At 40.7% G+C, this 144,179-nt stretch overlaps 4 protein-coding genes across 9 annotated transcripts; 3 read left to right on the top strand and 1 right to left on the bottom strand.

The window, feature by feature from the left end:
• Positions 1-50,205: 50,205 nt before the first annotated feature.
• ecel1 (endothelin converting enzyme-like 1) lies at positions 50,206-106,126 on the top strand. Of its 4 annotated transcripts, none has more exons than XM_085244955.1 (19): positions 50,206-50,377; positions 59,898-60,108; positions 60,231-61,103; positions 62,048-62,116; positions 62,604-62,714; positions 62,862-62,954; positions 64,019-64,143; positions 80,324-80,546; positions 86,332-86,430; positions 86,990-87,064; positions 90,151-90,254; positions 91,237-91,295; positions 96,037-96,088; positions 98,635-98,702; positions 99,219-99,343; positions 100,484-100,549; positions 101,137-101,232; positions 104,285-104,361; positions 104,588-106,126. In XM_085244955.1, the coding sequence occupies exons 3-19, from the start codon at positions 60,246-60,248 to the stop codon at positions 104,685-104,687; spliced, it is 2,400 nt and encodes a 799-aa protein (XP_085101081.1). In that variant the 5' UTR covers positions 50,206-50,377; positions 59,898-60,108; positions 60,231-60,245; the 3' UTR covers positions 104,688-106,126. The 4 variants fall into 4 exon arrangements, with proteins under 4 accessions (XP_085101081.1, XP_085101080.1, XP_085101082.1 ...); XM_085244954.1 differs by having other exon boundaries at positions 59,898-60,132; XM_085244956.1 differs by lacking the exon at positions 59,898-60,108.
• Positions 106,127-121,041: 14,915 nt separating this feature from the next.
• Positions 121,042-126,459, top strand: xaf1 (XIAP associated factor 1). Of its 2 annotated transcripts, none has more exons than XM_085244982.1 (7): positions 121,042-121,149; positions 121,959-122,094; positions 122,921-122,977; positions 123,499-123,724; positions 123,820-123,884; positions 124,927-125,208; positions 125,299-126,459. In XM_085244982.1, exons 1-7 carry the CDS (start codon positions 121,112-121,114, stop codon positions 125,329-125,331), a joined length of 837 nt encoding a protein of 278 aa, XP_085101108.1. In that variant the 5' UTR covers positions 121,042-121,111; the 3' UTR covers positions 125,332-126,459. The 2 variants fall into 2 exon arrangements, with proteins under 2 accessions (XP_085101108.1, XP_085101107.1); XM_085244981.1 differs by having other exon boundaries at positions 123,817-123,884.
• Positions 126,460-126,564: 105 nt separating this feature from the next.
• Positions 126,565-130,707, bottom strand: tekt1 (tektin 1). 2 transcript variants are annotated; one of them, XM_085244635.1, is made up of 8 exons: positions 130,589-130,707; positions 129,687-129,861; positions 129,428-129,593; positions 129,132-129,260; positions 128,878-129,024; positions 128,482-128,707; positions 127,019-127,215; positions 126,565-126,882 (listed from the first exon to the last, which is right to left on the bottom strand). In XM_085244635.1, exons 2-8 carry the CDS (start codon positions 129,850-129,852, stop codon positions 126,723-126,725), a joined length of 1,191 nt encoding a protein of 396 aa, XP_085100761.1. In that variant the 5' UTR covers positions 129,853-129,861; positions 130,589-130,707; the 3' UTR covers positions 126,565-126,722. The 2 variants fall into 2 exon arrangements, with proteins under 2 accessions (XP_085100761.1, XP_085100760.1); XM_085244634.1 differs by having other exon boundaries at positions 130,536-130,693.
• A 6,145-nt stretch (positions 130,708-136,852) lies between these two features.
• Positions 136,853-138,984, top strand: LOC146559168 (uncharacterized). Its single transcript, XM_085245215.1, has 4 exons — positions 136,853-137,426; positions 138,041-138,205; positions 138,705-138,832; positions 138,979-138,984. Exons 1-4 carry the CDS (start codon positions 136,853-136,855, stop codon positions 138,982-138,984), a joined length of 873 nt encoding a protein of 290 aa, XP_085101341.1.
• The last annotated feature ends 5,195 nt before the right edge of the window (positions 138,985-144,179 follow it).

Below are 144,179 nucleotides of genomic sequence, written 5' to 3'. Positions count from 1 at the left end.
AATTCTGTGCGATAATGGTCATTTAGGCATGTTAGAGCTGTTTTCTTGGTTAAAGGGAAAATCACAGTGATTGAAAGTTTCTGAACTGAGCAGGTGGAAGTCCACAAATAACTTCAACTCTCTGAACTTTGTTGTATTTAAAAGATGCATTGTAGTGTGAAAGATGCAATTTGTGTTTTACATTAGTGATGAGGAGAGCAGCAGATCAGAACGCAATTCAAGGTTTCTGTCAGTATGCTGGGTTCAATAATACATAATTTGTTTAGGTATCATTTTGAACTCAAAGCATTTAATTTACTTGGCTCTATAGAACACTTTGCTTTTCTTATTGGATGAGGCCTTGTCTGTTTGTGTTGAAAGCTTCATTTATTTCATAAGGTTATTTTAGCAAGAGTTTATCGTGAAAGGGAGACACTGTCTTTGAACACATAGTCAACAAGTGTATAGCCTAGAAGTTATGTTTCTTTCTAAGAGAATCTGACATCATTTATGTGAGTATACACACTGAGGCCTTGAAGGACTATTAAGAACATTACTTTTTCTGTGATTTAAAACCATTTAGTTTCAATCAGGGTTAGGTTCTGCTTCTTTAATTCTGGAAGATTCTGTTAGTTAATTTTAAATCACTCAACGAGAGGTGAATTAGTAGAGAGTTCCTGACTAATGAAAAGAATGCAGTATGTGATGCTTGTCTAGTGCCAACCAATTTTTCTGTATAAAGTGCTGTGAAAAAGCATTTTGCCCTTTCCTAATTATAGTTTTGTGCGTATTTGTCACACTTATATGGTTCATATCAAACTTATTTCAATATTATACAAAGATATCAAAAATAAATGTGATTTTTAAAAAACTGCTTTTATTTATTAAGGGGAAACAAATGATCCATAGCCATCACCTCTATGTGAAAAGTAAATGGCCCCTAATCTAATAAGAGGTGTTAGCACCCTCGGCAGCAAGAACTACAATCAAGTGTTTGTGATAAGCAGTGTTGAAAATAGTAGTTAGTTACTTTATTACTTAGTTACTTTTTGAAAACATGATACACAACCTGAATACGTCATAAAGCAATAGACCTTTCAGCCCGATTCTATTTTTTCTGTATAATCCATCATATAAAATTGAATCAAATGAAAAAGTCTCTTTTTAAAACTTTTTTTATTAGTTTTAATCTTTTAACTTTATGCACATTACATATAGCAAAAATTACATTATATGCAACTGTCTTTGACTGGAAGAAATTTGTTTAACATTTAAACCTATTTTCTGCATATTCCAGCATATAAAATAAAATAGTGTTTTCTGTTTACACACACCCTTTCAAATAGATGAAAGTAAAACAGCAAAAAATAAGTACAATCAAAGATTCAGCAGCACTAAGTCCTGTCGCTCTTAAATCTATTTTCAACTGTTTAGCAGGAGTGGATGTTTGCCCGATGGCGCAGCGGTCATGTCAATGGATGGATCCGTGGGTTTCTCTGTGAATTTCACATTCCCGTGGCAGCATGCTAGGTGCTTGTTCAGATTTGAAGTTTAATTTTTTAAACTTCAAATCTGAAGTTTTCTTCCCATGCAGTGTCATTTTCACATATGTGGTGATAAGTGACAATGAGTCTTTCACATCACTGTGCGGATTGTTTGTTTGTTTGTTTGTTTTTTTCAGACATTTAAAAGTGGATTTGTTGGTGTGTTTGGCATCATTGTCCTTCTGAATAACCCAAGTGTGCTTGAACTTCAGGGTATGAACTGTAAACCTCCTGATGGAACCGCAAACTGAGAATTCAAGATTCCCTCATTTACAACAAGTCGTTCAGGTCATGAAGCAGCAATGCCGCACCAGACCATCACACTAACACCACCATGTCTGTGGTATAATAATAAACCATAAATTCATAAATCTTTTTATGAATTGCTATGTTAGTTTTACACCAAATGTAAGCCACAAACCTTCCCAAAAGTTCAGCTTTGATCTCATCAGTCCACAGAATCTTTTCCCAAAAGTATTGCACATCACCAGGATTTATTTTAGTAAACATGAGACAAGACAATGACAGACTTTACCTAATCTGTGGCAAGTTTGTTTGAAAAAGTTTAAAGAAAGGTCTGAATTAACAGATGGATTTTACTTATTTATTGATTTTAACCAAAAGAGTCGTAACACATAACATACTACATAGAAGTAGAATTCATTGGCAAAGGTGACACTAAGCTGAAATATCTAAACAAGTTCAATAGGTTTTTTTCTTATTGTTAGTTATTGTAGCTGCTCAATTTAACTGCTATAGAGCAGCTTTATCTCACTGGGGCTGATGCTGCAGGCAGGGTTTTACAATGCTAGAGGGTCTCTGTCTTTGATTCCCAATTGTTGTTCTTCACTTTTCATTGTGTGAGCACTTTTATGAGCCAGAATCAAACAGTAAAACATTTTGTAAACGATGTTTGTTTGTTTTGGGGGTTTTTTTCAGATGAAAAAAAAAACACTACTTTTCAACAGAGGGACTGTATTTCAATGAAAGAATTTAGGGGATAAAAACAGATGGCACAAAATTCTAAAACGTCTGAATGCTACTATATCAGAGATTATCCTGAAAAATTTAGCCTACCTCTCCAGTGCCTCTAATGTGTCATTCTTCTCCAAAATGTCCATATTAATGTTAATGTCCAGTTAATTTTTTTAGGACTATACTTGGATGCTTAAAGTTAGGGATGCTGTTGTTGTGACTGACTGAAATGTTGGAATAAGATTTGTAGCAGATAGCTGTGCCTGGGCCTCACCTCCTCTAATCTGAGTCACTGAATTGGACGTCTCAACCATATTTGTGCTGTTGATACCTTTTGGAGCAGTTTTAATCTGACAAACAATGTGTTGTGCTGGGTGGTGAAGCCCATTCAAGTGGTTTCTGCTTCAGTTTTGGTGAAAGAACTTGTACTATTTAATAACAGACTAATTAGTCTATTAATCAGTTTTAACTGGTAGACATATGTGTTTGTGCATTGGAGTCTGTGGGATCTATGATTAGCTCATATGTAAATGATCAGAGGTGTGGACTCGAGTCACATGACTTGGACTCGAGTCAGACTCGAGTCATTAATTTTATGACTTTAGACTTGACTTGAAAAAATGTTGTAAGACTTGTGACTTGACTTAGACTTTTACACCAATGACCTGGGACTTGAATTGGACTTGAACCGGTTTACTTGAAAAGACTTGATATTTCACCCCAAATATAAAATTTAACATGCATATTATATAGAGATTGAAAATGTGATGTCATTCTGGGGTAGAACCACAAAGGATTCTGGGAACTCGTGGCAAGAGGTACTAGCGCACGCAGGCTTTTAATTGAAATCAGTTATACAGCGATAAAAAGAAACACAAAAATGTCAAGAAGCTGTTGTATTATTAACTGCAATAGCCGGTCACATGACAGCCACGGGAAGTCGTCGGGTAAAGAAATCGGTTGTTATCGGATTACGTCGTTGAAGAGAAATTGTTCGAGCCATGTTTCCGAAGTAACAAAGAGGCGACGGATGGCCTGGATCGCAGCCATTCAAAGACCAAATATAACGTCCCAGAACACTCCAGCTCACAGGTTAGTCTGCTCCAAGCATTTCCACAAAGGTCAGTCTGCTGTTGTAGTTAATGCGTCATTTTTCTTAACATAATTGGTGATATAGGTTACAAGCAAGTCTGACGCTGAACAGAAATTGTCGCGCTATGCTCCTTTGTTTATTGTGCATAAATATAGAATTGTCCTGACACAATATTGTGTTTCGCTTCTGTTATTATGGTACATTGACAAAAACATACTTTTATTCACAGGATAAAACAGTTGTTTTGTATCACTAATTGCCCAGTACGATTACAGCATACAATATTATTGTCACTGCTACATTTCTGTAACGCGTACCAGAAATTATTTCCACTACTAATTAATTACCGTTGAGCTCAAAGGTTATATTAATAAACGGTTAATGAATGTGTATTTATGACGATGATTTGTGAGACTGGTAAACTTATGATACGTACGATGGTCTTTCGTTCTACACGGTGCATTTCAAGGTCCTGCACCCATCCGTCGGTAAACTGTACCTGGGCTTGTTGCAGTGACCTGAAGTTACTAAACTTCATGAGTGTATGCACTCACTCCAAGAACCGTATGATTATAAATATGCATATAAATATGCTACGATGAGATAGCTGACTTCATCTAACTAGCAAATGTTGTCCAGGCTACGTTGGTGATACAGTTTTTTTTAATGTGTATGATATTTTTGTCATGCGATTTTAAAGCCGGTCCTACAAGCGCATCCAAGAATAACATGCAGCTTATCTCAGAACTGTCGGTGAAAATTATTCTTGGAGCTAGGTTTAATTGAGCTGCATTTTAAAGAGGTGCAATTTCACAATTTGTGTATATTTTCTAAGTTCACTATTTTGTCATGTGTTGAGAAAAACACAGATTTAAAAATTACATGGTCTAATATTTACATTTAGCATAACTGCAACATTCTTTTTTCGTTTTTTTTTAAAGACTCGAAAGGACTTGAAATTCAAAATTTCAGACTTGTGACTTTACTTGGACTTTTACACCAGTGACTTGAGACTCGACTCTGACTTGCCTGACATTACTTGAGACTTGACTTGAGACTTGAGGATAAAGACTTGAGACTTACTTGAGACTTGCAAAACAATGACTTGGTCCCACCTCTGTAAATGATACACATTATGCTGGTCACATCCATCTTTTACATACAGTCTGTGGTGTTAGCACCTCTGTCCGGCTCTGTACTAGATTTGAGAAAGTTTACACAAATTTCAAGCTAAGTTGATTAAGTAGGCTAGTGTTACAGATATGGGTAATCCATATCTTCAAACATTGTCTGATGGATAAAAAACAGTGAAGCATGAATCAAACCTACATATTGGGAGTAATTTAAGATTACGTTTATAATTGCTTAAACCTGTGCTTTTTTGGAAATCGAATTTCCCAGAGGAACCCACTCGAGGGATTAATAAAGTTCTATCTTATCTTATCTTATCTTATGAAGCACTTCTGAGATATAAAATGCAAGATCTGAAATTCATAACATTTTTCTGTGGTCTCTGTGCTAATTTAGGCAATCATTGGGTCATAAATCATTACGTCATTTACTTTTCCGCAGATTGTGTAATGTTGGAAGGAGGGGCCTGAAGGCCTGAGCAGTAAATATGCAGCACCTTTGTAAGACACTGAAGATGAGGCAAACTCACACTTACTCATAATCCACCTCACCTGCAGTGAAGAGTAGCCTGATGACCTTGTGACCATATATGCTCAGGTTTTGATGATGATGTCACACTCTGGCTGTGGCCACAGTAAGGTAACGCTGCCAAAGCTTTTAAGATGTCTGGAAGGGACACATCTGCCAGAGAGACTTTGGGAAGTTTTTTTTTTTTTTTTTACCTCCCTGCTTATAGAATTGTGCTGCCAGCATTAATTTCAAGTTCACAGGAAAGGACAAGTGACTCTAGACGTTTCTCGTGGATTGTATCTAAATCAGCTCAAACATTCTACATAAATGCTGTTATATATGTAAAGTCAGGAATACCTACAGAAAAGATCTATTTTGATTTAACTGACATGATATCAAATCTTCTTCTGTTTTATTACCTGCATGTATAACCCATAATTGTGGAATGTATCGAGTCCACTGCACCATGGGTTTTACACTTCTTTCTCTCCTTAAACGCAATTTCTTGTCAGAGACAGTAAAGTCTTGAACGTAGGGCACCTAGGCAGAAACTCAAAATTGGAACAATACAGTGCTGTCATGTCCCCTTGACAAATATCTGTCATTTGTTTCCTATTTGAAATTGTGATTTCATATGTCTAAACCATTTACAGACAATTGTATTTAAAAATAATAATTTAAAAAGCTAATTAAAAAAGCATCCTAGATAACACATAATGTGCTGCAGGCATCCACTAAATGATTATAAAATCATTTGTATGGATGTTTTGGTGAGGGTGAAAAAACTAAAAGGTATATTGATGAATTAAAACATGTGTTTAGTTTTTTTCAAATATGTGTTACTTTTTTTTTTAATCCAGACAGTGAAAACAATAGACACAAATGTGTTTCCTACATGTCTCAGAACACCTAGAGGTGGGAAAAGAACTGTCACCTTGATGCTGCTGCTAAATTCTCTCACTATCAAAACCCTACACTGAGCAGCACAGGCCACCTCTAAGCTACTGATGGGGGATCTGGAGATAGACTCATGAATATAGCTGGAAAATACTAAAAAGATATCAAAGTGCTGGCTTGCACTTTCCACTGTCTAAAATTTGATCATGGAATGGGAGTCACGAAGAACGAAGACAAGTAGTCTGGAAGACTTGAAGATAAAACCTCATGTCTGCCGGGCAGAGAGACAGAGGAAAACTTCCATGTGACTGTGGAGGAGACGGTTTAGCTGACAGGAGTGGTAGTGCACCATTTAACTGTGCAGTGCTGATGCACAAATAGGGACTACATGCAATAGTCATAAAGAGGAAACCGCAACTAGGTCACAAAAGTCAACAATGAAGTTTACAAAGAAACATCTGGATAAGCTAGAATGCCTCCGGGCTGATTTGAGCTTTTGGGATCACAATTATACAAAATCTGAGCAGCATATCACAAAAAGAACAGCTTGGTAAGTGTTAACCAAGGGTATATACATATTCTGCTTTGCCGTTATGTAGCAGAGTCTGGCAGAAGTAAGCTTGAATAAATATAAATAAGTGCATTCTAGAAAGTATCAGCAAATTGAAAGTTATGGATACAAAGTATATGCAGCTATTTAAGGCGGTGAATGAGAAATAACAATGGGAGACCTCGAAATCCACCTTTAACCTTTATTAATTTTTTTAAATTGTTTATTTTAAATCCTCCCCCCCAAATAAAAGCAAAATGTACTGCGTAGACCAGACTAAAAGATATATCAGGCATGTCAGATATATCTGTTTTATATGTAATGTGTTTTTGATATGAGCTTATAGCTCTGATTCCAAATGTGGAAATTTGGTGCTATATAAATAAAACTGAATTTAACTTGTGTTTCTCTTTTATCTTTATATTCCATCTAAAGGGTGAATTTGAAATTGCAATTTCTGTAAAGTTAAGAGATTAGTTAAAGCAAAGTGGCAACCAGTTGAAAATAGCAAAACACCAGGGTTGCTTAAAGCTAAAGGCACATTAGATCGTTTTAAGACTTTTTGCTAATGGCTCGTGGAATAAACTTCCTGCTTTTGCATGCCAACTCTCCACCAATTGCCTTACGTTGTTATTTCACTTGAGCTCACACACAAATTTAAAGACACTAAGCCCAACCACCAACCCCCCAAATACCACACCTCACATACAAATGCATCAGTCATTTTATCTTCACATTATATTTTCCTCAAATGGAGCAAACACACAGACTCCACAGCAGCTGAATCACCTAAACACTCATTTGCGTCATTCCACTCTCAAATGTAAGCACTCACACTGCTCTGGCAAAAGTTAAAAAAAAAACTCAAACAAACAAATTCAAACACACACACACTCATACATACATCTATATAGCCTGGACAGCTGTTGAGTCAGTCAGTGGGTCTGGTGGTCCGTGATAATAACAGAGGGGCTGATGGAAGGCAGCTGAATGTTTAGCGGCTGCTGCAGAGTGCAGTCCCAGCATGGTACGTACTGCCAGCAGCCAGACACACACGCACACACACGTGCTATGTGCCATCTTTACGCCAACTCGTCCATAGCTCCCACCCTTCCCAGTCCACAGTGACTGGAACGTGACTGTCCATTCTCATCAGGGGAGGTGGGAGGAGAAGAGACAGCAGCTTGATATACCCCAGAGGGAGAATTCAATAGCGAGATGGAGAAACATGCGGAAATTGAAGATGTGGATAGTAGAAAACAGGAAATGTGATACAGTATGAGACTTCATTCATTCAGGATTAATAGTCTGTTATGGTGATTTTTTCTCCATGAGGTCAGTGTAGGCAACAAGAGCTGCTCTGCAGCTCCACAATGCAAGCAGTAAATCAGTTGGATTACGTCTAATACAAAAGTACCAGCAAACAATAATGTTTATTCCAAACTAAATACGCTACAGTTACTACTCTACAGTAACTCAAAGACCTTGACAGATGTCATCTGTGTGCCTATGTTGGAAGTGCAAAAGGGCAACAAACTGGTTGAATTAATAAGAAAAGGAAGCAGGAAAAAACAGACTTATTTACTGATTGATTCACCTTTCACCGTTTTCGTTTTCTTTTTTGTTTACTGTAAGCCACATTGAGCCATTTAGGGGTAAAATAGGATTCTGCTTCTTACCTAGGGTAATGCTCAATTCTGATTTCTTGATCAGATCCGATTTTTTAGTCTGCTTGTTCACACTACAAATAAAATGTGACAGCAAATGCGCTCTAGTGTGAACCCTCAAAGCAGCCCACATGCGCAAAAGAAGACATCACACACAACGCGCTCTGTTTAGACCCATACCAATTCAATTCAATTCAATTTTATTTATATAGCGCCAAATCACAGCATAAGTTGCCTCAAGGCGCTTCATAGATACAGAGAAAAACCCAACAATCATATGACCCCCTATGAGCAAGCACTTTGGCAACAGTGGGAAGGAAAAACTCCCTTTTAACAGGAAGAAACCTCCGGCAGAACCAGGCTCAGGGAGGGGCGGGGCCATCTGCTGCGACCGGTTGGGGTGAGAGAAGGAAGACAGGATAAAAGACATGCTGTGGAAGAGAGACAGAGGTTAATAACAGATATGATTCAATGCAGAGAGGTCTGTTAATACATAGTGAGTGAGAAAGGTGACTGGAAAGGAAAAACTCAATGCATCATGGGAATCCCCCGGCAGCCTATGTCTATTGCAGCATAACTAAGGGAGGATTCAGGGTCACCTGGTCCAGCCCTAACTATATGCTTTAGCAAAAAGGAAAGTTTGAAGCCTAATCTTAAAAGTAGAGATAGTGTCTGTCTCCCGAATCCAAACTGGAAGCTGGTTCCACAGAAGAGGGGCCTGAAAACTGAAGGCTCTCCCTCCCATTCTACTTTTAAATACTCTAGAAACAACAAGTAGGCCTGCAGAGCGAGAGCGAAGTGCTCTAATAGGGTGATATGGTACTACAAGGTCATTAAGATAAGATGGGGCCTGATTATTTAAGACCTTGTATGTGAGGAGCAGGATTTTGAATTCAATTCTGGATTTAACAGGAAGCCAATGAAGGGAAGCCAAAACAGGAGAAATATGCTCTCTCTTTCTAGTCCCTGTCAGTACTCTTGCTGCAGCATTTTGGATTAGCTGAAGGCTTTTCAGTGAGTTTTTTGGACATCCTGATAATAATGAATTACAGTAGTCCAGCCTGGAAGTAATAAATGCATGAACTAGTTTTTCAGCTTCACTCTGAGACAGGATATTTCTAAAACAGTATTGTTTGACTGATGGCCGTTAATATAAAGACTTGTTTCAGACTTTACATTTCCCAATTTTGCTTTAAGTTATAAAGTTATTTTGCTATTTACAAATGGCCTAACAATTATCCTTATTGCTGTTTCAGAGAGGAGCGGTGCTTCAAAGGATAGTTGCAGATTTCTGTCAGAATCTGCAGATTATACCGTACAAATAAAATGTTCACGTTTCTCCAACGTCCAACAGTTTCACTAACATCTACACTGGATGGCCAGGAAGCGTTCACGATGTCTTTTCTGGTGCTGATAATCGGCGTCTGTCTTGTGTCAGTGACGTCAAAGACGGATTTAATGCAACATGACCATTCAAACAGCAGTCGCTTTCTAAAACATCAGATATGTATCGGATTCAGTACCACATACAAAAGTGACCCAGGTCGGATTTGAAAATATCGGATTTGTGCCGTTCACACTGTCATACCATGATCGGATATGGGTTGCATAAAGTCAAAAAAGTCAGATTTGATGTGTTTTCACCTCCAGTGTGAACGTAGGCCCTAAGGACAGCTTGACATGCATAGCCAGGATCAAACTTCTAACCTAGACCTGTCATGATCTGTGTGCAGGCAGAAAAAGGACCCAAATGCAGACTCATATGGGGAGGTGACGCTTAAACTCAAAAAGCAAAAATATTGCTAAGAAAAACTTAACTAAACTTGAAGATAAAAAAAATTAACTAGGCAGGCTTGGATAGCAGAACACACAGACAGATATGAGGGAGACGCTGACATAAGTACACATAAGGCTAACAAGGAAATGAGAACACAAGGAACACAGCTGACATGAATAACATTAACGAGACTGGGGAAGTAAAACTAAACATAACACATGAGATGGGATACCTTCAAAGTAAGAGGAGCAAAACAACACATGGAACACACAGACAGGGGACTGCCAAAATAAAACAAGAAGTACAGGGAACACACGCACAGAGATGCAGACAGACACCCAGAGAACATGACTGGGGAAACATGGATAACATGACAAGCGAGAGGGGAACTGAAGCAAGACAGAAGAACTCACAACAAAGATAATCACAGCCACACAGAGGGAGACACAGAGAGCAAAGACACAAGGGGGAAATACTAAATAATCAAAATCTAAAACAGGAGCAACCTAGGCACTAGAGAATCAACTTAAGAGTACCAAAGAGAACTTAAACATGAAACACAATACAAAGTGACATCAAAACTCAAAACGCTGGGTCAAATGACCCTGGATTGTGACATGACCACCCACTTTGCCTCTGGAGCCACAGTTGCTATTCTTGGCCTGCACAGTACACAGATCAGTGTCCTCAAAGAAGCCAGCCAGGTAAGCCTCACTGGTCCCCTGCTGAGCCACAGTGGAGTCTGTGATGCTATGAGTCTGTTAATAATATGCTTTTGTTACCTGTTGACAATCCAGCTTTACAGGGAGTGCAGAATTATTAGGCAAGTTGTATTTTTGAGGAATAACTTTATTATTGAACAACAACCATGTTCTCAATGAACCCAAAACACTCATTAATATCAAAGCTGAATGTTTTTGGAAGTAGTTTTTAGTTTGTTTTTAGTTTTAGCTATTTTAGGGGGATATCTGTGTGTGCAGGTGACTATTACTGTGCATAATTATTAGGCAACTTAACAAAAAACAAATATATACCCATTTCAATTATTTATTTTTACCAGTGAAACCAATATAACATCTCCACATTCACAAATATACATTTCTGACATTCAAAAACAAAACAAAAACAAATCAGCGACCAATATAGCCACCTTTCTTTGCAAGGACACTCAAAAGCCTGCCATCCATGGATTCTGTCAGTGTTTTGATCTGTTCACCATCAACATTGCGTGCAGCAGCAACCACAGCCTCCCAGACACTGTTCAGAGAGGTGTACTGTTTTCCCTCCTTGTAAATCTCACATTTGATGATGGACCACAGGTTCTCAATGGGGTTCAGATCAGGTGAACAAGGAGGCCATGTCATTAGTTTTTCTTCTTTTATACCCTTTCTTGCCAGCCACGCTGTGGAGTACTTGAACGCGTGTGATGGAGCATTGTCCTGCATGAAAATCATGTTTTTCTTGAAGGATGCAGACTTCTTCCTGTACCACTGCTTGAAGAAGGTGTCTTCCAGAAACTGGCAGTAGGACTGGGAGTTGAGCTTGACTCCATCCTCAACCCGAAAAGGCCCCACAAGCTCATCTTTGATGATACCAGCCCAAACCAGTACTCCACCTCCACCTTACTGGCATCTGAGTCGGACTGGAGCTCTCTGCCCTTTACCAATCCAGCCACGGGCCCATCCATCTGGCCCATCAAGACTCACTCTCATTTCATCAGTCCATAAAACCTTAGACAAACCAGTCTTGAGATATTTCTTGGCCCAGTCTTGACGTTTCAGCTTGTGTGTCTTGTTCAGTGGTGGTCGTCTTTCAGCCTTTCTTACCTTGGCCATGTCTCTGAGTATTGCACACCTTGTGCTTTTGGGCACTCCAGTGATGTTGCAGCTCTGAAATATGGCCAAACTGGTGGCAAGTGGCATGTTGGCAGCTGCACGCTTGACTTTTCTCAGTTCATGGGCAGTTATTTTGCGCCTTGGTTTTTCCACACGCTTCTTGCGACCCTGTTGACTATTTTGAATGAAACGCTTGATTGTTTGATGATCACGCTTCAGAAGCTTTGCAATTTTGAGACTGCTGCATCCCTCTGCAAGATATCTCACTATTTTTGACTTTTCTGAGCCTGTCAAGTCCTTCTTTTGACCCATTTTGCCAAAGGAAAGGACGTTGCCTAATAATTATGCACACCTGATATAGGGTGTTGATGTCATTAGACCACACCCCTTCTCATTACAGAGATGCACATGACCTAATATGCTTAATTGGTAGTAGGCTTTCGAGCCTATACAGCTTGGAGTAAGACAACATGCATGAAGAGGATGATGTGGACAAAATACTCATTTGCCTAATAATTCTGCACTCCCTGTAGATGATGATTGAGGTTAGTGTGCACTTACTCTTGCTTTGTCACCACTCTCGGTGTTGGGTCATATCCAGCTTTGGATCAGGACGTTGTAAAAAATGATCATGCTTTAGTCATTCAGTACTGGAGGGTCCTAACCCCAAACCTATTCTGTCATAAGGACCTGTTGGATAACAAGAACGAGCACAAGTGGTAAAGACCAAACTTAAAATGTGTTAAATACACAATGTGGAAGTATACAGTATGTGCAATACACATAAGGTGCATACACAGTTTGATTGTAGACAGTCTCTCTGCAGCCATTTATTTTGGGGAGAATGGCTTTGTTCTGGGACCTCCTTGACCCTTCTACACACGGAGGTAAAAAGCCTAAAGCAAGTGGACCACCCCTTCCTTTCCTTCCCGCTGCATACATGGAAAGCCTGAGGCAGAGAGAGCAACAGTGAATCCTGACAGGCACAGAACAGAGCAGGCATAAATTACAACAGGCATGACATTTATCATAAATTACAACAGACATTTATCAAGTCAGACACAGCGTGGAAAGGAGGAGCGGGGTTGGAGATAAGGTTGCAAAGTGGTTTGAAGAGAAAGGGGCAAGGGTAGGCAGGCTAATGCTACTTAACTGTGGGCTGAATTTGACTTCATGGCACCAACACCATGCTAGTCTGGTTGTCAGATACTTTATCATCTTAAATTGCCTCAGCTTCTTATTCTTTAATACTTATTGAATAACTTATATAAGCAACCTTTTCAGGGCACAGACTAAAGATAGGACTGATAAAAATGTTTTTCAGTCACATGTCACTGCACCAAAGGTTCAGCCTGTTCACAACAGACCAGGGAAATGTCTTCAGTCTCATAAACTGCTGAATGTGTCACGGTGTACAAGGTGGACTCATGCGCTGGACTCCGGGGATTGATGCACACAAGAGAATTTATTAATGAACAATGTCCAATGAGTGTATATACAAAAGGTGCGGGGCAGTGCTATCTACAAAAGGTGAGAGGGGCAGGGCTCCGGGGGAAATCCAACACTCTCGTCTCTCTCCAAACAATCCAAACACAAATCCACTCAAACACTCGTCACTCAGGGAACACCAGGGAAAACAGTCCAGAGGGTCTGTACACAAAGAAACGCTCGTTAGATTCCAAACACACAACTACATGGAAAAACACTTGCTAGACGCTCGACTTTCACTGACGCGATTCTCACAACGATCCAGCGAAGAACAGCCGTTGCTTCCTGGCTTAAATGCCATCCACACTGATGAGGCACAGGTGTGTCCTCCTCTGAGGGCGTGGTCCAAGGGCGTGAACCCATAATGAGTTCCGCCCTGGCGAGAGAGAGAGAGAGAGAGAGAGAGAGAGAGAGAGAGAGAGAGAGAGAGAGAGCGAACTAGAGAGATAGAGAGAAACAGCTGAATGACAGAATGTCTGAAAATAAGGTGGCTGTTTCACCTGAAAGTCTCAGGGATTAATTGAGGCTTACAGAAAGCAGACTTTGGAAATAAGATGCATCAAGAACAAGACAGGTACGTGAGCATTTGGTTGTTTTTTGTGTTTAAGAGAGGAAAGAACTTCAAATAAAGCTGAGGCAAACAGAGATCTAGAAAAAGGGAACACAGTGTGGAGAACAGCCAGTATGGAATATATTCAGCTGTCAAAATTAAAAGGAGCAAAGAAAAAAAAAGAAATCATGGAGGTGTTTGTGTAAATGTGTACGAGTGTTTGGACATGAGTGTGGGTCTGCTTGTGTGTGAAGATGTGTGTAATGAATCATCACGCAACATCAACTGCATCCTCTAGGCGAAGCTGTATTGACAGGTGTCATCAACAGGGGGCCTAATCTTGTTTGGAGTTGTTGCCTGCGGCGTTTCTACGTGTGTGTGTGTGTGTGTGTGTGTGTGTGTGTGTGTGTGTGTGAGAGAGAGAGAAAGAGAGAGAGAGAGAGAGAGAGAGAGAAAGGGCAGATGTTTTGTGGTTGAATTGCTTTATCTGAACTTTTCATGGCCATGCAGTTGTTTAACCATGAAGATTTTTTGTCAGTGTGTGTGTGTGTGTGTGTGTGTGGGTGGGTGCGTGTTTGTGTGTAATGGAGATCAGCTTTGACTCCAAAAATGAAAAAGCATAAAAAATCTGAAAGCTCACAAATTTTTTTAATACTGCTTTCAACTTTCTCTTTTTATGCTGATTTTACACCCAATTAGTCTCTCAAAACAATCAAACAGCACCTTAAAAGAGTTATTGACAGGGAAATCATCAAATAATTCAAAATCAACAGGGAGCTGAGTTTATTAATTATTGGTATATTGGGATTAATTAAAGTCTGTGAGGGAGATTTTGATCATCTGCTTTGACAGTTTGGGTGCCCAACAATCCCACCTACTGATGCTCTGTTTGAAGCCACCGGGACTGATGAAGCACGTCAGGAGGAGAGACTGCAGCCCCCCGCAGCTTTGATCGCCTCCTTTCATTTGATGAATGATATACAGTTGCTAGAACAGAACAGTGAAAATAGTGCTTGAACGAAGCGATCCTATTTGGTGAATAGTACTAATACGCAGATTCCATGCTGTGACTAAACTGTGTATTGATTATGCTTCTTCACCTTCAGCCTTGAAAGATTTCAACTCCATCCTTTAGGTGTTTAACACATACTTGGTGTGCTTGTTGTGAACTAACATTTTCTGTAACTTTGCAAAACCAACTATTGGTGGTTGCTGGAGGTTGTTAGCAGTTCCTGTGAAGACACTTACTGAGCCCCATTTATGCAGGTCCAGAAACCAGTCAGTGACCCCCTGGTAAACACCGGTCACAGGGATAACTGTGAATTCCATGACTGGGTAGTGCATGGTTGGTGGAAGTTACTTGTAGTCATAGCATGAAATTGGTCACAAAGAGTGTCATTGTTACTATCAGGTTGCTTCAGTCTCCAGTACTTTGTGTTAAAGATGCCAACTTGTCTCGAAGCACTCACCAGTTATTAACCACTTTGTAATGAAACTGTGAATATTCAAAGTAATCTTTGAATATTGCTGTTAAAATGTGTTTATTGTGTAAGGCACAACTTTATTTTAAAGGCGAAGATGCCATGTTTACTTTTCTACATTTCACCACAGATCAGAGGCTAAATGTCAAGTTTTTGCAGATGAGTCATCCTCCATGCAAACTAGGGCCAACTGGAGCAATCTATTAGTGACAAAGCAATCACAAGGAGATTTTTGGTTCAGTGTTCTCTTTAGAATTGATTTTACAGCGACTACCAACTACCTCAAAAAGCCGCTTACCAACCTTTTTTTCACTAGCGGCCAGCAGTTGCCAAGGGGGTCATTGAGCAGTCTCTAGGCCCATGTGACTGAAGCCTTATTTCCTTAATTTGTCGTGAAAACAACAAGGGAGCAGGCATCACCTAGTAATCAAATTACTTATCAGTCAATTGTGCAACCAATTTTGAGCCTCTTGAAATGGGGGACTGTTCAAAAATAACTATTTTTTTAAAGAGTTGATGCAATGCTTTTGTTAAACCCCTGAAGGTTTGTGCTCACCGTGTTTGTGTTCAGAGGCAAAGTTATAAAAATTCTCCATTCTCCAAATACTAATGGACCTAACTGTACATCCACAGCAAACGTTCAAGACAGGTATTCCTGTATGCATTTATCATAAATGTGTGTTGGGGTCTGTTCCCACACTATTTTCATGCTTTCAGGAAAAGGTGTAATGTCAGGTGATAGGGAATAAGAGGAGCAAGAAAATTGAATACAAATCTTGAAGGTGGTTCTTCATTATCGAAAAGCCAATTCCAGTCCAACACAATTAAGGCTCAACAATGCAATAACTGTCAGCTCATTACGGAGAATAATAAAATTCACATCACAGTGTCAGTCTTACAAATGCCAACTTGAGGCACCAACTGTGATCACGCAAGCCAATCCCTCCCTCTTTAACAAAGAAATTACAATGGAGCTTTGGGTGGAGGCCCATCTGCTTAGATTTCTTATCTCCCAATCTTTGCTGTCACTCTTTCAGACTTGGGACTCAGCGAGGGGGACGAGAAGGTGTTAAGTTGGTAGGCTGATTGTAATTAAAGGTTTGACAAAAAACTAATGAAACCCAAGAAAGCAGTTCATGTGCGTTATATGTCTGGATATCACTATCTTACTACTATCATTAGTGAAGAAAATGCTGCCTAGCTCATTTTTTTCTTTTTCAATATGTCTATATTCACTTTTGCTGAGGGGGAACAGATGGAACAGTAAGTATTTAAACCTTTTGGTCACATAATAGGTCTGTTTTATCTTTTTTTTTTTTCCTAAGTAATAGAGTTGATCAGATCAAAATATCAATCAGTATTAATACCAATGCTGTTATTGCAATCATCAATACTAGCACAATAGATCATTGCCATACCCTAAGTTCAGTATGTAGCCCCCTGAGTTATTTTTTTTAAATAAATGAAAAAAATATATACCTCAAAGCATCTGAAGCATTTAATGTCAACTGTCACATCTTTTTCATTTATAGCCTATAAAACATTTAAACAACAGAAGCTGACCAAAAGTGCTTTAGAGACAGGCACGTTTACATTTCACTTCTCAAAGAAATTCATACAATACATGCATAAAAAATACATAAAAAAGCTAAAAAAAAAGAGTGTTTTGTTGTGGAAAGTAAAAATCACAGTGATTTAGTGGTAAATGTGTTCAGAATTTGCAAACTGATTATGGGTCATCTTGTGGTGGACCACTAGAGGGCTCCACTCACACCCAGTTCTCAGGAAGTGCTGTTGCTGTATTTTGGAGGGAAAAGTATTCAGTTGTGTGGTGATGAGTAACAAACGAGGAGTGGTAATCAAGAGCTCTCGTGTCGTCTATGTTTACCTCAAGATTGGTGACCCCTGACTCGAACATGCTGCAGTCCGATGGTGGCACCGACTCCGCTCTGGATGCATCAGCAGCCGCCAGCCCTCTGCCTCCTCCTGCAGCTGCATTTGCTGTGGCGCTCGAGCTGCTGGACTTTTGGCTTCACGATCCCCCGTCGTGGTTCGTGCACGTGGAGGCTCAGTTTGCCCTTCGTGGCATCTCGGCTGACGACACGAAATATCACCATGTGGTGGGTTCTCTCGAACCCATTAGCCACCCGTCGTGCGTTGACTGTCCTCCGGGACCCACCCACCCGAGGGAAATACGCCGCCCTTAAGGAACTGCTTCTTCGGCGCTATGCCCTCTCCAACGCAGAGCGAGCCGAGAAGCTCCTCTCCCTCTCAGGCCTGGGTGGAAGTACGGCTCTCGAACTGATGGAGCACATGCTATCCTTTCTCGGACCAGATGACGGGGGATTCCTCTTCACCCACATCTTCCTCCGACAGCTGCCGGCGGCCATGAGAGCCGGCGTCTCCAACTCTCCACTTCTGGGCGCAAAGGATTATCGCTCCCTGGCTGAGGAAGTGGATCGTATTCTCGTGGCTACCCGCACTTTCCACGATCACGGCCTAGTTCCAGCCTCGCCGGCGGCACCTTCCACTTCCCCGCCGACCTGCCCCAACGTCTCAGATCCTTTGCTGACGGCAAAGATCGCGGTACAGCGACACCACGGACGGGACCTCTGTTTCTACCATCAGCATTTTGGTGCTCCAGCTTTGACCTTGCGCTAAGTAAAGCACAAAGTGAAAGCCTTGTGCTTTTCCGACCCTGGGACATGGGCCCCGCCAGCGTGCAGTAGCGGCCGCGACCGCTGGCGACAAAGGAAAACTGCTCTTCATAGAAGACTCGCGCTCCGGGAGACGTTTCCTGGTCGACTCTGGCTCCCAGAAGAGCCTCCTTCCCCCGACCGGCGCCGACAGTTTAGCAGCGGGCTGCGGACCGCAGCTTATTGCAGCTAATGGTTCTCCCATCGCAACGTTCGGGGAAAGGTTCGTGACTGTTTGTTTTTATGGTCGGGATTTCCAATGGACCTTTGTTGTTGCCGCTAGCTCTGTACCTATTTTGGGCGCCGATTTTCTTTGTGCCCATGGACTGCTGGTCAATGTCGCTAACAGACGCTTAATCGATGCCCTGGATTTTTCCGCCCACCTCACCGGCACCTCGATTTTTCTCTAAAATTTACTTGGTGCGGTGATATCACCAGGTTCCCATGCGCGCCGAAGATGTTCCCAGAACTGCCGTTATTACCCCTTTCGGCCTGTTGAGTTTTTGTGCATGCCGTTCGGCCTGAAAGGCGCTGCCCAGACTTTCCAGCGGTTGATGGACTCTGTCTTGCGCGGGCTGCCTTCCGTCTTTGTGTACCTTGACAATATATTGGTGACCAGCTGTTCTGAGAGTCAGCACGCGTCCCATCTGCGTCAGGTTTTCCAGCACTTGGCGGCGCACGGCCTGATCATCAACCCTTCCAAATGCCAGTTCAGGTTGCCGGTTCTGGATTTCTTGGGCCACCACATTTCGGCTGAAAGTGTGGTTCCGTTGCCGGACAAGGTCCGGGCGGTTTCGGATTTTCCACGTCCCACGTCCGTTAAAGCGCTGCAGGAGTTCTTGGGGATGGTCAATTTCTACAACCGCTTTCTCCCCAGAGCTGTGCACCTGCTGCAGCCTCTCTATGCTGCCTTGAAGGGTAAAACAGCTAAGGAAGGACCCGATTGATTGGCTCCCTGAACACATCCAGGCATTTTCTGGGGCCAAGGCCGTGCTGGCCAACGCCACCCTGCTGGCCAACGCCACCCTGCTGGCCCACCCGTTTCCGTCGGTAGAGATTGCGTTGACCACCGATGCATCAGACATGGCGTGGGCGCAAGCAGCGCCAGTTGGCAGCCATTTCCTTTTTTTTTTTTTTTTTTTTTTTTTTTTCTGCCGCCTGTCCCATTTGGTTCTTTAGCCATCAGAATTGTTGTCTGAAGACCAACAAGGATACCCAATGGATTTACTTTGCCAAATGGATCATCGTGGCATTGCCGTATTGGTCCATTTGGTCGATCTTTGTTTTTATTATTTATTATATTTTATTTTCAGATGTTACAGACGGGACAGACATGAGTGAGAGATAGGAAAGGGAGAAAGAAAGAGGAAGGAAAGGAAAAACAGAAGGGGAGAGGGACAGTGAGAAAGGGGGGGAGAAAAAAAATAAAAATCTCCTGGATCACCTGTTGAGAGAAGAATAGAAAACAAGCAAAAAAAAGACAAAAAAAACAAAACAAAACAAAGCAACATACTAAACACAACACCATCGCATTAATCTAGCTAAGTGTAAACAGCAGTAAATACTAAATATTCAATGTTGTTGTGCAGCACGCAGGACAGATGTGCTTCGAAGTAGCAGCCAAGAAAGGTGTAATTTGGGTCTACGAGCAGTGAACACCCGTGTGCATACCTGTGTGGATCAGCGCGCTTGTATTCCAAAGGTTTCTCCATGTAACGATCTGCTAGGGAGTGTGGGGGGGCCACAGCCCTGTCCTCCAGGGTGTGAAGCAGGTATGGAGGAGATCAAAACTCCAGACATCCAGAGGCCCCCAGAACACAAGAAACCATGGAAGACCAACAGAGGGGCAGCCGCGCCACTGTTCCAGTAAGAGCTGAGGAGAGTCCCAGATGAGGGTTCACTCAGCAGCCGCGGAGCAGAAGCCAGGGGGAGTTGCAGTGACGCGCCCGTGAGCTCCGCCGGCCCCCAGCTGTGCCTGAGTGACCGAGCCCCAGGCCGAGAGGCCGGGGGCACCCCACCCCCGAAGGGGCCCGAGCGAGCCCCAGGCTCCAGGCCCCGATAAGCGGCCGCCAAGGAGTGAGCCGGTGTGTACCTGGACGCCCACCCCCAGACACAAGGAACCACCAACGCACCAACACCTGAGGGAGTCCGCCACCGGCAGGGGAAGTGGTGGTAGATGGAGATAGGCCTCCAAACCTTGGAGGGCCTGAGGTGTCCCCAGAGAGGTGGCGTCTGATACCCAACCTGACATATAGACACAGACATACAGGCACACACAGACACAAACATCCATTCCCCCCCTCATGCTCTCATATGCACTCACTCCACACTCAACCAACGTGGAGACAGACATAAAGAGACGCTGTACACACGATCACACTCCCCAAGCGTACTCTACAAACCGGGTCTAGGTACCCTTGCCCCTGGAGGGGGGAACTGCACCCAGACCCAGGTGGTGTTACCCTTTTCCCTGCGGTGGGGGGAGGCAGACCACCCCGACTCCGTAGCAGCAGGGAGGCCCCACACTCCAGACCGCAGTCGGACGGCCAACTCCACCTAGCCCTCCCGCTCCAGCAGGCCGCAGAGAATGGGGGTGGGAGAAGACTCCAAACCTCCCTCCACCCGCTCATTGTAGTGTTGATGCATGTGTGTTCTAAGGTGCAATTAAAACCCAGGAGGGCATGGAGCTACCTGCCAAGGAGCAGCAGGTAAGCGCATAGTGCCTCCTGATTTGGCAGCCATTTCCGAGTTCACAACTGACATTCAGCACGTGGCTGGTAAGTCCAACTGCGTGGCTGACTGTCTGTCGCGTGCGCTGGTTTCTCCCATTTATGTTGGCATAGACTTTGACACTATGGCCGCTGACCAACAGGTCGACCCGGACGTCCTTGCCCTTCGGGCTGCACAAACGGGCCTTGTACTAGAGGACAGACCGGTGTGGAACGGCGGGCCCAGCCTGCTGTGTGTGAATGTGTGCGTGAATGGGTGGATGACTGGATGCGTAAAGCGCTTTGGGGTCCTTAGGGACTAGTAAAGCACTATACAAATACAGGCCATTTACCATTTACCAGGGAGCCGTTTTGATCATGTACATGTGGATCTGGTTGGTCCTCTGCCGCAGTCACAAGGTTTCACGCACCTTTTGACTGTAGTGGACCGCACAACCCACTGGCCCGAGGCAGTGCCTCTGGCATTCACTACAGCAGCAGCGGTGGCCAGGGCATTTTTGTCAACGTGGGTTTCGTGTTTCGGTCCCCCCGCCGATATCACCTAAGAAAGGGGGCCCCCCGGTTCGTTTCCGAGCTTTGGTCTGCCATGGCTGACGGCCTGGGGGTCAAGGTTAAAGAAGACCTCGGGGTTTCCCCGGCTGAACTTGTCCTTGGCCAGCCCCTCCGGGTCCCCGGGGAATTCTTGCCCGAGAGCCCACCCCCATGCTTCGCTCCCTCTGTGCTGTCTCTCTGTCCCCCAAGAGACTCGTTTTCTGTTCCTGGCCCAGTGCACCATTGTCTGCCCGACACCTTTGTTCCGAGGTCGTTGGATTCTTCGCAGTTTGTTTTCGTCAGGCATGACACTCATAGGCCTCTGCTGCGTCCACTTTATGACGGCCCCTTTAGGGTTATTCAACTGGGCCGGAAGCATTTCCTTTTGGACTTTGGGGGTCAGCAGGAGGCTGTTTCTATTGACAGACTTAAACCGGCACATGTGCTTCTGGATGATCAGGTGGTGCCGGCTCAGGCCCCCCGCCGTGGCCGTCCGCCTTCCACTGGACTGGACAACTCTGCTTCTTCCTCTGGGAGCGCCCCCCACCTGGCGGGGCCCGAGCTATCTTCAGCTTTTCCTGACCGCCCATGCCAGCCTGGTCCTCAGGCTCGTTTCCCCTCAGCCAGCTCTCCACCTCCCCAGTTCAGCCGTTCTGGACTGTAAACATACACGGCAGACCCAGTGGCATTTTGATAATTTTTTATTAATCCCTACACGGTTGTTGTACATTCACACTCAGAGCTGCAGCTCTCCCGCTGCCAGCTCAACATAACACCAACAACCCAACCACAGGACCCAGTACAATATTTAATTCGGTGGGGCGTGATTGCGGATGCCGTGCAGGTGCGTCCGCCTCCTCTGCACAGCACCGCAGGCCACATGGATGTTTGATTAAAGCAAGGGTTCTGGACTAGGGGATGACCTTACTGGGTATTGGGGGGGGGGGGGGGATGTGTGGTGGACCACTAGAGGGCTCCACTCACACCCAATTCTCAGGAAGTCTTGTTGCTGTGTTTTGGAGGGAAAAGTATTTAGTTGTGTGGTGATGAGTAAGTGTTAATCGAGAGCTCTCGTGTCGTCTGTGTTTACCTCCACAATCTCATAAATCATGACACACTGCTCTCCCCTACATAAGATACTTTTATATGTTAAAAGTATCAGTATCTGCAATACTTTCCCTGTATTGGTATTGATATGACAATCTGCAGTATCACACAGCACTACTGAGCGTGTGCTCAGGCATACTGTTCACTTTAATGGAGACGCTTTTAGTTTACTCTGAAAACTTTTATAAAATGAAAGGGTGGATAAAAGGACACATTGTTTGTTTGGGGGTTTTTTGCAGTATAGTCAACAACAGTTTCACAAGTGAAAGGCCAACATGAACAACCTTGGGCTCTACACAGAGGACCCTCAGGGAAATTTTGAAATACAATAAATTTCCTTGTCCCCTTTGCAAGGGCAGCATGAGATTTAAAAACATACATTCGAGAATGAATAACAGCCTCATAACAAAGCATGACTAAACAGTGATGTCTTCAAAAGTATTCTAAAACTTTTCAACAGCATCTTTAACAGTGAAGTCCAAGAATGCTACATTCATCTTTAAACGTCACAAAAATGACTATTTTGAGCTGGATTTAAAGAGTAAATGCCACTTCTGTCCCGGATACAGTCCCACCAGTGGAAATGCTATGAACAAGTATTGTCTACACCTAAAACAGTTGCAGTATTGAACACAACAACATTTTGCACATACTGTAGGTTATTTTCTTAGTATTGCTTCACCACCAACTGTCCATTCAAGTCCAATATCAGGGGCAATATTGGTCCAGGAGATAGAGCTGGTCATCAAGCAGCCCAGCGATGTTAAAGAGTACTTGGGAAAATTTTGAAACCCAAGTTGTTCCCGATACATCGATGTCAGTGCATGTGCCGATATTAGACAATGTGCTTTAGGTATAGAAAGAAATTGTGTGTGTGAATGTGAGTTGGTGAATGAGGCTTGCTGCGAAAAACTGCTTTGAGTGCTCAGTTAGAGTAGAAAAGCACTACATAGAGTAAGCACCAGTCTATTTGTGAATATTTGTATCTCCAACAACATCAATATCTGGGTCTGAATGGTAAACACATTCCTTTTGCCTCCACTGAAGTTGGTATACACTGGGGTTTTAAAGCTGCTCAGTGTGGCAGAAAAGAGCTTTTTGAGAGCAAGGACATAGAACAGTGAACCTGGACAGCTAAACAATGAGCTCAATTGGTGTATAAAGCTCTGTAAATGCCAACGGGAGCGTCAGATTAAGCTGATAATTCTCTCTGGGTTTGTGAACATGAGCAGCACCTCTCACATTATACATTATCATTTGATACATAATTAAGGTATCAGGTATAGATGCTTAAAAATGTAAACTTTGTGGAGATGTAGGTGTTGTTTTGCAGACAACAAATAAAATGGAAAATATCACATGCCTTCATTCTTCACACTTATTTCCAGAGTTTCATTTCCAAAGCAGGAAATCTCACAACTTGACTAGAAAATCCAGAAATGGGCCCTGAATGGTAAGTATGTGGATATTTTTGGATGGCAAACAGCATTATAATCCAATAATAAAGCATATTTTTTGTTTCATTTTTTTTATTGACTTCCTCTTTTTCAAGCACATAGGCAGAACGGCCATCTCCTGCTCATGTGATAAAGAGGAAGACAGAGAGACTGGATAAGAGACAGAGAGAGAGGAAGACATGATCTCTGGGAGTACATACAATTTAATTATAGCTGCCATCAATATGATTTGCAGGCACATACACTACAGTGCCCCCCCCCCCCCCCCCCCAACCACACACACACAAATACATGATTGAATCCAAGTCTCTTTTGCATAATATTGGACTTTCTCACTTTGCCTTTTGTCTCGTTGGAGCTGACACACAAGAAAACAGTGATGTCCTTTTCCTCTGGCTGCATGTCATGAATGCACAAAGTGGAAGCAAAAGCATACATCTACAAACACACATGCACACACACACACATTCCCAAAGGAGAAAGAGAAAATCCAATTTTATGGATTGATTTATTGACACAAACACATATGTGGAGACCAGCACACACACACACACACACACACACACACACACACACACACACACACACACACACACACACACACACACACACAAACTCTCCCACACACATACACAAGTATATTGTTCTCAGCAGTAATGTAATCTTGTCTCAGCTGCTGGCTTCATCAGACTGATGTAATAGGAAACTCGTATTTATGTTTTTTTAGAAAAGATGGATTGAGTGGAAGGAGAGAAAGCAGGGCACACAGAGGTTACATCCCTGAACTGACTCCGCTCTCCCGACCGAGCCTGATGGGGGAGGAGAGGTGGCGACACGCAGAAACACAGAGCCAGAGGTGGAAGATTAGATCAGAGGTGAGATCAGGTAAAGAGTTGTTAAATGAATAGAAGGAGAGCTGGACAGATTATTTATAAAGGGGGCAGCATGAAGAAATTGCATGAGGAGAAATGGAAAGAGGAGAGGCAAAGAGATAGGAGGAGGTGTCGATTAAGCAGATTAGAAAGCGAGGGGCTGTTTTTCCATTTCATTTCATGTTGGTTTAACTTGCAATCAGGCACGACAGTCTTTGTGTGTGTGTTTATGTGTGTTTGTGTGTGTGTCTGCATGCAGTGTGATATGGAGTAAAACTATTACATGCAGAAAATCCCTCCCAGGAGGCAACTGTGATGTGTAAAGGAACTCTGTGGAAACAGGAACACTGTACTGTTTAGTGTTATGCAGACAATGACAATGAACACAAGGAGTGCAAGCTGACACAAGAGCTGTGTGTTTCTGTGTAAAAGAACGTACAAGGGTTCTTTGAGGGTTCTTTGGTTTGGGGATTTTAACAGCAAGCAAGCTTGATGAAATGCTTAATTAGTTGTAATAAAATAAACTAGCAAAGCATGACGCTAAAATGAATGTGCTATAAAGAGTTCCAATATTACAGCTGATTCTTATGCACTGCACTTAAAAAAACAAAGCAGGTTAGTTATTGCATTCGATAAATAACCTGTCTGAATATTTTGATGTCTATCTCAATGCAAAATACTATAGTAATTGGAACAATGAAAGAGAGTTCACTAAGAAATTACAGTATTGTGCAAAAGTCTTGAGCCTCCACTCATATCTTTATGTTTTTTCTTTCTTTCTCCTTTTCTTGTACATAACACCTGACTAGCATAACCTACCTAACTTAAGGGATGAACCAATGTTGTTTTTACACATAAACGAAAACTTAACAAATAGCTCATTTTAAATTGTATCTTTTGGCACTTTGCAGCCCGTTATATATATTGTTTCCATTTCTTTAGTTCAATCTCTGAAAAAGGCCAAAGATAAAGCTGTCTGACAACTAGAAATGAGTATTTTTGCTACAACATTATTCTCAAATAGCCATTAGGCAAAACCTCAGCCTATCTCTGCATAGTGTGTAGTGTGCCTTTTAAGGTTTGAGAAAACTGGACAGTTTGAGAACTAAAGAAGGGCTGAAAAGCAACTTACTACAGAAACAGGAACAAGAACAAATCCAGCAGAGACCTGTCATGACTGTGGTTTTTTTTGTTTGTTTGTTTTGTTTTTATGTTGTTTTTATTTTTCCAGAAGATTAAACAAAAACAACCGGTTCATAAAGCACTCAATGGTTTGGTCCTATCTGACTCACTGTCTATAACCGGATTAGGCCTCTCAGGTCATCAGCAGCAGACTGTTAAACTGTTCCCAGAACTAGATGTAAGTGGCTTTCAGTTACTGCGTTCCTGTTCTTTGAAAGGACCATCCACTCACCCGAGGTCAATTAGAACTGTGTCTACTTTCAAAAACAAACTTAAAATATTTCATTTTCATTTTCACAGCGTGTGTGTGTGTGTGTGTGTGTGTGTGTGTGTGTGTGTGTGTGTTCTTTCTTTGTAAGGTTTGTTCTGTTGTCTGTATTGGCTTAAAGAATTGTCAACCTCCACAGGTTTTATGTTTTAATATTTTATGAGGGTTTGCTTTCTTACTTAACGTTAACACTGCTGTCTAGCTATTTTGCTCTTTACTAATAATGGAACAGAGAGATTTGCAACACCGATCTTGTGTGGATTTTTAAGAAATCAACAGAAGTTGAGGGACCTCTAAGAAGTTTTTGCTTTCAGGGCTTAATTTACTCACACTGCTGCTGGAAAGTTACTCTGCAGGGTGATTTCATTCTTGTTAATAATCAAAGTTAAAAATGGTCAACTTATTAGCCCAAAAATCTTTTGCGCAAAACTGCTGCAGCAACAATGCTGAGGACAAAATAAAGTTACTATGACTCTTTTAGACAAGAGAAAAAAAGCTACCAGTGGAAAATAAGGAACACGATATATAATATACACTCAACTGCTCATTAGCTCAAATAGCAAATCACATGGAAGTGTCTCATAGAAATTGTCAGCAGCTGAAGTGTAATTGGAGCATCAAACAAGAACAAAGTGATTTTAATGTCCATAAAACATCCAGTGAGAGGCCTTCTTTGTGTGAGAGATAAAGATATGCAGAAGGTCATCTCTGATTGGACAACACATTGAATCTTGAAGCACATGGGCTACAGCAGCAGAAGACCACACTTGATTCCAGTCCTGTCTTAAGAATAGAAAACAGTGCCTACAATTGAACAGCAGAAGATTGGAAAAATATTGCCTGGACTTATGTGTCTTGATTTATATGTACAACTGACAAATCTACAGCAACTGTGTGTTGCTGTCATGTTAATGTAGATCAAAATCTGTAGATTTTTCCAGCACCTTGTTGCTTCCATGCCATTAAGAATGCCAAGATCCAACCTGGTACTAGCAAGGTGTAACTAATGGACTGCATATATAAACACCACCTGTCATTGCTAGTGACAGATTGCGGATTTAACCAGCATTCTATGGGCTCTGGTCATTACTGTTGGTTGTTGCCGGTGCAGACATACCTAAACACTGATAAAATAGGGTTCATTCAATGAGCCACTGAGTAAGAAAGTTAACAGATTTAAGCCACTTTGGTACACTTCAGTAGATCCAGTGTGGACTACAGAGGCATATCTGCAAAGCAACATAGCGTGGCTTTAATTTGAAAAATAAAAAATAGTAGCTGTGCTGCAAATGGTCCTAAAGTCCACTGGAAGCTGATCTTGAATGGAAGATCAGCCAAATTTAAATTGGGTTAGACTTTCGATTTCTTTGGACATGTTCTCTGTACTTTGTGTTCACACCTCATAATACATGTGAATAATGTTGGTTTAAAATAGATTCTGCTGTGCTGTCATTCAGGTAATAAGAAAGCCTCATGCCAAAGGCATTCACATTCTCCTTTGTCCTTTCATAAGTTTCCCCTTAAATAAATCAAAGTAAAGCTGAATGGAGTCAGTTGAAATAATTTGCTTCTCTTTCTCATCTCTTCCTTTTCAACAGCTGGGCTCTGGGGCTATTTCTACTTTAGTTGTATCTTTGTTTAACACAGTCAGCATTTTTTCTGTTCGTGTTCCTACCTTTGGAGTGGTGTAGCCCCTGGCCTTGTTTCATATAGTCCGTCCATTACACCATGTACTGTTATCGACTGGCTATCTCGACATTGGCCCATTCAGCAAAACACGGCAGCAGAAGCCAGGTAGGTTGCCATGGACACTGCAACATCCACAGTTAGTCGTGCTTGTGCAAAACCAATGAAAGTAATTTTTCCAGACATGTTTTTGGATTGGGTGGCAGCAAATCTGTTTTTTTGAGATAAAGAGTCTTTAGGGTTTTTACAAACACATTATCTCATTTTTACTGTTTGTTGTTCGACCAGCTTCACTCTCTGTTTCCTCACTTCTCCCTCTTCTGCAATCATAGGAAACAAACATTACATGTTGAAGCCATGATTTATAACACTGAGGGCACAAAATGCCTTTGTGTGTCTACAAGATAGATTCTGTGCTGACATTTTAATTGAAAAACCTGACACATGACTGCAATGTGTTGTTTTGTCACACTGAAACAGGCTCCCTGTAAATGATTGAGCCTTGTTGATTAAATTTTACCTGCAAAAAAAACTCAGTGAATGAGTTATCAGCAATACAGGCCATTACTTTGAGTGAAAATAAGTATGCTTCCATACTAAAAGAGTGGCTATAGGAAACTTTCATTAAAATACATAAAAGTAAGCTAGTTTAAGGTAGAGATGGCACGATACCACTTTTTTATGTCCGATACCGATACCGATATCATAAATTTGGATATCTGCCGATACCGATATGAATCCGATATAGTGTTTTTTAATCAACAAAACTGTTTTTTTAAAAATATCTTGCTGCATTTTGTATAAGTTCATACTCAAGTTTAAAACAACAACTACACTAAAGCTATTCTGTTATACCTATATGCAAAAAAAAAAAATTTCATAGTTCAGCAATACTGATCAATCTAATAAACTTAAACCTACACCATCCTCCCTATTCTGGTATTTTAAAGAGTACTTAGCGTAAATATTAAGCAACCTAACTAATAGGGTTCCAACTCCCAGCAACAACAAAAATAAATAAAAAATAGGGAACCACCCCTCACACTCCACCTCATGATGCTTAATCAACGTAATCAACCTTAATTTGATGCAGTGTGAAAAAAAATGCACAGAAATCAATTATTTTTCAAGAAATATTAAATAGATTCAACATCTTTCTTCAACAAAATTGCAGACTGCACAGATGGTACCTTCTCAAAGGAAAAAGTACTATAGCTTACTAGGGTATATATATTAGACTTAATAGTCACTATATACAGTAATTGACTTCTATTCATTTTACATCAAATTAAAACTTTGGGTGTAAGATTCGGATAATTATTTATTAAAAGCTCGACATTTTAAATGAGAATAAGAAAGAAAAGTATGTCTTTGTGCCCCCTTTTCCCTGTTAATGCCCTATCGGCCCCCCTGGCTAAACTTTGCTAGATCCGCCCCTGCACAGTTACCAGCCGTCAGCTGTAGAAAAAGATCCTGGAGTAGAAAGTAATAATAAATAAATTCTAACAACAGCTGATCAAGCTTAAACGTGCTGCTGTTGTTCAGCCGCTGGTTTCCTCTTTCTGGTGCAAAGTGGGCCAAAAACAAACCAGAGACACAGACTCGCGACAGAAAAGCCGATCAGCTGATCATTAAGCAGTTTCATGATTGAAGTAGCAGCCGGAGAGCGAGAGGCAGTCGCTTGTTAAGCTTAACGCAGGAATGCTTTACAAACATTCAGAGATGGACTTACACACTTGCTTTACTTCTCTCGGGGATAACTTTGTCGGAGATGAAATGCCGGGTTGCTAGCGAAGCTCCAAATGCTATCCAGACCACCGACAGGTCCCGCATGCCACAGCCGCTCTATCACGTGATGCATACTGCTCCGACGTGCTAACGTTCTGAGGTGAGTTACGGCGTGTTGCAAGTTTTGTGAGGTGCTTTCGTGATATTTAATGGATCGGATTACATTTTTTATTTTTCTCCGATATCCGATCCAGTAATTTAGGTCAGTATCGGACCGATACCGATACGTAATATCGGATCGGTCCATCTCTAGTTTAAGGTAACTAATGGGTCAGTTCCATAACTTGTTGTTGTGTGTTGCTTGCCCACTCTGTCTTGTGTGTATTGCTGAGCATTAAAATTCATTCAAGTCATTGGGTAATGCTCATGCTCTTTACGTTGATCTTCAACTATATCTAATTGAATTCAATGTGTTTTCACTTATATAGTTAGGTTGAGTTTAGAACTCTCACAGTTTTGATATTTGACACTAGATTTCAGGAGTTGTCTCATACTCTCAGGGTACCCAATAAGGAAGTCTCACAGCACCTTTTTATATAAGATAAATTATTTTTGATAAAACATAATTTCAGCAGACTTTAATTCAGGTAACAGACAAACATACAGAGTACTCTAAATTCATCTTTCATATCAACTTTTACCTTAGTCACTAAAATTTGGCCCATAATTTATCTATCTGCTTATTACAAATTTTTTAAAAATTGTTTGTTCTTGCAGCCCAGACGTGCCAGCTGTACCGCAAAATCTCACTTTATAAGCTATTGTTGAATTACAGTGTTTGACAACGGCTATTCTGAGGAAGAGCTCTGCTCTCCATTACAACTGTAGGGATACTTCATACTTTTTCAGCAATATTATGCACAGTTATATACATGTTGTGAAAAAATTATTTCACAGGACTCTGTGTAGTCTTTGTGATTCAATAGCTTGTAGAGCCACCTTCAGCAGCAACAACTTGAAGTAATTATTTTTGTTATGACAGATGTTTCCTGCTCAGTTCCATCCATTTACTCATATCAATGAGCCAGCATGCAGAATACCAGGACCCTGACACTATAGCACCCAAATAGAAAGCACTTATTTTTTTTTATGAATTTTACAATATTGGAAAAACAATCTGCAGTAAAACTCGTCAATAAATGCAGGTGTACAAAGACGATGAGAATATAACCAGAAAAGGGAAAGACCATCTCTGAATTGAGGACGGGTACATCTAAGGGTACATCTTTCACCATCTTACAATGCTGTGATTGCAGCCATCCCCCCAACTCTCTGTGAACGGTAGTCATGGCCATTGATCAGTGGGCTTTGATCAGTGGTTTTTGATCAATGGTCATGAGAATTTGCATAATTATGATGAAGGAACTGACTTCCCAGCCCATTGTTCCTTCAGTGGGCTAGTTTCAGTCATTATGCAAATGTACTGTTTATAAGATTGAGGAAACCTGCAGTCAGCTGAGACGAAACGTTTCTCCCAATGAAAACGCTAAGTCCAGATGAACAGAATCAACTTTTGGAGATTTACGTACCTGGATGATTGAGCATGCATCAAGACCCCTTAAAGTTAAAATTTAGCAGATACAGCAGATACAATTGTCCTATTTGGAACAAAGTAAATATTGCCTCTAACTGGACCAAAAATAAAGTGAGAGTTAATGTAGTTTATAATATTACAGAGGGGTGCTGAATGTTCCTAGATAGGCAAAAATGTGAGCCTGTGCAGAGTGAAGCCACTGTTTTGGGGAGTGGAGCAGGTTAAGCACTTGCTCTGGTTCCTACTTGTCCCACTGGGCTCTTTAAGAAGCTCAAGGCTTACACAGCCACGAGCCAGAGAGTAAAATACACACAGATTCACACACATCCACACAAGGCTACACACATTGTCAAGGTGGTGATAAGGAGCTACTTAAGGGTACTTGAGCTTTCCCGCTTGAACACTTGTTTATAGGCTCTAAGCATACCTAGTCCTGCAGCAGAGCATAATGTGTATTCCACACAGTAAACCAAACCAACACATGAGGAAACAGAGCAGTGTAAATAAATACACACATGACTGGCTCTTATCAACACATATGCTGAGACAAGTTTTTTTTAATGGGAAGAAAAATTTATTTCCTGGAAGCACTTTTACCTCCTCCTTGTCTCTGTCCCTTAATGAGGCAGTGAGCAGAGATCTGGTTGGGCTTTTGTCACTGGGTGTCTGGAGCACCACAGACAAATTAAAACCCAATTATGTTTTCATTTCACGCTCTTTTATTGGGCCTGATAATAAAAAATTTGGACAGAAACTCAGGAAGGAAGATAGAGAGAGAAGCAGAGAAGATAGACGAGGCAGAAGGAAGAAAAATACCGAAAGGTTTGTAACTGTTAACTCAACCCTTATGATTTCTTCCATATTATACCATCTGTTATCGCACACTGTGTGTGTGTGTGTGTGTGTGTGTGTGTGTGTGTGTGTGTGTGTGTGTGTGTGTGTCTTTCTGTCTGGAGAATGTGCCATAAAGCCTGGCTGGATATTAAAATGAGATATTAGGCCATACCGTCCAAAACAGCGAGAAAGGAATAATGTATATTTGTACATAGTGTTTGCTGTGCTTGTGTGGTTCCAGCCTATTTTTATATACAGCAAGACATCTAAACTCAGGCATAAAGTCAGCTACATCATGTGTTGCATTTGTGTAAAGCTGTATGTCATTTCACACCGTTAATTACATAAACTTGATTATGTTCTGATATGAATCAACAGTAACAACCTCACAAGGAAAGGACCTGGACATTTTAACCATTTACCCACTACGTTATGCTAATATATTGTACTGGTTTGAAAATATGTCTCTTACTTACTATTTAAGCCAGGTCAACGGTTACTTATTGTTTTAAAAATGTTAGCATTTTGTCAAATATTTTGGCTAAGTAAAATTTTCCTTACTTACAATTTTAGCTACTCACACTTTTCATGTCATGCAGCTATTATTTATTGAAGGCCTGAGCTGTTTCTGATGGCCAAAAATTCACCCTATGGCACGAAATTATGGTTGTGCTTTACAAAAGAAGCAAATCATTATTATTGAAACATTATAGAAATTGACTTCTATTTTAGTAGTCACTGATACATTTAAAGTTTTTTTTTTTATCTTAACCTAGCTTTATGCTTTTTTGTCACTGGAGAGTCTATCTATCTATCTATCTATCTATCTATCTATCTATCTATCTATCTATCTATCTATCTATCTATCTATCTATCTATCTATCTATCTAACCTTTAGTTGCAAAATTCTCCCAAAGGTTCAGTGTTTTTGAGCCTCTGTCTTTTAACGTTTCTGGCATTAGACTGACGACATTGACAAATGACGAAAACAAGTGTTTTGTTTCCATTGTGATGAACATGCATCTCATGAGAAAAAGCCATCACCGACACACATGCTCCTCTTGGCCTCCACTGCACTATCTGATTGATTGTACAAGAGAGCACAGCAGATACAATTAGTTCACCGTGGTCATCTCGTTAGTAATTCCCTCAGGATCCTGTCAGCATAGTAGACACCCACTCCTTCACAGATACATGCCCATGCAATTTCTTTCCCTTACCAACCCGTAGCTCTGTTTTTCCTCTGCATTCCTTTTCTCCAGTCAAACTCTAAGCTTTGATTTTTGCCCTTACCTTGCCTTTTCAAAACATGCCCTTTCCAACCTAACCAAATCTCAACCTTGCTCCATCCATCAATCAATCATGGCTCAACTCATCCTCCCCCAACACCTACCCATCCTTACCTCCCTCTCACTGCTGTCGCTGTAACACTTTTAATTACGGCGAGTTAAAAATTACGAGCCCGGAACAGCAAGTCGCTTGGCAGGTTGGCTTTAATTGCCTTGTGTTGTAATTCTGGACAGACGAAAGGGGAGAACAGGGAGGGTTGTGGGGTAGGTCACACGTGGGGGCGGTGGAGAGCAAGAGAATGACTTTCAGGTGACCTCCTTAATCAATCGACAGCCAATCGGGAAGTAGATCGTTCCAGTAGTTTCCTCCTTGTGGCTTGGTCTTGCTGGGCAAATTCCCATACTTTACACACTTCATCTGACACACACCTTCTTCCCAAATCAACTCATCTGAATATTAGAAATTTAACATGAGGCCTGCAGAGGACCTGGTAGATTTCTTTCTCCAGCTGATTTAAGAAAGTGTCATTTGGACCTGTCTTGTTGTTAGTTGACAATGCCTTGCAGCTTGAAGCTAAGGTGATCATTATATACTAGTATTTGCCTCCTGCTACCTCTCATGGTGGTTTGCTGGGTAATTAAACTGAAATCTCAATGGCAGGCGCCTTTGGCCACATTCTTTTCTGACTCCAAACACAGAAAAGCAACACAAGCGCACACACAACAGCTTTCTACTCCCAAGCATGAATTCCTAATGATTTGAAATGATTTATGGCCCCACCTCTCCCCCACATGAATGGCCACCACTGGAACCACTTTCTTATATTAAAAAACAACACGCCACTCCACAGTGGCTGCGACCGGTATGGTTATCCAGCCTAAACAACCAATAAAGCTTTTCTCCCTTCAGTAGATCTCAGACCATGGACTATATGCAGCTTCATGACCACTCCATCCAGTTTTCTGCTGACTCCACCCATCTAATAATGCAGACATATTTGTGTCCTTTGCAGCAAATGTGCATTAAGATGTAGGTCGCTTTGAGGCTAAGTGGATGTGTGTGCGCACAGATGGTGACAGTGACAGAGATGTAAGCGATGGTGGCATCTGACCAGAGGATCCATATAGAGATGACATCACCGAAGGAAGGGAAAAAGAGCAAAGAGGAGGAGGGGTTTTTCAGCAAACTATGAGCTCAGAATATCAATGCAGGAGTACAGCTCTAAGCACTCCTGGCACTGAAGCCCTAGCCTTTTCCATCCCTGTACGCTCATCCCCCTCAGTGTCTAGAACTCCACTGCTGCTAGCCTTTTATCATGGGGCCCTGACACCTGTCCTTTTCCCACCCCTCCCACATGCTCATAGGTTCTCTCTGAGAATTCAGGTTGCTGTCTGCTAGCCTGTCCCGCTTCCAATCACAGTGATGCCACTTTCTCCTCAGCACCTTGATTCCTTTTTTAATTTTGGCTTGTTGCAGTCACTGTGTACAACAGGCTGAAACATTTCCTGTTTCATTGTTGCCATTGTTGTCAATGGCATAGGTGCACCTTCGATTCATTAATTATTATACACATCATTGGCTTTATTGACCTCTCCATTGGAAAAGTATTTTTTCACCTTATATTCACAACCCAGAAACTTCATGTCAGTATGAGTTATTATAAAAGCTAAACTGAATCAATGCCCAATGTTCTTATAAACCTTGTGCCCAATAAAAAGTGAGATAGCCTTTTTCCCACTTAACTATAAAGCGACAATGACTAAGATCAAATGACAGGACTTAGCAATGCAAGCAGCATTGCACATTTAAGGTCTCAACTGGCATAACCAAACAAGTAGACATATAGTTGAGTTGCTTCTCTAGTTGTTTGGATAACTATAAATAAAGAACTTAATCTTAACATAAACTGCTTGCATTGTCTTTGTTAGGATGTTGGGGTGCTCACATTAGCTTTCTCTTCAAAGCTTTTTCTGATTTTTAGTCAGTTTTTCATAAAAAAAATATGGCAAGGCTAGATGGTAAATACCTCACCTCACCTTCACTACTGGAACTTTAACATTATGCACTCCATACTGTACAGTAATGCCACTGTTTTGCACATGTCTCAACTCTGTATATTTTTATATATTTTATTTATTGTTTACTCTATTTAATTTGTAAAATATGTGTACACACACACACACACACACACACGTGTAGAAAAATATTTAGTATACACATCCAGAAATGCATATACTATTATATATTGTACATATATTTATTAGTTTCAGATGTAGCCATTCTTGTATTTTGCTTGTTTACATTATTGTATTTTGCACAACTCTGTTGCTTGTGAAGCTCGCACACAAGAATTTCACTCACATGTGCTGTACCAATGTACCTGCACATGTGATGTGACAATAAAAGTGATTTGATTTGATTTGATTTGATTAAATAATAAATAAAAAGTACAATGTAGTTATAGTGCTGAGCAACTGTCACAAAACATTCAGTAAAGCAGCAGTACAGCTTTTTTTCTCAGAGCTTTCAACTTCAGCTCATATTTCTTATCAGTAGATGGATTGTGATGACTTGTTTCCATTTATTTATCTTATAAAGCTGTTTGTTTTTGCTCTTCGTTAACTTTATTAAGGTATGACAGTATTTAACACAATATAATACCATTTGCAAATTAACTGTGGGTACCCTTACCAATTCATCTCAAAAAGTTGGAGCGAAACCAAGGCACAGTGAAGACGGGTACATTCTTGTTTTGTGCTATAAAGCCATTGAGCGGTGTTTGGTGTAAAAATGCAGAAGCTGGAGGAGCCTGCCAGTCATCTGGAAAATAATATTGTTTGTTTGTGCTAATTACAGCAGCATCTCCAAGGTAATGTGTTGCTGATTTCTTTAAGTTAGAAAAAACGGCTCCATGTACACCTAAGAGTTACTTGCTGTGATTTTCTTCCCAGTTTACTTTCCTCCTCCACGCTCCTCAATCCACCACTTATTCTCTCCCTCTCCTCATCTCTCCTTAGAGCTGTTGAGCTCTCTCAATCCATCTCTTTCCTTCCCACCATATCTCTCCCCCTCCATGCGTCTCTCGCTCCCTGGCTGTTTGAACGAGAGCTCTTTGAGGGTCCACTGACTTAATTACTGTAATGGGGTTTCTGACACTTGAGACTAAAGAAGTAAAAAAAAGATGGAGAAGAGGGACTGGGGAGGGGGCAAATGAAAGGACATTGTTATTAGTTTTATATAGAAGCCTTGGTCCATGAGCATAACATAAAGCACTCCAGACCTCCACAGAGACACGTTCTTTTTGCAGCAGTTTGCTGCACTCTTCATCAGTCCTTCATTATTGCTGGTCTGTAATTGCATGTTTGCATATGTGTATGTGTGTTTTGTGAACATTTTCATAGAACTTCATCATTGTTCAGAAGAGTTTCTCAGAAAAACTATTAATTAAGCAACTATTCAACATTGCAGCCCTGTCTCACGGGAAATGTGGCAGCAGGTTATTTGAGGTTCTTGGTTTTCAGGTTGATTCTGGCAGCTGTTTTCATAGTTCCTAAAGGTCCTCGTGAAGATCAACTGGGATTTGTGCAAAAAATTTTAAAAAGTTTCTATTTTTTGCTATTATACCAGAAGTTAGCTCAACATTATGGGCATTAATGGGAATACTCCCCACAGAAGTCAACCTTTTAAATATCATATTTGGCTTATATCCTTAGCATAATGACGTTTTACACATCTCTGGTTGATTAACTGAATCAAACACATAGATTTCCTCTGAAATCTGGTTTTATATGTTTGACAGGAAAATGAAAGTGACCCATGTTGTCACCAGCCTCACAATCTGGCTTTCAAACTGAGATGAAGGCAGAAGAAATCGGGGGGGGGGGGGGGGAAGACAGAAGGATCCAGCCAAAAAAAAAAAAACATCAGGAAGAAGAAATGAGGAGGGGGAGGAGGAGGAAATGAGAGCCAACTTCTTGTCCATCTTCATTACGGTTCATTTCATTTTTTATCAGTCACAGAGACATCTCAGACGTCTGGCTCGATATACTGGCACGAACACACAAACAAGGATGAGCACACAGATATTTAGAGGAGGCTCAATTCAGTTTCAGTTTAATTAAATCAGAAAAGGAAATTTCCTCAGGATTTTAAAAAGCACAAAACTTTCACCATGGAAAGCTTATTTGAATTTATAATTCCACAACAAGAAGAATGAATTCTCTGCCAGAAGTCTAAAATGCACATTCAAACTCCATTTTAAATTCAATGAACTCAAGAAACCCACACAAACAGATATTTACGGTCACGTTTTACAAATGCTGCATGTAAATATGCTAACACGTGGGCCCTTTCAAACCCATTTACTGCTCTTTCAAATCCCCCTGGTAGCATGAATGTGCTCTCCAGGTCTCATGGTAAATATCAGATAATGCTGTTATGTGTGATACTGTATGTTATACAACTTTACAATACAACTTTATTTATATAGCACATTTAAAAACCAACGGTATACCAAAGTGCTTCACAATAAAACAGCAGGTTAAAACATGAATAATATAAGATGATTAACAAAGTACTGAATATGCTAACAGGTCAATGGCAATAATTACACAAGAATAAAAGTTATATAGAAGATATATAGAAAGATAAAATTGGAATTGAGTATAAAATACAGGCATTAACTAACCAGGAAAGAAAGATTAAATAAGTGAAATCACATACTGTATGTTATGTGATAAGTGTTACTTTTAGGCCCATCTTATAATACAATTGAATCTGGCGCTCCATGGAACAGCACAAGAACAACCATTTAAATGCAAGGATGCAGTTTTAAAGACATGCTGTCATCTAAAGAACTGCTTAAGTTTCGATAGTGGGCCTCAGAAAGAAAAAGTTACTGGTTCTCCAAAGTCTATCCTCCTCTAGACGATATAGATGTCGATAGGGCTGGGCCATATCAGTTCACTGTAATACAGGTATAATGTTGGGCAACGATAAGAAAATGAAATATCGCGATAGAATATGGGTAAAACACACATGCGCAGTGCCTTTGTTTTCATACGCACATGGCAGCGACAGAGAATGAGAAGGGCGAAAGCGGATCGTTGAATGAAACGGATGAACCAGAATTGGTTTGTAAAAATGCTGCAACTTCAGTGGTGTGGAACTGGTTTAACTTTTGGTCAAAGGAGCTTGCAAAGAAAAGCGTCTGGACTTCTTTAAGTTGCTTGAAGACGTTTCACCTCTCATCCGAGAAGCTTCTTCAGTTCTAAGGTCAAATGGTGGAGAGTCCCAGATATAAACCTAGTGGGAGTGACCCCCCACAGAGGGACAAAAGGACCCCCTGATGATCCTCTAATCGCCTGAGCCAAGGTGGGAAACTGGGCGTGGGTCCCAATCAGCCAGAGTTTCGGGTGTGTTCATTGTGAAACCTGGCCCCACCTTATCATGCGAATTCCTGAGGTCAGATGGCCCAGGATGTGAGTGGGCGTTAAGGCGTCTGGGAAGGGATCTCAAAACTGGATTATAGATGGCAGAGACTTGGTGTCGTAAACCCCCGCCTCTGTTCAAAGATGGTCGCTCACAGTGGACATAGATGGCTTCTTTCACTCCTCTTTCAAACCATCTGTCCTCTCTGTCCAAAATGTGAACATTGGCATCCTCGAAAGAGTGTCCTTTATCCTTAAGATGCAGATGGACTGCTGATTCTTGTCCTGTGGAGGTGGCTCTTCTGTGTTGTGCCATGCGCTTGTGAAGTGGCTGTTTGGTCTCTCCAATGTAGAGGTCTGAGCCACCCGAAAGACAAAACGCCAAAACACAGACTTAACAATGTGGTGTATGCTGTACAGTGCAGCGAGGAATGCTCTACATTGGAGAGACCAAACAGCCACTTCACAAGCGCATGGCACAACACAGAAGAGCCACCTCCACAGGACAAGACTCAGCAGTCCATCTGCATCTTAAGGATAAAGGACACTCTTTCGAGGATGCCAATGTTCACATTTTGGACAGAGAGGACAGATGGTTTGAAAGAGGAGTGAAAGAAGCCATCTATGTCCACTGTGAGCGACCATCTTTGAACAGAGGCGGGGGTTTACGACACCAAGTCTCTGCCATCTATAATCCAGTTTTGAGATCCCTTCCCAGAGGCCTTAACGCCCACTCACATCCTGGGCCATCTGACCTCAGGAATTCGCATGATAAGGTGGGGCCAGGTTTCACAATGAACACACCCGAAACTCTGGCTGATTGGGACCCACGCCCAGTTTCCCACCTTGGCTCAGGCGATTAGAGGATCATCAGGGGGTCCTTTTGTCCCTCTGTGGGGGGATACTCCCACTAGGTTTATATCTGGGACTCTCCACCATTTGACCTTAGAACTGAAGAAGCTTCTCGGATGAGAGGTGAAACGTCTTCAAGCAACTTAAAGAAGTCCAGACGCTTTTCTTTGCAAGCTCCTTTGACTACGATGACCTGGATGACTGAGAACCTTCACAGACATATGGTTTAACTTTTGTCCGTCAGATACACAACAAAGCACTATTTTTGGTAGAGCATGTGTGATACCCACTAATGAGTGATCACATTTATGTGAATTAATTTAAGTAATTTCACTTTCAATGTAAGTGATATTTCCATTTGGAAATGCCCTAAATAACTACAGTAATTGTAACAGGAAACTTGGTAACTACCCTGGGATATTTGTAGCGGACGCTTCATTTTTATACCAATAGGTGGCAGTGTGAGACCATGGTTTGGCCTGTTGTTAGCAGCCTGAAGCGCATGCTCCGCGCTGTTTTCTCATAATGGCGGAGTATTCAGGAAACGGCAAGCCACGTCTCCCTGTCTGATCATTTCTCTCCTGTTTACAGGTTCGTATCGTGCCCGAAATAGACTATAATAGCAATCACATCCATTATATAGCATAGACTAACCATTACGGTTGGAAAGTGAAAGCGTACAACATTGTGTAGTACAGTAAATTACACTTTTGTAGGTATTTGTTTACGGCTTTAGCAGCATGCTAAGGTTAGCATATTAGTTTGGGTCGCACACCTCCTATGCTCTGTGATGTTAGTGATCGGCTCCACCGTTATTCTGTATTGTTTTAGTATCTTGTTTCTGCCATAAAGTGTTTCCGTGAATTCAGTGCACATGTCAAGATGGTGCTGATTATACCATTCTTTCAAGCTAGTTGAGATTTATAGATTTGTCTTGTTGGAATTCATTTTGAACCAAGTCTTACAAGAAAATTGGTCATGTTTATAACATTGGAATGTGTTATGGAGAATGTGTGTGTGAGCTATGTTAAGAATAAGTAAATACACAGTTGTAATACTGTAAAAGTAATGAAAGGAGTGCATAATTGTGAATTTGAATAAATAATGGCGGAGTATTCAGGAAACGGCAAGCCACGTCTCCCTGTCTGATCATTTCTCTCCTGTTTACAGGACACATATATAGCTGCCTACAGGTGCTGCCACCCGGTACCTGTAACACATGCTAGTGGGCCGTCGTTATTACCGTGTTTTTGGAAAATACGGCACACTTAAAATCAATCCTTTGATTCTTCTGAAAATCGACAGTGCCCCTTATAATCCCGTGTGCCTTATGTATGAATTCTGGTTGTGTTTACGGACCTCAAAACAATTTTATGTGGGTACACGGCGCTCGAACATCGGTCAAATGTTTTAGTACGACTTTGCTAAGCTACGAAGCTGCACCGCTTGATGGATTGTCTGAGCATTACGACTGTCATAGGCAGGAGCCTCGCGGAGTGATACGTACTGTGCTTCAACATAATTTTACCGTATTGTGTGTGTGTGTATAACCTCATTTTGAGTTTTGTGGATATTATACATGGTTATGCTGAGGATATGTCGGCCAATTTCCACTGGAAACGCCTTTTGGTTAAACTGTCAGCAAGGAATTCGCATTTGCACAGTTAAATTTTTATATAACTTTAATGCACATAAAAAATAGCTGCTTGTTTAAGTGAAAATACATTGATGGTTTTTTTGCACTAATAAAGTTGTGGAGTTGTGAAGTATTTTGTCTAGTGTCAATTATATCGTCAGTTATATCGTTATCGCAAATTTTCAAATGTATATCGTGATAAATATTTTTGGTCATATCGCCCTGCTCTAGATGTCGATATGACATTTAATGTACTGGATTGTATGTATTGTGCTTTGAGACCTGGTTTCTAATTTTTGAAGGTTTTTTACAAGCACATGTAAAGCATGAGGACTCAGCCCAACACACATTGTTTATTTGTAGCTAATGATCCATTGCTGAAGGCCCTCACAAGGTCCCAATTTCACAATTTAGTTTGGGTTACTTTTTTTAATGAATGGTGAGCTTTATTCTTGTCAAGTTGTATGGCAGTAGGAAATTTTAGATGGGAAGTCATCATGACATTTGCAAAAATTACTGTCAGTCAACAGAAAGCTAAATCTACAGTTCTTGTGTGACCATTACGCTTACATATTTGCTAAAGTGAAATTCCAAAAAAAAAAAGATTATTTTCTAGAATTGATTAGCTTATAGCTCCCAGAGTATCTGCAGATAGCTAAGTTCTGCAAGAGTAGCAGGAGTACAGTATACCTGGCTAACTTGATCATTTCAGATGATCATTGCTGTATTGGAATTAATCAAAAATAGAATAAAAAGTGCTCCCTTTTAAATTGAAAATACATACATAATATTTTTCAAGAGGCACATTTTATTAATTGTCAGCTTGTCAAAGTTTTTTTTCTTATTTTCTTGTTCAAGGAGCTACATTTATGATTTCCAGACATTTCCCAGTCCTCAAATTAGCTACCTAGCATGTTGAGCTATTTCATATGTGGCAGAAGCTCGCTGGCCACCATTGACATGTAACATATTCGTTACATAAAAGCTAACCTACAAAAAATACAATAAAGAATCTTAAAATCAGGCTAAAAATGTTACTTTGATGGTGAAGCCTACCTGCTTAACATTTCATTGTGTGGCATTTTGATTTGTCATTGCCAGCATATAAATGTGTTCTAGTAGTTTTGAAAAAGGGTTAGGCTGAATAACCAAATACCACTTATAATGTGCCTTTGTGCTGAGGAGTTTTTGTTTTCTCTTCTCATACTGATCCCCTTTCAGGAGTTCAGTCTGAGTAGAGTTCTCTCTTTCTCTCCTCCACTGCCCTATTGTGTTGTACATTTCATTGTTTTTCTTTACGCTACCTGTTCTGACCTGTCTCCCCAATGTGATGTTTGTGTGATGTATGTATGGTTGGAAGAGGTCCACTTTTGCTGCAGGCAACTAGGGCTGCCACGATTAGTTGACTAGTCACGATTACGTCGACTATCAAAATCGTCGACGACTAATTTAATAGTCGATGCGTCGTTTGAAGCTTTGTAAGATCCCAAAAGACGCAGGAATAAGTAGTAGGATTTAAGAGTGTAATAACGGATTGAAACAGAAGATGGCAGCACTGCATGTACAAGGATGTCAGCTGCCGTTAAACCCCGAAGAAGAAGAAGCTGTGTCCCAGAATTCATAGCGCGGCCGTGCTCAGTTTCCAACAATGGCGGCAGCTAGTTAGTTTTAATATGACTCTTATTATTCTTTCTGGGTCACAATAAACATTTAACAAAATTTCAGGCGAAATTGTAGCTGTGTAAACCTCAAATATCTGCTCAGTTTATCAAGACACCACATATTTTCAAAAGCGCTCCGACGTTTTCGGAGATGTCTGTTACCCACCAGCTCAATAGCTAGCCGGGGTTCAAGGCTCACTAGAGCCCGTGAGAACACCAGACTCCCGGCAAATCGTTTTCAAACCCACCGCCGTCTTTCACTGCTCAGGTTAAACATGACATATAAGTCACTTAGATAACTTAAAAATGTTATTGTTTGGCTTTTTTCATATTTTATTTGTTCCTGAGTAAATCGGTTTGGCTGAGATTAAAGTTATAGTTTTTGCACAGCTGAACAAACATCAAGGAGACAACTGATTATCAGAAGTGTGAGATGCTCGAGAATATACTCCAGTGTCCTGTTATATTTTAGATAGCAAGGAGCAGACGGCTGAGTTTATGCCCCCAACTTCAACAAACAATCTGCAAATTTCATTTAAATTCAATAAACTATCATCTTGTCTTTATTTTTAGTTAGCACATACCTTAAACACTTAAAGCTGTAAGCTAATGATAGTTATATATGAGCAGATGCATGCTGGTGCAATAAGCTGTACGTTGTACATCCAATGGATGCATGATGTGATTAGTCGACTAATCACAAAAATAATCGGTGACTAGTCGACTATCAAAATAATCGTTAGTGGCAGCCCTACAGGCAATTGCAAATGACAAATAAAGGCTTCATCAATCAATTAATCAAGCTTATCTCTACACCGTGACAATGGTATTAATATACTGCATGTGGGAAATAAGTGCAGCAGTTGTTTGAAATATACAAACATACATGGAATTACAAAAAAAAAAGTTGGTGTAATTCTAATGAGCTTCCGAGTCAATATTTGGTATAACCACCTTTTAGACAAGCTCTCTTTTAATTTCAAGTACTCTTCTGGAATATTTCTCCAAGCTTCTTGATCTGCCAGTGCATGAAATTAATTTTGTAGTTTTTCTTTACCAAATTCTATAAAATAATGACCATGAAGATCACAGAAATACCTTATTTATCTGTGTACAGTATCATTGGGTGAATTATTATTTCCTGTCTTTTCACTAGCAAGAAAATATGCCACTACTACTATTCACCACTTCATGTTAATCTGATAATTACTTAGTCTTTTTGCAGTCCCTAAGCATCATCATTTTAAAAAATTAATTAATTAAATAAAAATAACAAGCACATGCAGGACTTTAACCGAATACTTTACAATCAGCCAAGCAAAAAGGTGTAATTATGAAAATGATCATTATTACTTATGAATAAAGTGATTGTTATTCTGTTTCATGGATACTGAAGAACTAATTATAACTTCATGAGTCATTAAAAGAGCTTCTCCAAGTCAACTCCAGTAACTCATCGTTGTTTATTATATAGTCCTTGATTCAGACGAATAAGATTAATAGATTTATTCCTGACCATCATAGTTACTCACTGTGTAACATATTGTAAAGTGGTATATGAAACTTGTTTCTTATTAGAACAAAAGTACAAAACCACAGATACACACAGACACACTTCTATTTAACTCCAGGGGGTAAAATCGGCCTATAAGACAGCTGAGGTAAGGTGCCACTAGGGGGGTGAGGAATATAAATGGGACTCCCAGCTCCCCATTAGTCTGTCTGAGAGGATGATGTAGGGGGTGGACACATAGGGTGGGGTCAGGCTCAGGTGCTGAGCAGACAGGAGAAAAAACATCCCCTCATCCTCCTCCCGTTTCCTCTTATCTAAGTTGTTGTACCTTTTAGGCAAACTGCCTCCATCCATCTTAAGTCTGCTAAAGCTCTAAGCTACCTGGAGGCTAACTCGCTAATTCTATTACAGGCATCCCAGAAGAGGGTGGAGTATATATCATTGGTCATACAGGCTAATATGGTGTTGTAAAAATCAGCTGACTTTCCACTGTATATTATCATTTGTGTTTCTGACTTACTTTCCTTTGTGAAATGTCTGCTTCATGAGGGACCTTAATGAATCAAGTGAACCAGGACATAAGGGATATTTTTAGTCACTGGAAAAAATAGATTTGCAGTCTGCACCTCTTATAAACTCTTCAATTATTGTCAAGAGGAAGTGTTTGGGGAACACACACAGATGTGTGCATTCACTTGCCATCTCGTTGTTTGTATGTGTGTGAAGTAGAGCCAGAAGCGGCTGGGTTTTCTTGCCTATCCCCGTGGCAGCAGGTGTGTAAATAACACCCTAATATAAAATGAGGTTGAATCAAAGTGCTGAGGGACCAGAACGCCGCTCATCCACACACACACACCCTCCCCTCTCCTCCTCAGACTCCTGACACTGATCCCAGCTCATCTGCTCATCATCAGTGTCCCCCGGCTGCACTGCACTACCTCCCTTCCTCTCTAGTCTACTGGGGCACTTGTTATAATTCTGGGTCTGTAGGCCGCGAGTGTTGTGGCATAATTTTGCCAAGTGTTCTGCTTCTGGGCCGACAGCTGAACCCAAATCCACTGCTTCACTAAGCCGAATTATAGGCCAGTTTGCCTCGTTTCCCTCACTGTTGTTACCTGGTATTGAAATGTGCACGGGAACTGGTGGGGACGGTGGGATAAAATGGCCTCGAGCTAAAAGTAATCTGAATTAGAAAATCGCATCAATAAGAGCAAGGAGGGACGCACTGTGTACAAAGTGATTAGCAATTAAGGTAAATGAAAATGTAGGCAAAGCATCAGGGAATGTCTGTCTTTTCTGCAAATGTTAAAATATTATAGAAACTAATTAGCTCAGTATCAGCATCTCACATTAAGTGAACATGCAGTCAGTCATCTGTAATTAGCCAGCTCCAAACATATACACACACACATATTTGAATATATATATATATATATATGTATATATATATATATATATATATATATATATATATATATATATATATATATACACAATCTGATGAAGATGGTTCATCAGACCAGGCTACCTTCTGCCATTGCTTTGTGGTCCAGTTCTGATGCCGTGCCCATTGGTGGTGCTTTCGGTGGTAGATAAGGGTCAGCATGGGCACCCTGACTGGTCTGTAGCTATGCAGATTCATATGATGCAAATTGCAAAGTACTGTGTGTATTCTGACACTTTCCTATCAGAACCAGCATTAACTTTGTCATAAGTTTGAGCCACAGTAGCTTGTCTGTTGGTTGGTCACTCCGCATGTGCATCAATGAGCCTTAGACTCCCATGACCCTGCCACTGGTTCATCACTGTTCCTTCTTTGGACCACTTTTGATACATGCTGACCACTGCAGTTTTGGAGATGCTCTTACCCAGTCGTCTAGCTATCACAGTTTGGTCCATGTCTAACTCGCTCAAATCCTTACCGTTGTCCTTCGTTCCTGCCTCTAACATCAACTTTGAGAATAAACTGTTCACTTGCTCCTTAACAGGTTCCACAATAAAGATAATCAGTGATACATACTTCACCTGTCAGTTGTCATAATGTTTTGCCTCATCACTGTGTTATGTATGTAATAATCCTATAAGTGGTGTTTCATAATAAACCAAAATTTCTATATGGCTGAAATTTTAAGTGCTGTTTAAAAGCTCCCTTGTTTAAGGCAGTTTTTTCTACTCTTGGTACTATATGATGTCAACAAGGGGGTCATCTTAGACAGCACAGACAACCCACTTGCTTTTTAAAGCTTTTTATTCCTACAATCAGAATAAAGAAAGGCAGGCTCCAAAAGAAAGAAGCTTTGAATAATGCAAAGCTACCACTTGTTAGGTTCTTGCTTGTCAAAGTCTTTTTGCTCTCTCATTTCAAAATATTATGTAAGCTTTAAAGTCATTTTGCTTTATTATGTGCTAATGTGTTTGGGTACATACATAGTGCAAAACATCTGGAAAGAGTACCTTGGTCTTCTTATTGGCAGCCACCCCTCTCACACTGCCTCCTTAATGTTGATTTATTCAGTGTTTTCCGTGTCCAGTATTTAACCTGTCAGGTTAAATATTGGACACCTAATGTATATCTTAGAGATGCCTGATGTTTCCTCAAAGATGCAATTCTTGACACCCTGGGAAAACAGGTTCAAATATGTATAAATTTAGCACATTTTATTCATGGCCATCTGTCTTGTATTCTCTCTTTTAAGTCTGTTCATCAGAACTGGTGGAGCAGCTAACTTACACTAGCGTTTTTCTGCTCTCCTGTTGCTGGGTAGGGTACAGTGGCTTTATCAAAGTCTTTTCAAAGGAAATGCCTGCTCTAGATAAGAGAATTAACCAAAGCCACAGACTATGAGTCAAGGTCACAGTGAATAGTCGGTGCCATCTTTTCAGGCTTGAGGAGAGGCTGAAACTTGATCAGCACATAGGCAAGTGCAAGGTATCATATGTATGTGAGCAAAAGACCAAGGTGCATCGTACATGTCCTACTCAGTCTCAAAATGTATCTAAAGTGCTTTAAAATTGTACATTTTTTGATTAAAAATAAAGAAACAACTGTCATTGCTCAACTTTATTATACTGCTGTGACTCAAATTGTAAATGGCCCTCCTAGCCTGACTCACTAGAACAGCTTGTTAATCACTCCAGATCAGGAATTGCAATCAAGCCAGACACATACCCAAACATACCTGCCTTTCAGACCTATTAACTACTTGATTGCTATAAGAGTGAATTTGAATAATGGTATCATAACCAGACAAGGAAAAATGAAATGACTCAGTAGCCCAACACCTACTGGCCATCTCCCCTACTGCTCACTAGTTTACTTCCACTGGTTTAAAGTTCAAGACATGGTACTTTAGGTTAATCAAAACAATAACGTTCAGAGCCATAAAACCAAAATGACTTTAATTAAATATTACAATAATATAGAAAATAATATTACAAAAATATTACAAAGAGGGAGATGAAAGGATAGTTTTTTGTCAATTTGTCACCATAAATTAACATTTATATGAAGGCTATCCCTTGGCACATCACTGGCAACTAAATGCTCGTGATGTTTTTAGGATTAATGAAGTTTGCTAGTTGACATCTGATAGTCAGCTACCTCATGGCCGACTAATGTAAACACATTAGCACCAAGAAGATGAAGGAGGAAGATTAGAAATATACTGATGTACCCCAATTGCTAGCATATTAGAGTACAAAGAAACAGACAAAACTTGAGAAATCTTCATCCAAGGTCAGTGATTACATGTTATTAAATGGGTAATGTAAAAAATATGAATTGTGCTAAAAAAAAAAAAAACCCACACACAACAATTAAGAGACTAAATAATTTTGCTACGCTCATGTCTGTTGAAAAAACAAGAGATAAAGCTTTGCAGACCATAAAAAAGACAACTTCTTTTACGTACATGCATTGTCATCACTTAACAAGCAACTATTCAATTTTATTTGTAAAGCATCAAATCACAACAGCAGTCTTTATAGGTACTTTATACTGTAAAGTAAAGCCCCAACAATGCAGAGAAAACCCAACAATCAAACGACCCCCTATGACCAAGCACTTGGTGACAGTGGCAAGGAAAAACTCCAGGAAGAAAACAGGAAGAAACCTCCAGCAGAACCACTCAGGGTTGGACAGCCATCTGCCATGACTGGCTGGTGGTGAGGGGAGTGTAGAGTGGTGCAAAAGGCAAAACGTTCAGCAAAAAGGGAATCAAACTGGGACTTCACTGCTGACTGTGTATGTAAGTAATGCTTATCTTATTGCATAATCTGAGTGTTACTTACAAAGTGTCTGAATGAAAGAAAATTGATTGGTGCACCTTTAAATCTGCCACTAATCAAAAATCAGTCTTTCCAGGATTTGTCATCCCACACCTGCTCAGCAGATGCTTTCAGAGTTTCCACTGTTGGCACACTTGGCTCTCATTAACAATTAATAATAAATAATAAATAATAAAACAGCAATTTCGATTCATGCTGTTCTATAAACTGGCTTTCTGCCCTCTGTTGTTTTTAGGGCTTTCCTGCTTAAGCCTTTTGGATTTCTCTGACTGTTTGGCCTTTCCCTCCATTGGCAAATGTAAATCTGTTCATTTACCTTTGACTTCAGTAGCAATTCTAAACTTCTAAACATAAACTCCTCTGCTTTGGTGTCATTTTTAATTCACATTTAAACCATATCATATTTAGAGTCAAAGCAATTTTTAATACTGTTTTTGCTCATTATTAAAATATATTGAGAATTTTCTCCTGGGTTAATAAGTCAGGGACAAAATAATGAAATTAGGGTTCCAATCTCCAAAATCAACCATAAACCAGTGCTCCTCCCTTCCTCTCGCTGAACAATCACTGCAAGTGAACCGGACACTCAGTTACTCAGCTGATTTACATTATAATATTAGTGGAGCTTTTGGTTTGATTACTTTGGTTAGTGTGACTTTGAGGCCACGTGGAGATGAATGTTTCTGTAGCTCATGGTTTTAGTGGTTGTTTAGACCACAAGATTTATTCAAATAGACTTGGAGGCTCCGCTCAGCCTGATGGTATCAATCAGTGGAATAGGCTCCCTCATTTGGGAATGAGCTGATGTTCCCTCTCTGGGCTGGTAGAATCGGCGATTTTAATTGAAAACTCCTTCAACGCTGTGTGAGGGAAAGTTGAAAAGCGATTAATATTACAGCAAAGTGAACGGGAGGTCTGATGTTGTTTTGAGCAGGTTTCAGGTTATTTTAATGTGCGTGGAACTGCGCGCTACTGCATGAGTAAGCAGTGGCTGCTTTTTCTAATGAAATGAGAATTTTGTGATGCTCACTGAGTCTCAAAAGTCCATCTTCTTACATAAGAGATCAGAATTAACGGTAATTACTGAGCCAGTATATTAAGTTAAAGCATTTGCACCAGCATGAAAATGTACCGAGTGTGCTTCTGGTTTTATAATCACTCACCGGAGTAGTGATTATTTAAAAGTAGCGCCAATTAGAGAAAATGTTAAGTGGACTAAAGGAGGAACATCTGTTTGTGCCTAAGTGTTGATGTGTGTGTCTGTGTGGACCTTTTCTCGTTAATGGACCCCCTCCTCTTTCTCTTCTCTCTCTCCTCTCTCTCTCTCTCTCTTTCCTCCATACATCGGAGGCTGTGAGCTGCAGCGGCAGCAGAACGCGGTGCGGATCCCGGTGTGTGCCGATGTCCGGAGGAGGAGTTGGGGGGGGGAGTCGGATAATCTAGCCAGATCCTTCAGAGGAGTGGATCTCTTCCCTTCACACACACACATGCAGTAGCGTGTTTTTTTTTTTTACACTCCCAGCAGGGATTTTAATTGACTCACCACAGGTAAGATCTTTTCTTGCACAAGTTTCCATCAGTCTGCGGATATCCACACCTCTAATGAGCGTTCTGAAACTGCTCCTCCCTCAAAGAGCCAGCCAGGGCGCACCGTATGTGTATGTGACGGCAGGCTGGGACCAGGGGGCTGGGTGGTTCTTATGATTCCAAATCTGATCATTTTGTGTGTTTTCTGAATTACGGAGAGCGAGGATAGGGCGGGAAAGTGCCACAGATTGACTTGGGAATCACGTCCAAGTAAGACACCCTTTCAGTGAGAAGTCTGCGCTTTCGCCATGCACGTGTGCTCCTAGTTCGCGGTGTGTCTGTGCGAACGTGGCCAGAAGTTTTGGTGGGCAAAAGTAAAAAGAGAGAAATTGATGCGCGAGATGCTGCGCGTGGAAGAGACTTTAATTGGCTGCTGACTGAGTGCATTATTTTCCGGTCGAACGACGTGCGCTGGTCCGACAGGTCCGCGTGCCTCGCTGGCTCTAAATGCTGCCCGTATTTCCGGCTGAAATTAACAACGTGCACAAACTTACTAAGGAATAAACTTGGGAATAAATGACATGTGTATGCGTTCTCCTCGCGCACTCACAGCAGTTCATTCTGTGTCTTTACGCACTTTTTACTCACTTTTCGCAACGCCAGAAAGTTTTATTTGAATTAGCGCCTCTGTGCCAACAGCCACCCTGCAGACAGAGGTCTATACATGAGAGAAACTGCTCTGCTCTGGTCAGAATTTTCCATCTAAAATCATAAAAAACATTTAAAAAAAATCGTTTTTCTATAATGAAAATCTGGCACCATGAAGCACGATTTAATTTATTTGTTTATTTATTGTAGTTTAATTCTTTAAAAATATTGGTTCTTGGTTCTTTTCAGCGAAATCCACCAAAACTGCCTAACTAATAAAATAAAGCAGATCAAATAAATGTTTGCCTAGATCAAATTAAAACTGTAATAATCCTGATGTTTGAACTGTAGTTTGGCACAGTGCTGGAAAAGGAGAGCTTGGGGACTCATTAAAGATAATAGAGTTACAGTATGTGAGCACTTCATTCCTGCCAATGTGTATGTGAGAGAGAGAGAGAGAGAGAGCAGGGGGTGGGGTGGGGGCTACTTAATTTTTCTTCAGGATGACTCAAACTCATCTGTTTTAATAATAAAATAAGAATAAGGAGCCCAGTGTGTTCCTTAAAAAAAAAAGTTCTCCAGTAAGTCTGATGTGGGACATTTACTCCGTATACACAACACACATAGTTTTTAAAAGCAGCACAAAGGAGGCTTTGCTTGGGTACATGTCTAAGTCCCGTTACACTGCAGGACCCTTGAGCTGTGTGTCCAAATCTGTAGCCCATACAAACGCACCGCAGCACTATACCCTTGCCTCTGGCGACCGGCGATAAGGCTGGCTTCCACGCTGAACCTTCAGAGCACCGTGAAGCTTTTGGGGCAGGCTCTGTGACCACTTTGATTAAGGGATAATAAGTCCATTTATAGAATGCTTTCAGGTGACGTAACTTTCCCGAGCAGAGATAAAAGTGGCGGGGAGAGGAGAGGGTGCCGCTAAGCTGTTATTTCTGGGCAACACTAAATATCCTCACAAACTACAGTGAAGGTGCGGCAGGAAGTTTGTTCTGTGTCAATTTGTATTAATATGAAGGCAAGGTGGGTAAAAAGCAGCATCCGGAGTATGGTTTAGTTTTGTGGAAGACAAGTATCTCAAAATCCTGTGCCAAAAAAAAGTTTTCAGCTAGGAAATGAATATGAGGGTGTAGCTCTTTATGTATTTGTCGGTGGGGTCACTATTTTGCTGCCATTTGTTAATGGGTGAATGCATAACACTGGCAGAGCCAGTATTTATGGTTTTAATCTTGATGGTCTTCCTAGCAATCGTTTAAGCAACTTCGCAGCTCTGATGCCAGCCGATGTTTGCCCCAGGTGACATTCCATCTCGCTAGCAGCAAATCTGTCTGCCTCCTTGGACCACGGGGAACACTTTAGATCTGTTGATGTGTTAGTACAGCTCACGCTGATACACAATGAGCATTTGATATGCTCGTTTTAGGAAATGAGGAGTAAATAAATCTACACCAGTAAAATTGCCTGTCCACATTACTGAAATCAGTTAACTCACACCAGTAACTCCACATTCCAAGCCCAGTAGTACTTTGATCCATCTACAGTGGTGTGAACCTGACCCTGATATGATTGGAAGCCTCTGCTTATTGATTATGCATTGAGCTCCTCTCAAGGATTTATTATTAGCGGTGAGAAAAGCAATGGGAAGGTCCATGCAACCTTCTGAGTCTGCAGTTTGCTTAAAGGACAACTTCATAACTTTAAAATTGGCTCCGTGGTCCTGACAGTTCACCCATGAGGGCATTCACGGAACCGCAGTTTTATATGTAAACCCTAGCACCTATACAAAAGCAGTTTTCTGTGCACACATCACTGAAGCATCTTTCTTACCAGCAAAACCTGGAATCAGAAACGGATCCACCTAAGCGCCGGGATATACTCAGTCAGAGTTAGTTTGTACAGCATGTTGCCTGGACACAGTGGAAATCAAATGTGTTCACAGCTGGCTCAAATCACCCTCAAAAAGAAGGAATAGACACTTAAAACAGACCTATTATGCTCGATTTAAACACCATGGTTTTATTCATGGTTTTATTCCTGGACTGTTAGAATTGCAAGATTCTGTCCTTTCTTATAAAAGACGTGCTTTTTTTTTTTTTTTTTGGCCTTTTTTGGCCCCTCAGTTCCCAGTCAGTTACAGTAGGTCGCTGCCCCACCCTTAGCCTCAAAAAGGGATTTCTTCATCCCCACCACTGCAAAGTGCATGCTTCTAGAGGACAACAAGATAGTTGATGTGCTCTCTTTAATGTATCGTCTTTACTTTATATTATGAAGTGCCTTGGGACGAATGCTGTTACCTAAATGGAACTAGATTGAATTAAAGTTCAGATTAATCTTCAGCAATTTCATACTGGGCCTTGGTACATCCCCACAGTTCATCTACTCTCTGAAACACGCCATTTCTCAGACTGCTGGTTTACTTGTGGTTCCTAAGATATTTAAAAGTAGAATGGGAGGCTGTGATTTGCTGTGATTTGGCTCTTTACAAAAACTGAATTGAATTGAATTTTATCCCCTCTATCTTGAAGCTAAGAGTTGGAAGGAAGGTGGGTGTGACTTCTGTGCTCGTAGTTAGAGCTGTGTGCCTTAGATGGCCATATTAAGAAAAACCTCTCTCTGTGATGTCATAAAGGTCCAAGTGAAGAAAAAACTGTCTGAAATGAGTGTTTTATAGAAAGTTGTAGAAATAGCTGTTTGGCAAATTTTGAAAACTAGAACTATAGTAGTTCTGACAGAATAAGCGTGTGTTAGCTTAATGTCCCCTTAAGTAAGATCCCAGTACTAGAAATGGTACCAGATCACTCTTAGAGAACCACAGCTATCAGAAAACAAAAGGCTATATTTTCCTTATAAGATTTAAGGGAAATATTTGACCAGTGACATGGTGCTATGCATCTGCATGGGTGTGCTTTTGTTACATGGATGGAAAGTGTGTGAGTGAGGAAAAAGAAAGGGTGTGTGTGTGTGTGTGTGTGTGTGTGTGTCTGCTGCTGTGTTAGTATACCTCTCAGATATTAGGCCCTGTCATGTTCGATAAATAGCCATTTATCACACATGCCTTTCTCTGCGATGGTACCCGCAAGATCCAATCCATTAGCCATAAGCTGGATGTCCACTCAGTGTGTGATGGTGTGTGTGCACATGTGAGTGTGTGTGTCATAATTTATTATAACGCATAAGGAATTGTGACACAAAGAAGATGTGTATGTGTGTTCGTGTCTGTAGCTGAAAGAGAGAAGGGGAGAACTTGCAGGAGGAGATTGTGTGGTATATAATTTTAACAATAATTTGATTTTATTTACATTATAATAAATTATGTGCATGAAGTGCAAGAGGGTAATAGTGATCAGTTACAGTTTTATAGATCCAGCATGTTTATGGTGTGCGTGTGTGTGTGTGACAAAGCAGAAGGTTGATGGATGATAAGTTACATTGATAGTGACACTGCACAGAGACACACAATACTTGGCTTTCACTTTCACCCTGTTTTTTCTCCTCTTTCAGCTCACTCTAGTTTGTTCACATCTCTGTGCACTGCACTAACCACCTGCCAGCTTTGCGCTGCACTAGAAAGGCTGAGAGGTTGATGATATCCCCTCCAGCCCCCAGACAAGCTTTAGGGGTCATCTTTACCTTAGTAATATTTTCTGGAAATATTAGATTCAATTTCACTGTTATGCAGATGACACACAGCTCTATTTCTCTTCCCACTTCTGCTCACCCATCCACATCCATTTCTGAACATTTAAATGCAAGTAAAGTTTGGTTTACACACAATTTTCTTAAACTTAATGGTAATAAAACTGAACACCAATTTTGCACCGTCTAAGTCTTATAACTTTTTTAAATGTCTATTGATACCTCTGTTGTCATACCTTCCCCTCGGGTTAAGAGTTTGGGTATCATCCTTGACAGTAGTCTTTCCATCACGGCACATAAACAATATCACCTGGTCTGCCTACCTTCATCTTCACAATAATAACCCCTTTGTTCCTCACTTATTCTCCACAGCCATACCTGTCAATGCTCTTGTCCAGAGGTGTGGACTCGAGTCACATGACTTGGACTCGAGTCAGACTCGAGTCATTAATTTTATGACTTTAGACTTGACTTGAAAAAATGTTCTAAGACTTGTGACTTGACTTGGACTTTTACACCAATGACTTGGGACTTGAATTGGACTTGAACCGGTTTACTTGAAAAGACTTGATATTTTACCCCAAATATAAAATTTAACACGCATATTATATAGAGATTGAAAATGTGACGTCATTCACGGGTAGAACCGCAAAGGATTCTGGGAACTCGTGGCAAGCGGTACTAGCGCACGCAGGCTTTCAATTAAAATCAGTCACACAGCGATAAAAAGAAACACAAAAATGTCAAGAAGCTGTTGTATTATTAACTGCAATAGCCGGTCGCATGACAGCCACGGGAAGCCGACGGGTAAAGAGATCGGTTGTTATCGGATTATGTCGTTGAAGAGAAATTGTTCGAGCCATGTTTCCGAAGTAACAAAGAGGCGACTGGATTGCAGCCATTCAAAGATCAAATATAACGTCCTAGAACCCTCCAGCTCACAGGTTAGTCTGCTCCAAGCATTTACACAAAGGTCAGTCTGCTGTTGTAGTTAATGCGTCATTTTTCTTAACATAATTGGTGATATAGGTTACAAGCAAGTCTGGCGCTGAACAGAAATTGTCGCGCTATGCTCCTTTGTTTATTGTGCATAAATAGTGAATTGTCCTGACACAATATTGCGTTTCGCTTCTGTTATTATGGTACATTGACAAAAACATATACTTTTATTCACAGGATAAAACAGTTGTTTTGTATCACTAATTGCCCAGTACGATTACAGCATACAATATTATTGTCACTGCTACATTTCTGTGATGCTACCAGAAATTATTTCCACTACTAATTAATTACCGTTGAGCTCAAAGGTTATATTAATAAACGGTTAACGAATGTGTATTTATGAAGACGATTTGTGAGACTGGTAAACTTATGATACGTACGATGGTCTTTCGTTCTACACGGTGCATTTCAAGGTCCTGCACCCATCCGGCGGTAAACTGTACCTGGGCTTGTTGCAGTGACCTGAAGTTACTAAACTTCATGAGTGTATTCACTCACTCCAAGAACCGTATGATTATAAATATGCATATAAATATGCTAAGATGAGATAGCTGACTTCATCTAACTAGCAAATGTTTTCCAGGCTACGTTGGTGATACAGTTTTTTTTAATGTGTATGATATTTTTGTCATGCGATTTTAAAGCTGGTCCTACAACCGCATCCAAGAATAACATGCAGCGTATCTCAGAACTGTCGGTGAAAATTATTCTTGGAGCTAAGTTTAATTGAGCTGCATTTTAAAGAGGTGCAATTTCACAATTTGTGTATATTTTCTAAGTTCACTATTTTGTATGTGTTGAGAAAAACACAGATTTTAAAATTACATGGTCTAATATTTACATTTAGCATATAACTGCAACATTATTTTTTCGTTTGTTTTTTTTAAAGACTCGAAAGGACTTGAAATTCAAAGTTTCAGACTTGTGACTTGACTCGGACTTTTACACCAGTGACTTGAGACTCGACTCTGACTTGCCTGACATTACTTGAGACTTGACTTGAGACTTGAGGATAAAGACTTGAGACTTACTTGAGACTTGCAAAACAATGACTTGGTCCCACCTCTGCTCTTGTCACATCTCATCCTGGTTACTGTAATTCTCTTCTCCACAGTCTTTCTCATGAATCTCTCCATAAACTGCAGTTGGTTCAGAATTCAGCTGCCCACATTATATCCCGAACCAGAGTCACTGAACACATAACGTCTGTTCTTAAACAGCTCCATTGGCTTCCAGTTCACCTACACATTAACTTCAAGATCCTCCTTCTCACTTTCAAAGCCCTTCATAACCTTACTCCTCTATACTTATCTGATCTTGCTAATACTTACTCTCTAGCACACTCTGGTCCTCTTCAGCTTCTCTTTTGTCTGTTCCTTCTGCTGCATCTGACTGCCATGAGACTTAGAGCCTTTAGTTGCTCTGCCCCAAGATTTGAAACACACTTCTTCCAGATCTCCAAACCATAAACTGCCTCTATTTTTAAATCTCATCTCAGAACCTGTTCAGACTTGCATAGCCTTCATTGTAGCATGGCCTTTGTTACTGTGATCAGTTTTTTTTTTTTTTTAATAATTTTGCTTTGTGATTTTATTTATTTGGTTATTATAATTGTATATATGGCTTTAAATGCTGTATGTATACAAGTTTACCTTGAGATGTTTGAAAGGCACGTACACATGAAATGAATCCTAATTATTAAATTGTTAGAAAACCAAAACATTTATGATTTTAAAAAATGTAAAAAAAACATTTATTTACCATCATGCACGTCAGACCAGCCACCAACCTTACATACAAGCTTTCAGAGTCAGGCTGTGCTGCAGGTAAAGCAGTTATAAAATAGGAAGTGTTCACAGCCACACTCAAAGGCAAAAGAAAAACGCTGTCAATCATAACGAGAGATATCATTGGGCGAATGACGCGCAACAACTCTGCTTCATTTTTCACAGCTTTTCAGCATCAATGTGAAGTGGATGTACACTTGTGCAAAAATTGTTAGACAGAAAAATGTTGGACAGGAGGATATTCACCTATTGAACATTTCTGATAAAGTACAATGTCCAATGTCGACTTTAGACCATCCCAGTAAACATTTTTCAAAACAATGTGTAAAACCAATCACAGGCTTTTGTCGTCACCAGTCAGTAGACAGAGGAGTGTAGCCAGATATTTTCCTCATGAGTTGGTACAGAAAAACAATGCTAAAAGAGAGTACTGGACAAAAGTTCCAAAATATGACTCCAAATAAATTAACCCTTAACTCTGGACACTGTGGACACTATGACCACATGTAAGGCTTTGTTTAGTCTTTGCTTTCCATTTTGCTATTTGGTGCTTGCTCTGATATCTTGCTGCTTCCTGCTACTGTCCCAAAGCATGAATCATACCTTTATTTAGAGTTATCCTGAATGCAGGCATAATCAGAAGTTAAGAGTAGATACCCTTCCAATAAAGATGGCTGTATTTGTTCAAACATGCAATTACTGAGACCGAAAGTCCACATCTCTGCAGTGATAGACAATAATGTTATCCCTGCACCGCGCATGCACACTTTCTACAGTATTGGGTTTATTTTAGGCTGCCCTTTTCCCACTAAAACTCAACATTTGAACCAACTCATCATCCATCTGCCACAGAATGGGGAAAGCTATACACCTGTTTACCTATAAAGTCTTCTTTAGTTTATTTAAAAAATTTTGTCCTTCTTCCTTTTCTTGCTTTTTCTTTTCTTCTTGTCTACATACAGCATTCTTATAAGGAGAGCTGTTTAAAGTAATCAGTGCTGAAGTTTGCTATCCTCAGTGGAGATAACAGGGATCAATATTTACAGATAGCGTTCACAGCTTTCAGCAGGTCCATTGTGCCTAGCCACTAAAAAACAACCTCTGTCTCACTCTCACTCTCTCTCACACACACACACACACACACACAGACTTGGGCACGCTTACAAGCTCCGATTGGGACACCATCCAAAAAACAATCAGTCAGTGTATCTTTCTAAAGACCGGTGATATAACTTAAAGGCTACATGTAGAACATAGCCAAAAGTGAAAAAGAATACATTTTAATGTGTTACAGAAATGCATGTTAAGAGCTTTATGAGTGTTTGTGTTAAAATTCAAATGCAGCTGCTCATCGTGTGAGAACTTGGTGTTCTTTTAAGTTCTCTGCAAAGGGTCTACTTTTTTTTCATAAACAGGAAGGCAGATTCAACACAAACATATATGATATCTGAAGTGACATTAAGAAAGAAAAAGACCTTAAAAGAAAATACCCTTCACTTTTACTTAGAATGACAAGAAACACTGGTCCACTCTTTGCTGGCGTATTAGCTCGGTCCACAGCAAGTCAGCTTGGCATGTGTGTGTGTCATCAGGTGATCAACTGTCCTTCTGCAGTAATAAATGTTTTGTGTCAAACTGGACTGACTCACCTATCTTTGTCCATCTGATGCTTAAATCTTTGTTCCAAGTCTTCTCCATTGATGTGTCACAAGTCGGTGGGGGGACATAGTTTCCCTGTGCGTTTACCATCACCAATCAATTCAACAACTTCAGCTGAAAAACCGACAGAGACAAAGTGGGGGAAAGTGTTGCGAAGCAGATGCTGTTTCTGTCATTCTCTGCTTTTGTACTTATAGATTCAATTTTCCGTTTTTCTGTCACCTTGTGTTTTACATTAACAAACAGGGAGTTGGCAGGCGTGTAAGTAAAAAAGTGACATGGAAACTGCATTTCTGCAGCTATATTAAGGAGGAAGGCATTTCCAATTCAGTTTTACTTCTTCAAAATGATCAGAAACATTGGTCTGCTCTTGGCAGGTGTATTATGATGGTCCACTCATATACGTTCGGCAAAACAGAGGTAATACATTTTATCTACCCATCTGCAATATAGTAAAATTTTACATCAATTCGGACTGAGATGGGCTACGTTATGGTGATTGCCACACCTATCTTTGCCCAGCTGATGCTCAAGTCTTTGCTCTCACTCGCCATTGATCTGTCCAAAGCCATAATTCAGTTTGGGAGGGGGGGCATCGTCTCCTTGTGGGTTGACTATCACCAATCAATCCAACAGCTTTACCTGACAAACAGACGGAGACAAAGTGGGGGGAAATGTGGCAAAACAGATGCTGTTTTGTCATCCTGTGCGGCTGTTATCATGGATTCAATTTCCCATCTTTCTGTCGACTTACAGCCCTGCTCTGTCTCATTTCTTTTTTATTTTTTTATCGACAGGTGACCTGTAACTGGTTGGAGAGAGAGAGAGAGAGAGCGGGGAGAGGAAAACAAATGGAAAGGGAGCAGAGGGGAGGAGAATGAGCGAGAGAGAGCGGGACCCGAGAGATTCCTTGTTAACAATGGAAGTCTCTTGCTCTGCTGGCTTTTGATTTAAAAAGAATAAAGGGGACTTTTCCTAAAGAAGGCCAACAGGATTATTTTGACATCAGTTGAGTGTTTTGCCCCATACAAGGTATTTATGCTTCTGCCTCGGTAGGAGCGGTCATAAAAGTACTCTGAACACAAAAATAACTCCAATTCCATCCCTTCCTCTTTCTCTTTGTTGACTAGAAACTCTACTTTAAGATGGAGAAGACGTACTCACTAACAGCCCACTATGATGAGTTCCAGGAAATTAAATATGGCGGTCGCTACAGCAGTGATATCCTCAGTAATGGTATGACTCTTCATTTGGGGGGCAGCTTGGACCGTCACATGGGACGAAGTCGGGGAGGGACCTGGTCAGGTGGTCGAAACAAAGATCCAGGGAGCACCGGCAACAGTGGGGGCCTCCCTCGATGGAGCCGGAGGGAAATCTGCCTCCTCTCTGCACTGGTCTTTGCTGCAGGCATGTGTGTCATCCTGGGAAGCATGCTGGCACTCAAGTACATTTCACTGGACGTCCACCAGGACATGCAGTGCCGTCAGGACTGCCAGCGGAAACGCTCCCTCCTGCGGGCTGCTCGTTTTGTTCAGGCCAATATCGACCCAACCATCCAGCCATGCCAGGATTTCTATTCCTTCGCCTGTGGTGGTTGGCTGAGGCGCCATGGCATCCCAGAGGACAAGCTCAGCTACGGCATCATTACTGCCATAGGAGAACATAATGAGGAGAAACTACAGCGCCTTCTGCTGGAGCCAATTCGGAGGCGTGGGCCCAACTCAGCAGAGCGTAAAGTCAAGGAGTTCTATCGATCTTGCATCAACATCCAGGAGATTGACAAGCTGGGGTCTGACCCCATGATGGAGGTAATAGACAGCTGTGGAGGGTGGGACCTGGTGGGGGCTCCCCCTGGTGCTGCAGGGTGGGAAAGGGAGGGTGCACCACAGAGACCGGACTTTAATGAGCTGCTCTATAGGACGCAGGGAGAGTACAGCACTGCTGTCTTCTTCTCCCTCACCGTCAATGTGGATGACAAAAACTCCTCAAGGAATGCTATCAGGGTGAGAACTTATGAGAAAACTCAGTCCATTTGAAAATGCTTGTTGTGTGAGTTTTTAATGGTATTAAAAAAATGTGGGGTTTTTTCCAAATACAGTGCAACAATGGCACAAAAGGTCCAATGGAAGTCTAAATTAGAGCTGAACTTGCCTCTTTACAGACATATTATTATCATTAGTGCTGTCGAAACTGGCCAAAGTCATATTAAATTATTTATTTATTAAAAAAAAAACTCTCATGGAATAAAACAATTTAATATTACATTATGTACACATGAGGGCAAACTAATAGAGCCAGGGATTAAACTACTCTCTTTCTCACCAATGGTGTGTTTTAAGGTAGCTGGATCTCGGCCCACAGCAAACAGCTGTTTCTACTTTGGCGCCCAGTATGGGGTAGATAGAACAGAAATCCAGTTTTACCTGTCAGACAGAGAGCCTCCAGCAGTGCTGCTTTTTTCTTTTCTTTTCTTTGGTTAATAATATTTTTTTTAGTATAATTTATAATTTTCACTTTCAAATGTCTAATTCTTTATTCTATTTGAAGTTTTTGGAAGCCCCTATTTTGACCCAGGATTCATGCATAGGTCACATGTTTAGATTTTAGTCAGAAGACTATAAGTGTGTGGAGAGTTTTGTTTAGTTTTTTTAAAACCAAAACTTCTGGATAGGATTTTCACAAAACCCAGTAATATTAGATGTCAAACATCTGCAGTTTAATAAAAGATGAATTACTCTGTGTGAATTATTCATTAAATGTTATAAATGATTAATGTTTAGCATACAGTGTGGAGAATAGTTTGTAAATGTTACCATTTTTTCAGAGTATCAAATATTAATCAACCCTTTGAATATGTACCAGTGGGGTGCTTAGTAAAACATATGACTACATGGCAGATAAAAACTCTCCTGAGCTTTTGACTGTATGTGTGCATATGTTGGTGCAGATTGATCAGGAAGGGCTCACACTGCCTGAAAGAAGTCTCTATCTGGGCCAGGATGAAGATAGTACAAAGGTGAGCTTTCTCCCTCTATTACCACCCACCAGTATCCCTCCACTTTTCCTCCTCCATTCCTTCTCCCTTCCTCTCATTACTTCCCTGATTCTTCTTCCTTTCACTGGCCTAAATTTCATCATCATTTCATCCCACCTCCTGTTTGACCCCAACCATTGCCTGCCTTCTCGCTTCTCTCTTCTCTCCTTCCTACATCATCTTTTTCTTTTGCTTTCTTTTCCACTTCTCTTTGCCACCCTCCCTTCCTCTTTCCCCTCTTTCCCCCATCTTCTCTCCCTCAGTCCTTTCCTCCTTCTCTCCTCCTCCCATCTGCCCTATTGACTCTTCATTCGCTCTTCTTCATCCATCCACCTGTTTTCCTCTGTCACCCACTGTGGTGTTGTTGTGCTGTCCACTTTGCCACATGTCACCGCCGTCTCCGGACATTATTGACGATGTCTCAGCAGCACCTCCTGTCTATTAGCGCTGATATCACTCTGCTTCTCAGATCCTGACGGCATACAAGGGTCTGATGGAGCGCTTGCTGAGCATGCTGGGAGCTCACAACGCCACACAGAAGTCCACGGAGATTATACAGCTGGAGACCCGTCTGGCCAATGTAAGCTGATTGTGTGTGTGTGTGTGTGTGTGTGTGTGTATGTGTGTGTGTGTGCGTGTGTGTGTGTGTGTGCATGTGTGCGTGTATGTGTTTCTTTTTTCACATGAGTGTGTGCGCAGTGCTGAGTAAAATTTCCTCTCTTTCCAGATCACTGTGTCAGAATATGACGACCAAAGAAAGGACATCAGCACCATGTATAACCGCATCACCCTTAGACAGCTGCAGCGTATTGCTCCCAGCGTGAGTAGTGCACGTGCATGTACAACCAGAACACATACATATACATATATATATGTAGATATATATATATATGTAGATATATATATGTAGATATATATATGTAGATATATATGTATATATATGTAGATAGATAGATAGAGAGAGATATCTATGGCCTTCAGATTCTCTCAAGAACAGTGCATAGAGAACTTCATGGAATGTGGTTCCATAACTATGGATTAAGAAAAGGATGTCACTCAAGTTTATATGTGTATGAATGCAGACAATCGAATACTTTTCATAGGTATAGTTTAGCAGTTAGCCATTATAAAGTAGTCAAGTGGCCTCTTTTCAATTTGTTTGGTTTGGACATGGTCAGTAATTCCCCAAAACAACACTTAAATTTATTAACAATGTTTCACCATGTTTGAAACATTAGTCAGTGTTTAAAGCACTTGGTTGGAGCAATACTTTATTGCTGTACTTTTACTGTACATTCATGATGGATGCTTGATCGCATTTGACAGTTATACTTCATTTGAAAGAAACTGTTTACAGATAGAGAAGCATTTTCATCTTAGCTTCACTACCTGCACCAGAAGGCCCAGATTCCCTTTGAAATTCCACCTTGTTTGCTTGGTACTGCTCAGTCTGGAGCTTGCTGAACTGGGCGTCAGTTTGGTCAGCTTGGAAATGTTCAGTAACCACCAAAATACATTTCATTGCAATGTTGACCCTGTGCTAACTTGCATATGACAAATAAAACTGAAAACTGAAAACAGTCACCAAGCAACTTCTTTTCTTCTTTTTGCCTAAACCTAAATATTTACCATTAACCATTTACCTACAGCATATATCCAGTTACCAGTATAGGTTCTAAGAATAGGAACAAATTATTTAGATGGTTGTTTAGGTTGACTGGACTGAGTTGCTGATACAGGCCTACTTTGATTTTGAATAGCAATAGTCCCGTAGATCATACTATGTATTTATGCATAGTATAATCCATTTATCCAATTTTTTGTCTCTTAAAAGGTTAAACTGTATGATTACATACAATCTAAACCACCCTCTTGTTATTGCAGCTTCATTGGAAACGTTTGCTGGACAGAATTTTCCATGACAACTTTTCAGAAGATGAAGAGATCGTGGTGCTCGCCACCGATTACATGCAGAAAGTCTCTGAAATCATCAAGACCACTTCGAAGAGGTAAAGAAATCAGAGGCATTGGTGCAGGGTGAAGGTTGAGCGTGTGGAGCAGGTAGAGAAAGATGAAGGTGCTGAAATGTATGGAAAATCAATGAGATTAGACGCATGCATTTTAGAAGTGGTACTTTGAGAGTATGAGTAAGCGTTTTAGTTTGAGGTAGTTCTAAGTGTGTGTGTATATGTGTGTGTGTGTGTGCGTGTGTGTATCTGTGTGTGGGTTGCCTTTATTTGAGTGTTGTCACTATAGTTTGGGCTACAATGCAGTGTCACAAGGTGTATGGATTGGTTTTTGAGTGCTGCTGTGCATGTATTTGTGTACACATTAGTGTGTGTGTGTGTGTGTGTGTGTGTGTGTGTGTGTGTGTGTGTGTGGAGAGTCACTGTTGAGTGAACTTCCAGTTCTACTGCAGCTGATTATTATTGATCTACCCCCACACCTTTCTACCTCCTGCAGTCTCAGACAGACGCAGACGCACATGGATGGACACAAACACACATAAGCACACACACACACACATATATATATATATATACAGAAACACACACTCTTTCCTTTCCCTTCTTCTTCCTGACAGACTCCAGGGGAGGCCTTAGAGGGCTGCTGTACGTCAGGATGTGTGTTACAGCCACTGACAGCTCGCCAATAGTCTCTGTGCTCTACACAAATACACAACAGCTCCCAGCCCTCATGCACAGCTGAATGGCTGGATGACTGGCGGGTGGATTACTTGCTTGTCATTTATGTCTGATACAGGATGCATGTCTGTCTGTCCAGCAACATAAATGTCTGAGTAAGTGGCAACGTAACTTACTCAGACATTTTGGTAATTTAATGACTCACCACTTCATGAAGTTGCGAGGACATTCAGTGCTGCTCCTTTATTACCACTGTTCACTGTTTCAGATTTACAAACTTTGTGACATTGTATTGTGAAACCTTTGATTGATTTTGTGCAAGTCATGGGCTTCACGCTGGTGTAATATTGATCAGTCTCACACAAGATTTGTAATCAATTGAAAAGTCAGACTGTAACATGTCTACTTTATTAGAGGTCATGGAGTGACATTGAAATAGTAACAAAAGTCAGCATTTCCACAGGGGTTGTGTTGGTCACAATGTCATATTGTCATATTGTCATACTATTCATGAAGCTCACAGATCATAATGTGCAATATTGACACTATGGTGGAAATGACTGATTGCTTTTGTTTTCTCAATTACGTCCCACTCAGTGTAGGTTTATTACCCAATTAATAGATTTTCTTTGCTTGTTAATCGGAATGAGAACAATACAATTCAGCATGAGTGTTTTTCAAAGTGAAGACCAAATTTCCTACAAGCCACACTTTGAATATCTGAGTAATTCCTCTGAATAACAGAGAGCTTGATCTAGTTGACTGTCCAGCTTTACGTAGATCTGAATTTCTCTGTCACACAAAGCTTTTTAGTTCTAGTCTGTATTAAGGCTCATTTGCTAATGATTGTGTGATTTGTCATTAAAAAAAAGAAATGCTGAAATAACTGACTGTGGTACAGTTTCAACCCACCCAGCTTTGTTACCTTCAACAGAAAACTTTTGCCCCCTGGAAGAATTTATAACAGATCTTAGGATATATTACATAAAAAATTCAACACAAAGTGCAACTCTACAAACAAGTAATTAGCTATCTGACATCCTGCAGCTTGGTATAATTATTAAAGTTTGCAATTACAAATCAGAATTGGTATGTATAAGGGGAATTAACCAATGCAAATTTGTCAGAATGTTATATGATGTTATAATGCCTAAAAGAACTGCTAGTGTTAGTATAGTTACTGAATAATAGTTATTCTTCAGTGACTTCAGCTCTTTAAGTGTTTTTAAACAGCAATATATACCAATCACTCATTTTACTGTAATCTGAAAAAATCACATTTTAATATTCAGACTGTACAGAACATTCTGGACACACCCGGCTGAAGGTACAGATGAAGCGCAGATGTTTGACAGATGGCAACTGCCTACATTAAACAGACTGAAAGGAAAGCCTGAGTTTCACTGTGAGCTTTGTATCACTCAGCACTGGTGATTTTTCAGTGGGCTAAAGCAGTCAGTTAGACGAGTGATGAAACATTTCTCCCACTGAAAACGTGACATCCAGATGAACAGAATCAACTTCCTGGGATTTCCTTACTTGGATGATTGAGCACGTATCAAGACATTTTGCTTCACTTTGGCAAGGACTGCCTAAAGCTGGTACATGAGTATGAGCATACGGCATGTAAGACGGCAGACTATAGCTACCACCTGAGATCCAGTCTCAGATGCAGACAGTGTGGGATTGCTCCTAAAAGTCTACACTGAGATCATCTGTCAAGGGCCACCAAGCTAACAAAGTCCTCCAGAAGGCACAGAGTCAGCTGCTAAATGAGCAGGTGAGACTAACTAATTTCTCCATTGATCAGGTGATGTGTTCAATTGAAAGAGGAACAGATCCATCAAAGACTTATATTACTCTTCAACAGGTGCTCAAATTTACCAGGAAGGGTCATTTAGCACAGAAGGAAAAGTGTAAGACCGGGCAGGATCTAGCTGTTGGGCACCAGAAACATCAGCATAGAGTAGAGAGTTTCCTTAACAACAAGCCACAGGGGTAGTGGACAAGTGGGTGAAGAATTTGTCTGACAGCAACTCACTCAGGTAGAGAAAGACATTATTCCTAAGGGGTCGAACTTTGCTCAATTGTAGAGGCAAATATGCTAGTAGAACTGATCACAGCCACAGAATCAAATATAACAAATAACAACACTGTAGATGCAGATACGAATGTTAAAGTAGAGCGATGGCGACAACTGCAACTGTGGATGAAAGCTTTAGCCTGTCCCAGTTATACAAAGCCTCCAGTGTCCAATATCAGCATCAAGAAGGCACTCACATCACACCAAAACATGGGTGCGCCATGGGTTCCCCAGTATCACACATTGTGGTTAACAGTATATGGAAACAGTGGGGAAAAGGCTCTGTTACCCCACCGAGTGATCGGTTCAGGTATGTTGATGGCACCTGGGTAACAATCAAATCTATGGATTGGGTGTACCACAATTCAAGGTTCACATTAACTTATGAGCAAACACATCAAGTTCACCACAGAAGATATGAAAAATGACAGGACTGGCATTCTTGGACTGTGAAATTTCCATCGGTAATGGGGGACAAACTCAACCTGTAAGATAATGCATTGCATAAACATCAGTATTTACCGTTTAACTCTCACCATCCACTGGAACACAACTGTGTGTCATCAGGACACAAACACCATCCCCACAGACACAGCAGCCATATTAAAAAAGGCCCTGAATTCATGTAGCTAATCCAGCTAAACATTTATCAAAGCTGCGAAGGCACCTAAAGTATGCTCCAGGCAACCCAGAAGAGAATAAGGACAATTGCTGTCTAGGCAAAAACCACTGGTGATCCCTTATGTGTCAGGTGTACAGCTGAGACACTTTTTTTTTTTTAAAACACTGCATCTCGGTGGCTTTCAAACCCCAAAACACACTGCGCCAAAATTTGGTCCACCTCAAGGATCGAGTCCCCTGGGACAAACAGAGTTGCCTGGAGGATGGCCGTGAATTATACATCAGGGAACCCATACAACCTCTGGGAGCTACAGAAGAGCTACCACAGTGGGCTGGGACTCTGTGGTCTATTTAAACCTCCAGGCCAGTGGCCACTTGTTTAATAATGAGCATGTGCACATCCTGGAGGGGAAGGAACACTGGTTTAAATGAGGAGTCAAGGAGGCCATTTATGTGAAAATAGAATGACCATTCCTGAATCGAAGAAGATCTTACACCATGTTACATTGCTGTGATTGCAGCCATTCCCTAACTCTGTGAGAACAATACTTATGCCCATGGATGGTCGTGACAATTTACATATTAATGATCATGAAGCTGAGCTCACAGCTAATCGTATCCATTATGCAACTGCACCATTTATGAGGCTGGGGAAACCTGCAGCCAGCTGAGGCTGAGTGATGAAATGTTTAACATACCGAAAGCACTACGTCCTGATGAACAGAATCAACTTTCTGGGGTCAGTGTGCTAATGTTTTCCTGTTTTTCACAGCAAAATACAACCATCATTTAAACAAAAATGCAAGTTTGTTTTATTTTGGGGACTTCTTCAATGTAACAGCTACAGAAGAAATCTTCTGATAAGTGATTATCACAGAAGAATTTTACTCAATTCCTAAAGAGTATTTTGGGATCTCCCACTGCATCCAGACATTAGTGTTCTGACATGCACCTAGGTCGGGTGATTTCTAGACAAATACAAACACCATGATGTATTTTTTGCTAGACTGTGCTGCAAAAGCGTAGTGTAGCTTGAGGTAAGACACAGAGTAGAAAAGATGAATGATTGCTGGGCATTTTTTAAATGCTTTTACTTAAGTTATTGCTGGCTTTTAATTCCCTTTTCATCCATTTTAAAGGATTTAAATAAAGGTGATTGTTCACTTTTGTGTTATCCCTGCTTACTTTCATTAGCTTCTACGAATGACAGGATGTGTTGCTGTGATTTAGTCCAAGTGCCATCAGTGAAAGCATCTCCTCCATATCACATTTTGTCAATTCATCTGTTTTTGCTCCACTTTTTAAACAGGTTCTTTCCTATTATTTCACAAAGTCTTCTCTTTGTGAAATAATCACAAGACTGTAAGCTTTATATCTTTAAGGGATTCCTAACCCTTACCATTACCATTGCCACCATCACATCCATTAGCACCACCAATTCATGTCTCTTCGGGTTGCAGACTCCAGGTTTGATGCTCTGTCTCTTCCCTTGTTGTTTACCAATCTTCTCTTGTAGTGGTACGTCCATCTATCCCCCCGATGGCTTTAGTAACAGATTCTGCACAATGTTTCAATCATCCTCTCCTTCTGTCTTTTGTTCTCTCCACCAGTGACTATCTGACAGCCTGTGTTTTCTCTCTTTTATCACTCATGCACGCAGTCAGCTATAACAATCGGCAGATATAGGCTTTAGTGTGGAGCTGCACACCTTATACTCAATACATGCAGTATTTATCCCGGTAAACCTGCCTGCAGTTCATCCTCTGCTTGTTAAACTGACTGGTGTTTGGGAACACTGTGTGTAAAGGGACCCATTACGCTCATTTCTTACTGTAGCTTTTTTATTCTCGAACCACATTTGAGAAGCATGGTTCACAGTTCAAAAAAATACTATTTTACGTTACACTGGCTTGTATGTGGCCCGTCAGTATACCCGCTGTCTGACAAGAAGTTTTAGCTCCTCTTTTCTTTAAACTCAGCCTAATACCTAAACCTACTCAGTAACACTGATTTTAAAATGGGGGCATCGTGGTGATATAGTGGTAGCACTACTGCCTCAGTGCTAACCACTCTGGCACCTTCTCACAGCAAAAAGGTCCTGGGATCGAAACTACCTACTGGCTGATTGCTTTCTGTGTGGAGTTTGTATGTTCTCCCTGTATGGTAGATGGGATAGGCTCCAGCCATCCAACAACCCTGAACTGGATAAGAAGAAAAAGACAGAATCTGAAATGTTAACTTTTCAGTTCCATTTGTACGCGTGAAAAGAAATTTTGATATGCTGTTCTCACTTTGCCACAAAGGAGAAACAACCTTCGGATTCAAAGCAGTCTGAACTGCTTCCATTTAAAACCAAAGATTAAAACCTCTCACACATGTGGCCTAGCCCTAGATGACACGCTCACTCCAGTCCTCCACCTCACCACAAGTGCCATTTATTAGACTGCATTGAAGTCAAACTAATATTTCTAAACTGTACTAGTGAATTTTGCCCATTTTGCACACTGATGACCTTTAAAACACTGCAGTCTGTTTCTGATAGGGAAATAGATGTTAGATAAGCATAAAACCTATGAAATAAATATGTATCAATGGGAATTATTCAACTAACTTGGGTTTGTTTTTGTTTTTTAAACATTTGACTTACGAAGGTTTTCGGTTTTAAATAAAAAGCAATAGTAAGATTTCCTAAATCAATCAAACTTTATTGTAACTAGGCAGTTTAGCATTGCTCTTTCACTGAGTTTTATGCTTGATTGCAGCCAATATTTATATTTCATTTGAAAGGTAAAAGCTTCAGTCTCAGATGAAGCAACGTTTTTATCTGTCCAGTAAGTTTAGTGTACCCTATTTAAAAAAACAAATCCTTTTTTTAAATTAATTTCATTAATTTCATTTAATACAATAGCATGGAGCTGCAGATGGACTCAAATATCATAGAGCCATCCTGACGAATTGTCAAAGTTATTGTCACAGATTTTAGAACACCTATTTGAGCATTTATTGACGGGTTTTAACTAAAAGTGTAAAGAGAAGTGTGACGCAATATCCCATATATATATTTCCTTAAACGTAAATGTTTTTCTGTATTTGCGTCATGATACTGGCTTACAAAAGATTTTACTCTTTCCATTCGTAATAGTTATTTCATATATTCTTTTCTTTTCTTGGCAGATATAGCCTTCCTTGCACCAACAGTGGTAAAAATTTGAACTCTTCCGTTTCCCCCTCTCCCTCATTGTGTCAGATATTCTTCTTGTTTCTTCTCCCTCAACAAACTTGTTTCTTTCTCCCAACTCTCGTCATCTTTCTCCATCTCCTCCTCTCTCACTGTATCTGTCTATCCCACAGCTCAGTTTCAATCCATCAACACCTCTCGCTCTCTTTTCTCTCCATCTGCACGTCATCCATGGTCCTCGAATGATCCTACCTGTACCACCAAGTCTCTCACTATCTTTCTTTCTTTCTTGTCATCTTCCTCCCACCTTCAGTCCATCTCAGGTTCTGTCTCACAGGAAATTCATTATTAGGTTTTAAACAAAGGTGGATGGTGAGCTATTCGATTTCTTGAGGGATGTTGCTCATTAGCATAACTTATGAAGACTTGCTTCCACATCAAGAGGTCTTTCCAGTTTTGCACACATGCTTCAAAATAAAAATTACCGATAACATGAAGGTGAAGCTAAACTTCCAATAATTCAATTCAATTCAATTGAATTTTATTTATATAACGCCAAATCACAACAAAAGTCGCCTCAAGGCGCTTTATATTGTACAGTAGATACAGAGAAAAACCCAACAATCAGATGACCCCCTATGAGCAAGCACTTTGGCGACAGTGAGAAGGAAAAACTCCCTTTTAACAGGAAGAAACCGCCGGCAGAACCAGGCTCAGGGAGGGGCGGGGCCATCTGCTGCAACCGGTTGGGGTGATACCAGTGATGTCACAATAACCAAAGGTGCCTATTAACCAATTAATATAGGAGTCATCGTCCTTGCTAGCAGAGCTATGTAGGTTTACCTTAAATACGCATATTAGCATGTTTTGCAAAATACTATCATAAGAAAACAGCGCTGCTTGACATTGCAAACTGAATACTTCTAAATGATGGAATTTTAACATAAACTATCATACGGCTAGTTTACAGTGTTCTAGAGGAACTTTGTAATGTAATGTTATTAGCTGACCACTGCTAAGTGCTAAGTAACAGGCTAATAAAATGTCCTAATTTTATTCACCTTTCCCGCACAGTCTGTACCAGACAACATGTAATATTTTTGAGATACTTACATTAAATTTCCCATAAATTGATCCAAAAGGTACCAACTGTACTAAGGCTGTCGAGAGGCCCACTTCACTCTCCAGGAATTAACAGAAGCAAGGCCTCAGCTGTCTGGGTCAGCATGTTCCCAGTCAGAGTGACCCTAAATTAAAGCCTTAATAAAGTTGGATCAGCTGCATCATACAGAAGGGCCAGTCTATTCATTAGTGATGGGTCGGTCGCGAACGAAATGGCTCTTAGAGCCGGATCTTTGACGTGAACTAGGCGAGCCGGCTCCTTATCGCGAGCCGGGGGGGGGGTTTTTTTTTTTTTCTTTCTCTCACCCTCTCTCTCTCGCACTTTTTTTCCGCTTCACTCAGCATGCGAGCCTTGTGCTTTACGCTGGGAAGAGGGGGGAGGGGCGGTAGTTACACTCAGTAGCACAGGAACAGAGCAGGAGGGAGAAAGAGAGCCAGGGACAACAGCGTAGAAAGGTATAGTTATCATCCACAACTATTTTCAGTTGCAGATGATAAAGGATGTTCAGTTCATGCTAGAAATGTGTTTTGGAGTTTGTATGTGCTTTTTGGAGTTTGTACGTGTTTTGTCTCTAGGGGCCACCGCATATATTTATATTAGAGATGGCACGATACCACTTTTTTATGTCCGATACGATACCGATATCACAAATTTGGATATCTGCCGATACCGATATGAATCCGATATAGTGTGTTTTTTAATCAATAAAACGTTTTTTTTAATATGCATTTTGTATAAGTTTATACTCAAGTTTAAATAAATAACAACACTAAAGCTATTCTGTTATACCTGTATGTAAAAAATACACTGCACCCAAAATATTTCATAGTTCAGCAATACTGATCAATCTAATAAACTTAAACCTACTCCATCCTCCCTATTCTGGTATTTTAAAGAGTACTTAGCAGAAATATTAAGCAACCTAACTAATAGGGTTGCAAACTCCCAGCAAAAAAAAATAAGGAACCACCCTCCACCTCCTGATGCTTAATCGATGTAATCAAATTTAATTTGATGCAGGGGGAAAATGCACAGAAATAAATTATTTTTCAAGAATAATTAAATAGATTCAACATCTTTCTTCAACAGAATTGCAGACTGCACAGATGGTACCTTCCTAAAGGAAAAAGTACTATAGCTTACTAGGGTATATTAGACTTAATAGTTACTATGTACAGTAATGGACTTCTATATATCTTACATCAGATTAAAACTTTGGGTGTAAGAGTCAGATAATTATTTATTAAAAGCTCGACATTTTAAATGAGAATAAGAAAGAAAAGTATGTCTTTGTGCCCCCTTTTCCCTGTTCATGCCCTATCGGCCCCCCTGGCTAAACTTTGCTAGATCCGCCCCTGCACAGTTACCAGCCGTCAGCTACGTAGAAAAAGATCCTGGTTTAGAAAGTAATATTAAATAAATTCTAACAACAGCTTATCAAGCTTAAACGTGCTGCTGTTGTTCAGCTGCTGGTTTCCTCTTTCTGGTGAGAAGTGGGCCAAAAACAAAGAAGAGAGACGGACTCGCGACAGAAAAGCCGATCAGCTGATCATTAAGCAGTTTCATGATTGAAGTAGCAGCAAGAAGAGGCAGTCGCTCCATATATCGGTTGTTAAGCTTAACGTGGGAATGCTTTACAAACATTCAGAGATGAACTTACACAGTTGCTTTACTTCTCTCTGGGATAACTTCCTCGGAGATGAAATGCTGGTGAGGCTACAAATACACACAGCCGCTCTATCACGTGATGCATACTGCTGCAATGTGCTACGTTTATGAGCCGAGTTACGCCGTGTAGCAAGTTTTGTGAGGTGCTTTTTTGATATTTAATGGATCGGAATACATTTTTTATTTCTCGCCGATATTCGATCCAGTAATTTGGGTCAGTATCAGACCGATACCGATACGTAATATCGGATCGGTCCATCTCTAATTTATATATAAACATATATAAATAAAACCACTTTTTTCTTTACATTAGTAATTGCTTTTGTGCATGATTTTATATTATTATTATAATAATAAATTAATTAAAGCAACAAAACAACCTGAAGAGCCGGTTCGTAGCCGAAAGAGCTGGCTCTTTTTAGTGAGCCGAACCGAAAGAGCCAGTTCTCTAAAAAGAGCCGGAAATCCCATCACTACTATTCATAGAGACCAAATAAACATGCTTTTTATTGCTGTTAATTCTGTGATTTTAACATGTCAGTGGTTGGGGATTGACTTGCTTTTGGAGCCAGCCTTAAGTGGCTGCTCCAGACAGAAACTGCAGTTTTTGGCACCTCTTTGTTGGCTGCATTCTCAGGCAAGAGGGGTGCCTTTTATGTACAACACACATTTTCCACCTGCTTTCTGTGTGAAGTGCTTGATGCAAAAAAAAAAAAGAAAAAAGTATAGACTAGTTCTGGATGTGTATTCTTTCTATCAGCATGTATTGACGCTATCCTACAAAATTAAGGTTAAGGTTTGCATGAACAGGGTGATTCCCATTGCAGAATTAGTGTTTCAGTCCATCTCAGAATTCAAATAAGTACCATAATGCATAATGTGGGAAAAGAAAACAGAAATATAACCTTTTTCATCGCAGTTGTAGTAAGAAACTTCTCCCTCCAAACATGTGTTTCCTGTCAACTACCACAGAGTGAAATAGGTTAGCTCCACACAGCAGGAGTAAGAGGTCATGGCGGAGGTGCTGGGCAGTTGTCATCATCCTGTAGAGCAGATGGAGGGCAGGTTTGGTTTCTCGCAAGGCCACTAATGGATCACTTAAAAAAACAGAAACTATTTTGTTCTCTACTGGATTCTATCACTTACTAACACACAGACACACACACAAAGGAAGAGCACAGGCTGACATTCATACAAATACAAAAAAAAACCAAGCAGGATAGTTTGGATTCTTGTTAAAGTCAAGGAACTGAAAAAAATACATTGAGAGGTGAAAAGGTCACAGGCGAAGAAGGAGATGGCACAGACAGGTGCTTGAGCCGCCTGTAGGATGACAGGATGGCTGGTTAAAAATTAATGAGTCACCCTTTCTTCGTTTTAACACCCTGCTTTCTTTTTGTTCCTCGCTCTCTTCCTTCCATTTTATTCCTACTTTCTGTTTCCACCACTGCTTCTTTCCTTCATCAATTATTTTTTATCTCTGACTTTGATTCCTTTTCTTTTGCTTCATTTACTTCCAGACAGTTTCCTTTTTTATACTGTCTCCAAAGTTGTTGTTTTTTTAAGTTGCATCTGCCTGTCACTCTTTACCTTCCTTCCCAGGTGTTTCCATCTTGCATACTTCCTTTATTGCTCTTTTTCCCTTCCTCCTCTTCACCTTAGTGGTTTCAGGTTGCTACTGACAGCTCTCACTCTCTCTTTTTTTTGTCCACTGCCAGTTTTGCAAGCCCTCCATCTTTACAGGCAGCTACAGCCAAGGTCCTTCTCTTTATTCTTCTTCTCTTCCATGTTCTCACATTCAAGTCTTTCTCATCATACAAATCTACTGACAAGAGCAATCACACTTGCATGTCTCCTCATCCTTCATCCACCCTTCTCTTCTTCTTCATACTCCCTCCATTGCATGTGTGTATGTGGTCCCCACGCACAGTGGCAACTGCAGCCAATCCCATTAGCCAGATGAGCAGGCCTCCAATGAAGGGGAAAGCATAATGACAACACCAGCGTCTCTCTCTCTCTCACACACACACACACTCCTCCCTTGCGGCTCCCTCTGTCTGCTCCGTCTGTTCATCTGTCACTCTTGAGGGCGTGTGTGTGGGAATCCGGTTTTGTTTGGGATGTGCAATTCGAAGGCGAGCGGGAGAATCTGTCATTTTTTTGTGCGTTTCAGCACACAGAAGTGGGGCAGCAGCAGTGGAGGGTTTACTTCCTGCTGGGTGGGATGCCATTAAAAATGTACAGTACGCTCAGTGTAGCCGTAAAGCATTTTGCGAATAAGTGGTTTACCAAACAGTAGATTTTATGGCGCTATAGCTTTCAGCAGGCATGATTTGAGTCCTAGCTTAGCTGAAATTTATGTGCAGTTAGGCTACACTCAGGTAATTTGGGTAAGTCCCCACTAAAAGGTATAAATATATGTGATTTGTTGTCTCTGTTGTGCTTTGGTTTTGCAACCTAAAGCCTTGTGCCCGAATCCCATTATTCCACTTTAATTTTATGATTTAACAAAATAATCAAACGCAAGACGTTTCTCCTGTCAGGCCAAAATTATAGTTTACCTCTAGTGAAGCCTGGAAGAGAGGTGGCCCTCCCTCCTCCATTACCGTCAGGGTCATTACCTGCAGTAATGCGCTGATGCAGTGCAAGGGGACAGTGTCTTTTCATCTCCCTAACTAGCCCCATTAAAATCCATTCAGCTAATGAGCCTTCACTCAGTCCTCTGGTGATTAAGACTTGATCTGTGCAGCGCTCTCACTGACACTGCTTTCATTTAACTCTGTGCAGTAATGGAATCGCAGCAAAGTACACACACATGTGCCTGTCAGTATGGATGAGGGTGCCGAAAACACTCTTATCAAGTGTTACATTTTACGTGTTTGAAAGAGTTTATTAATCATGTGATGCAATGTTTATAAAGTCTGAAGTTTTTATCTCGGGGGGGAAAGTTTGCTGATTTATGCTAAACATTAAATTCAACTTTAACCTTTAAAGTTTCTAAATGTGTTATTTTATGTCCCTGTCTTAATGTGAGAAAGACAGACATGATGTCCATTTTTTATACACAGCCTATGGCTACAATACTAAAATGTTGCTTAGCGCAGTAATATCAGTATTAGTAATCTAATACTGATATTACTCATATAACCAATCTATGATTAGATTGGTTATAGAACCAACTGCTGTTACTTATGATAAAATAAAGTAATTTTTCTGATTAAAAAAAGTACTTTTACTTCAGTGCATTAAAGCAGACTTTCATTTTTAGGCACAGAGTAGGTGGTGTGGATAACAAACAACCTGCTAAGCTAACTAAGACGTTAAAATAAATGGTACTGACAGCATCTAATAGTTTCACACAACATGTAGTGAAGTAGAGGTAAAATTGGCACAACAGAAACACAAGTATAAGAAGTACAAGAACATTAAAACTTTATTTTAATAAAGTACTTGAATAAAGTACCAAGGTACATTACATGTCCTCACCTGATGGTCATGTAAGAGACAATGTAATTAACAGTACTCTAAACCAGTGGTGCCGGGTGGTGCATGTGTTATCCCATTCCTGCAACCTGAACATTCCCCTGGAAAGCAAACAGATACAACTGATATCTACACTAGCACATTAATTAAACCGTACCCTAAAAGTGTCTGTTCTTGTAAATATATGTTTTAGATTCTTTGAGAATTTAAAAAGTTTTTGTGTGATGGATGTGCCTCCCTTTGTTGTTTTTGTTTTGTTACCTACAAAACCTTTTCCAGAAGCCTCCTAAAACAAAATTATGAGCCTGTAAATGAGCAAACTTTAGATGCGAGTTTGGGTTTCAGTAACCGCACTTACTCTTAGAGATTACAGTCATTACTGTTCCTCAAAGATGCCTCGAGTAAAACAGCTCACGCATCGCTCCCACACAAACAGCAGAGACGCTGTACTTTTACTATTATCATATAGATGACTTCCACACATGTGGCTGCCCTGCTGGGCACCCTGTGCCAAACACACACATACACACACACATACACACACATACACAGATACTCAAATGCATTTAAAAAAATAAACTCACACCTGTCCATGTTCAGTAATGTGGAACAAATATTTGACAACAAAACCAGCTAATGAAACAAAGAAGCCCCACCTGTAACTCGTGCTGATTAGATGATACCACCTGAGTCTCTCCTTTTTTGTTTTTTTTACCCTCCCTCCCTCCACTTCCTGCCTTCCTCTTCCTTTTCCCGTCAATTAAATTCACTTCAGAAGTGCTTTGCTGGCAAGACCTCAGGGTGCTGTTGCCAAGGCGCTTTTGATTTAATATCTGTCACGCAAAGGGAATTTTTTTTTTATGTATAAAAATGAGGAAAACAACAACAATATGCCTCGAGGTTTGCATGGAGCTTCACAGTAGGAGGAGGGGGCATTTGTCCCCGCAGGGCAGAGTAGATGCTTGCTCCCAGTGGGGGCACGAGGACACACCAGCACTTCATCGAAGAAGACACAGCTTGAATACATAAATGAATGATCCATTTTCTTTCCTCCCGCTCGACATTTTCGTCACCCCTCTGCTGTGAGTCAGTCTGGATTGGAGGGAGTTGTTCTTTAACTGTTGGGCCCTCTTGACTCCTCACTATTCACTGCTCACTATTCTCTTCGATCACTGTCTCCCTCTTGTTTTCTCTCTGACTTTTCTGACTCTTAAATGGCTTTGAGGGCAGATGGAAAAACAGCAGTTTGGGCCAGATGGGACTAGATTACTGTTAGATATAGTGGATGTCACTTTACAAAGAGAACACAGGCGTAACTGTGCTAGAAAGCAATGCTATTTAGGTTTTGAAAGTAACACAGCCTTGTTCTTAGAAGTAAAAATCATTATTCAAAAGGAATATGAATACACTCTGGTATAGTTCAGGATTTTCACTGCTACCCGTTAACTAGCAGTTTTTAGTTAAAATTAGCTAATGTTAGGTAATTTGCTTAAAACTGACACAAGGGAGTATTTGACTTTTCTCTTTTTATGCTTTTGTTTTAGTATTTACCAGTATCCTATAAAATACAGTTCAGCTTGTTTGTGTTTGTCATTAAAAGTGTGTCATAGCAACAGGACTGAATTTGGTGGTAGTTATGTGACTGTAATGCTCTTTGGTATTTAAATGTTGTTTTAATAATGTCTCATTAGATCAGAATCAGAATCGTGTTTATTGGCCAAGTATATGTGCAGACACATACAGGGAATTTGGTTCCGGTAGATGGCGGCTCTCAAGCACAGCAATATAAACCACACACACACACACACACACACACACACACGTGTCTATATACACACATTACACATGCATACACAAAGCTGTGTAAACCAACTATAAATAACTAATCTAAACTTGTATACATAAAATACAGAAATGAATGAGGTAGAATGAATACTACAGAATGTACATAAGGTGCAGCTGCAGTCTGGCAGTGGGAGCAGTGTGACAGGTCAACTGTTAAGAAGGGAGATGGCAAGGGGAAAGAAACTGTTCCTGTGTCGGGTGGTCCTGGTCTGCAGGCTTCTGTACCGTCTGCCAGAGGGCAGCAGATCAAAAAGTCTGTGTCCAGGGTGTGAGGGGTCTGTGATGATTTTCCCTGCCCGTTTCCTGGTTCTTGAGAGGTACAGATCCTGGATGGAGGGCAGGGGGGCGCCGATGATCCTTTCTGCTGCCCGTACAGTCCGCTGCAGTCTGCTCCTGTCCTGTTTAGTGGCTGCTCCATACCAGACTGTGATGGAGGAGCACAGGACAGACTCAATGACTGCAGTGTAGAACTGGATCAGCAGCTCCTGTGGAAGACTGTACTTCCCCAGTTGTCTCAGGAAGTACATCCTCTGCTGGGTCTTTTTGAGGATGGAGTTGATGTTGGTCTCCCACTTCAGGTCCTGGGAGATGGTTATACCCATGAACTTGAAGGTCTTCACAGTTGACACAGGGCTGTCTGATATGGTGAGGGGGAGCAGAGTTGAGGGATGTCTCCTGAAGTCCACTGTCATCTCTACAGTTTTAAGAGTGTTCAGCTCCAGATTGTGCTGACTGCACCAGAGTACCAGCCGCTCAACTTCCTGCCGGTATGCAGACTCATCACCATCCTGAATGAGGCCAATGACAGTGGTGTCATCTGCAAACTTTAGGAGTTTAACAGCCGAGTTCTTGGAGGTGCAGTCGTTAGTGTAGAGGGAGAACAGTAGTGGTGAGAGGACACATCCTTGAGGGGCACCAATACTGAGGGACCGAGTTTCAGAGGTGATCTCCCCCAGCCTCACTTGCTGCTCTCTGTCTGTCAGGAAGCTGGTGATCCACTGACAGGTAGCTGGTGACACGCTGAGCTGGGAGAGTTTGGAGGAGAGAAGTTCAGGCACAATGGTGTTAAAAGCCGAACTAAAGTCCACAAACAGGACCCTGGCATACGTTCCCGGGCGGTCAAGGTGTTGCAGGATGTAATGCAGCCGATGGATGGACACCATACTAGTGATTCGCACTTCCTGCTTGTAATGTCAGCTCCACAAACCATCAGTCTGTTATACTGACACTAAAAACATGTTACAACTTTGCTGACGGTATGATTCTGTCATTTTTGAGATTTAAAATCTCATCCTTGGCAACAACTTCTAATTACCAGGGGCCACTTGAAGTATTTTATCCTTTTCCTGTAATGTTAAACACAATCACATGACGCTGGAGTCTTATTTATAGAAGTCTGCACTGTTTTCCTTGAGGTCATTTTATATCTAATCTAAGTAAGGTTCTCTGCTAGAAACGTATGTCTCAAAAACATTTTTGCAAAGTATATTTTTTCCTTAAACTACATAATGTAACTAGCTACTTCTTGTGCCCTCTGTCTTAGGGTTCTTCATAACTACATGCTGTGGCGTATTGTGGCAGCACTGAGTGAACATCTGTCCACGGCCTTCCGCAGCACCATCCATGAGTTTTCCCGAGAGATTGACGGCACTGAGCAGCAGCTGGAACTAGGCAGGCTCTGCCTCACCCAGACAAACAAACACTTCGGCATGGCCCTGGGAGCCCTGTTCGTCCAGCAACACTTCTCCTCAGAGAGCCGGGCTAAGGTCTGGAATCTGGGTGGACTGGTGGTAGGGGGCGCTGTAGTGGTAAAGATGGTAAAGTAGTAAAGAGGCTGTTTTCAAAGGAAATCAGCCTCAGACTTGAATCCACTTTTTTAACATTAGAAACTCGACAGATATTACATCAGTTTGAATGTATTAGCAGTTTAGGCTCTTAACAGAGACCCAGCCTTGCTGAACTACGTTTATAAGTTTATTAATTCATACACCCAAAACTGTAATGTTTTAACCAAACTTGGGGTCATTATTTTTCAAGAAAAGAAGTCATAAAATAATCTGGGTGACTCACAAGTGATTGTGAAAAATTACAAAGTTTAATTTTTGCATTCTACTAGAGCCACTGTGCATGATCTTATACAGGGTCAAGGTGCAGCACCTCAGTTCATACACTGTCTGAAATAAACTTCCCAACCCCGTGAACCACGGTCACCCCACTGTGTAGCTATGAGTTTCACCATTGCACCATTTACTCCATGATGCATTATTAGCACAAAACATGAAACCCCTGTTTCTGTTCCTACATGCAATTCCAGTGTTTCCAAATCGCTGTGCTGTGGCACAGAGGTGTGCCGTGGAAGAATGTCTGGTTTCACCTGATTGGTACTCTAAGCAACCGGCAGTGAGTAACGGACAGAACAATTACATTCTCTTCCACTAGAGGGCAGTACAACTTCTTGCTCCAATTAAATGTATTGCTAACTGCTGGTGAAACAGAAGATGAAGAAGAAATTATATAGTCATGCGCGAGTGAGACAACGCAGTGCAAAATAGCAATAGATTAAAAAAAGAATTTTAAAGTAGTCATTCTAACCTGGGTGCTGGAGAAAATTTCGAGCCAGATTGTTGTTTGATGGTGTGCCATGTGATTTGACATTGTTTTATGGTGTGGGATCTGAAAATCCTGGATTCTAGTCTCTACTTCTCATGCGCTATTTTGCTTTCTGCCTAGGTCAGTCATTACTAAACCCCTCACCTCTGCCCTCTGGTCCCGTTCGCTTTCAGCTTAATCTTTCCCCATACATAGTCTCATCTCAGTCCCATGTCTACTCTGGGACATGGGGATATGGTTCCCAATGGGATTTCTAACCTCTGTAACCCTATGCTCTATCTTTAAGCTCTCCATCATCTCCCTTTCATCATCTTCTTATACTCTCACTGTCCACTGTACATGCTTCATCCCTCATCAGCTATCTGTCTTGCAACCTTTTAAAACTCTACCAAAGCTCTATAACACATAAAGAAAGTTGGCCCAACTGGATAAGTTATAGGTGCTGAATACTTTCTTTACACTTTGCAATTAATTGAAATTTAAATTCCATTCAAGATTCTAATAAGATACTAAGTGTAAATCTCAAAAATGCTTCAAGCTAGTGGAGCCTTTCTGATTAATAAAAGACCAGAGAGGAAGGATTTATATGATCAAGCATACAGTAGGGAAAGTTCTCATCAGATGAAGTGGTGCTAATCCCATGAGCATCTCTAAGTCATTTAAAAAAATCACTCAAAACATCATCTTCCTCTTTCTTGCAGATGTGGAGGGAAGCCTTGAGCGAGGTTATTGCCTTTTGGGTTTTTTTAACCTCACTCTTTTCCACACCGGTCATATCTCACGCTGCTCACAGACGTCGCTGTGTATGATCATGCCACGTCCACACAGGTTGGAGCCCTCATTATCAACACAAGAGCATTACCGGATGCAAAGCCGGTGGCGATGTGCGATGCCTTGACTGACTCACCAATCCTGCTTATCTCAGCACCAACAAGAATTAATGAGTCTCGGGAGCTGACGCTGAAAGACAGGGTAGCGGTCATGTCCGGTTAGGTGCTCTGTTGGCTCTCAGGTGACTGTTTCCTCGCGGCTGCGTGCAGCGGGGCTAGGGGAGGGTCTGTGCTGACGGACGTGGGTTACTGACCTGGTAGCCTGGCTGCCCCTGTGTGGGTCCGGGATGGGCGTGAGGTTCTGGGGGCGCTCCGTCTCTGGGCTGGGACCCGGACCGGGCCTCGGGGGCTTGGGTCCTGGTTGGTGTGTTGCCGGGGTTGTGGGCGGGTGGGTGCATGGAGGCCCAGCCCTGGAGCAGGGTGCCGCCGGTGCGTCGAGCCACCTGGGGGGCTCTTCAACTGGTGGGGGAGATTGTCACATCTTGCAGGAGCTTTCCTCTCCTCAGGAGCTCCCTCTGCAGGAGGGGGAGATACAGGAGAGGTGGAGGAAGATCTCAGCCTGGGTGTTTATTGTCTTATGTAGTCTGGAAGATGAGTGGATGGTGGGGTGGGTGCAGTTTTCCCTGTGGTGGGGTTGGGTGGACTGTCCCGGGCTCTGTGGGGCCGGGCGGCGCTGCTGCACTGGGCCCGGTCTGGATGGGCCTGGGCCCCCTTTCCCTGGCGGGTCGCGGAGTATGGGGGTGCCTACTGGGGTCAGCGGGGGAGCTGGCCCCAGGGAGGGGTCACTTGCCCCTCCCTTCCTTCCCTCCCCATCTCCAGCTGCCTCCCTCTTCCCGCTCCACCACAACCACCCACACATGCAGGGCCTTGGAGTAGGGGTATGTCACCAGGGTGCAGAGGAGGCTACCCCCCCCTCTGTCCCCTTCTGGCTGCCTCTGCCTCAATTTTATCCCACAACTTAGACATTCACATTACTCACACTCTCATTACACATACATATAGGATCTTGGGGGTGGGCACGATACACGGAGTCCAAAGTACCATTAGGGTGTACACCCCACCCCTGGCATCGTTGCCCACCTCTCAATTTTAAATACACGTAGACATTGAGGGCTAGCAGGAGGGACCATGCGCTTACCTGCTGCTCTCTGGCAGGTAGCTCCAAGCCCTCCTGGGTTTTAAATGCACCTTAGAACACACATGCATCAACATTACAATGAGCGGGTGGAGGGAGGTTTGGAGTCTTCTCTCACCCCCACTCTCTGCGACCTGCTGGAGCAGGGGGGCTAGGACTAGGAGGAGGAGTTGGCCGTCCGACTGCGGTCTGGAGTGTGGAGCCTTCCTGCTGCTGCGGAGTCGGGGTGGTCTGCCTCCCCCCACCGCAGGGAAAAGGGAAACACCACCTGGGTCTGGGTGCAGTTCCCCCCTCCAGGGGCGGGGGCACCTAGACCCGGTTTGTAGAGTACGCTTGGGGAGTGTGATCGTGTGTACAACGTCTCTTTATGTCTGTCTCCACGTTGGTTGAGTGTGGAGTAAGTGCATATGAGAGCATGAGGGTGGGAATGGATGTTTGTATCTGTGTGTGCCTGTATGTCTGTGTCTATATGTCAGGTTGGGTGTCAGGCGCCACCTCTCTGGGGACATCTCAGGCCCTCCAAGGTTTGGAGGCCTATCTCCCCCCACCACCACTTCCCCTGCCAGTGGTGGACTCCCTCAGACATCGGTGCGTTGGTGGTTCTTTGTGTCTGGGGATGGGCGTCCAGGTACACACCGGCTCACTCCTTGGCGGCCGCTTATCGGGGCCTGGAGCCTGGGGCTCGCTCAGGCCACTTCGGAGGTGGGGTGCCCCCGGCCTCTCGGCCTGGGGCTCGGTCACTCAGGCGCAGCTGGCTGCCGGCGGAGCTCACGGGCGCGTCACTGCAACTCCCCCTGGCTTCTGCTCCGCGGCTGCTGAGTGAGCCCTCATCTGGGACTCTCCTCAGCTCTTTCCGGGACAGTGGCGCAGCTGCCCCTCTGTTGGTCTTCCTTGGTCTCTTGTGTTCTGGGGGCCTCTGGATGTCTGGAGTTTTGATCTCCTCCACACCTGCTTCACGCCCTGGAGGACGGGGCTGTGGCCCCCCCACACCCTCTAGCAGATTATTACATGAAGGAACCTTTTAAAAAACAAAAAACAAGCGCGTCCATGCTCACAGGTGTACACACGGGTGATCACACCCACAAACTACACCCTTTTTGGCTCCTACCTCAAAGCACACTGTGTTCTGTTGATCTTATGTGCTGCACAATAATGTTTAACATTTAGTATTTACTGTCATATTCCCATATATCATTGTGATGTTGTTTATTCTATTACTCTTGTTCTCTTCTGCTTGCTTTCTTTTTTCTTTCCCAGCAGGTGATCCAGGTGATTGATATATGCTTTTTTTTTTCTCTGCCCGTTCTGTTGGTTTTTGTCTTTTGCCCTTCTCCCCCGTCCCTCTTCTCAGCTGTTTCTCTTTCCCTCTTTCTTTCTCCCCTTCTTTCCCCCAGTCAAGTCTGTCCCGTATTCAGTAATTGAAAATAAAATAAACAAAAAAAAAAAAAAAAAGACAGAAGACAGAGGGGGAAAGACGAGCCTCCTTGTTATCCTGAATCACCAATGTGGAGCGAACTGAAGGACACAATATGTCCCGGTGTCATCTAGGAATAGCATTTCTGCTTAGAGCAGTTCCAGAAAGCACAAGTTGTAATCCGGAGAAGTTTTGGACAGTCGATGCCAAAAACGTCAAGATTAGTGTTATATTAGTGGCACTAAGTAGGTACTTGATCTTCAATTACAGGTTAAGATGAAAATGTTTTAGAAGGTTTCTTCTGCGGTATGAAATTTAAAAATAAAAACAAAAGTCTGCAAGTTTTATCACCCTGCGTGCAGAGCTGGGGCTTAAAAGTGTCCAATTTCAGTTGCTTGAGCTGGAAAACGGAGAAAGCGATGTAAGCGCTTGAGTGCTGGTTTGAACACTTTTCAGCAACACAGTTTAGGTAATTACATATCAGACAATAAAGTTTGCTTTCCACTCTTGTGACTTTAAAAACTGCACTAATGGAGCTACAAAAACTTGCAGCCTAACGTAATCAAAATCTAATTAGTTATAGACACACCAGCACAAACAACACTACATCTGCAGTTTGTAGCTTGACCTTCCATTTATTTAATTATTTGGATTTGTTGCGTTCTAAATACAAGCCCTTGAAAACAGTTTATCTAACAGAGGTTTAGACACTGGTAGAAGATGGAGGAGGAGGTATGGAAAGAAACACCTGAGGCATGAGAATCTGCATCAGAAATTGCGTCTCTTTTTGGAGTCACAACCCAGTCAACATGGTTGAATCAGCACTGGTATACTATGAATCTGTCAATTATGGCATTTCCATACATCTGTATGGTAGTTCAGGCAGTAGGGAGTAAAGACGTTACTGTCACCTCACAGCAAGCAAGTATAGGTTCAAATCTCGGGTTGGCGTCCCCACTGTAGAGGTTTTTACAGTGTTCTCTTACCTTATAGCAGCTGGGGTAGGCTGGTCTAACCCCGAATTGGATAAGAAAGAAAATGGAAGGATGAATGGACACATTTAAATTTCATCTCATTTGTCACATGGTAAACTTCCTTGTCTGGGCTGGTCACAGCTGTTGTTTCTCTGCCTGCTGATATCAGCACTATAAACCTGCAGTTCAAGTCCCTTTGGCTTGATCAGTTTGCCCAGTGGGATAAAAAAAACAGCCATTAAATCGAAAGGTCACCAGTCACCAAAAATACTCCAACCTTTTAGAGTTGTTTTAGATTCTTTCTTAATTTAGGACCTTGTAGATCATGTTTATTAGCAGCCTCGCCATGACCACAGCTATTACTTATTTGCCACAAAGTATTTGACAGTGGAAATATATTTAAAGGGAGTGGAGCTAAAACAGTTTATTTCAGATAGGATGACTAAAGGAGCTGCACCAACACCCAGTTGTAAATAAGGATTATTTTTAAATGTGAATCATGCAAAGCTACTCTAGAATAGAGTACAAGAACACTTATGTGGGGCTTAAAATGAACACGTAATGAATTGCGGGATGATCTCTCTACAGGTACAGGAGCTGGTAGAGGACATAAAGCACTCTCTGGACCTCCGGCTGCAGGAACTTGACTGGATGGATGAAGCCACCAAGGATGCTGCTAGAGCAAAGGTTTGGAGCACTAACTGAGCCTCTGCATCACAAACACGACTTCTGCTAGATCCAATTAGTTTTTGAAAAGGATTCAATTATTTCTTTGCGATTCTTTTCTTTCCGGGACTTTGACTGATTGCTTGTTAGATAGAAGTGTGTGATAGAATACATCTAGGGCTTGACATTGAGAAGTGAGGATTGCCTAATCCGGATCTCTCTGTAGTGCTGATTTAGGGTCTGCACTGGAAGATATCCCTTCTAATACTTTTACAATCTGAAGTTATAATCCTTTTAGAGGGCCATGCTGAATATAAAGAGCTTCCCTGTAATCCTATTACATTGGGTTTGCTTGATTAGCAGATGCTTTTGTGTGTGTGTGTGTGTGTGTGTGTGCGTGCGTGCGTGCGTGCGTGCGTGCGTGCGTGTAGATGTGTGTGTGTGTGCTTGCGTGCTCTGTCAGGGCCTGTGTCCTAAACTAAGTGTGTATGGGTGCTTATTAGTTGCTGTGGGGTGTTTGGTTGTTTGCTCCCCACTTTTTCTTCCCTTCAGCTGTCATTTTCTTTCTCTTCTCACCCAGCTGAAGCACATGATAGTGATGACAGGATACCCAGACTTCCTGCTCGAACCTGAGCTCATTGATCAAGAATATGAAGTGAGTCATCATCATCATCTTTTTCACTCTGCAGCATGCGGTCATCCTTACCACACTTATGCTAATCCAGTTGCCCAGCAGCCTGCTCTACCTCACTCTGTCTTTGTCTTTACAGTTGTTTTTCTATGACACATTATTATGGTATAATTTAGCATAGTAAAGTGCATGTTTATCTTTTTATTTAACATGCAAAATTTCGGTTATTTACTAAATAACAACATAATTTTTAGTTTCAAACAAGTTTTTGACAGGATTCTAAAATATTAACCCTTCTTTTTTTATAACATGCGGTCTGATAAATTTGTTAAGCACTTTGTTAAGCATTATTTTTTATACCAGACTGTAATTATGGATTGTATTGTTGTTTATTTAGATACTTTAACACGGGAGTCTATGGGGACTCGCTCCGTTGAAGTGTCCTTTTAGAGAAACTGCAGTTTTTGGCTTCAGTGTTGGCTTCATTTTTCAGCCCCAGAGTTTTTGAGTTCCTCATCACTTCACATGTGTGAAAGACTTTGTCCACACTATTGTGTGTTCACTTAAAGTAACATCGCTAATGCAAAAATAAAAATAAAAATTAAGCTTTTGAAGAATTCCTTCCTTAAGTAATGTGTTACAATTTAGGATGTCATCAGCAGATAGTGAGCTTAGCATAGGCAACAGCAAGGGGAATAGGAAAGAGCTAGCCTGCTTAATCCAAAGGTAACCAAACTGATTGTCTCCTTTAACGCTCATTAGTATGGTTTATCTTTGTTTTTGTATAGACTAAAACACCAAAATATATGTCAACAATTTCATCCATTATTGAAGTAAGTGAAAGTTCTGTTCCTCAGTCTGCTACCATCATTTTCAACAGATGTGCATTTTTGTCACAAACTCACAGAAGCTCATCTAGCCCTGTGAGACTCAACAAGCAAAAAAAGCAAGCATGAGCAATGGTGTGTTTATTGCCAGTGTAAAGGATGGAGATGTTACAAAGCAAGATACATTACATTTTTTTGCCAAGCGAACAGAATCGGTCTGTGTACAATAAACTACTGCAAGTGCATTTTAATGTCAGGACTGAGGCGCCACTGCAGGAGGAGCAGTACTGCCATGTACTGGAACAAAAATAAGATCCTCCTAGTCAACGCAGACTACCACTATTTATTCATTTTATTTGCCACTATTCGTACAACTTAATTACCCCACAGCATGGCAGACTTTCACAAACAATATAGAAATATTTTACAAATGAAGTTCGGCACAAAGACTGGACTCAGGAAGGAAGAGCACATCTGAAGCTTTAATTAGCAAGTTGCAGTTGAAATGTTTAATCTTTAGAAAACAGCCATTTCCTGGCATCTGGGACATAAAATGGGACTGTGTAATTTTTACGTTTTTGTTGTTGTTTTTTGCCAAATTCAATAATGTAAAACATTTTTATTGACTGAGGTGTTATAGTGTTTGTAGAAAAGCTTGACCTGTTGCATAAAGCTATAGACAGGTGACAAAGGACACGAAGGAAACTGGCCCACAAAATGCTGCCATGTTGGTTCTTTAGAGCTAGAATTGACCATATTTGTGTGCGTATGTGTATGCAAGCTACAACCATAAACTGAATCACAAAAACAAATAAACAAATAGAATTTTATTCACCACAGTGAGAGAACTAATTAATCCCATTAAAATGTTACTAAAGTCTTCAACAGCTTAAAGTGGAGAGGTTTGGGTTTGCAACTGAATAGTTAAATTTGCATGGGACACTTCCTACATAATAATAATAACAATAATAATAAAAATAAATAAATAAATAATACATCTTATTCATAGTCACATTTCGGGACACTCAACGACACTTTATAAGTAATGAAATACCAAAAACCAAAATGACAGCTAGAAAACACCTTAGAAATAAAAGTTGATACATCTCAGAATTGAATAGTCAATAATTCATTAAAAAATAGAATACGCAAACTTAAAATGATGTGTTTTAGGAGTGGCTTTAAAGTTAAGGAGAGAATCAATATTGCAAATGTGAGTTCCAAAGACGAGAGGCCACTCGGCTGAAATCTGTTTGGCCCATGGAAGTCAGAAGGAGTCAGGTGGCATAATGAGAGGTTATATAACAGAGGGGGAGGATATCAGAAACATAAAGGAGTGGTGATGATTAGGTCAGATCAGCGAGATACAGAAGTGCAAGATTATGGAAAAACGTGAAGGTAAGGCATGGAATCGCAGCATTAATTTCGGTATTTTATAGGTGAAGCTGTTGGAGGACAGAGGTAATAATGGTCTGTGGAATTGGTTCTGGTAATGACAAAAGCAGCTGAACCAATGTTCATCCTGTTAAAGTATATGTAGAAGTTTGTGTGGCAAACTAGAGAGGATACAATTACAGTAATCAATACAAGATGTAACCAGCACATATACGAAAATAGCAGTACTGTTAGCTATAAGGGATGATACTTGATTAATATTATGCATGTGCTATTGAAAACAACACCTAAACTCTTAACCGATTGAAGAATTTGAACATTTTATTGTCAGTGCTCAACCGGTCCTTCTCTGGATGCACAGCATCTGGACATTTATATGATTTTCAGATCTGTCTCATACTTTTTTGAGCTTGTTATCAGCTGCTAACTCACAAATTTTCCCCTTCTAACGGTACGTTTTGATTGCCACTGGTGAACAGCTGCAGTCATGACTGTGTTTGATAGACCCTGTATTTCATCATAGAAATACAAGTGATCAGTGGCCATTTTCTCTAAAGAGACGAGATTTCAGCTTTCTTCTTCAGCTATTTGTCTAAAAAGGGCTTAATAGACTAGTGGTTTACACATTCACCTAACACTGCCTGATTCAACCGTGGGAAGAGACACAAATTCTTTAGGGTTTGCATCAGAAAGGGCACCTGGCATTATAGTCAAACCTGTAGCACTGCCCACTGTGGAAACCCAAAAGTAGCTTTTGTGTCTTATGTCACAAATGGTAAAAGATGGAAGAATCTGATGGGCATGTTTCCAAAAATGTGATTTTATTATTGATTCATAATGTAATGAAAGTGTTCTCATTCTGACTCATTTCATATGTTTGCTGTGCAGTTCGACGTGGACGAGAAGGCCTACTTCAAGAACATCCTCAACAGCATCAAGTTCAACATCAAGCTGTCTGTCAGGAAAATTCACGAAAAAGTGGACAAAACAGCGTGAGTGTCACAATTTCACTAGCACAGACACTGAGCTGCACCGGTTCACTGACAAGCACTGCGAGCAATTAAACAAGGCTCTCAGTGGATGCTGCAGTTCACCGACCGAGAGTGTGTTTCCGACATGGCAGACATCCTGTACATGTGTCCCCATGAATCCCTTTCTAGTTGGACACATTTGTTGACGTGCCTGTAAATTAAAGCAACAGATACCAGTCGACGCACACAGCTGCAGAAAATCCATTTGATTTACTTATCTGCAGCAGCCAGGCAGGAGAAAAGTGCTGTGGGACATGCAACTCATTTTTCTAAAATACAGCCCCGTATGCCTGAATTGAATGCCTCTCTGCTATGACAACACATTACAGTCACATTAGTATTCCAAGGTGCTCAAAACAACTGTATCATTAGCCAACACTCAACGCCCTGAAGAGTTAAATCACACACTCCCTCCTCGCCTTATCATCCAAAAAGTGAACCTTTCATCACTCACTCGGTCTTGTCGCGGTGAAATAAAAAAGGAAGAAAGAAAGAAATACTACTTATTTTCATTGTGTTTGTCTCCCCTCAATCTCTGTGCAGTCCACACGCAGCCATCATTCTCTCACTCCTAGAACAAGGGCATCTCACACTTTCAGCGTTAGTCATTTGTGGGATTTCGTGACAATCGATTGGACTGGCTTTAAGTGGATTACCATAAAGGAACTGTCCGTGTTTTCATATGCAGAAAGGAGCTTTAGCCGTGGGACCCCACACACTGAATACTTCTCACCAGGGGGTTTAGAGAGAGACACACACACACAGAGGTGTTTTTGGATTCTGTTCCAGATCTGGGTGTGTTTTCAGTGGTGATTTCAGTGTGTGTGTGTGTGTGTGTGTGTGTGTGTGTGTGTGTGTGTGTGTGTGTGTGTGTGTGTGTGATAGAGAGAGAGGAATCCCTTCTGTAAAACCCTGTTTGTTTGACTGTTTTTTTTCTCCTCAGGTGGCTTCTCCCCCCACAGGCGCTTAATGCCTACTACCTCCCTAACAAGAACCAAATGGGTGAGTGTGTGCCTTAACAGTGTATGTGCTGATATTTCTGTATTCTCTGTCATCTGTTTCCTCACACACACACACACACACACACACACACAGACAAACGCAATCCTTCCTCCATTTCCATTCTGCACCACGACGTGGACTGCGCATTAGTTACACACAATTACACCATGTTGCCGTCTGTTTCCAACAAGCCAAATACGATGGCCGCGAGAAGAAGGGAGGGGGGAAAAAATCCACCTCCTCATATCATATTCCCTCTCATCGCTCACTTTCTACTTCGATCTCCACCTCACATACCTAATACCCCCCTGGAGGAAAAACAAGCAGTAACACCTTCCCGAGTTTTAACAAATCTAGCCTTGCCATGTCACCCCTCCCTCCCCCTCATTTTCTCCCAAGATTGGCCCGCTGCTGGCGTCTGCCTGCCTGCTGGATTAAATCTCTTGCAGAAAAATCAATGGCCCGCTCGCAAGCTGATGCTGGAGGACAGGAGGATTCAGACAAACACAGTCATCAGGACCTAGACAAATTTTTGATTTCTCTTTCTTATTGCTCCGCTTAATCCAGTCCGCCGTCAGCTCTTCCTCTTCTTCCCCAGTATTTCTTTTCATCCAGTTTGCTCTTCTATCAAAAATAACGTTGGCCTTTTTAATTGCACGTGTGACTCTTTGGCTTCCTTTACGCCGCATGGAGACAGATCAGCGGTTTAATTAAAAGTTCCTATTTAACACTCGTATATACACTGGTGTTCAAAGAAAATTGTAATTGCCATCCTAAGTGTATGCTAATGTTTCTCACAGATTGCATCAGATAAGATTGACATACGTAGGTGATGATGTAATATTGCATCAGCTGCTTCTTTGAGCCACATAAGCTCACAAAGGGTTGCAGTCATCGGCAGTGAACTTTTCATTTTGTTTTCCATTAACCACAGCAGTTTGGGAGCTTCTGACACCACTTCAGTTGTATTGACGTGGAAATGTTATGCTTAGCAAAACTGTTGTGTAAAGGTTGTAAAACTGATTAATTGCAAGATATATTTAAGAACACTGTTTATAGGGCCTGTTATTGAATTCAATAAGTCTTTTGTTTAAAGTACTATTTTGGTGCTAGTTAAAAACGTATAACTTACTCTCCAGAAAGGTGGTGATAGTGTTCCACGCAATCAAGGTTGACTGACCATCGTTTCTTGGTTGATCGAAAGGTCCAAAATGAAAGTTATGCTCATGTACCACCAGCACCTGCTCGATGTCTTTCTTGAACTTTCTGAGCAAAGGATTTTTTTTGATGCAAGAATTGCACATCTTTTTAATGTTTGAACAAAATAAATCAAACAAATGTTATTGCTTAAGAAAAGATTCCACAGCCTACCAGTCTCTACTAGGTCATAAGGATGGCAGTTACTGGATGTAATCATGATAAATAAGATACCAAAAAATTATTCAAATAATGATGATAAACTACATGAAGACTGCTCTGTCTGCACACTGCTGAGAAAGGATATGCAGAGTTGTTTGAATCTGATCCTCATGCGGAAATGTGCCTAAAAACCTGAAAGTTCCATTCTGCCTGGTTTTAATTAAATACTAGATTATTATTGAAGAGCAGGGACTAATCCAACCACATCCAACCACCAGCTGAAGAGTTTCAGGACGGACCCAAAGTTTTGGCACAGTTTTGGCTCATCCACCCATCTCAATGACACATTCTTTCAATCCAAATAAATAAATGTTCCAACAATCACAAATCCCACAGCCAAAACACGTTTTTCAGCATTAAATTTAGCATTCAACTTCATAATGCAAACCTTAGCATTTGTAGGACTTTTTTAAATATTCTCCAAAATTTTGTGCTGTGAAAGAGGAACAATACACATCCAATAAGGCCAGCCACAAAAAATATTAATGTCCCCAGCTTTCAGTCTCAAAACTCACACTTTGCCTCTTCATTAAATGCTGACAGTGGCCTTTTCACACTAAAAGAGATTCTGGTTCTGGTGTAGAGCGTTAGTAAATCTGGCCCGTGAACTTTTTTTTCAGTTGACTTCTTTAAATATTTGTAGGGAGCTACCCATGCAGCCAAGACACATGCAGCCAATCAAGATATTTTTAAAGTGAGCCAATAGATTAGCAGCATTTAAGAGTGTTAGCCAAATTATAGAATTGAACACAAGCTGTGGAGCTCCACAAATCACTTTGATGTAGTTTTGCTTTTCCTCTCACAGATTTGTACTGTAAAAAATCCAATCTCTGGCAAAATGCAGCAATTAAACTTTGTAAGTGTGTAAAATTAATGTCTGGCTCTTAAACTGCTATTTATTAATGTTGACTTTAATAAATAGCAAGCAATACATGGTATACAGAAATTTTAAACATGTGACACAGTTATTAAGTTCAATATGCAGATAGGTCAGGCTCTCATGGTAAATAATGTTTTGTGTTATTCTGCTCATAGTACAAGTCAACTGTAACACAGATTTCAGGTTTACACAGTGGAGTAGTTTATAATAACGCAGTCCACCTCGGGAGGAATCCTGCACTCATCCTGAGCTGTCAGATAGATTTGTAGCTCTGACGTTAACTCTGTGAAAAGCTGTAGGAGTCCAGACCAGTGAGTGTGTAAGGGAGAGAGATGGCATCAAAGTTAAAGAAAGAGCAGGAAACTATAGGAAACTATCCTACAGGAAAAAATGAGAAAGAGAGAGAAGACAGTGCCAGGGAGGAGAGAGGTGTAAGCAGTATGTAACTGATGAAGATGGTAAATCGCATTACTTCATGTTCTCAACTAAGTCTGTAATTAAACAAATAGCACTACACCTGTGGCTGTGATATATTAACTGGCATCTGCAGACTACTTGTTTATCTAGGAGAGACAGTTGTCTTTATGCACAAAATAACAATATTGTTGTCGAGAGTAATACTAAAAATAAAATGTTTTGGAATCCAGGGTTCCTGCTGCTTTGTGGGGATTTTGAACAATAAAATTGAGAAAGATATTGTTTATTAGGTGGGCAAACCTAACCTTAAAGTAACCTTGTTAACAAAACAACTTTTCTTAATAGGTTTATATTTAGAAAGGGATCTATTTTTAGCTTATCCTTCTAAAGGACCAATAGCTTATGGTGATTGTGCACCCATCAATAGTTCACAAGAATCGTTACTCCTCCTACAGTATTGGTCAGATTTGCACACAGTGATCACCTGGTCATCACCCAAATTGTCCTCAATGCCAGGGACATATTTTCTCTTCTACAGGTGCTTTTTCATTTTCACAAGAATCAATACTCTTCATACAGTATTGGTCAGATTTTTGTAAAGTCAGATGAAGTAGTCCTGGATATGATTGTTTGCGAGCCTTTGACCACTCAGTGGATTAACGCTCTCTCCAGCCAATGACAACAACGCTTATCACTTTCTTTTTGTACTTTCAGGACCTTTAGAGAACACAGACAACATGACGCTTAACATCCTGTAAACAGCCTGTCAAACACAATCTGATACATCAAGATTTAAGGCTGGATTAAATTCAAAGATTGACAGCTCTAAAGGGCGCCAGGAGCTGCCATTTGAAATCTCTTTTGGACTTCTAGAGATGACAGTGTTTTTAACAAACTGAATGTTTTTTGAAGAGTGTATGAAAATGTGGAAAAGTTCAAGAGATTAGAGACTTTGGTGAATCCAGTTTATTTTCTGGTAGAGGCAACAACTTGCTTCTAATGAGACTGGTTTCTACATTGCTTCTGCGGGTTTGCTCAGATTTTACAGCTGTGGTCAGATGTTTACATGCATTCATCACAGGCATAAATATCCTGTGTCCTCTGTGGATTAGAGAAAATCCTAAATAAATGCAAACTTGTGCATCCAAATCTTGTTTTTTGAAGCCATCTGTGTTCTACAGTTAATAATGATTTTATGCAAACTTATTATCACAGCTGTACATTTGGGCAAATAGAGGTAATTTCTGTAACTGTCCTCTGCAGCAACTGTATTATTAGGTTCTAGATCAGGGCTGTCAAACTCACTTTACATCGTGAGCAACATCTACCTCACTTTGATCTTTAACGGGGCAGATCCATGAAATTGCCCTTTCTGTCAGCGTAAAGAAGTTTAACCACACACTTGGGCCCTGGGATATTTTAATGTAAGAACAAGAAAAAGGCACAAGTCTTTGGGTTTAAATTGTAGAAATAAAGGTGTAAAATTACAAAAAAATCAGATAATTATTGTACACAGTAATTGTTATTGAATTACAATAATAATTTTTTAATTCACAGAAAATATCTTGTTTGTTTTGTTTTATTTTTTTTTTACTGTCGACACATTGTTAAAAATAGACATTTCAATAGCAAATTGTGAAAAAAGGAACTCTCAATTGTTCATTTTTTACTCAGTTACTTTAGTGTTGTATGAATGTTCACGGAGAACAAATCAGTATGAAAAGTTGTAAAACTTATGGACATGTATGACTGTCGAGGAAGCTGTTGAGAGTGGCAAATTAGAGTTTCTTCTGTTCTAGATAGTTCTGTGTATTGACATATTTATATTAATACCCTGGGCATGGCAGGTATAAAGGTTCAGTGTTTTCCATTTCCTTCAAGCAGTTTTTCTTTCTAAACGAGTCTCTATTCTATCAAGTGGCTAATTAGCTTAGCTTAGCTTATAAAATTAGTTTAGCTTTTGGTTTTAGCATATCAGAATTTTAAATGACTGCCTTCGTGTTGCTTTTTTTTTATCTCTTACAGTCTTTCCTGCTGGAATCCTTCAACCCACTCTTTACAACCCAGAGTTTCCACAGTAAGTAGCTCTCTTATGCCTTCTGCCTTTTCCCTGCTGCTGTCTGCAGGGAGCCAACAACATCCCCACGGCCACAACAAGGTCATTGAAGCCTGCGTTACTCCGGGAAGCCTCTGCTTCCCCTCCAGTCCCACCACACCTGATTAAACCAATTTAACTACCCACCAAGAGCTCAATTACTGAACAAGGTCCCGCTAATGGAACAGGTGTCATTTAGAGGTCACCTAAATTTGAGCCCATTGAGTAATATGATGGTGCATGAAAGCAGACAGCCTCCCCGTCTCTCTCTATAAGTCCTTTTTTCTCAGTTGTTTTTAAAATTATGAAGTTGCATTTTTCTTAAAGGATCAGGCAGTTTTGTATGTTTTAGACAGTTAAAAATTAATACTGTATATTTAATGATTTTCGGCTTTTCAAATGTGGTCAGACACACAACTCCTTCTATGAGCATTTAAGCCCCAGCCACCTCCTGGTCTGTCTTTTGTTCAGCCAATCAGAAGAAAATCTATTTTAAAGTTGGAGACACTACAATAGCTTATTACAGTCAGTGGATGGTGTAAAGGCCTGTGGCGGTTTTGAGACAAACAGGAATTACTTTGAACTGCTATTTTAAGCTATTTTACAGACCAAGAATAAAAGCTGAAATGAACATAACAGAATCTAAGTTTGATTTGTTTGGATTAACTAACCAATTAGAAAAAGTTTTGGAATTAAAGAAATATAATTGTTCACGGTGGTGGCAAAGCAGTCAAAAGTAAGCTTTAACTCTCCACAAGTAGTTTTTCATACAGTACTCATGTGAATTAGAACTAAACTATTGCCTGGAAGGAGGGAAATCAATCCAGAGAGTTTCAGTGTGGTCATAAAGAAAGCATTGCAGTGCGGCACTGAGGCAAGAGTGGGTAAACAGCTATTTTTCCACTCAACACTCAACTCTCTTTGTTAACCAAAGCAGCAACTCACTGCCGCCACTACTGAGCAGCATTTCGAGCAGATACATACAATACAGTCCAAGTAGCTACACCTGCTGCATTCATACAGCTCCTCTGAATAAACACACACACACACTCACAAATATGGGCTAATTGGACCTAACGGTTGGTGTGCCCAACATTAGCTAACATTTCTATGTCTTCATTAGGGGTGATCACTACTACTTCCACTACCTGCTCCCATGCATGCTAATCAATATTAATTAATGATTGTAGGAGAGCGAGCGTGTGAGTGTGTGTGCACCTGTCACCGTGAAGTTATTACTGCAGTAGCCCTAACCTCCCATAAACTCTCCCTATTTCTCTCACACACACACTTACACACACACACACACCGCTCTCCACTATCACGTCAAGTATAATGAAGCTTCAATCAGCCAGTTAGTTTAGCGAGGGAGTTGAGCCCAGTGTGAGGCAGCGTATCGACTAGCTGTCAGAAAGTCATTTTCAGATGTAGCCATGTGAATAGCCCCGAGTCTGCCCTCTCATCGCTCTCCATTTCTGCATGTGCTGCAAAGACACCTCACCCCAGCCAAGGGTGAGGGTGAAGGAGAGGTGAAGCGACCTGCTGCCTTCACAGTGCAGCTAAAGGTCCCAGCGCTTATTGTTTCCTCACGTCAAGCTAAAATTTGATGTTTTCTAATCAATTGAGCAAGGCAAATGTGATAGATAGCAATCTGAACCAAATTAGATCTCAAGTGCATCTGTTTTTCTTTTTTTACCTAGCTTGGCTGAGCAGATTTCCTAAGGAGGACAACGGGACAAGGGAACAGAGAGAAAGGGCTAAATAGCTGACTTTAATGAGACTTTAAATCAATCAAAAGGCACAAAGCCTTGTTCTAAAGTCGCGGGAATGTACATACTGTCCAGACTTTGGACATCTGTAATACCAAGTTCAAACTAGAACATTTTCACCTGAACAGATTTCCAGTTGCACGGAGTTCCATGGGTTGTAAATAAATGGATACAGTGGCACAACCCAGCCTTGGTGCCTGTAGTCTAGAAAGGTTTCTCTAGTGACTGAGCTAAGCGGGAACATGGGGTCAGGGCCAGTGAGCAGTGGACTGCACAACCCAACTGTGTCAAATTCAATTTCCAAATGATACAAAATGGTTATAGCATAACAGTAACACTAGTACTTGACCATTAACATATCCAGTCTCCCCCCCCCCCCCCCCCCCCCCAAGATTTAGCTTCCAGTAGCTTCACACTAAGCTAGGTTTTTCAGGTTTACCACTTATTTAAAAAACAGATATAAAACTACCATCTTCAGCCAAAACAGTATACTTTCCAAAGGACCCACCAACTTTGGTGAGCACCGTTCTCACAATTCAGCTGGAGAACAATAGTGACTACAAAAACAGTGGATGAAGTCAGCAAAATGACAGCAAATCTTAAGTTTTCTACCATTTATCAGTTTGGATTGTGTTCAGTTGCAAACAGTCCGATAAAGAATGTTTATACATATACAGTGTACAGTGTAATATCCAGGGAGCTGTCAATATCAAGAAAGTTTGAGTTTGTGTAAGGTTCATCTTTCTCCTTCCAACTCAGGTCTCTGAATTATGGAGGAATAGGAGCAATTATCGGTCATGAGCTGACACATGGATACGATGACTGGGGTAAGAATCACAAACCTTTCACCCATTACCCACTGCAATAAGATCTGAACATCTATAGTTTTTTTCCCCATTTGTGTTACCATCATTGCATTGATAAGTTCAGTTTTACTGAAAAAGGTTCTGTGATTTATTTTTATATATATAATTTATTACATTTCTATTGGGCAGATGTGCAGCAAAGACTATTTTGAGGCACAATCTTTAACTTTGGTTTCCAGTCAAATGCGCTGCCCTGTGAGATCCACAGAAAAAAAAAGCAAAGCTCCTCTTCCAGATTGTCCACCATCAATTGTAAAAGTACAAATGTAATTTGGCAGGACCGTTTGTTCTGTTGGCTCATGAACAGGATACATCAACCACTATCAACTCCACATCTTTCAGTGTTTTGCCACTAATGGCTTGGGCATGCTGGGCAGATCTTTGGACTGTGAAGGAAAGTTGCAGGTTGTGTTGTCTTCATGCTAACACTCGCCCTTTTGCCCCTCATCTTAGTGATGCAATGGTTCATGTCCCTAGGGGGCCAGTACGACCGCCATGGTAACCTCAAACAGTGGTGGACCGAAGAGTCCTACAAAAAGTTCCAGAAGAAGGCCGAATGTATTGTCAAGCTCTACGATAACTTCACTGTTTATAGTCAGAGGGTGGGCTTTCACACACACACTTTTCGAGTCGCTACTTGTGCATACAATTTTTACAGTAGTACGACATATGTGTTTTTGATTTTAGGTTTATATAGAAAGTTAGTGTCCTTCTGTGATTTGATGCACCTTGATTTGTTAACTCTGATCAATGCTACTTTTGTTGTCTGAGCAGAGCTATGATTACTGTATCTAAAGAAGTGCTCTGCCAATTTTAGAGACAGTATGAATCTGTAACTGACCTAAGTCAGGTCTAAGAAAATAATCTAGAGCCAGTGTATAAGGATTTACAAGTTTTGAATAAAAAAACATCACTAACTATTGAAATGGTAGCAAGACAGTTGACATAAGATTAATGATATCTCAGATGTCAAAAAGTCAAAAACTTGGTTTCTGCTACTTCACTTTTGACCATTTTATTTTTAATCCATGTCTCTCCAGCCTATCAGCTTTAAAGAATACGAACTTTAATGGTCTCGTAACATGTTACTAGGTATATTGCCTTGTGAAACACCTAATATTAATAGCACTTTATTTATGTACTTTTTTCAAATGTAAAGAATCAGACTGACATTTTGAAAACTGCATTTATCCATTTTAACGCGAAGAGTTAAAGATTGATACCACTTTAACATCTGTAATTTAAATATGAAGTTTGGCCTAGCGGATGATTAGCTTACAGTATGTGGCTTAGTTCAAGCTAAGCAAAGGGAAAGAACTGGGTTCATGACTCTCCACACATGTAGGCCACGTAGGAACCAAACAATTATAAAATAACCAAATTAGTGCTCTTTAGAGCTCCTGCATGGGTATTTTTTTTAGTTAGGGATAGCATGACGCTAGCTGCTACCCCACCTTTTTCCAGACATTTGGCTAAGCTTAGCTCAGTTTCCTGGGTTCCTGGAGCCTATAGATACATGCAAAGATATGACAGATAAGATTTATTTTTAATCTCAAGTGATGTAATTGGAACAAAAAATTTACTTCCTAAAAGCAAATATGTTTCTGTGAAATGGTACAAGCTGTAAAAACAAAACCAAAAAAATAAAAAAAATAAAAAACTGTATTTCTACAGCTGAATAACTGCATCCCTTATGTACATGACATACTGTAAAGTGTTTTACGACTTACCTTTGTGTGTAGGTGAACGGCCGTCTGACACTGGGAGAAAACATAGCAGATATGGGAGGGCTGAAACTGTCATACTATGTAAGTTCCGACTGATACGATCATTCTTCAAATTTGGTCACTGTGTGGCTCCGAGAAATCTAGAAATTAGAATTCACTCTTTTAGTAGGCAACCCATGAGTCTCTGCTCTGTCTCAAAATCCGCCTCTCTTTATTCTTCATAACCACTGTGCTTTGTTTGCATTAAAATAAAGAGCAGAAGTGCCCCTGAATCACGATAAAAGACAAACAATTTGATTTGAATTCCTTTTTACTTGAATACTTGCATGTGTGTTTTCTCAGATAGTGGAAAATCCAGGGTGCGGCATAATTAATTTTCATTTTGAGCAGCCCACATTGAAATAAGGAGTGTTTTGTGCACACAGATACAAAAGTTAAAAGGAAGCACATGAAGGCTTTTAAAATAAGTAAATGGTGATACTGAATGCACCAGTAGGGTCATAATTCCTGTTAGTTGAGTCAGCTGGTTAGACTGATGGAAGTAAACATAATGACTGTTTTATTAGAGGTCCTGTTTGGTTTTGGTTCATATTTAAACTTAAAAATATATACTGTTTAAGACACAAGTTGAGCAGCTACCATCACACTCTCCTTCTCTCTCTGCCCAGGCATATCAGAAGTGGGTGAGGGAACATGGTCCAGAGAGACCCCTGCCTGGCCTCAAATACACCCATGAACAGCTGCTCTTTATTGCCTTTGCACAGGTACACCAAAGTCCTCTCCACAGAATTCACACCAGCGTATTTCATTACATTTACATATTAAATCCTTCCGCTGCCCTCCTCAGCTGGAGCTGCAGATCACAGAGGGCAGGTAGGAGCTAATGCTTCTAACATTAGCTGATGGCAGCATTAACTTTTGGAGGGATCCAAAACAGCAAAAGTGTTGATGACAGTACAGTGTCTCTGAGCGCCATACCACCCATGTTCCTCGTAACTGTTATGACTCATCGTTGAAATTCATGGATTAATGTAACAGAGGCAAAATCTAGACACGCTTAATAACGCAACATGCAGTGTTTTAGGACATTTTTCAAAAGCTCTTGCCACAGGGAAGTGATTTGAAAGTCGTGTTATGGGTTTAGATTTGTTTGAAATGTCGTGTGTGTGTGTGTGTATCTGTGTGTGTGTGTGTCTGTGTGTGTGTCTGGAGTGAATAACAGGCATAATTTTTCGCCTGAGGCAATTCAACCACCTCAACCAAAATGAATGTGGTCAAGTTTTTGAATCTGCACAGCAGGCCAACAAACAAGCTTTTTCACTTATCAAAGAACTTGTAGCAAATATCAGGCTGCATATAATGTATTTTTAAGGGTTGCTTCTACTTTTTGGTAAACAAAATGACAAAATTATGTTTGTTTCACTCAAAGTGATGTCCTTAAATTGAGTTGCTTAAAAAATTGGATTTGTTTAATTTCATGTGTGTTTAAATAGGACATATAGACCTCACCTCTATACTATCCAGTATTGTCTGATCAGTTCAAATTTTGGCAAGGATTCATTTTATTACCAGTTCTTTGCCAGAAATTGTTAATATTTGACATTACAATATGCTGCCAGATCCCTATAGTAAGTAAAGGATGAATGTAGAACTTCAGTAACCTATTTCATTTAAAGTAAGTATTATAAAATTAACTTGAATTATTGAAAGTTGCTTAGCAGGGTAACGATTCCTCAAGAATCCCACAGGGCCAAATATTTAAAAACATTTCCATGACTATATATTCATTGTATACATTTACGTTTGTATGCATTGCAAAAGCATGAAGATTTGTTAATTTGGGATTCTAAATTGCGATAGGTCTAGTGATGAGTGTTAATCTTTTGTCTGTTTAGCTGTGTTGTCTAACACATGGACTGGCAAGTTGCTCAGGATAGACTAGAGGAAGAAGAGAAGTATTTATGCAGTCGAGCTGGAACTGACTTTAACCACAATGGATACAGCTGAGACATTTAATTTAGAGTTCATAACTTGACACGGAGCTCTGGGTAATTTTACCTCATCTGGGTATTTTAATAAAACTGTCTAAGATGCAATGCTCCCTCTAATTTTTCATGTGTCTGAGTGAACACACAAACTCCCTTGGACCACTGTGAGCAACATTAGACGTGTGCACTGTGGTCACGCCAGCATCGAATCCATCCAAGTTACATCGTTTATTTAAATAATCAAATTACAGCATTTATGTTAGACTACTTTTAATTAACTGCTTTAGCCCACTTACAATGAAAATTGAAAAAAAATCCTGTTCATGACCTGTGTAGTATGTTAACACTATTGGAAGTAAAATTAACTTGAACTCCAAATTTGAAAACACAACTTTCTTTCTTTTTTCTTTTTTTTTTTATAAAGCTCTGACTTGTATTATGAGTATGAGTCTGTGGTCTGGGAGAGAGTCCTGTAACTCTGTCTGCAAAATACATTATATAATGACCAATGTTGTGCAATTACTTATATATTTACTTCTTCAAAAAAGTAACTGAGTTATGCTAACAACAAAAAAGTAACTGCTTTATGCTAACAACAAAGTATTTTGCAGCTGTTTACCTAAAAATGCAGCCAAGGCGTTTTCTTTTTTGTTTGTTTTTTAAATAAACATTTCAAACTATTTACAGAACAACCAGGTGTTCTGCATCAAATTTGATGCCACACAAATCATTTGTGCCACTCCAAAAATAATTTCTGTCCACTATGAGATAAAGGAGAACATCACAAGCCTGATACCTGCAGGCCTGACAACAGGAGATGTATCACTGCTGTAGCACCTGTAACATTCATTGTTCTGACACACACAACAAAACTATTGACTACACTGCACACTAACTACACAAGATTTGCGCTAAACATCACAAATCCCTCACATCTCAAAACACCACCGTCACTCCTAAAACTTCCCCCTTTCCTAAACAGCTAAATGCCATGTTGCCATATAATTTTTTGATTGGTCGACATGGTACTTTTTTCGACGAATAGGAAAGGGTGGGGTTTTTTGGTTTTGTTAACATAACTCTGGTTTTACGTATAAAGTCCACACTTTTTCTGTCAATTGTTCCGTCTGTCCTGTTCACATCTCCAATGGTTGTACACGCTGTCGTTAACGTGGCTTCGCTCCACATCAGCCACGCCGCTTTGCTAGCTAAAACACCGGCACATAAAGACGCTGTCATAGCCTGTCAGCCCGTTAGCTGCGTATATACGAATGTGAATCGCATTATTGGCTGGACTATGGGATAAGGTGGCATCGTTCTAATCCCATATGGGAGCAGCCAGTCACTTAATGACTAACACTGCAAAACAGAATTGTTAAAGTTTTAATTTTAATTTCATTTCAGGTTAGATTTTTTTTTTGAGCGCAACACAGATTTTCTGTGCGCAGAGACCGTGCCAGCAGTGCACAGTTGCGCGCGCAGCTTAGAGGGAACATTGCTCAGATGTGTTGAAGGGAATTATTCTCGTAAAACTGCTAACAGCTCCAATTAACTACAGGGAGCTCCAGCTGCTTTTTATAAGGGCTCCTGAAAAGATCAGGAAGTAGACGTTCATCTGAAAAGTACCTGCTTTAGCTCTTAAAACAAAAAGCACTGCACTTCCCTCTGAAACGTTTTGTGGTAGAAGTATTTAGTATTTTTTTAAAAAAAGAAATAATAGGTAACTCAAAATAGTATTTAATGCAAGTCACTTCCTCAAATGGGAGAAAGAGAATATATTCAGCACAGGCTGTCCCACTTCAACTAAAGTGCAATGTTCTCTTTTCAGAATTGGTGTATGAAGAGAAGATCTCAGTCCATCTACTTGCAACTGCTAACTGACAAACATGCACCAGAGCACTACAGGTACTGTGAAACACACCTGGATGCTGGCCACTGACATACCAGAGGGAGAGATGGGGAATGTTGGTGTGGGTAATGTGGGTACGATGCAGTGCAGCTCAACTTGCCAGTTTGAACTACCTCAGAATAGGCACAATGAGGCTGGTTACATTACCTTTCTTAAGCTTTTCTTCATTTTTTTTATTCTCTGCATCACTACTAGCGCTTCCTGTGTTTCCTCCTTCTGTAGAGTGATCGGCAGCGTCTCTCAGTTTGATGAGTTTGCCCGTGTTTTCCACTGTCCGAAGAGTTCCCCGATGAATCCCACACACAAATGCTCCGTTTGGTGACCTCTCCATCTGGCATGGGATGACCTTCATGTTTAAACTCCAATCCAAACACCCACTCCCCTCCTACATCACCAGATCCAAAAGGATGGTACAGCGTTCAGCCCTTTCATGACTATGAAAGACACAGGAAGGAAATATATATTTTCAACATTATCATCATATATGTTGAGTTCTTATATTGATTGTCCATTAATAACTGTACTAATCGAACAAAGCATGGGTCACGTGACCGTTTATTGTGTATGTGCGTGTGTGTGTGTGTGAGTGTGCGTGTGAGTGTGTGTATTATATGATTATGTATGTATACACTGTATCATTTGATTACATATATTTTTCTATGTTTACATTTATTTTCAAATCATCTATTTTTGTATTTAGCTCACACACAAAGATCTCCCAGTTATTAGATTTTTAATCAAGCAACATGTTTTCTCACTTGTTTCTCTCCTTTGTAGCATCAACTAGAAAAATTAATGCTCAGTGAAGATTAAAAATTCACAACTCATGTGATTTCAGTCCAGAATGTAAACTGACCGATTTACAAGAAAGCTGAGATGAGTAGCATCCTCGTGCCTGTCAGATCATCAGTGTTCTCTCTGTTTGGTATTGGATTTGTGTCATACTGCTGCACTCTTGTGGCTGCAGAGAGCAATGGTCAGTGTTCAATCGTCATGACTGTATCGTCTGGCATGCATTGGTCTCTTGTTATTGTGAGCGTTTGTAAAGTTTTTTAAATTTGTTGATTTTTTTTTTCTTTTTAAAAAAAACCACACAAAAAGAAGAAAGTAGACTCGTGTTTTTCTCAGGATGTGTAGCAAAGTGAAACGCCAAATGGATCTCTCCATTCAGCCTACATCTCAAAGGAGCCAGTATATCAATCAGTCAAACATCAGACAAAAGACAAAAAAGATTGAGTTCCCTCACCAGAATTGAAAGCACATGGAACAACATGAGCTCTTTCTTTTCTCCTGGAGAACTTCTGCTATTGGACACTTCACATTTCCCATGTTTCCTCATGAACTCTGAGCAATTTCACACAACCTGGGACTCATCATACATTCACAGTAACTGAATGTATGATGAGTACATATAACGCAAGCCAACATACTGTACATTAAAGTGCAGCAATGATAGATGGAGAATCGTGCGTTTGTACAGTGTTACTTTAAAAAAACAACAAAAAAAACTTTTTGTATAAGGAATCTGTTGGTACAAAAAATTGAGACTTTTTGTACAGTAGAGGATTAAATAAGATGTTATGGGTGTACAGTTTGTTTTGAAGAGAGTGCATGTTTCCATACTGATCGACATTCTAACTCTGATCTATAAACATGGAGGACATCGCCCACACACTTCTGACTCTACAGCTGCTAGTTCACACGTGGCTGCTGTCTCTTCCTCTCTGTTGGTTGCTGTTTAATGTCTGAATAAACACAAAGGATCGGTGTGAGGCTGTCTGTGTGGGTCTGTGTGTGTGAGAGAGAAACATTACTCCTCTGTGTGTCAGGCTTTAGCACTGTGAGTGTGTTACCTTGCGGGCTTGTGTCCTCCTAAGATGAGAGCCAGCTCGCTTGGCCTCCCAGCACTGGCTAGTAGAAGTCCACCTCTGCCACTCTGCCTGCTGTTTGATTAGAACCTGCACAGCCTGGCTGGATTTATGGAAGCATGTGCACAGCAGAGGATAAACAAGCTGAGCAAACCACAAGGCTGTTTCAAGTGAGGAGGTTATCAGAGAAACCTGTGTTTCAATCAGTCTGGCACACTCAAATACCCAGTGCTCTTTCCAGAGTTCCTCCTTTAAGATTTCTCTTTACTGCTGCACTGTAAACAAGAAACTGTGTGCAGCATGGGCTCCACTTTTCGTGCATTTAAGATGTGTGCCCATAAAAAGGACCGGTTAAAGGTTTTTCACTCAATATGAGCAATAAGACTTTTATTAAGAGAATTTCTCTTGCTTCCAACCACTGAGGTGAAAACACCACCTATCACCCATACTGTCCAGTTTTTTGTTCAAATCTTTGCAATTTATCCTACTTAGATGTCATTCTCAATTAAATCTATTTTGTTTGTGTGACATCTCCAAATCTAACAATCCAATGTATGAATGCATATATACAAGGCAGTGCTGGCTTCACCTGTGCAAAGCCAAACCACACTAACTTTAAATCTGCCCACTGTCCTCTCTGGACCACTTGTTCACTCTGTAGTAGCTCTGACCACATCTGTGCTCTGTGATTTCCCCACAGATCAAACAGCAAATCCCAAAATTTGTGTGGCAAACTGATCCAACCTTCACTCTGAAGATCATCACTGGTGATAGACACACACAGCAGTTCTCAGTGGAAGAGCGCATATGTCCAAGCCCAAAGGTGGCACATGGGGTTAAATGCACTCAATATTCTTTCCAGCATTGGCTTGTGCACCTTGAATTTGTACCCCAAGCTGATTGTGAGCAGGGAGTACGAGTTTAAAGTCTCGAGGCTTCCGAGTGAGAACATTTGCTGCAAATGATCAGCACCGTGGTGTGTGCTATTGAGCTAAATGAAAAAAACCAAGATCCAAACCAACAAAATCTTTGCTCAGCACCTGCCCTACTTGCCAGTTTCCGCTCCCTGTGATTTTTTTCCTCTTCCCCCAAATGAAATTCAGACACAGCGGAGAACAGGAGTGCTGGAAGCAGCGCAGCACTCCTGACTTGATCTGCCACACTGCATCCAGATGCTGCAGTCGAGCTCCTTGTTGACAGTCTGGCTCTGGGGCACAAATTTATGATGCACAACCTCATTGTTGAATTTGTTGGTTTTTTAACTGTAGAGTGTCCTTATGCTGATACTTGTGACTGGGTGCTCCACCTGTGGGCTTGGAACTGTGGACACTTCCACTGACAACTGCTGTTCGGTCTTTAAGTTCACCAGGCGATGATCCTCAGCATAAAAATTGAGTCATTTTAATGCAGAAGTCGAGGTTTCCTCTGTGTACAAGTTTGAAGTCAGTGGTGAGATCATAGAGAGGGAGCCGTTCAAATGTTGCAGGAACACTGGAAGCGGAGCAGCACTTCCTAATGACTTAAATCAGATACTGTTTTTGATTTCGGTGGGCAGAGAAGCAGAACTTTTTGGCTGGACTTTGTATAAGAGGATAAAACAAAAGGATGTCTCAATGTTTAGACTCAAAACCATTTAGATATTTCTAGACGCATGGATGGGAAGGACGTTTTTCATTTGAAGGGACATTTTTGTCCATTTTAAACAAATCAAGAGACTGTGTTTTTCATGTTGATTGTGACTCTGAAGATTTAAAGAGAACATCACCAAAGACTGAAAATATCCCCCACACATACATCAAAAGGCCCAAACCTTTAGCCAGCAGTGCTTTAAAAGATCAGTGTGGTTCTCTGAAAGACTTTGGGGATTTAATAATGAAAAAGAAGATAAAGACACTTAGAGGCTTATTCCCACACATCAAATCAGGAGTTCCACGTGACTATTTTGCAAAGCACAAGTTGCAGAAGGTTTTGCTAACTAGCCTCAAGGTTTCAGTGGCTTCAAAGAGCAGCATCATGTATTTAAAGGAATAGCTGAAGCTTCACCTTGAACCAACAGGCAGCTGAGACAACAAACCTTTTAATGTCAATAAAAAGAAAATGAAAAAACAGGCTCAGCTGTACACATTTCACATGGAGTTTGCTGTGACCCTCCTCCTCCTCCTCATGCAGCTTCCCAATCCCATATCCTCCTATAAAGATCTCAGTCCAGAAGTGGATACTAATATCTAGTGTGGCTAGAACAAACATCAGTGCTGCAATCTCAATTTAAAAGAAACGCCATCAAAAGCTGTTTTGTTCTAATAATAATAATAATAATGGATTGGATTTATATAGCGCTTTACAATGCCACTATTCATTCACTCTCGCATTCATACACTGTTGGAGGCAAGCTACGGTTGTAGCCACAGCTGCCCTGGGGCAGACTGACACTCTATCATAACTCGAGATTGTAACTGTTAATATTCAGTCCAGTGTCTCCTTCAGAGTTTCAATTAGATCAGGTTGGAGACATTTATTTTTATATTAGAAAACAAATTATATCATTTTAGATTATATAATTCATTGTGTTTCATAAGTTGCTTAAAGGCAGCTTGAAAAAAGGGGAGATGCTAACTAAAAATGGCCCTAGCCTAATTCTTTATTCTGTTCAATTCTGTTTTATTTATATGAAGCAACAGTCGCCTCAAGGTGCTTTATATCGTAAGGCAACGATCCTATAATAATATAGATAAACCCCAACTATCAGATAACTCCCTATGAGCAAGCATTTGGCAAAAGTAGGAAGGGAAAACTATCTTTTAACAAGAAGAGGGCTCAGGGAGGGTCCAGCCCTCTGTTGCAAAAAATTGTGAGAGGAGGAAGTCGGGAAAAAGACACACTGTAAAGAGCAGCAGAGATTATTAATAACTAATTATTAAATGCAGAGTGGTGTATAAGCACATAGTGGGTAAAAAAAAAAAGTGAGTGAAGAAGAAACACTCAGTGCATCATGGGAGCCCCCGGCAGTCTAGTTCTATTTCCCTTTAACTAAGGGAGGATTCAGAGTCACCTGATCCAGCCCTAACTACAAGCTTGATCTAAAAGAAAAGTTTTAAGTTTAATCTTAAAAGTAGAAAAAGGGGTTTTGTGTCACAAATCAAAACTAGCAGTCAACTAGCAGTCTGAGAGCAAAGCGCTCTATAGAGCTGATATGATATTATGAGGCCTTTAAGATAAGACGGGGCCTGATTATTCCAGACCTTGCATGCAAGGAGAAGGATTTTAAATTTGTTTTTGTTTTTAACAGAAGAGAATGAAGAGAAGCCAGTATAGGAGAAATCTGCTCCCTCTTTCTAGTCCCTGTCACTGTAGTGAATCAACTGAAGGCTTTCCAGTTACTTTGTAGGACATCTTGATAATAACAAATGACAGTAATCCTGCCATGAAGTAATAAATGTATGGACTTTTTTGTTTTTAGGTTAGGTTTATCACCTCAGCTTCCTGTAAATCGCTGCTATTGTTGCTGGCTCCTCTGCCCTCTGATATGAGCCCTCTGTCGGGTAACCTGCTGTTTGAGTCTGTGCAGCTCATGGTGTCTCTGGGACAGAACGCCTGACTTTTCTGATAATAAACTGTTATTTTTAGCTAGAAAAGGTTTAAAAGAAAAAGAAAAGCCTGAGGTATAAGAAAAAGGCTCTGTGTTTACTTCTGTTACTTGATTGTTTACTTCTACTACATTGATGACCCATTAGCTACTTTATTTTGAGTGAAGCAGCACTGCAGTCAACAAAACAAAAACGTGATGAGAATTCTGTCAGCCTACACAGTTTAGTGCATCGCATCAAAGCAAAGCGCAGAGTCAGAGGTGAGCGTTTTTAATAAGGATTATGAGGACCCACATATATTTTCATATCCACCTGAATTTATCAGCAGTTTTTCTGTTCTTTTGGTTTTGTTTTTTCGTTTTTTGGGGTTTTTTTTGGAAGACTGAGATGGTGTTTAATCAGAGGTATGAACGGAGTGCTCATCAGGAGTACCTTGGATCACTTTGGGTCCACACATCAGTCTGATTCACCTGCACACACACTTATAACAGTTCTAGAAGTCATATAGTAAAATAGTCAATCATAGAAAAAGGGAGGAGAGAGGAGAATAAAGTATGCAAATGTTCTGCTTGTTTCATACTGTTCTAGCACATGTTCATGAAGCATAAGTAACAGAGAATGTTTATGTGTGAAGCGGTTTCACATGAGATTTCTCTGGATGTTTGAGTATAAACACCCTGCAGCTATTGTTGTGGGTGTCATGCCCTCTTACATCTGTATGTGCTGGATATGAATGATGTATTGCCGGTGCACTCATAGAAGCAGTACACAACTGAGTGTACAGATAGGCTAGCTAGTAAGTCCCAAACTGTTGGATTTTTAATCTAGATAACTTTGAGGTGGCATAGTAGTTGCTGTCCCTGTGTTTTACTATTTAAATCTACTATTGATCTTCTAATAATAATAGGCATAATATCACTTATTTCTGTATTTTTACATACAGTTATGGTTACAGACTGCCCAGGCAGTTGTCTTTAAAGTATAAATCATTTGATAAAAAATAAACAAACCCATAGTTATGGCAGTATTATCAGTGAACATGATTCTTCTGGCCATGACAAATTCAGCAGTCATTTGTTTTGTGATAGTGGTTTAGGACAGAGTCCAAATTCCCTCCCTGTATTACTGCTTCAGCTCATCCCTCCTCAGAGACTTCATAAGCTGTGATCAGTAGCAGTGGAGTACTTTGTACCTGCATATAAATTATAACTGAAAGCACAGTGATTATTTTTGCCAAACAAAATGAAAGGTTTACACTTTACCTCTTTTCAATGCAGCTTCTTCATTACAATTCAAAGTCTCCCTTACAGTGTCGCTTCTCAGCGCTTAGCTCTGCAGATAGATGATGAATCTTTGTCCAAGCTTTACATAACTCACTGTCTCTGCACCATGTAATGACAGCACGCCAGAGTCACTTGGGCTCACATCAGGCTCAGTGTGATGGGAGCAGGTGACTCTGGTCCTGAGACTGCTCCAGTTTCCTGTTGCTGATCAACACAGCCTGCTCCAGACTGTGGGCCAGACTACAAATGTCCTCAATGACTGTAACCAAGGCCATTTGTAAGCATTCCAGTTGGAGGATTTACATGCACACGGTATATACACAGCTTTCACTAGACAAATATTTTGTAAACTTAACTGAATTTACCCACTAGAGGGACCAATGGCAAAAAGGACTTGCTACCCTCCCTCTCTTCAGCATCCTGATCATTTTCAGTTCCTATAAGATACATGGGAACCTACATGTTATGGGACTGTTTTGTGTGTGTTTGTTGCGTTTTGTTTTGGGGGGTTTTGCCCAAAGCCCAGTACTCCTAACCTACAAAACAACATGCTCCCAACAACTTCATTAATCTGCAGCTTAGTTAGGAGTGTAAGAGGAATGGGTTTTAAGGAACATAAATAATTCACTTTTGATGCTGAGACTCAGCTGCAGCTAGTAGATAGTGGCCAATAACTGGACTGTTTGAAAGGTGTAGACCAAAGATAAAAATATAGAAGTGATGCTAAATGGATTCTGTTTTTTTCTCTGTGCCACACTAGTTTGTTGCATCTGTTTGCCTTTCCAAAGAAAAGAAAGGCAAAGGAATGAATGAGTGCAAAGGCGACATTACAGCTCTGGTGCGCAGGAGATCCTGGTGTTTCCTGACGTCCCTCTGAACCTGCACCCAGGAAGTTAATTCTGTTCAACACACTGTGTTTTTCATCTTATGTGCTGGTTGTTCATACTCATGTACCAGCTTTGGCAGTTTTTGCCAAAGTGAGTTGAAGTGTTTCACTCCAGGTAAGGACGAGCATGGTCATCTGGTTTTCAGAGGGAGAAAACTCAACGTCCAAATCAACGCCCTGAAACAACTTTCTGTGATTTCATCACCTGGATGATTGAGCCTCCATCAAGATAACACAAAATATTACCTATTAACTTTAACTGTAACTTAAACAAGCACATTCTTATGTAAAAAATGTCTGTGTGTGAAAATGAATAAATAAATGAAACAAGGTTTAAATTGAAGTCAGTATAAGCCATAATACACAGCTCACACTTTGAAAACACATCAGATCTCAGTGAGAAAAAAAATGCTGTCAACTCAAAAATGTGCTTGTATGCATGCCTGACAACTGATGTTGCTCTGGGGGAATCTTCTGCGTGCATATGCATAATCTGCGTGCGTGCAGAGTCCTGTCTGTGCCCCTCAACAATAATATTTAACTATTAATCACAGTTTTGCTAAATAAAAGGATCTGGCTTGCACCAATCACATGATCACTATTAACCAATGATCGCCCTTTACGGCAGAACGCGCTGGTTACGAGCCGGGAACGAGCTCACAAAGAGCACGCGCATTTTTAGCGGTCCGGAGCTGCAGGAGAAACACAAGTTAACTCAGAGACACAGACTGATGCGACAAAACCAGTAAGTAGGTGTACAGCGCACACTGTAGTGTGTAGCACACAGGAGTATTAGCTTATTACGTACACGTTGGTAAGTTGTCTTGTTGCAACTGACGAACTGTATTTATTTAGTATTTATTTATTTATTGTCATTGTCAAGAACAATGAAATTGCGTTTGGGGCTTCCATACAACCCAAAAAAAGAGAAGAAAATAATAAATACCCCTTAAAACCCAAGTGTACATATTTAACCCAGTGTGACTCCAATGCAATAAGACAATCCTTAGCAATAATGTTCGTAGAAATTCAGACAAAGACCTGAGAAACATGACAAAATACAACAATGCAACCCATTCAATATTATTGTACTGTGAGATATGATATCAGATATTTAAGAAAGAGGGGGGGGGGGGGCAGGAGGGGGAAGAGAATAAAGATATGATGCACCAATGCAGACCAGTTCATTGCTATTAAGAAGTTGGATATGGTTATTGTCCGTGAGAGGGGGGCAGAGAGTTCAGGAGACTCACAGCCTGTGGATACAGGCTGTTGGCCAGTCTGGATGTTCTGGCCTGTATAGACCTGTACCTTCTCCCTGAGGGCAGCAGATGGAAAAGGTGGCGCGCAGGGTGATGTTGGTCCCGCAGGATACTGTGCACCCTCCTCAGACAGCGAGTGGGGAAGATATTACTGATCTCTGGCAGACTTGTTCCAATAATTCTGCCAGCTTCTTTCACCACCCGCTGGAGTGCTTGCTGATCGGCCTTGGTGCAGCTGGGGAACCACACTAGAAATCCATACGTCAGAACGCTGCTGATGGCACAGTTGTAGAAGTTCAACATCAGAGATCTGGGAATGTGTGCGCTCCGCAGTCTCCTCAGGTAGTAGAGGCGCTGTTGGGCCTTCCGTACAACTGAGGTGATATGGTTGCCCCAGGACAGGTCCTCGGTCACAGTTACCCCCAAGAATTTAAAACTGCTCACCCTCTCCACCGCCTCACTGCCAATGAAGAGAGGCAGATGGTTGTTATGACCCCTCTTCCGGAAATCTACAATGATCTCCTTGGTCTTTTTGGTGTTTAAGACCAAGTTATTGTCGTGGCACCATGACTCTAGTTGTTGCACCTCTGTCCTATAGTTTGTCTCATCATTGTTGGATATAAGTCCGAGCACTGTAGTGTCATCTGCAAACTTAACAATGAGATTGGACGCGCAGGAGGAAATACAGTCATGGGTGAAGAGAGTGTATAGCAGAGGGCTCAGAACACACCCCTGAGGGGCACCGGTGTTGACCACAAGGGTGGAAGAGGTGTTCTTACCCACTCTGACACTCTGTCTACGGTTAGTGAGGAAGTCCACAATCCAGTTGCACAGAGAGGAGTTAAGTCCCAGTTGGTGGAGTTTGGGATGGAGTTTGTATGGCCGGATGGTATTAAAAGCCGAGCTGTAGTCTACAAAGAGGAGCCGTGCATAGGTGTTCCTGTGTTCCAAGTGCTTCAGTAATGTGTGCAGCACTGTGGCGATCGCATCCTCGGTTGACCGGTTCTCCCTGTATGCAAACTGGTGCGAGTCCAGGGATGGTGGAAAAAGCAGCTCTGATGTGTTTAATGACCAGTCTCTCCAGGCATTTGGCGGGAATGGGGGTGAGTGCCACAGGTCTGAAATCGTTCAGACATGTGACATTTGACTGTTTTGGGATGGGAACGATGGTTGCTGCTTTGAAACAGGATGGTACCAGTGAACAGGACAACGAGGTGTTATATATAGAGGTGAAGACGTCCGCCAGGTCCGCAGCACAGTCTTTTAGCACCCGGCCCAGCACTCCATCCGGCCCGGCCGCCTTCCTGGTGTTAATGCTCCGGAACACACGCCTCAGCTCATGAGTGCTCAGGACCGGAGCAGGGTCGGTTGAGGGGAGAGGGGACAGGACAGGGTCGGTGTTCTCCCTGTCAAAACGGGCATAAAAGAGATTTAGATCCTCAGCCAGAGTAGAACTGTCGGCTGAGGGTGATGGTGTTCTTCTTTTGTAGTCCGTGATAGCCCTGATGCCCTCCCAGACCTGCCTTGGGTTTGTGTTGTTCTCAAACCTGGCCTCGATACGCCTCCTGTGCTGCTGCTTGGCAGTCTTGATGCCTCTTCTCAGGTTGGCCCTGGCAGCACTGTATGCCTCCTGGTCCCCGGATTTGAAAGCGTTGTTCCTTGTTCGAATAAGTTGTTGAACTCCGTGTGTCATCCAGGGTGGATTATTAGGGAACACACGGAATCGTTTCCAAGTTGTTACATTGTCCACACAGAAACAGATGTAGTCCAAGACAGTGGAGGTGTAACTGTCCAATGCGACACGATTGTCAGTGTCCTGCACCTTGAATACATCCCAGTCTGTGCAGTGGAAACAGTCCTGAACCATCGGAATAGCATCCTGCGGCCATGTTCTCACGGTTTTGGTTGTAATGCCAGTGCTCTTGATCTTTTGTGTGTATATTGGGTGTAGCAGGGTGTAACTGAAACAAACGAGCGTGCTGTGTTTGCAACAGCGCGACAAACATACCTGTCCTTTTATTAACTGCACAAGTAGTGCTGGTCATAGCTGCTGGCTACCTGTGTAAGGCTGTCATGGGTCTGTAGCTCTGTCACCGTTTTAGGGAACATATTTAGTTTTAAAGTATTTAGAAACATATTTAGTTTTAAAGTAAGTTTCCGGGCTTTTCCTGCCTTTCTGGGGAGATTATATTTCACTAAAAAACGATCTAATATGCATGTCCACATAATTATGCATTATTATAATTATAATATATTAAAAACACTCCTCTTTAAAATACATTTTAAAGAACATACATTAAGAAGCAGATTATATTAGATTTATATTTTAAATAAGACAAAATTTGGATTTTACAGCAGTAAAATTATTGTATCTCTACAGTTTAAAATGTAATAAGCTTTGCCCCTGCACAGAGTGGATAGTGAAACAAATGGAATCATCATAATGACATTATTTCATATTTATTACTTCCCCCTCCTCTTTGCTTTATTATTGTAGCTCTAGTAATAAATAATAATGTAAGGATTCTGGATCAGCACAGTGATGCCCATAGTATATACAGTATTCTGAAGAAGGTCTAAAATGTCACTGTGTGTGCGTGCATGTGTGTGTTTTATGTATATGGATTTTTTAAAATATTACTCATGATATAACATTGTCCAGACATGCCTGGTAAGGACATGAGGAGGAAACAGCAGGAGCTGTGTGAGGCTACTAAAGGCAGTGCTATAACATTTTTCTGTCATCATTTAGATTAAGTGCAAGAGTTGTTAGGTGTGGATAATTAGATTATAGTTTATTGCAATAACAAGTTGTGCCTTGTTCTCAGATAGACAGCAAGTGGAGAGTGATATATGAAATGATGGGATGGAAGGAAGAAGAGAAGCAAAGAGTGATTCACAGGCAGAGCCTAAATTATTTCTCACAGTTTTTTGTTGCCTTATGGTTCCAAGCGCTGTCACCAATCTTTGCATTTTGTTATTATCTCATGACATTTAATCAGCTACCATCTCTCTTATGGACTTTTTAATGTCTACAGTCTCAGATCAGCACAGCCCTGCCCTCCAGCACTATCCACAGCAACCCCTCAACAGCAACATTGTACCCATCAGGTAAAACATCGGCTACATTTGCTTTGCCTTGTTGCCCATATTAGATTCTTGATGAATGTGTGTTGTTGTTATTCAGCCTGGTTCAATGTGCCCCTTTTTAACTTTGAGCACCCGCCCCTTTAAACCTCTCTGCACAGCCCTGTTTGACATTACTATTTTTTGGAACAGTGTGGTAAAGAATGTAATAACTCTTCCAACTCCTTTTTAATCTTTAGATTTTTTTTCCCACATCAGCCATCTGTTTTCATTTTTTTTAAAAACACTTAAACTTTATAAAGCTGACATTTTGGAATATTCACCTGCAACAAAGGCTGATAAACCAGAAATAATCAAAGCTTCACAGTTAAACACAATCTCTACGTATTTTTATCAGTACTAACTTTTACAAGTTGATATTAGTACTTCATAATATCCACTGATTCTTTCTTTTGCCTCCTGAGTCTTTAAGACTGCAGTTAATGTATGTTCAAGACCTATGCACAGGTTGTCTGCCTGCAGGTTAAAGCCCTTTAAACACGGCACAGTCTGCAGCCTTAATTATAAAACTAAGGCAGAAAACCAAAACGGACAATCACAAAATGTGTTTGTTATTTTGAGGTTTTTCCGTTTCTCCCAGAAGTACACAACAATAATCTGATGTGACATAATTACCTGAATGAACACAATATGACTCTAGAAAAGCAGCAAAAAATTTATTTCTGCATTAATGATTCCCAAAGCTGCTGAGCTGTAAGACACGGTCAGGTGGAGTGCACAATTTTGTAACTATCATACATTGTTACTGCAATATACAGCTAAACGAAAGTGTATGGAATGAATTCTTCTATTATTTCCTTCCCATGCACTCCTCCTCGTGCAAATGCAAATTCTAAAAGAAATAAATCCTAAAGAAATGCTTCAGTCAAACAGAAATTCATCTCTTTGAGCATTTGTTGAATGATGGAAACTATGAGTGCGTGACACGCAGGGCCGATCCAATTGTCAGTCAATGAGGAGGTTAATCAGGATTAAAAGAGACATGTTTCTTGTTTGAAGCAAATCACAGCTGAACAGCAACAAAGAAAAGATTACATTTTACTGATTTATATCAACAGCCAGGTTTCAGTAATCACTCCATTTTCAAAAAAAATGAATTGTTCAGGTTTTAAAGGCTTAAAAGTAGAGTTTATTTGACTTTTAAGAATAAAAACAAATGACTACAACAGCTCAACAAAGAGGACAGATTAAATGAAAAATGTTTGAACACCGACCAAACAGAAAACTGAGTTGTCCAGACTTGGTGAGTATCATTTATTAAAATAAGAAGACAACACTGATCTCTACTGAGGGTTTGTGTTTGTGTTCCCTTTCCTCACAGGCCTACTGGTTCTTGTCAGTCGCGTCCTCCATTGTCTGATCCTCCTGCACAAAGAATCTAAATACCTGTGCCCTCTGAACAGCCTCTGAAATACACAGTTTCAATACATTAAATTACTTCTATACATAAAACTGATGAGAATATTGGTGATTGCCTCTTATCTGTTGCTGTTCTCATTCTCCTAGTTTCTCAGGGCAAAGCTCCTGCTGTCTATCACAATGACCCCAAAACAGAGAGAAGTCAATGCCATGATTAACAGATGAATAAATATGATGAATGAGATGAGTTCCTACCCTGATCTCTTTTAGCTGAGTGTCCAGATCACTCCTTTCACCTGCCGTGTCAGTGAGAACCAGATATAACTGATAATCAGAAAGACAGGAAAACATAGGACTGTTTGAGTTCTTGGTGTAACTTTACCCAACACACAAATTCAAATACTGTTTTGGGAAGCCTCCAGGTCTTTCCTCAGTGCTGTCTCTTCTTTTCCAGCTGTGCTCAGCTCAGCCTGCAGTTTTTCAGCACTTCTCTCCAGCAGCTGCTTCCCTACTGACCGCTCTCCCATGTGTGATGGAGGAGCTCCGCAGGAGGCGACCACAGTCCCCTTTGAGCCTCCACCTGACGAAAGAATTCCAGAATGGCTCATTGGTGTTGAGTGTCAGTGTCATTCAAGTGTGTGGCTAAAGAGTGCAGAGCACAGGCTGAGGACTCACAGCTTTTCCTGCAACTAAAACTTGTCTGTTAGCGTCACCTGCAGCTCACTGTGAAAGTTGCGCTTTTGCGCTTGCTTCTCTGCACACTCTCAGCCTCAAACACATGGAGAGATGGAAATCATGTGTTTGTGTCTGTGTGCGTGCAGTTCCTGTACATTCTCTTCTGTCAGTCAGCACAGGGCATAAATTACCAGGATCAATGACTTTGCATCTAACACAGGAGGATCAGACTGTTAAATTGTTAGTGTCGGTGCTCCCACACTGATAGTTCAATTTTTTTTTTCACTCAGTCCATCTCTGATCACTCATATTTGGAAAAATGTTCAACTAATTTCCCCCGTTCAAATCTTTTATTTGGGTAAGATACCACACATGCTTACGGATTTTCCTGCTAACTAAATGCAACAGTTGCTACTAAAAAACGCTATCAAAAAAGGTTCCCTGATGGTAAAATGGACTTTCATTTGATCAGTGCTGGAAAGGATGGACTGAGTTTATTAAATTGTTTAAATCAGGCTCCTGGTAAAAAAAACGAATTGCAGAATAAGTACGTCATATCTTGGCTGCACACACTTCCTTGAACTTTGTGTGATTTGTTTTGCTTTGTATCTCATCAGCTTTTTTTCCCCTCCTTTTTGTCTGCTTTGGTGTGAAGTGCTTGGATTTGTACGGTCTAATAGAACTAGTGGAGTGTTGTATGTCTTTTACTGATATGCTTTTTTCTTTAATAACAGGGATAAAAGGAATGGGCTTGGTGTAAATAACTGGTTTTAGTCATAAATCCATCCATGAAACCAAGCATGGAAAAACTTAATGCAACTTTAAGTTTATTTGAATTTTGAATGTATAAAGTTTTATACAATTATTCCATGAAACATAGATGAAGCCTTGACTCTAACTGTCACTGTGATGGTCATGGCCTGCACTCAGCACCAGCTCCTTTCTGCCCTCTTTCAGCAATTTCAGGTGGACCTATTGTGCTCTCTCTCTCTAATCTCTACTGTTCTGTCAAATATATGGTGTTACAATAGTGGATTGTCAGATTAATTATGACGAAATTCCTGTGATCCATTACTCCAGGCTTCAGACCAATCTAAATAGTCAGTAACCATGTTTTTTTCCTACTTTTGACTCTGTGTAATGACGGAGATTACGGATGTCCTTAATATGGTCATAAAGCTGAAGCTGATATATATATATATAGATATATAGATAGATAGATAGATAGATAGATAGATAGATAGATAGATAGATAGATAGATAGATAGATAGATAGATAGATAGATAGATAGATAGATAGATAGATAGATAGATAGATAGATGTGAATACATGAAGGCAAGCTTAAAAGAATATTTTCATTCTGCCGCTTTACTAAAACTCGTACTAAAAACTGCTAAATTTGTATATATTTTTTCAAACTTTTGGAAAGAGCACCATTTCTCAAGCAGCACTGGCATCAGTTAATTAGCATTAATTACAAACGTTCAATCAAATGGCCCCATCACCAGTAAAAACACAAACATGAACAGCTTGTCCTGTCATTGCAGTATTGTAGTATTATTGTCCCCAGTGCCCCAACCCTCCCACCCATCCCCTGCACCTCTGTTTGAGCTCGGTCTCTTGTTAAGCCTTCTGGAGCTGGTTCCGGAGCCTAATCACCTCCTCACTGGAGGCCCGCTGCTCTTCTTCTCTCTCTTACATCAGTGCTGCCAGCTGCCACAGCAGAGGAGCTGCACAGGGAACAACTGAGAGAAGAAAAAAATAAAAACATCTGGTTCAAACAAGAGCCAAATTCCAGCTCTTGTTTCTTTTAGAAAACAGCCATTGTTGTAACAAATCAATAAATTCCACCTTGTCTCATTTAACAGGATTACCTCTATTACCTGAGTGAGAATGATGCCGTTTTCTCTCAGTGTCCAAGTGGAAAATGGTGAGATTTAGGATGTGCAGCAGACTCCGAGTGTCACATACCACACTCACTAAAGAGAGCGATTTTTTCGGCAACATGGTCTCCTCTCAGAAAGCCCAGCACTTCCTCTGGGGGCACTTACAGGTGCTGAGTGGGATTGATCCTCTTTGGGAATCCCTGGGTTTGGTCCCTAGATATGATCAGTTTGGATGTGTTTGTAACAAGAGCTGCAGACTCTTCCTCAGCAAACAACAGGTGCTGCTACAGAAGAACCAGAATCTATGTCTGTGGGCCCAACATCAAGGGACACTGCAAAATATGAATTTGCTTACTTTAGAACTATGTATCACTTTTTAAAAAAGAGTAAACCGATATGTGAAATTTTGGAGAGAGTATGATCAGATATCATTATGCATGCATATATGGGGGGGGGGAGAGAGAGAATTTTTCAGTACATGTTTTTAAGGTGGTAAATGTTAAAATATTCATAACATGTGAACAAAAACACGTCCGTAAATAAGTGAGAAGCAATATCGAAACAAAGCGTTGAAATTCAATACGTTTCCAGTTCAGTCCTGCATTAAACTGAAGAACTGAAACGGCCACTGAAGACGTATTTAGAACTCGCGCTCGCCCCTCTGTGGCAGGTGTCCGCAATAGCAATCTGTACACAACTGCTAGATGTTTTCACTTTCTATTTTGGGGAAGCAGTACCAAAGTTGTGAGAGCAGTCAGGCATTTCAGATTAATCTTCCACACTCGGATCATTTTTATGGAAGACAAGGAGGCAACACGCACCTGCGGCCAGTGGTGAGTTCGTGACATGTGACAGCGTTGTTTGAAGTGAAACTTCGATTTAAAAGTATTTTTAAATGAGTGATTACAGTTAATTTGATAACCGGAAAGTGAACGTGAATAAACCACCACGTAAGGTGAATAGATCGGTCGGAGTCAAAAAACTGAACAGAATGAGTGTCAGAATGGCAATTATGTCTGAAAGAAACAGGCACATTGTCCTGATCTGCTCATACATAAAAGTCTTTGTTAGAAGTTTGCAAACCAAGTATGGTTTCGGTGACTGAAAATTGATATGGAACGGTAAAATGCTTTAAATCTGTTTTCTAAAGAGGGCCCAGTCTCAAAAAGCTAGAGTCAGTCCACTCTTTCACTGTGTATTAAGCCCATACTGTGCTCTGCTTCACTTAAGCTGCTGCTTAATGGAAACTGCGTGAGTCTGACAGTTTACGTGAATCAAAAGCAGTCTTAGTTTCGTTTTCAGGAAGGCTCTCCCTAATAAAGATATTTTCGTGTTACTGCTTCACTGAATAAGGTGTGTCTCATCTCTAACTGATTGTTAGCAATAATAAATCTGCAATTTTTCTCCTCTCTCCTCACTGCCTGTGCTTTTACTGTGTTAACACGTAGCAGCACAGTCCAAAAAAGAGAGTCCAGCTGTATTACAGGCAGGGCATACCTGTCACTTCCTATAGTAGCATTCAGTAGGACAGCTGAACAAAAAATGTGGTTCTCGGGTACATACTTTATTTCTGTGTTTGTTTTTGAATGTGACTTCCCTCGCTACAAAATGACATACGTCTTTCCTTCTATTGTTGTTTAAGCCACAAAGAGGTCGCTGAAGCCAACTTTGCTCTACATGAGACGCACTGCAGCCGATTCCTATGTCTCTGTCCGGACTGCAATGAATCAGTTCCCAGGGATCAGCTGAAGGATCACAGAGAGGAACAGCATGCAGAGGTACAAACACGGTGAAGCTGTTTATTCACACAGATCCACTTCATGGAGATCATTTCAGAATTTCAGCACAGGCCACAGAGTGCTGTCATTCCCTGCGCGTTGGTACACCTTTCTACCTTTTGAGTATCAGCATGTGTCTGTGTAGTGAGCAATTTGCATATTTGCCAAACAAGTGACTGCTCCCAGATTCAGTCCTGGGAGGAGATATGAATGCTTTTGGGGGGCATATCAGGAAGATCATCAGGTGTAAAAAAAAAAAAAAAAAAACACCCCATATGGAAAAGAAATAGAAAAAACTTATAAAAGACTTGCATCCGATGTGGCCTACTTCATATAGTGAATCATATAAGGCTTATATGATTTACTCATGAAAGTGGCCAATGTCATATATTGTTTTAGTAAGAATCTAAAACATACAGGTTTCATTTATATAATTTTTCTAGGGATCTTATATCTGTTTTAACTCTTGCATGCTTTTCATACAAGTTTCACACAAGACAGATACAAACTTTATAAGATTTATATATCTTTTCCATATGGGACTCCCTGGAGCTCCCTGCTGTGGTGACCCCTGGTGAATAAAAGGAAGCAGCTGAGAGTAGTTTTGTGTATCAGAATATGATGGATCCCTCAATTATTGGGCAAAATGTAGGTAACAACTCAACATGAAGGCAGTGAGATTTATGAGCTATTCCAGTGTTTACTTTGTTTTACTTTGTTTTAAAAAGAGTTGGTGTTCTCACAATGTGAAAAAGTAAAACACGTACACGACGCACAGACACAGCACAGCACATCTATGTAAATCTGCAAATTTCCTTGTTATCAGGTGAGGTGCTCCAAGTGCAACAAGAAGATGGAACGTTCTCAGCTGATGGATCATGAGGTGAAACCAAAACCACCATTTAGGTAGACATTCAGACACATTAGAACAACATAGTGCAGCTGTGGTCAGAAGGTTACATTCACTCATCATCATGGGCATGGATGTCAAGGTGATTTGGGGCTTTTAATTATTTATTAAATCTATTTTGGATTTTCTCAAAGCCACACAGGATCAAGACATATACAGACTCAAATATATACATGCACCCCAGTAATATTTGATTAAATGTGCCTTAGTAAGTAGCACTTTGCATTCACTTTACTTTACTTTGAGTAAGTGGAGCTGAAGGTTGCACGATGTCCTTTAAATTTGACAAGTTTAAGCTCTAGCTTGCCATGAACTGGAAAGTGCTGGAATACCACCATCACTGTCCCCAGTGAAGACAGTCGCCATAGACTGAGAGGGTTATGACCAAAACAGAATCCACACCTTCATGCTCAAGTTAAACTTGCAGCTGCCCACATGGACGAGCCCTAGTTATCCTAGTTATCAGGCTAACTGTACTTTTCGCTGTCTCACAGGCTGATGAATGTGTGGAACGTCTGCAGGCATGCCAGTTTTGTGACCTAGAAGTGCCATCGAAGGAGCTGGACGGACACAGCTTGGTGTGTGGGAGCCGCACTGAGCTCTGCAGAGACTGCGGCTGTTACGTCAGACTGAGAGACCAGCCCAGTCATGGCTTGACCTGCTCAGTCACTGAGAAGTCATCAAGTCCCCTACAAGCGACCAGCAGGGCACTCAAAGAGAGTAAGAGAATAATAGATTCAGCGAAAATCTCAGTAAACCTCAGTGTAATTTTATTTCCTGCTATTTAACGCTTGCCGTGCTTCTCTTAACAGCAGAAATGTCAGTAAATTGTGCCAGATGTATGGCATCATTTCCAGTTGCTGATATAGAAGAGCACGAGGTATTTAAAAGCATTATTTTACATATAATAATCACAGTTTGTCAAGCTAAGCAGGCTGCTTGTTAGCAGAAAATTGAAAGGATACATGTGGATTAAAGTCACACACATACACACAACAAAAAGACTAAAAATAAACAGATATGACACTGGAGGAAAATATAGGAAGTCAAGTAAAAGATGAAAATGATCAGATAGAAGACATCACGTGTAGCAGAATCACTTAAAAACAAGTCTATAGAAATGAGTTTTAAGAGGTGATCCAAAGGAAGTCATTGGTTCTTCTGGTCTGATCTCCTCAGGCTTCCTCGTGCCCAAGAGAAGGGAGCTGCAAATACAGTAAATATGTGTATGATTGTCTCCAGATCAGAGCATGAAAGTCTAGGTGCTCTAGCCTGTTCTATTTCATAGAGAGGAAGAATGTGAGGCTCAGAGTTAAGGACCAAATCAAACTGAGCTCACAGGTGTTGAGCAACAAGTTTAACATTTGTGTGCAGAGGGTCACATATCTCTCAGTAATGTTTATGTCCTTTGAACAACACCTCATATTACTGTATCACCCCAATAATACACTTTGCTCTCAGACTGCAGGCTTACTTGTGGTTCCTAGGGCATTTAAAAATAGAATGGGACACAGAGCCTTCAGCTTTCAGGCCCCCTTTCTGTGGAACCAGATCCCAGTTTGGATTGTGGAGACAGACACCTTCTTTTAAGATTAGGCTTAAAACTTTTTGATAAAGCTTATAGTCAAGTTAGGATCAAAATCCTCCCTTAGTTATGCTGCCAAAGACCTAGGCTGGTTCTGCCAGAAGTTTTTTCCTGTTAAAAGGGGGATTTTCTTTGCCACTATCACCAAGTGCTTGCTCATAGGGGGTTGTTTGATTGTTGGGGTTTTCTTTGTATTATTGTTGGGTCTTGACCTTACTAGTGTATTTTTTTTTTGCTCTTTATAAATAAAACTGAATTCAATTGAAGGAAATTATTTTGTTTTTACACTGTAAAGAGTCACTGTATAATATCTTTTTCTGTATTCCCCACAAAACAGATGGCATGTATTACAACAACCAGGTGGGAATATGAAGTGGAAAAGCAGTCAAAGGGAGCATCAGAGGAGGAGTTGGAGGAGGAGTCAGAGGAGGAGTTGGAGGATCAGGTTGATTTCTCAAAAAAGGGGGGCATTCCCCAGCTGATGACCACCAACAAGGAATTAAACTTCTCAGACAGACCCAGCCGTGGCCCCTGGATCAATGGAGGCGACCCAGATCAAATCCGTGCATGCCCACATTGTCATCTGGCTCTGCCCGTCTCCACACTGCAGTGGCACGAGGTAATGTTTCTGAAGCACCAAGGATTTAACTGAAAATCGCTGAAATTTACCAATGATAAGATGTTCCCCTCTCCTCCTGTGTGTCTGTAGGTGAAGTGCAGACGTCACATACGCTTCAACTAGAGGCAGAGCTTCTCAGAATGGAAAAGCTGCCCCCAAGAGCTTTGACCAACACCGTAGGAGAGCATAAAGGCTTAGCAAGTGCACGTTTCAAACAGATCTTTAGGGTTTCTTCTGATGCTTTTATTAATGTTTACATTTTTTGTTTGTTTTTGAATTAAAGTACTTTACTCTGGATCTAAGTAAATTTCACACTCCTGATACTTACAGTCTATTAATTACAAGCACGGCCACTTAACTTTTATGCTAACCACTTATCCATCATATTCACAGTTTCCACTGCTGTGTGTGTAAAACTGGATCAGTTGTTGCAAAAAATTCTCATGATAACTCTAAAATGTTTTTATGCTCATATCATGTTAATATTCCGGCAGTGACGATCACCTCATCTTTTGTTAGATGTGCACAAAGCAGAGGAAGAGGGGACTGATGGGAAACGTGTGCTAGAAGGTGCAGAGTTCTGTATTCATGGCCCATGAATCACTAACATGCTTCCACAGCTACAGTGTGATGTTTTTACTGACCTTTCCACGCCGAAGGATATTTACATGTATGTGAGTCTTAGTCTATCGCTGACACCCAGAGCTCTGTGCACACTTTTGTCTGTTACCCTGTTAAAACTGCAAACCTGAGGACTTTGAGTTGCGTGTTTGAAGTACTTCCATGAATACCAATTGTTGAACTGATATGATATATAATTTAAAAAAAAACACTTCTTTACAAATGAATATACACTTAATGTGTAACCTACATGATCTTCCACTGTGAGATTTTTAAAGTTTATCCTCACATTTAAACCAAAGGTTTCCTAAACAGGGCTACACCGCTAGTTCTGTTTTGGCAAGTGCAGAGCAGAGTGCCAAGACCTGGAAGCTAAGTATGTTTGACTTCTGGTCATTTAGGCAAACGCTACTGACATATGTGCTAATATGTGCCATTTGGTTCCGTGAGCTTTCGTGTTAATAATGCCCAGATAATGTAGCTGACATTAAAGGGTCATCAGCAAATGCAGTTCATCTGGGGATTCAGGCTATACAAGCTGGTGAAGGTGATCATTAAATCTCTTTTACCTTAAATCAATCTTCTTTAGAGGTTAAATTTAAATATTGCTTTTAGGTCTAATAAATTCAGTTTTTATTATCCTGTGTGTGGGCTTCATTCTTGGAACACTTTGCTGTAAAAAAAAAGCTATTATATAGTTTGCAAATAAAAATAATCACAAGATTCTATGTGAGGTCAATTTTAATATTTTAGTGAGGAAAAAAAGAGATTCAAACAGTTGTAAAAGAAAAATGATGCCAACCAACTACTTAAAAGACAAACAGGATCACAGTTATTGTAAAGAAAATGTTATATGACTGCATTTTGAAATACATCTGAAGTGCATATAATGGTCAGAATGTATGTATCCTGACAGGCTCCCTCAGCTGAGTGCAGATGACTTCGTCAATGTAAAGAGAGCTGGCCTTCATATCGACATCCTCCTCCATCCTCAGCTTGCAGCGCACTACCGCCCTCTGCTGCTCCTGTGACTGAGTTGTTTCCTCACGCAGTCTGACAACACAGAGACAAAAAGACATTGCATAATGATGTGTGTCCCCTGCAGTAATATCCCCAAATACTGCACACGGTCATGAGGTTTGAGCTGTGCAGCACAAACATTTTACATCTGTTTTGTTGCAGGCCATACTTCTTGATGTGAGAGGTGAGGTGCTGGATTTCAGTGAGGAGCTGAGCCTGGGCTAGATCGTAGCACTGCTCCTTGCCGGGCCTTTGGAGACGCATAGCCAGCCGGGTATTTGCCAGATTCAGGGAATGCTCATTCTCTGTGATGGCCACTTGCAGATCCTCTCTGAGCCTCTCCTGGCTGAATATCTCAGACAGAATCTAGAGGGAATACAGGTGTCACATCAGGGGCAGCCAAGATTCACAATCTGCAGTGAAATTATTTCAAACTAATTCTACTATGAAGTTAACATTCTAACGGTGTGTTCACACCGTAACATTTCATTAGTCTGTTCCTCTGTTGTAACAAGCAGATATATGTGTCTTTGCACTGCACACATAAGGTTAGCTTGCTAATACACTTTGATAGCATTAGCTGTTTACATTGCACTCTATCCTCTCATCAAAATATGGTCACCTCTGGGACCAAAATACTAAGGTACTGTGCAAGGTGCTACTCTTGAGGCCTCAAAAATGCAAATCCAATGATGACACCACAGTTGCTATGTCTGTTTTTTTAATGTACACTCTATAATTCAGTTCCTCTGCACTCTGAATCTTTGATCTACTGGGGACAAAGTTTGATGTGATTCACATCTTTTTGGCACTCTGACTAGAGGAGAGCCCTCTGGTTACATGCAGACACATTTTGCTCTGCACATGTTGATTCTCCTGGAAATGAAAACTAAAGTGAGAGGTTTGTTTAGCAGTGTACCTGCAAATGTGGACTTTCAGCGACACTCTGACTGAAACAGAGTTTTGAAGTCAGGGAGTAACCACAATTATCTGAGGCCAACAATATCAACAATGTATGCATGCTTTTAGTCTACAAGAGGATGGGCCATTATATTTTAATAATCATTTTGCTGATGCAATGACATAAAAAAAAGACTTCATGCTTCTTCATGCTTACACTTACTGCAGGGTCAGTTTGAAAACAATGCATGGCCCCTGAATGCATCATATGAAGTCAATCATACAGTTACTGTTTTGAAACGATATGAGGTATAAGGACACAGTCCATGAGTGTGTATGCACACACAAGGACAGACTGTTGTAGAGAACAGCAGATTGCACAGGCAACTTTCTTGGAAACCACACCTTCAAACTATGTGAGTAATGTGTTACAGGAAACCAAAGACAATAAATAGACAAAATGAAGTAGGAACTTGTGAGGCTATCTATGAAAGAACCAGTAGGAGTTTTAGACCATCAGAGTGACGTTTGGCAGGCCATCATTCTTCCTAACTATATAAATATAAAGGCCTGACTTAGGTCACCACAACACGTGCTAACTTTAAAGCAGAACAGAAAATGATGTGAAACCAGTCGTTAATTTAATACCTGGCAGAATGATAAACACAGCATTACATCTGCTTCCTTGTATATTACAACAAGCATGCAGTCTAACAAACCTCCCTGCCCTACCTCCGGCAGTTTCTCTTCCATCTGGCTCTTGGCAGACTTGATTTCCTGGATATGTGTCTGGAAGGCAGTTGTTGTTGCCTGGAACTGCTTCTGCATGTCAGCAGCTGTCTGCTCCAGGACAGACTGCACCAGGGCCCTCATGGACTCAGAGTTGGTCTTCTGGTGCTCTGCTTTAGCTATGTTGATATCTGAAATGTTCTCCCACTGCTTTGGAGTCACTGTCAAGCTAAGAAAAACCAAATGACGCAACTATCTTTTTAACATTTCTTGACTTTCCTTTTATGCAGAAAACTTAAGGAAATTAATCACAGCATAAGTTTAGACCTCAAGTAGGAAAAAACTAATTCATGTCTGAAAACTGTTTCTACATGTTTCTGTGTTAAACAAGAGGTTCACCTCGGCAGACTGGTGCTCTTGGTTGTGGACAGCTGCAGGTTACCGATGGAATGGGTGGTCATTACAACACAGGAGTTGTCAATGTGCTGAGCCTCAGATTTCTCCTTCAGATCCTTCTCTAAATGGTACTTGGCAGATCGGTTCAGTCTGGAACAAAACAGCAGACTTTCACTTTGGTTGGCTAGGTAGCAAACCCAAAGCCTCTGTGTGCTTTTATGATGCCCTCGAAATCAAATTGAACCCAATTTTCTTACCGAATTTGTTCACTCATCTGCTCCACTGTACGCTCCAGGAGGGAAGCCACTCCTTTGAGAACCTCCTGCTCCTTCAGCAGCTCTCTTTCCACTTCATCCTCCACCCTCTCAGCCGGGAAGCGTTTCATCCTGCAGATCATGAGCCTAATGTTACTAGGAGGTGCATCTTTACACAGAATTAGGGCTCACATTAGCTTCTTTAAAATGTATGCTTCAATCATTTCCTGGACTCTTTGGTACCATTATTATTATAAACTTGTAAACGTTTATAATAATTAAAAAAAATATTGCCTCACCTCTCCTCCAGACAGAGAACAGTGACTCTCAGAGGCTCTTTGGTGCCCTCCAGAGCCTTCACAACACTGCTCTGTAAAGTCATAAGAGCATCAGTCTCCAGAATGACCTCCTCCAGCTTTAGCTGCAATTCTTTTATCAGAAACTGGATATCTCTGACCCGCTGATCTGGACAGCAGAATTTAAAAAAAAAAAAGGAAGAACCATTACAATTCACCTCCATAGTCTTTCATTCTGTGTTAAATATTCATTTTTGCTTACCGAGTCTCTTTTGATCATCATTTTGCATGCGCCGCCATGTTTTGTCAGTCTCCTGGATCAGCCCTTTACACTCTGCCCTGAAGAGCTCAGAGTGATTCAGCATAACTTCAATGTTTTTCAAATCGGGTCCCACACCCAGCAGGGAGCTGTGGTCCGGGAACGACATCGTTCTCCACTTGGTAGTGAGTATGAGCAGGAAGGAGGAACATTAACAAGAAAGTGGAAAGAACTGTGGCTGCTGATTGTTACAGAGAAATTAAAAAATAACACCAGAGGAAAGTGCCCATGACACTCTGCTGGGTCTACTGAACACCAGCTGATCGCCTCTACTGGAATACCAAACACTTAATATCACCCTGTACAACTGCACTGCTGTGAAAAGGAGTCTTGGCCAGCCCTGAGTAATCTAACACTCATCATGTCTGAACCACCAGTGTTCTGCTTCAGAGAAGTCTTGTGTTAATGCAGCCTGAGACTGTGTCCTAAACAATGATGCAAATGCATACAGCCTGTTTTCTGTCCTGTCTCCCTCCCCTCTGCATTAGCAGATGGATTTTCATAGTCAGCCGGCCATTAAAAAGTGAAAGAACAGAAACACAGTCAAAATTAAAATAACAGCTTCCGTTACCCCCCCCCCCCCTCTCCCAAACACACACACACCCTCCCACCGGACAATTCAAAACATACCAGTAAAAGAGTAAAACGACATGGCAAATTTCCATTTGGAACAACACAGGGTGTATGCCAACCCCAAAATTACTTGCCCGCTGTTCAAACTTCAATCTGATATCACAGTTTCCGACGGGTTAACTTAACAAACGACAGGAGCCTAGCGTTTATGATATATACCTTCTTTGGTACAGCAGAAAACCACCAGAAGAGTACGTTTCAATGTCCTGTACCTTATGCAGGAGTTAGGCGAAACAAGTGGTTACCATAGCAACGGCTAATAAAGCCTCATCAGACGCCGCCACCGGAGTACTGTTACATAACAACACTCAACTATGGAGAACCGGAAGAGTCACACGCATCGAAATAAAGCGTTTTAAAAATGTACTGTGCAATTAAGATTATACATCAGTAAAATAGATTTTAAAATAGATCAGATTCAGTTTCATTTACAAATTCAGTTTTAATTTCGTATTTTTGTTTAGGCATTAACAAAATAAATTATTGTTTAACTAATAAAATATAAGAGTAAATAATATAAATATTTCAAATTTAACGGATGTTATGATTTAATAACGAATTGTGCCATAAAACTAATTGTGCAAAAAAAATCGAAATCCTAATTTTAATAAACATTTTTGAATTCCAATTTTTTAAAAAAAAAATTCAAAATATTTTAAAGATGTAATTTATTAAATAAGTGGACTTAAGGACTTAATTAGGAATACAGATGTTTGTTTGTTTTTCTGACATTTTAAAGGGTGATCCCTATCGATCCCTTTCCTCTTAGCTATCGGATTAACTATCATGATTCAGCTTTAAGATTAACTACAGGACTAGCTCCGTAATTCACTAATAAAACTCATTAAGGCAATGGTGTGTGGTATATGTGGCAAACGTACAGACATTCTTTACTTTAAAATTAGGTCTTTAAAGGATGTGTGTATCAGATACTCACAATAACTTCTGTTGAGAGCTCCAGACGATTTTCTGTGTACAGGCTGTAATCAGCTGACATGTGCTGCTACTCTTCGGAAGTTTCCTGCTCTTTGTGGATTTCCAAAACTGAATTTAACAGAATGTAACCTAAAATTTAACAAGCTAACCTGGCTGATTTCCATTATACTGTTTATCCTAACTTTATACTAGGCACTAAATAGGTACAAAGGTAAAAATCAGTAAATAAAACTAAGCATTATCGGTGTAAATTCAGAATATCTCTGCTATATGTGACAGGTGAGACCTGAGTCTGGGAACTGCCCCTGGTGGGCGGAGCTGGTCTTTGCTCCTTTCATAAGCTCAGGTGTGGGCAGCAAACCTGAAGCTGCCAGTGCTTGGTCCAAGTTGGGCAAGTTGGTGTTTTTAATTTCTTTCCATGAAAGCTTGATGCGGGTCCCCCTAAACTTCTGTCAGAACGGTAGGTTACACAACAATGTACCACTTAAGCTCTGGTTGTTGTGGCCGAGGTTTACAGTTATTTGCACCCTTGTAGGTGGGAAACATTGCGTTCCCGTGAGAACAGTGTAGTGGACTTCACCGCCACTTACCCACATTTATTAGGGTGTGACGTGAACTTGTGGACAGGTAACAAAAACAATAGGCCTACAGCTGAGGAATATTCCTGTGTTTTACTGTCCTGCGTAAGTCACCTCCTGCCTTTTATTTACAGAGTACCGAGTGCTGCTTTGCCAAGTGGATTTCTGGCTGCGGGCAAAGGACCCGACACATCAGAGTGTTTTAATTTGTTTTATACTGGTGTAAGTTGACAGACGGTGACTGCTGCGGCTGTCGATTTTGTCTGTTGTTTTATTTTTCTGTGTCAGTAGGCACCACAGAGATTGGTTCTTTTAGTATTTTTTATTTATTTATTTATTTATTTTTTTTATTTATACATACACGCACGCACGCACACACACACACACACACGTGCGGGGAGGGGCTTGAGCACCCGCCCCTTTCCTGATGTGTGCCCTTCTGTTGAGGCAACTTTAAAAAAATGTTTTATGTGTGTGGGCGTGCAGAGTCCTGTCTGTGCCCCTCAACAATAATATATACTATTAATCACAGTTTTGCTAAATAAAAGGATCTGGCTTGCATCAGTCACATGATCACTATTAACCAATGATCGCCCTTTACGGCAGAACGCGCTGGTTACGAGCCGGGAACGAGCTCACGAAGAGCACGCGCATTTTTTGCAGTCCGGAGCTGTAGGAGAAACACAAGTTAACTCAGAGACACAGACTGATGCGACAAAACCAGTAAGTAGGTGTACAGCGTACACTGTAGTGTGTAGCACACAGGAGTATTGGCTTATTACGTACACGTTGGTGAGCTGTCTTGTGGCAACTGACGAACTGAAAGAAATGAGCGTGCTGTGTGTGCAACAGCGCGACAAACATTACCTGTCCTTTTATTAACTGCACAGGTAGTGCTGGTCATAGCTGCTGGCTACCTGTGTAAGGCTGTCATGGGTCTGTAGCTCTGTCACCGTTTTAGGGAACATATTTAGTTTTAAAGTATTTAGAAACGTATTTAGTTTTAAAGTAAGTTTCCGGGCTTTTCCTGCCTTTCTGGGGGGATTATATTTCACTAAAAAACGATCTAATATGCATGTCCACATAATTATGCATTATTATAATATTTTAAAAAAAACACGCTGTATTTTAAAGAACATACATTAAGAAGCAGATTATATTAGATTTATATTTTAAATAAGACAAAATTTGGATTTTACAGCAGTAAAATGATTGTATCTCTACAGTTTAAAAATGTAATAAGCTTTGCCCCTGCACAGAGTGGATAGTGAAACAAATGGAATCATCATAATGACATTATTTCATATTTATTACTTCCCCCTCCTCATTGCTTTATTATTGTAGCTCTAGTAATAAAAAATAATGTAAGGATTCTCGATCAGCACTGTGATGCCCATAATATATACAATATTCTGAAGAAGGTCTAAAATGTCACTGTGTGTGTGTGCATGTGTGTGTTTTATGTATATGGATGGATGGATGGATGGATGGATTTTTTTAAAATTATTACTCATGATATAACATTGTCCAGACATGAGGAGGAAACAGTAGGAGCTGTGTGAGGCTACTAAAGGCAGTGCTATTGTCAGGCTCAGGAGAGACTCGGAGGCAGACCGTCACTTAAGTTCACAATTTATTTACACACAGACACCAGGTGCGGATATATACAGGTGAGGGGGCACAGGAAGAGGGTCTCCGGGGAACACAGGCACGGGGAGGGGACGGCTATGTACACAATCCTTCACTGAAGCTCAGGTAGCTCGACTCCGGCTTTTTAGCTCACCAAACGGCGGTCCTCAGGCTGGCGAGAAATCTGGCACAGGAAGGAAGAACAGGTAAGTTGCGGCACGAAAGAAACTCGGGAAAAAGCTCAGATTTGCAAGGACACTAACGAGTGTTACACAATAATCCAGCGAAGAAGCACTCTCAGCAGCCGCCTTAAGAAGTGAATGAGATGAGACGATTGTTTGCAGGTGTCCGAGCCAGGGGCTGGAGCCGTCACGAAAGTTGCTATACACTTTGATCCTTAATCCACTCTAACCCTACAGCACTACAGATTGTAGAGGAAATATCTTTTTGCTGCTTTCATTTTTGTGTGTGTGTGTAATAATCACTGGTCACACTATAAGATTGTCATTGGTCACCTCCATTAGATTGATATAAGTTTGTTGTTTAAAGACTGGTAAATAAAGGCTTCCATCTAATGTGTTAAACCCAAAGTAATGAACCCATTTTTAAAATGTAAGGAAATTACAGTAAAAGTACAAATATTTTGTCAAGGGCTGGAAGGAGCCAACACAACACAGATCTCACCCAGAGTTTGGCCATTAGACGGCCTTCTCCTCTCGGACTTCTCCTGCCCAAAAAAGGCTCTCGATCAAAACATAAACAGACCATCCGTAGTAAAGGCAAAAGAAGCTGTCCTCAAAAAAGAAAAATTCCATCTGCTACTCTGGAGTTGTCACCTCTATTGTATACACTGCTCGAACACAGTAAAGCTGCAGGTTGTGGGAATGACCCATCATTTTTTATATAGGAGGTCTAGATTTATGCCAGAAGTGCATTGCCATGCAAATAATTTGTATTTACTCAATATGTACTTACTAAGTACTACTGTTAAAAAGTTTTTTAAAAAAAAGTTTGCCTTTTTTAAAATTAAAACCACTTTATAGAGAATCACAACAGTTACAGTGTAGAATCAATGTCATTTATAGTGACAAATGACAAAATGTTTTGAAAAGAATCTCACTATATATACAGCACAAGACTTTTAAGAGTATTTAACAAAAGCACGTTTAATTTTTCACAGGTTGTACAACCACAATGGGGCACATGTTCACCAAAACGCAGCAAAGCTTCACTATCTTATCCAGAAGGGTCATCTCTTCAACCTCACATGGAAGAAGTAATATGATTGGCATGGTGGTATATTTGAGGCAGGGATTTTGGAGTGCCCCATGTGTAGCGTTGGAATCCAGTCAGAATTTGTATCGTCAATTTCACAGGCTGGTTTGCCTGCAATAATGCCAAATAATTATCAACTCTATAAATAGAACATAGTTCTGCAAAATCACTCACTAGGGTGTTTGTTCTAATTTGCTATGACCTCAGAGTGCATCGAAAATAAAACTAATACACTATAAAGAGTAATATGAACCTTTTAGAACTTACCCGAATGAAAATGTCTAGAACACACCAACAGATATCTGGGGATGGTAGTGAACTTGATATCAGCTCGTCTCACAGCTGCTGTACAGGATGGATGCCTTTTTTCCAGGTGGGAAAACAATGAAAAGATTGAAAGTTTATTCTCTTGCCGATCGTGCAATCTAACATTACAGCCGACCACACAGCAAGTATGAACCATAGCTAATGTTATTCAATTCAATTTTATTTATATAACTATGCATATTTACTACATGAACGCATTTTCATCAAGTCATGGATTGCAGAATGTTCTGCTACTGGAGGGGGAGTTACATTCTAGCTATTAATAAATACAAAGGTGCTTTTTCTCCATTTTCGTTCAGGTCTCTACTGATGAATTCTCAGATTGTACGGATTATGAAGATAAAGACTATGTCCCAGATTCATGTGGCAGTTCCTCTGACACAAGTCTCCATAGTGTGGACATGAAAATCACAGAATCTGTGGTTCCCCAAAATATGTTAAATGACATGGCATTGGAGACGGCTTCAGGACACAGTGGGAAGATCACCAGTTCAGAGAAACCTACAACATTTAGTTCGTCACTGAGAAGTAGCAGTCACAGTACTTTGGTAACAAGCCGCAGTTTTGATTCATCAGGGGTCACATCACCTAAAGACAGCTCCATAAAAGTCACATCTTTGCCAAACACGGAAAGACAAAGCAAGTACAACAAGAAGCAATACTGTCTATATTGTAAAAAGGCCATTGCTAAATTGGCAAGACACCTTGAATCTGCCCACGGTAATGTGCCAGAAGTTGCAAGCGCCTTCAGTTATGATAAAAGATCCCGCGAAAGAAGAGATTTGTTGCGCTCTATTAAGAAGAGGGGAAACTTTAACCATAATACTACTGTGGGAAACTCGGGTGCTGGAGAAATGGTTGCTTGTCGAAGACCCACTACTGCAACAGGATCTGAGGACTACCGTCATTGCAAATTTTGTCAAGAAATTGCCTATATGCAAGAAATTGCCTTTGGAGGCATGTGAGAAGGTGCCCTCAGAGGTTTAATGAGGAAGCTCCCTCTGGGCAAAGACGGATGCATCTGCAATTACCGAAACCTGATCAAGTTCATGAAGCTGTATGGAAGATTGCATGTGAAATGAATCAGGATGACATCTCCTTGGTAGTAACGAGTGAAAGAGAGTGAAAGATTCTTAGCCTTGGTGAGTCACTGTACAATGGCAGGAAACCAAATGAGAGAAGGAATGATTACATACGCCAAAAAATGAGACAGATCGCAAGGTTATTGATAACCGCCAGAGCTATAACACCTTTGAAGAGCACAGAAGACCTTGTTATGCCTAGTAACTTTCCCCATGTCATACAGGCAGTCAGAGCTGTTGCTGGTTATGAGCTGGAGAGCAAATCATATAAAACCCCATCCTTGGCTTTGAAATTGGGACACAGTTTGGCTAAAGTTGCAAGCATTGTGCAGTGTAAAGCCATCATTGCAAATCGCTATGATGTTGCAGAGTCAGCCAAGCAGTTTTGCCACTCTGTATGAAAAAAAGTGGTCAGAGTCCATTTCAGCTGCTGCACTGGGCACACTTCAACAAGCCAAATGGAATAAACCACAGATTTTGCCATTTACACAGGAGGTGTCACTGCTGCACAAGTTTCTTGCTACTAAGTCTGCAATGTACATGAAGGACCTTGAGGAAAAACCCAACAGCACAACCTTTGGAAATCTTGCTCAAGTGACTTAACAGGGTAGTGCTATTTAACAGAAAAAGGCAAAGAGAAGTTTCAAAAATGGAGCTCCAGGTTTTTACATCCTGGAATCGCACAGAGTTGCATCCTGATATCATGATCGGCCTAACTGAGTTTGAAAGGAAACTTGCAAAGCACTTTAACAGAGTTGAGATTCGTGGTAAAAGGTCAAGAATGGTACCTGTGCTTCTCACACCTGACATGATCGCTGCAATGGAGCTCCTCGCAAAAGCCAGAAGTGAGTGTCAAGTCCGCACAGAGAATGTGTACTTGTTTGCACGCCCAGGTGTCCTTTCCCATTACAGAGGCTCTGACTGCTTTCGCAAGTATGCAAATAAATGTGGTGCAAAGTACCCAGAGGCCCTTACCTCAACAAGATTGCGGAAACAAGTTGCCACTTTGTCCACAGTACTAAATCTAAAAGAAAATGAAATGGATCAACTTGCCACCTTTCTCGGACATGACATCCGTGTCCATCGAGAATTCTACCGGCTTCCAGAGCCAGAGAGTACCCTGCGGCTTGCAAAAGTCAGCAAACTGTTGATTGCAATGGAGAAAGGAAAACTGTCTGACCTGCAGGGGAAAGGGTTGGATGACATCACAATCAATCCTGATGGTGAATTCTTTTTTTTTTTTAAACATAGTTAGCTTTGAATATAACATTTGTGAATGTTCAGCAGATTCTAATATAAATATTTTGTCTTGACTATTTTTCCCCAACAAGATGAAGTAGTTACAAGTGATGATGATTCCAGTGGAGAAACCATCACTGGTATCTTGACTTGTCCAGTGTGTGACAATATCTTTAAGTTATGAGACTGGAGACAGCTAATAGGTTCCTGATAGTCATGTTAGATGGGCTTAAGGGACAGCAGTATATACATTAGACAGAATGGTAGACACCATTCATTAATATGGTACTAAAAGATCTGGATACATTGAAGTCTGGCAAAATGCATAAATAAGCAATACAAAGGCAAATATTAAATATAAGGATTAGGAGGTCCACTTCTGTGAGATTAGGCACACAAGTTGAGAGGTAGTGCATGCAAGTAATGTGTTGCTAGGGAGATGCCTGAGTATTGATGAGTATTATTAGTAGATTATGTTCACATGTAAAATATTCATATCAAATGTAAAATTACACACTGCCCAATGCTGACCTTGCCTACAATGCAAACAAACCAATTGCATGCATTAATTCTCATATTTCACTGTTACTTTTCAAAGGCTCAAGGACCAAGAATTCTGGGAACCAAAGCCGCACACTTTACTCAGCTTCCCTGGACAATATGGAGGTTTCTTCTGCCTCAACCACCCTGGACAATATGGAGGGCGCTTCTGCCTCATCCACCCTGGACAGCAAAAACATCAGCAACACTGCACCAAGAAAGGGTAAAGGCACCCATATACAAAATGTTTTAAGTGAATATACTTGTTATCAATGGACATGTTTATTCTTTTCAGGCATGACACTATTAAGAGCTTTTATCATAATCCGTTTCATCTTCTTTGATTCCCAGCAGAACACAGCACTTCAAATGGTTCATCCCAAGCATCCTTAAAGGAGCATTAAGCAATATCTTTTCACTGCTAGGTGTGCCGTTGTGCACTGCCTGCAAACCAAACCAAAGTCTATGGCTGAAGATCAACACAGAGAGAGGGATTGTGACTTCATGCTGTACTCCAGATTAAATTACACCTCTAATTCTTCACATAGCCATTTTTAATTCCTTCAACCTAAGTGTGATGAATTGTGCTTATTGCTCCTTTAAAGTGCTCCAGTAGAAAGCAAGGTTTAAGAACATTTTGTATTCACATTATAAACTAGAATGTTTTCTCTCTTATCTTACATTCGCATTAAGATATTTTATTTTGTTTCCATTTATGACAGCTGGGAAGGCAAGGTGCAAGTGGACAAATGATGTGATGAAGTCAAGCTGCAAAGTACCTGGCAAAAAGGAATGTGACTCCTGCATCCAAGCAGAACCGGCAGCTCTGAAAGGCAGAGACTGGGTTGCCGTAAAGTATTACATTCACAACAGGATCATAACATTGAAAAGAAAGATGAATAAATAAAATTATAAAATGCAGGTTCAGGAATGCTGCATCAGTTAAAATTAACTTTATTTTCGTTTTATTTTTTGACTTTATGTCTGTTGGGTTAGCAATGACTAAGTTACTCAGTCCTTTCTCCTGGTTTTTGCCATCATAAGTTCATACTCTGTTTTCAGTTTAAACAAGCAAGGGAGATAGTTTGTTACTCTCACAGTTATTTCAGTATTGCAGGTGTCTGCATTGCATTGTTCTTACCCATAAATCTGTTTATTATGGGTGCATTTTGTAATTAAAAAATAAGAAAGGCAGATAATGTTCCATGTTTTTATTCACATAAACATTCACTGCAAAATGAATTAATGCAATACAATATTAAGACTTAAAAAGTAGACTGACCACATTTTTGAGCTATGTCTCTTTTTAAGTCTCTATACAGCTCAGATTTACTGCGTTGTATTAACACATGAATGTCTGATATTTCTGTCAGAAGTTACCTGACTGGACATCATTACTATTGTACATCTATGCCTATTATATTGTAATCTCAAAAACCTGTAACAAGAGCCAAGCTGAAAATACAGACTCTAGCCTTACCTGGTCCTTATAAGTCATGTATACTTGAAAAAATTATGTGTGTATCCATGGGCTTCACAATTCACCTAAACATGAAATATCAGTGTGTGACCTTATGGTACTCATAAGTCACATAAACCTGACAGTGTCCTCACAAGTAGCAGTAAATTCAGGTTTGACCAAAATGTAGCCCTAGCCAAAATCTCAACAGATGGGCGTGTTCCTGGAAGCATGGGTCAAACTTTCTGTGATTCCCATGCCTGTAGGACCTTTGGAAAGGCACGTTCCCATTTGTCAAATTTTTGTCATACGTACTGATATATCACGAAAACACGTATGTGTGTGTGTGTGAGAGAGAGAGAGAGAGAGAGAGAGCTGTGCATGAAGTGTGATTTTATCATGGTGGAAGCAAAACAGCAAAAGTAAGAGGGAATTCATGACGATGTTTATGTGAAGCGTAGTTTGGATCTTCTTTTGCTGCTGGTTCGGCCAATATTGTTTGGAGAGAGATAAAACTAACAGCTCTAGAATCAGCGCAAAAAGGACGTAAACACAAAGCGCGGACCCGCCGAAACATCAGAATCAGCGAGCTGTCGGCTTTCAGCCCCGAGCGTGTCCGTGCCGTCGGGTGAGAAAGGCGACATCTCACTGATTCTGATCTGTCGGCAGGTCCGCGCTTTGTGTTTACGTCTTTGTGCAGAATCCGTGTTCCTGCTCTCATTTACTGTTTTAGCTGTTTGGTGGTTGTCGAAATTTTGTGAGGTTTAACGAGATTCTGGCGTTTTGGGCAAAATAAATTTATATAAAAAATCGATTCAGGATTTTAATGAATCGATATCACGTTATCCAAGCCAGAATCGATTTTAATCAATATATCGATTATCAAAACCCACCCATACTTGAAAGCCAGAAATTCCACTACCTTTTCTTTCTGCTCCCATATCTTTTAAAGGTAATGTAGGGAGTAAAAGTTAAAATTTGTCAGAAAAAAATAAATACTCATGCAAAATTATTAAAGTTTTCTGATTCTGAAAATACAGATGCCTGAAAATTAAGTACAGTAACTAAGTATTTTTACTTTGGTACTTCCTACCTCTACTCTCTGCTAAGGTATTAGGATCACAGTGGAAAGTTTAGAATTGTTACCTTGTTTTAAGGAATGAATACAATGATCAAAAGTGCTCAAATACAACAACTCAGACTTAATAAACAAAAAGAAAATCAGTTCAGCCCAATAAATTTTATTTGCAAAGTGCCAGTTCATAAGAAGCTGCTTCAAGGCACTTTATATTGTAAGGTAAAGAAACTACAATATTACAGAGAAACCCCAACAGGGGTCAGAAATGTCAGAAATGTCACAGACATACTGCATTAGTATTATTGATCTGAAATCACACAAAGAACGTAAAAGCCCAGTAGTATTTTTTTACTGTAAAAAAAACCCCACAGACATGTTGAGTAAATTTTTATAACTTGAAATGCAAATATCAATTGTACATTTTGTAAACATATACAACTATTTATATAAAAATGCAGCCAGTACACCTGCCGTTTTTTGTTTTTGTTTTTCCATTTTGTACAACCATTAAAAAATATTACTAAAACTAAAATGAGAGGACAATCAGGTGTGGCAATAAGATGCCCCACAAATATTGTGTGCCAGTAAAAAAAAAAGTTTGTCCACCAAAAGACAGAGGAGAACAGCACAGGGATTAACCTGCAGGCCTGACAACAGAAGGTGCATCACTCCGTTGGTTTTCTACTTCTTGACAGAGTTTACATTGCAAATGTGCCTTTGTGATCATTAGTGCCCTCACTGACACACAAAACAAAACGACTACACAGCAGAACAACTACACAAGACAACACAACACACTAACTATACACTCCACACTAAACGTCACAAATCTCCCACATCTAAAAGCTCTCTCACTCGCTCACTCTGTCTCGCTGCCGTTACCGTCACCCCTAAACTTTCCCCTCTTCCTAAACAACCAAATACCCACATGTTGACTTTTTTTTAATTGGTCGATATGGTACATTTTTCCACCGATAGGAAAGAGGTGGCTTTTTTTCCCTTTCTTTACTGTTTTCGCGCTGTCCTTAAAAAATGCTTAAAACATACACACACAAAAATGTGGCGACAGTATTTATCATAACTCTGGATTTACTGGCCTGTAATTAAAATTTAAAAACTTTGAAGTCCAAACTTTCAATGTGGGCTGAAATAGAGACTCAGCGTGGCTGCAGCTTGTTGCTATGTCAGCTTAAATTAGTCATGTGATTTGGAGGTGCACCTTCCTTCCATTTCCAGAGTGTAACCACCTGTGTAAAATCCGAAATTCCCATGGTGTTGCTCAAAATATGCTCTGGCACAATCATAAGCATCGCTTGCTACTGAAAACAAGAAAAAAAGCAAATGAAAGCAGGTACACGGATTCCACACAAAGACATAAACACAGAGCGTGGATCCGACGCATCAGAATCATCATAAATGTCGTCATGAATTCCCTTTTTACTTTTGCTGTTTTGCTTTCACCACGATAAAAATCAGACGTCATGCACAGCTCTCTTTCTCTCTCTCTGTACTTCAAGAACAGTTTCCCATCTCAAATATGTTTTCTGCATTATTCATTCGCTTATGACCCACCAGTCTACCATTTTATACAGCGCTGTCGGCCACTGTCTTTTTCTTTTCTTTTGTTTACGCTTACGCTTTCAGACAAGAAAGCGTAATTTGTGCTGTTCAATACTGAAGAAATTTAAACTTTTTAAAATTGTGCAAAACTGCAGAATATTTTTAAGGTTATCTGCTATAAAAATCCAGGCCAGGAAAATCTCCTTCATGTTTTTCTGTGTTTTACTCTCAGTTACTTTCACGCAAAGGCATCTGCTGTGATGTTCACAATTCTGATGAAGTCTCACATGTATCAGTACTGATAAATGATCAGAATTATACTCAGCCCTAGTGAGTAGCCTAGGCCCGACAGAAGTGGATGTAGCTGTGGGTAATAAGAAAAGATGTAAAGACCTATTAACAACTTTTTTAAGTTAAGGCCTGATCCATCTGAAATTCATAGGCAGTGCTCTGACACAGTGCCATCAATCTTTGAACACTGAAAAAGCACAGTGTATTCAGAATACACATTATATGCTGCAATAAATGCACTGCCCAAGTGTCCCCTCTCCTCACTGCCTTTCAGCAAGAGACAGCTGCAAACATGTCGTCAGAGGACTCAGAGATGATGATTAAGTTTAACATTTTCTACAATATTGCCAAAGCACTTTAAGTACAAGATCGTTAGTTAATCATTCACAAATGAATATTGTCTGTATGGACTGCAATCCCCCCCCACCCCCAAAAAAAGTGCACATGTAAAACTGTGGTGTTAAGGGATTCGGTTGAAAAATTTGAGTGCGCCTAAGTTTTGTGCCGCACCGGTGCAACTGTGGCAAAAAGTTAGTCTAGAGCCCTGTAATGTAAATATAACCTGGTTTTATTTTGTATATAGGTTTTATTTACATTATAAAACATATATATATATATATATATATATATATATATATATATATATATATATATGTTTATACATAAATATATATGGTGGCCCCTAGAGACAAAGCATGTACAAACTCCAAAACACATGCAAACTAGGGATGGACCGATCCGATATTACGTATCGGTATCGGCCCGATACTGACCTAAATTACTGGATCGGATTTCGAAGAGAAATAAAAAATGTAATCCAATCCATTAATTATCACAAAGAGCATAAAGCACAAAGACATACTTTTCTTTCTCATTTAAAATGTCTAGCATTTAATAAATAATTATCTGAATCTTACACCCAAAGTTTTAATCTGATGTAAAATGTATAGAATTACTGTATATAGTAACTATTAAGTCTAACATATATAGTAAGCTATAGTACTTTTTCTTTTGGGAAGATACCATCTGTGCAGTCTGCAATTCTGTTGGTAAAGATGTTGAATCTATTTAATTATTGTAGAAAAAGAATTTATTTCTGTTTTTTGTTTTGTTTTTTTACACGTGCATTAAATTAAAGTAGATTACATCGATTAAGCATCAGGAGGCGGAGGGTGGGCGGGTTGTTCCCTATTTTTTTGCTGGGAGTTGACAATAGAGATTGACAGACCACGTGACTTTTGCGCATTGCTTTGTGGGTACCCGTGGCAACAAAATCAAAACGCTGCATCAAGCGCTAGTATTTCCAGCACCAGTAATCATTAATTCTGGCTTTTTTCAGTGTTTTATTTGTTCGTGAGTAAATCTGTTTGGCTGAGATTAAAGTTATTAGATTAGATTCGATTAGATAAAATAAAACTTTAATCCCCTGGGTGGGTTCCTCCTTGGTTTTCATACAGCTGACTAAACGTCAAACAGAAAACTGATTAAACAGAAGTGTGAGATGGTCGAGAATTTATGCCAGTGTCCTGTTATATTTTAGATAGCACGAAGCAGACGGCCGAGTTTATTAAACTCCATCGAGACAGCGGTGACGCTAATCAGAAGGCTAGACCGTCCAATTTCCCCAGCCGTTTACTTCCGGCCTACCCGACCTTCTGAGGACCCGGCCCACGTAGACCGCGAAGGCCGGGTCCTCAGGAGGATGCAGCCCATGAATTTGGACACGACCTATTTGTCGTTTCAGGTTGTAGTATTACACAACATTTTCAGATCTAATAGAAATGTGTTTCGTAATTCTTTCAATTTATT

This window comes from Mchenga conophoros, linkage group LG14 (assembly GCF_057382185.1).
Source record: "Mchenga conophoros isolate Kocher_MC1m ecotype Shallow Benthic linkage group LG14, M_conophoros_male_GT1.1, whole genome shotgun sequence".
Lineage (NCBI taxonomy): Eukaryota > Metazoa > Chordata > Actinopteri > Cichliformes > Cichlidae > Mchenga > Mchenga conophoros.
Note: the sequence above shows the minus strand (reverse complement) of the source record. Positions and strands in the feature narration are given on the sequence as shown.

Coding starts and splice junctions, on each gene's coding strand:
- LOC146559168 (XM_085245215.1), top strand. CDS start 136,853: ATGGAGCTCCAGGTTTTTACATCCTGGAATCGCACAGAGTTGCATCCT. Junction 137,427..138,040: donor CATCACAATCAATCCTGATG/GTGAATTCTTTT, acceptor TACTTTTCAAAG/GCTCAAGGACCAAGAATTCT. Junction 138,206..138,704: donor CAACACTGCACCAAGAAAGG/GTAAAGGCACCC, acceptor CATTTATGACAG/CTGGGAAGGCAAGGTGCAAG.
- ecel1 (XM_085244956.1), top strand. CDS start 60,246: ATGGAGAAGACGTACTCACTAACAGCCCACTATGATGAGTTCCAGGAA. Junction 61,104..62,047: donor CCTCAAGGAATGCTATCAGG/GTGAGAACTTAT, acceptor ATGTTGGTGCAG/ATTGATCAGGAAGGGCTCAC. Junction 104,362..104,587: donor CATGCACCAGAGCACTACAG/GTACTGTGAAAC, acceptor CTCCTTCTGTAG/AGTGATCGGCAGCGTCTCTC.
- tekt1 (XM_085244635.1), bottom strand. CDS start 129,852: ATGTCGTTCCCGGACCACAGCTCCCTGCTGGGTGTGGGACCCGATTTG. Junction 129,025..129,131: donor CAGATGAGTGAACAAATTCG/GTAAGAAAATTG, acceptor GTTTTGTTCCAG/ACTGAACCGATCTGCCAAGT. Junction 126,883..127,018: donor CTCACCTCTCACATCAAGAA/GTATGGCCTGCA, acceptor CTGTGTTGTCAG/ACTGCGTGAGGAAACAACTC.
- xaf1 (XM_085244981.1), top strand. CDS start 121,112: ATGGAAGACAAGGAGGCAACACGCACCTGCGGCCAGTG. Junction 122,095..122,920: donor GAGAGGAACAGCATGCAGAG/GTACAAACACGG, acceptor CCTTGTTATCAG/GTGAGGTGCTCCAAGTGCAA. Junction 123,725..123,816: donor CAGCAGGGCACTCAAAGAGA/GTAAGAGAATAA, acceptor TTCTCTTAACAG/CAGAAATGTCAGTAAATTGT.